The sequence below is a fragment of the Leopardus geoffroyi genome, chromosome A3 (genome assembly GCF_018350155.1).
Source record: "Leopardus geoffroyi isolate Oge1 chromosome A3, O.geoffroyi_Oge1_pat1.0, whole genome shotgun sequence".
In the NCBI taxonomy this organism is placed as follows: Eukaryota; Metazoa; Chordata; class Mammalia; order Carnivora; family Felidae; genus Leopardus; species Leopardus geoffroyi.
This window is the reverse complement of record NC_059336.1, coordinates 128,182,624-128,295,293: the sequence shown is the minus strand read 5'-3', so window position 1 is coordinate 128,295,293 and position 112,670 is coordinate 128,182,624. Positions and strand designations below refer to the sequence as shown.

Genomic DNA, 112,670 nt, shown 5'->3' with positions numbered 1-112,670 from the left:
TGGGGTTCAAACTCTTGAGCAGTGAGATCATGACCTGAGCCATAACCAAGAGTCGGATGCTCATCCGACGGAGCCACCCAGGCGCCCCCTAGCCCAGTTTCTATCAGAAGGTGTGGGAAGGGTGTGTTCTAGACTGAATGGGGGTAGGGAACAGAATCTTGAGGGTGTTGCCAGGAGACTGTGGGATCTCTCTCCCCTTTTTGCTTTTTTTTTTTTTTTTTTAATTTTTTTTTTCAACGTTTATTTATTTTTGGGACAGAGAGAGACAGAGCATGAACGGGGGAGGGGCAGAGAGAGAGGGAGACACAGAATCGGAAACAGGCTCCAGGCTCTGAGCCATCAGCCCAGAGCCCGACGCGGGGCTCGAACTCCCGGACCGCGAGATCGCGACCTGGCTGAAGTCGGACGCTTAACCGACTGCGCCACCCAGGCGCCCCTCCCCTTTTTGCTTTTACCGCTCTTTGTAGATTCTTCTCCTCTGCCCATTTCTAAGACCTGGGGGCTCTGTTGCCTCTCCAGTAACTGCCAACTCCGCCCTCCTCCTCCCTCCCCTCCACCTCCCCCTGCCCTTCTCTTCTCCCATAGACCTCAGGGCAGCAGAGCCCGATGCCAGGGTAGGACAGGGTCTTCGAGCCCTGGTCTGGTCTCCAAATTTCATAAGTGAGAAAACTGAGGCTAAGAGCAGAAAAGAGACTCCTTGCACGTTCCCGGTATATGTTGACAGGTCCAAAATGAATTCATAGAAACTACATTTCTGTGTAGCCAGGAAGAAGTGTTTTCTGAGACGCCGTCTCCTTCTATCCAAGGCAATGTTCGTGGGGTGGTCCTAGCCAACCTACGGGATGCATGACACATATCATAGGGGGTGGGGGCTGGAATGTTGCTTTACCTGTTCCATGGGGACACTCGCGTGTCTGAGTCACAGGATTGTCCCCAGTGATGACAGAGTTCATATATGGAAAAGGGCCGATGTCATGCCAAGTGCATCGTGCACCATAAACATCGTTCACTCACTTCTATGGAGAAGCAGAGGTCGGTAGTTAGAGTATGGGTTCTAGAGCTAGATCACCTGGGTTCTGACCCTAGCTCTGCAGTTTACTGTGTGGCCTGGGGCAAGTTATTTATTTTTTTTTTTTTACCTCTCTGGGCCTCAAATTTCCTGTCTATGGAAGTGAAGATAACAATCATACCATTCTGTAGGGTTGGTGGAGGGTAGAATGAAGATTCAGTGAATTAAGCACCAAGAACAGTACATGGTACATCAGTACTCACTGATAGCTGTATAATGAACGTTTCCGTCAACAAAGCATGACTGTTATAACTGTGATTGTTTCCCCACCTTCCAGAACCTCAGGGCCCTCGGTAATGAAGAAGTCAGAGTACCCACAGAAAGGCAGGATTCACGAATAATTCCCCCAGCTTACAATCACTGGGGATGTCCAGGGGAGATATGGAACCACTACTTCTTTTGGGATGCTGAAAAAGGGTTCCTGCATGGTAGGAGAAACTAGCATTGACATCCCCTTCAAAGACTCCACGCTTCAAGACAGCACTGTGAATTTTGAGGGCACTTAAAGAAATGTGCAGAAAGATACTGCAACTTCTTAAGAAGATGCTGGTCTCTGCCTTTTCCCACTCATTCGTTCAGTGCTTGCAGAATGCCTTCTACGTGGCAGACGTTGCTGGGGACCGACAGTGGATCAGGTATGGTCTCGACCCCCAGGAGAGACAGACACAATAAGCCCGCGTTTTCAGGGCAGCTTGTTGCGTACAATGAGTCGACGTGGGGCGCTATATGACAAAGGGGATGTTGTGGCTACTTTGGGAGAGTTCCACCGAAGAAGTCTTCAGAGAAGGAAAACATTCGCCTTGGGTCTTGCGAGTCAGATGAGTGGGAGTGCCCCCGACAGCTAAGAGGCACAGACATTCTCAGAACAGGGAACGCCATCTTCTCTTTTCCTTCCTGACAGCCTCGTGAAACAGAGAACAGAATGGCGTGTAGCTGTTTTGTAAAATGGGAAAGGTTACTGACAGATCAACTGGTGAGCCTCCGAATTTGCAAGAGTCCTCTGACCGCTGCCCTGGGACTCACCACCATATCTGAGCTATTCTATTAACAATTACCAGCCTTAGGGTTCATGCCTAATACCCATCATCCTTTCCTGGCTGGGGAGTTACCAGTTGAGGTGATCCCTCTATTTTTGAAATGCAGATCAAATGGACAAAGCTTATTTCCATCTCTGCCTCATCTTTTATAAATATCAAGGAATGCCCCAACATTGCCCCCATTGCCCCCACTCCCAACTCCCACCCACTCAAATCAAAAGAGGAGTTCAAAACCTCAGCCTTGAAAAGCTTCTGGAATCCAATAGGCTCTGCCTTGCTTGCCTCATCACATCCATTCCCACAGCACGGGCAAGTCAGGTATGAGTTTCAGTTTACATGGGCCCCAGCATTGAAGGCTGAGAGCCCACCAAGTACCTCCGTAAGGGCGAGGCCCAGGAGTGACGCATGGCGACAGCCACCCACCACGTCCAGCTTGTGTGGTTATGGGAGAAAGGAGGACTTCAGGTGGCAGAATCATAGGAGTGGGGAGAAGGCAGAGCCTCAGGCATCGGATGTCCCGCGGGCTCTGTAGAAGTTTGACTGGTCCACTCGCCCTGATCCCGTGGCTCTAGAGCTGTGCCCACATAGCTCAGCACACACCGAGGTCTTCAGCCTGGTGCAGCAAAAAGAGCAGGGGGTTGGGAGTCACTGAGGCCTGGGCTAGAAGCATGGTTGGTGGTGGCTCCACTTAGCTGTGTGGCTCTACATACAATGGGGCTAATCAAACTTACCTCAGAAGGTGGCGTGGATTAAACAGTAGGATGAGAGTAAGAACCCAGGCCTGGTGTTAGCTACAAACACATACAGGGTGATCAGCAGATGTTAATATGTCAGACAACAGGCATGTATTGAGCACCTGCTAAGACTTCCATCTTGAACTGATGGTCTTTAACCATCATCGTTCGACCTGACATTATTCGTTCACTCGACAAACATTTATGTGAGATGAACTCTATGTCAAGCCCTGAGATTTGCGCTGGGGATGCTGACAAGGGTAAGATGGATAAGTGTCCCTGTGGAATGCCTACACCATATACTGTCTGCAGCTTTGTCTGTAAGGTTGAAATATCGGAAACAACCCAAGGCCCAACAATAAAGGAATGGTTAAGTAGATGGTTGATTCACACAAAGAAGCCTTGTTATAGGATCGTGTTGCCAAGTATTTTTGTTATAATAGTAACTGAAGCGAGCAGGAAAGGAGAAGTTTTTAAAAGTTTTTTTATTTATTTTGAGAGAGAGAGAGAGCAAGCATGGAGGTGGGGCAGAGAGAGAGGGAGAGAGGGAATCCCAAGCAAGCTCTGTGCTATCAGCGAGGAGCCCAATGTGGGGCTCGAACTCATGAGCCGTGAGATCATGACCTGAGCTGAAACCAAGAGTCGGATGCTTAACCCACTGAGCCAACCCAGGTGCCCCAGGAAGTGAAATTTTAAGTACGATTCGTCCTCAATATTCATGGCAGTGTTCTACAAAGTCACTTCAAACACTGACTCAGTGAACAGGACCATTGTTCTTAGGAGAAATACATGGTTAGGTTCCTGTGAGCTTCTGGTTATAGCATTTTTGTCGACTGACCAATTCCTATTCTTATTTTATGTGTGTTTCTGTTTAAAGACACTTTATTTGATATCTATTGTTGATTCATCAACATAGAACTCATGGCCAACGGCGCTATGGCCCCTGCCCTAACGAAGCTTTTCTAACACATGTACTTTTTCTTAGAAGACGCATCACAGCTTCCTGGCTCTTGAGAACACTTGCAACATTATGGTGGGGGGCTATTTTAAACAGTGAAATCACCAACAGAAAGCACACGAATACAAAAAACATTGTGCTAAATAGATTGGCAAGAGGCCATTTGTTTACAGTATGGAGCTGAAACACAAGGCAGAGACTCTCCGTGTTTTGCCTTGGCTGGGAACCCGGATGTGGGGTCACTCAAACTTGTCACTTTGTGCATGTCCGTGAATGACCATGAAAGTTCTTTGAGCATCGGTTTTGAGGTCACAGATACATTTTAGTGAGTAGGGAAATTTGCAAATAAGGAATCCATAGAAGGTGTGCGTGTGAATAAAGGCTGGAGATAATGCAGGACATCGCATTAGTATCGATGCTTTTCTGTTTCGTTTTGTTTTGTTTTGTTTTTTAAGTTTATTTGTTTTGAGAAGAGAGAGGGAGAGAGAGAGGATCCCAGACGGGCTGCGTGCTAGTGGCACAGAGCCTGTCACGGGGCTCAACCCCACAAACCGTGACATCATGACCAGAGCCGAAACCAAGATTTGGATGCTTAGCTGACTGAGCCACCCAGGTGTCCTGATGCTTCTCTGTTTTAAAATTTTTGTTAATGTGATCCAGTTGGGTTTTGTCCCTTACATTTAAACATAAATACGCCTCAGAGACAATGAACGTGCAGCCTGCGTGTCGCCTCCTAAACCCTCCCTCTCCACCTTCTTTGTCTCCTCAGCTTGGTCAGCGGGCTCGGAGATGGTGGGAATGAGGCGTCAAGGTTAGTAGCTCCCAGCCTGGGCAATTCCACAGCGACTGAAGTTTCTGGAGTGGCAGTAAGGCCAGCCACAAATGTTGTCACTGCTGTCCTGTGTAGCTGCCGTCCCGCCCTGACGCAGGACCCCTCACTAGAGAACAGCGCTGGGCCGTTTCTCTAAGGTTGTGATCCTGTCCTCTCTGCATGGCTCCCAGGAACTCAGCCCCGTCAGAAACTCCCATTTTCCTGTGTTTTGACGCTAATTAAAGGTCTTCCTAAAACTTGGACTCTTTGGAAGAAGGATTGAATATTCCTTTGATTCAGTACGTCTGTGATGGAAACATTTAGAATTATTGCCCTTAATTATGTAAAAGGCACCCTTTTCTATTCCTTTTTAAAGTTATTTGTCAAGAAGCCAGCTTACCTGCTGACGGGACCTCGTATGCTCCATTGGATTATTCTAGGGGTCCATTTGAAGGGAAAGATCCAGAAACATCTTCATCAACACTTGCAGAGGCTAGGAGTAGTATCGTCCTAAGTCCTGACTAGGGGGGCAGGAAATTCCAGGCCACAAAGGTGGCTAACATTTTTACCTGATTTGCCTCCGGATTTAAAGGTACGTGAATGGCTTGTTTGTCTAACTCAGCTCTGCTCAAATCAATCTTTCATGGATCCCCCCCAGTAGAGATCACCTTGGGTCAAAGGCCACAGGTCATCATGGTTCTCAAATACCTACCCATTTTGTAAGAGTTCCAAAGTGGACAATTACTCGGAAATTAGCACAGAAGAAAAGCCAAGTATTTCCAAAAACTAATTGGGAAAAAAAGTGAGTACAGCATGTGCGGTGATGTTTCTGATGTTGTCTTTATGGCTCTTCCAATTAATTTCCAGTTTTTCTCCAACTTGACTTGCAATAACATAGAAGATGATAGAAGGCAACTGCCGTTGATGTAGAGCTCCCTTGTGCTAGGTCTGCTGCATGATTCTTGAGCTACGATCTTCACCCTTCCTGTGCCTGTGTGTGCTCGTACACACAAAGCATTCTTAAACACGTGTGAGCCCAGGCAGCCTTCAGTGTTCTAACAGAGATTCCCACAGTCATTAATTCAGGGCTACCATTGAGAAAAAAAAAAAAAACCCAATCAAATCCAGCCAAACCAAACCTTAGAAGGACTTTCCAAAAATAACGCACTTTTGTAGCTCATTCTTAGGGTGCAAAGCTATTAATTTTGACTTAATAAAAAAGTCAAAGTGTTCCTAGAAACAAGCAAGAAATAAATAGGGGCATTAAGATTATATGGAGGGGAAGAAACTGAGAAGCGAGCGAGGGGTTGTGTGAATGGAGTGTACTAAGGCAGCGTGTGCTGTGTGAATAGCCCAGGTTGGTTAAATGACGCATTTTATTTTATTTTATTTTTAAAATTTTAGATTATTGATTTTTGATAGAGAGACAGAGTGAGAGCGAGGAAGGGGCAGAGAGGGAGGGAGACACAGAATCCGAAGCAGGCTCCACGCTGTCAGCACAGAGCCTGAGGCGGGGCTCGAACTCATGAACTGTGAGATCATGCCCTGAGCTGAAGTCGGACGCTTAACTGACTGAGCCACCCAGGTGCCCGAATACATGCATTTTAAAAGGTAGGTGCTCATGCCCACAGCTCGTGGCCTTTGGAGAATCAAGGAGTTGGGTTTGGATGAAAGGAAGTAATTTTTTTTCCATGGGGAATGAGAAGGATTTTAAACTATTGCTTCTTTGAAGGGAGCCCTCCAAATCTTAGCATTGAGATGCCTCATATTTGCCTACATGGTATGCTTTAAAATTAATTAATTAAAAGAAATTTTAACATTTCTATTATAAATTTTTAGGGCAAGAATGAAAAAGAAATCCATCTGTCGATATTTCTTGTCTTTTGTTAACCAAAGATTTTTTGGAATGTTCCAGCGTAAAGTTACGACTTTTGTCCATCTTGGATAGGGACAGCTTCTGCAACTTGGGTCGTCCTGCTAGGGGAAAGGACACTTTAGAAGGGGCAGAACTTGGTGACCTACCTTGCCCAGTGACCCTGTCTCTTCTTCATTCAGCAGAGGGAGTTTCCAGAAAGTGTGGGCATGGCTCCAAGGTGCCAAATGGATTCACTCAAATGGTTGTTTATTCCCTTGGCATCGAAGGTGCGAGAAGTACGTTTCGAAGCACCCACTGTGTGCCGAACCCCGATCTGGATGCCTTGTCGATCTCGTGTAATCTTTGTTTTTTTCAATATATATATATTTTTTTAATTTTTTTTTCCACGTTTTTATTTATTTTTGGGACAGAGAGAGACAGAGCATGAACGGGGGAGGGGCAGAGAGAGAGGGAGACACAGAATCGGAAACAGGCTCCAGGCTCTGAGCCATCAGCCCAGAACCCGACGCGGGGCTCGAACTCACGGACCGCGAGATCGTGACCTGGCTGAAGTCAGACGCTTAACCGACTGCGCCCCCCAGGCGCCCCTTCAATATTTTTTTTTAAAGTTTATTTATTTATTTTGAGAGACAGAGAGAGAGAGAGAGAGAGGGAGAGAGAGAGAGAATCCCAAAGAGGCCCCACACCCAGCACAGAGCCCGACACAGGGCTTGAGCTCATGAATGTGAAATCACGACCTGAGCTGAAACCAAGAGTCAGACACTTAACCGACTGAGCCACCTGGGTGCCCCTCTCCTATAATCTTTAAGTGATGTTGCAAAGTGGACATGAAGAATTTCCCTGTTTATGGGGCACTTGGGTGGCTTCGTCGGTTAAGCATCTGACTGCAGCTCAGGTCAAGAGCTCACGGTTCGTGGGTTCGGGCCCCGAGTCGGGCTCTGTGCTGACAGCTCGAGCCTGGAGCCTGCTTCTGTCTCTCCCTCTCCCTCTGGCCCTCCCCTGCTTGTGCTCTCTCTCTTTCTCTCTCAAAAATAAATACAGTTTTGGGGCGCCTGGGTGGCGCAGTCGGTTGGGCGTCCGACTTCAGCCAGGTCACGATCTCGCGGTCCGTGAGTTCGAGCCCCGCGTCGGGCTCTGGGCTGATGGCTCGGAGCCTGGAGCCTGTTTCCGATTCTGTGTCTCCCTCTCTCGCTGCCCCTCCCCCGTTCATGCTCTGTCTCTCTCTGTCTCAAAAATAAAAATAAACGTTGAAAAAAAAATTAAAAAAATAAATACAGTTTTAAAGAATAATAAACAAACAAACAAATAAATGCAAGAAGCTCCCTGTTCCAATGAGACGGCACGAGAGAAGTTGTAACTTACCAGCTACACGGCTGAGCTGGTATTAAACCGGGTGTGTGTCAGTCTTTGTGGCTTTCCGTTGGGTCACACTTCTCAGAAGCTCTGGAATCACCATGCAGGGGAGATGGTGCCCCTGAAAGCCCACCAAGGAGGGAGGGGGATTAAGGCTGGTCCGGTCAAGCTAGGGCAGAGGTGGCGGTGCCCCAGCGGTCTCGGGTCAAATGAAGCCTGATGCTTTCGTAGCTCGATTTGGCCTCGGACTGGGAAACAGATGGGTCTGGGCTGCCTGAGGGTCTGGGGGAGGCTGAGCAGACAAATGGGTCCTGGCCGCAGTTGCTCCTGCCCTGAGGGCCCGGGGCTGGGGGCTGCTTTGGGAAGGGGACTCCAGTGCCTATGTACCTTTTGACTTGTAAAACCTTGGATAGGAATTCATCTGTTCGGCTGCAAGGCTAGAGAGCTCACCCTTTCTGAGGGCAGCCGACTGGGAGACCTGGGGCAAGTTCAGGGAGGTAAGCAGATGTCAACAGGTGTGTTAAAAACAAGGTGGCTGGTTGCCCAAAAAGAAGACCCCAAGGGCCACGGAAAGATGCCTAATGGACTTCATGCTCTTTCAACCGCAAAGACTCATCCTTTTGCAATGCCGGTTAGTGGGGGTTGTTTCGAAGAGACGTGGGGTTGCCTAGCCGTGGGAATGCCCTGAAATTGGAGAAGCGGGGACCCAGCTCACAAGCGTGGAATGAATGAATCGATGAATGGAAACTTGGACACTGATTCACTTACTACTCACTTATCAATAGGAAGGCCAACCATCTGGTTTGCTTAGGACCCAGTTGTTTCCTGGGACGTGGGACTTTCCGTCCTAAAATGAGGAACGTCCTGGGCACACCAGAACTAGATGGTCCCCCAGGTACTGAGAACTGATGATGGGCCAGACCCTGGGCCCTGACGGGGCACATGGGGCTAAATCGGACGCAGTCCCTGCTCTCAAGGAGTCCACGTGTAGTCAGGAGAGAGAAATATGACGCGATAGGGTCACGTTCAAGAGCAAGGCTGTGGAGTCAGAAGCACCATGATGGCTTTTAAGAGGAAGAGCAGATGCCAGAGGCGAGTCTTGCTGGGGGAGGAACCCAACAGATCTCTGGAGAAGCTTGGGAAGGGCTTTGGGACTCAGGGACAGCTGGGACAAAGGCCTAGGGTCTACAACAATGTGTTGCCGCAAGAAGCAGGGGGCACCATGTGTATGCGTTTGTGTGTGTGTCGGGGACAAATGGGGGAACACAGGGGTGACGGTGAGGTTGGAGAGGTCTCGGAGGGGCCAGGGGACAAGTTGTAGACCGTGTGAAGAAAAATGAAATTTATACTGTAGGCAATAGGGAGCCACTGAAGGCGCTTTAAGCCGGAGAGATAGAATCCAATATTACAAAACGTTTCATCCATTCAACAAATGTTTGCTAAGTGCCTACTGGGTGTTAGGCATTGTGCTAGGGGAGCGAATGCATGCTTGCAGGCATGGCTGTCTGCCAAAAAGTTTCTTTTTAATTTTCCAGTTGCCGAGAGGGTCCTTGAAATCCAGGGCCTGGCTGATAGGACGTTCGGGCCTGTTGGCCTCTGTCAGAAAAATTGTTCCGCAGTGAGCAAATCTAAGGAGGAGACCGCCGGCACCAGCTCCAACCTCCGCCCCCTTATCTGTTTTTCTTTTTCCAAAAGACCTTGAGGACTGCAGCGGATTCCACTACAAAACGGTTACACAATTTCCCCCCAGAGAAAGCGAGCTTCCACCTTAGGGGATGAATAAGCCCTTTCTTTTCTGGAGAGCCGGCCAACGGAGGCCCCGGGCTGGGTATTGCAGGAGGCACGGTGCGGGGGGACAGCAGGCCTCGCTCTACTTTGGGGGTGCCGGTGTTGTCATCAAACAGAGTCTGCACGGCAGAGGCGGGGGCTGCCGGCGCCCCGGGGAGGCCGACACGGCAGGGAACGGGGGTCAGCCTGCAGCGAGCGGGCGGCCCCCCAATTCCGCGCGGCCCAAGCATCCATTTTTCCGGGGCTGCGGGTCCTATAAATGGTGCCTTTGAGGAGAGCTGCCCTGGTGACAGCAGGTCCCTCCCTGCAGCACCCACTCGGCCACGGGATTCTGAAAGCTGATTGTCCCTCCTCAAGCCCTGCCCTCCTGCGACATTGCTCACGCTGACCATTGTCCGCAGAAAGAGGCCATTGTCTGGGGCTTACATACCTGCTGACGGAGGCACATGAAACCAGCAGAGCTTTGGGGAGACAGAAATCCACCCAAAACAACAAAAAAACCTGAGCCTAGCCGGAGGGCAGAGTTTAGACGGGGCTTGTTGAATTTCCTGATCTGCTGGTGTTCTTTCCAAGAGGAAATGCCCCCCATTATGGGAGGATCAGAGTTTTATCTCTGGGCTGGAATGACACCATTTGTGCCTTTGTGTCAACAGCACAGAGGGGCATTGTTTAGGGTTATGTGGCCGGCGCTGGGAAGGGCTTGTTTGAAGAGAAAAAAAGAGAAAACCCAGAACAATGTTTACCCAGCAGGCAGCTCCTGCCAAAGCAGCCGCCACCCCGCCACCCCGTGCACCGGGATGTCAGCTGGCCGGCCCGGGCCCCCTCGGCTGTGCCTCGGCCTCGAGTGCAGCCGCGCGGGCAGCTGGCGGGGACAGGTACGCCGTGCCAGCGCCTAAAGCACCAATACCCGGCACCGCCCCCGATCCAGAGCCGAAGGTCAGTGCCGGGAGAGCAGAACCGCCGCTCCGGGGTGCAGGCAGGACCCTGAGGTCTGTCGAATCGCTTTGGGGATTCAGCCTCAAGAGAGTGGCTACTCCAAGTGTGGTCCCCGCGCCAGCGGTCTCTGTCTTACCAGGAGCTTGTTGCAAACGTAGGCTCTCGGGGCGCCTGGGTGGCTCAGCCTGTTAAGCGTCTGACTCTTGGCTTTAGCTCAGGTGGAGATCTCACGGTGTGGCCAGTTCGAGCCCCGCGTGGAGCTCTCTGCGCTGACCGTGTGCAGCCTGCTTGGGGTTCTCTGTCTCCCTCTCTCTGCCCCTCCCCCGCTCACGTTCTCTCTGTCTCTCTCAAAATAAAATAGCGTAGGCTCTCGGGCCCCACCTCGGATCTGTCCCAGCTGAAGCTGCATTTTATTTATTTTTGAAAAAAAAAATGTTCATGTTTATTTAGACACGTTTATTTTTAATGTCTATTTAGACAGAGACAGAGCACAAGTGGAGGAGGGGCAGAGAGAGAGGGAGACACAGAATCCGAAGCGGGCTCCGGGCTCTGAGCGGTCAGCACAGAGCCCGACGCGGGGACTGAACTCACTAATGGTAAGATCACGACCTGAGCCGAAGCCAACCGTTGGACATTTAACGGACTGAGCCACCCAGGTGTCCCTTGAAACTACATTTTAACAAGATCCCCCGGATGAATTTACACCTTAAGCTTGAGAAGCATTGGTCTAAAGCAGGGGTTCTCAAACATGACTGCACGTTGACATCACGCGGAGAGCTTTTGCAAGTTCCAATGACCCGCAGCATCTCAGGCCATTAATGTCAGGATCTCTAAGGGAGGAACGACCATCAGTATTTTCTAAGACCCCCCAAGGGATTCCAAAGTATCTCCAAGTTTGAGGCACAGGAGTGAGGACAGTGCCCTCTTTCTCTGTCCCAGCACGGAGTCTGCACTGGTTACGATGTGGCAGTTCCTGAGCATTTTCTTTTCATTTTTTTTTTTTTTTTAATGTTTATTTATTTATTTATTTTGAGAGAGAGCACTTGTGTGGGAGAGCAGGGGAAGGGCAGGGAGAGAGAGAGAGAGAGAGAGAGAGAGAGAGAGAGAGAGACGAGAGAGAGAGAGAGAGAGAATCCCAAGCAGGCTCCACACTCAACTCAGAGCCCACAGGTCTTGAACTCACGAACCGTGAAATCATGACCTAAGTCAAAATCAAGAGTCAGATGCTTTCCCGACCCAGCCACCCAGAAGCCCCTCCTGAGCATTTTCTGTGTCAGAAACGCTGAGGCTTCATCGATGAAGATGGTGTGTGTTCATGACTACAGTGCCTTTCTGGCCAAAAGAACTCCTATTCATCCTTCAAAACCCAGTTAAAAAGCCTCCTCCTCCGTGATGCATTCCTAGATCTCCTGAGGCAGGGAAAAATGCTTCTTCCTCTGAACTCCCATGGCCCTCTGCATCTCTGTATTGTTGCACTTGTCACATTAAGGTTTAGTGATCTATTTACTTGTCACTAGACTGGGAGCCCTGGCTTCAGGGACTGCATCGTATTTATCTTTGTATCCCTGGGCCTGGGGCGGGGCCTGGGCATGCAGTTGGCGCTCAATAAATGCTGTTGACTGACAACATGAATATGAAGACAAATACCTGAATGAACGCAAGCCTGAGTGAAGACACCTGCCCTGCCTTTAAAAAAACAAAATTCTAGGGGCTCCTCGGTGGCTCAGTGGGTTAAGCGTCCGACTCTCGGTTTCGGCTCGGGTCATGATCTCATGGTTTTGTGAGTTTGAGCCCCACATCGGGCTCTGTGCTGACAGCTCAGAGCCTGCTTGGGACTCTCTCTCCCCCTCTCTCTCTGCCCCTCCCCTGCTCACGCTGTCTCTCTGTCTCTCAAAAATAAATAAACTTAAAAAAGAAAGAAAGAAAGAAAGAAAAACCTAAAATTCTAGGAGAATAGATCACCTTGCACAGTTAATGAGACGTTGACTTCTGATGGGTGTTGTGACTGAGGTCTGACCAGGGTCCTGTGGGCGTGCAGAGCAGGGGAGAGGGGCTTTCTTAACCACCCCGCTCCAGGCTTGCCGGGAAGACGGTGGCCCACAGTCTGCTCAGTGCTGCATCTCTAGTCCAGACCCCAGAGATCGCACCCGAGGGGTCCCCTTGGGCCCCTTCCCTTATCGTATTTGGGAACAGGAAGATCCTCCAACGGATGGAAGCTAAAGATTCTGTTTTTGTTTCTGGACGATGCTGGTGTCGCTACCTTGTGCCCCCAGGCCCCAAAACACGAGCCCGGAGAGCGTCCAGGGGAGTCTAATGGGTCTGGGTGACTGCTAAGTGGATGGTGTGGCCGCCTGGGCTGCTGTGTGTCTGTGGCAGCTTGGCTTGCAGGCCAGCGGATGACTGCAAAGGTCAGGGTTCAACCGGCTGCCGCCTTCCGCGGTCGGAAGCAGAACAGACTGCCCAGGCTGCCCGTGCTCCAGGCTGGAGCCCGCTCCCTCACTGCTGAGGACTCACCAAGCCAGGAGTCCTCGGGGACGGGCAGACGTCGGCCGATCGGATAAATGGGTACAAAAGAAGCCGAGGCAGGTGGTGGGAGTTGGCAGGCAGAGGCCAGGGGTCAGAGGCCCCAAGGTTTGAGACAAGAGACGGGAGGCCGAGACAGGCAAAGTGGAGCGGTCTGGCTCCAGAGCCAGGAGAGGGGTCCGACTTGCCGCTGAGTTTTAGACCCCCCCCTCCCCCCGGGGGCCTGATGGTGAAGAGTAGTGGGCCCGTGTGGTTCATTTGCTGGGCGGACGGGAGGGGAAGCCGGTGGGCTGCCGCCAGCCGTTATGTGTCATTAGGTGCCACATCAGGTTCCCGAGGGTGTCCTCCGAAGGAAGGTCTCTCCCGGAGCTCAGCGGGGACACCATTCTAGAGCCACGTCGCGGCTCTGCGGGGACGTTTGAGAGGGAGATTTCCCTCTGTCTTTTCTCATTTCCCTGCCCAGGCCGGGGCTCCTTCTCTGTGTCAAGGAAATCAGTTCTACTCTTCACCAGAGTGAATCTCCCTATTCCCTGCACGCCTCACGCCGGCACCTCATGTGTCAGGGGGTCAAGCCAGGGCGCCTGGTATGAAGTCTCCTTCAATGGGCAGAGGAAGCCCAGGGCGTCCTTTTATTGGCTACTGGGTAAGAAACGTGGGAACGTGGGACTCAGTTCAGGAACTCGACAGCCGCGTTCTCCTCCAGGAAGACTCCCTGATAACCGTCGAAGGAAATGACCACACCTAGGGGTTTACCCTGCACCTTGACTTTCCCCGTGGTTCCGGATATGTGTCTCCAGGCCCCACCATCCACAGGCCCAGGGCCTTCTCCGGGGCTGGTCCAGCCTTGCCCTCTCTCTGGTCTCCTGGGTGCCCAGCTTGGGACCTGGCCTGGCCTAGTACCGGGCGAGCATTTCCTATGTGGAATGACTTGCCTTTTGCAAGGGTGCACTGTCTTGGGGTTTGGTAGCAGGGGCACAGAAGAGTCTAGAATGCTGCTCAGAGCACCTGGCTTCTTAGATTTCTCGCCTGCTAGGTGGCCTAAGAGTCCCTTCCCCCCACCCCCACACACAGGGTGCTCCAAGGAGCACATAAGAACCTGAATGTCACACGTGAGAAGGCCACCCGCGATCTTACGTGACAGGTGGCATCGAGTGATGGTCCGGGCCTAAACTCTGTCACCAGGCTCCCAGGGAGTAAATCTGGCTCTGCTGCTGGAGAGATGTGTGACTCGGGGCTGGAGGCTGGCTAGCCTTCCCTGTGCCGTGGATTCCTCATCTGTAACATCGCTGGTCATGAGGATTCCATGGGTGAGTTTATGCAAAGCCCCCGGAACAGTGCCTGGAGGCTGGAGATGGACGGAGGCGGGGGTGATCTGTGTTGCAAATTTGGCACCCCTTTCCTGATTTCAGCTTTCCTACATTACCAGCCTTTAAGACATAGAGCATTCTGTGCTCTATGAGCAGTCTTGGTCTCACAGAGGAACAAAGATGGGAATAGGGCAGCACAGCCTCCAGGGGGGAGTTGGGTTGACCTAGATCTGGCTCCTTGTAGCCCCAGGTCAATAATTCTTCGAGCAGACTGTTTTCTTTGTATTGGGAAGTCAGGCCTAAGCACGCGTCCTTTGGGTGAAAGCATCCACTTCTCTTTGGCATCGCAGGCCTTTTGTCATTTTTCCTCAAGTCTTTTCTGCTCGGATTCCTCGCCCTTCCCCTACACATTCTATAGTTGCTTGGAGTCCAGAATGGAGCAGGACATGGTCCGTACCCATGTGAAAAAAAGGAAGGTGGACATTGAACACATAATTACCAGGGTGCCATGTACTATCTGAACGTGCAGAATGTAAGGACAGCACACAGCAGGGCTTCACGACCTGAGGACGGGGGCCAGAGAGGCCTCCCGAGTTAGCCAGGAAAAGCAGGGGTGGAGAGTGTTCCACATAGAAGCGCAGCATGTGCAAAGGCCCGGTGCGCACCAAGAACTGAATGACCCTCCTCACGGCCTGAGTTCTGTAGTCTGGTCTTGGGATGCTCGTGTGCTTGTCTGGTGTTTGCTCACCGTATCCATCTCACCATTTGCGGGGTCCTCCTTTCTCTCTATTTGTGGCCCCTGCCATGAGCTTTTAGTCTGAAACAGGGTTGATAAAGTCTTTCTAGAAAGGACCACTTGGTAAATACCTTAAGCCTTACGGGCTACACAGTCTCCATTGCAACTCCGGAAGCCGCCATTGTAGTGTGTGTGGAAGCCGCCATTATACTGTGGAAGCCACTATCGTAGTGTGGAAGCCGCCACGGACGCTCTCCCAGGGAATGAGTGCGGCTGTACGTCAATAAGACTTTATTTACAAAAACAGATGGTGAGTTGGATTTGGCTCATGGGCCACATTTTGCCAACGTCTTGTCTGGAAGGGAAGACAGGCATGGACCAAATCATTGTAACCAGGTGGTATTGCATGGTCATTTTTCTCCCGCGGTGGTCAATGTGGAGATTCTATAGAACTCAGTGCAGAGGCTTGAGTCGTGCACAGTCCTCAGTTCATGAGACATCTCTCACCGGTCCCTGCCAGGCTCCTCTTCCCACTGATGTGCTCATCCCTCCTCGTTCCCATCCCCCTCTCTGCACAGACGACTGTCTCAGTGCATCTGCTTTGCACCCCTGAAATCATAGGCACATCTCTGAAGCATGTTGCCCCGTGTAATGTATGTCTAAGTTATATAAATGACACTCCGCTACCCGTTCTTTGGCTTCTTACTTCTTCCGCCCGTTTGGCACTGCATCTATTTTATTTTTATTTTATTTTTTTAAGTCGCTTCACGCCCCACGCAGAGCCCAGTGTGGGGCTTGAACTCGCAACCCTGACGTCAAGACCTGAGCTGAGGTCAAGAGTCAGACGCTTAATCGACGAGCCACCCAGGCGCGCCTCAGCACTGCATTTTTAAAATCTAATGCCGTGCCTACACCTAGTTCTTTGCTTCCAAATGCTGCAAAAATTTTCACATTGTACATCACCGAATTCTCCTTATTCATCTCCCGGGTGATGGTCACTGTGTTTGGTGTTAGTTCTTCATCCCCACAAACAAGGTCACATCTTCCCCGAGTGGCGGTGCTCAGACCTGCTTTTCCCGTGCTGTCCTAGCTCTTGTCCTTTGGATATCTGCCTCCACCCTGGACTGTGAGTTCTTGAGGTCTGTTGTCAGACTCATATCTTCACCCCAGAGTGCAGTCGAGATGCCTGGTACTTTGGAGAGCCAAAAGTGTTGGGTGAACGAATCCGTCTTTGAGGAGAAACTGTCAGGCAACTTTGGGACTTCCCTACAGTCTAGTAGAGCGCCTGGTATCTCCTGGCTCTTCTCCAGCAGCAGGCTGGTCATAGTTCTCATCCCAGTGGCACCTTTGGTCGTGGGACCCTACCCATACGCCCACAGAGCACCTTCCCATGACTGTTTCCTGTTTGGTTACATGTTGACCGTCTGAGGGGCTGATTTCATTTCGTGGTGTAAACTCAGGGAGTATGATGATTACTTTCTGTGTCACCTTGGCTAGGCTATGGTACCCAGTTGTTTGGTCAGATACCAGTCTCGATGGCATTGGGAAGATATATCTTAGAGGTGATTAGTGTTGAATCCAAGACATTGGATAAAACAGATTAGCCTCTGTAGTGTGGGTGGCCCTCATCCACTCAGTTGAAGGCATTGACAAAAAGAATGAGGTCCCCCAAAGAAGAAGGAAGTCTATGTTAAGATGCCCTTTGGACTCGAGATGGCAGCATCTAGTCTTTCCTGCACCTTCAGCCTTCTGACTTGCCCTGCGGATTTCGGACTTGTCGGCACCCGTGATCACGGGGTGATCCACTTTTCAATGAGCCGATTCCTTATCCTCTCTCTTTTTCTCCCCTCCATACGTCTGTTCCTCCGGAGAACGCTACTAATACAGGGAGGGTCAGGGTAAATCTATTCTGGAGGAAGATCTTTTTCATGACTTTTGAAGCCTCAGGAGGATTTCAGGAGACTCTATCTGTGACCGTATCTAGGAGTCCTCGCGGCAGACTGACACCACACACAAGCTCAGATACCAGATGATGATCCTGACGTTTGGGTTGAATCAGTAACATTCAACAAAGACCCACCTCAATTCCTTGCTATGTCTGGCTGTAGACGGTGCGAAACATCTAGTTGATCTGGGGACTGATTCTCATCTCAGCCTTGAGCATTATTAACCGCCCATCAAACCAAACTTAGCCATGATACAAGAACCACAACGGGCAGCCTCAGAAGGCTTTAGTGCACACCCCTGAGAGCAGAGAGCACCAGAAGATGGTGAGAAGGGAAGATCTACCAGCTGGTCCCTAGTATTTTCTAAGTTTATGGCCCATCAGTTACTGTGGTGCCGACACTTGGTTATTTTCACGACGCTGCAAGGGGGGCCTGATCAGCCCCATCTTACAGACGAAGAATGGAGCCCGGGAGTGCTGAGTCTCTGTTGGGAGTGGTAAGGTAGTCAGCAGTGGATCTGGATTCAAGCTCGAGCTTGTATTGTGAGACCAAAGCCTGTGCTCGTCCCATTGTGTCCTGAGTTTCACTCATTCACTCATCAATTCATTCAAGCACCCGAGATGGGGCTTGAACTCGCAACCCCAAGATCCTGAGTTGCATACGCCAGGCACCCTGAGTGTCTGGTGGTTTAAATGGGAGAGAGTGTGGCAGGGGTCCTAGCTCCTAGCGCACGAGGGAGGTTGTGGCGGCGCTGGAGGAGGAGAAGCTGGCCAGGAGGAGTGAGGATCCCAGAGGAAACAAGGATGTTGCAGGAGAGCATGTCCAAGGGCCAGGCCGAGACCCGGTCATCAGGGAGGGGTGCAGTAGGGAGGGGTGCAGACGCTGTGCGTATGGCTGAGGCCATCGGCAGTGTGAAGAGTCGAGGGGCTTGATGCCAGAGATGCGGGCAAGACCTTGGAAGGTGGTGCTGAGCTGTTGGACTTGGGGTCACCTGGGGCTTTTGTTCAGACCCAAGACTAGGGCGAGGAGAGTGAGGAACTCATCCAGGTGCAAAATCTAAGGAGGGCCAAGCAGCCCAGACACCGAGATAGAGAACGTCAGAAATTAGCGTAAGCATATCCATGATGGACAACGGAGCAAACCTATAAATAAAGAATCGGACCCTGCACTTGTGTGACCCACCTCTCACCCTACCCCAATCCTGGCTCAGTTTCTGTTAAAAATCCAGGTTCCTGGTTCCCCCTTGGACCTACCGTCTCAGACTCTGCAGGAGGAGCCTTATTATTTCCCAGTGTCCGGGCGGGGCGGGGGGGGGGGCTTTTATGGTGTGTTTCTTCTTTTTAAACTTGTCCATGGCCGATCACCACCTGTGGGCACTTGGTAAAAATACAGCTTCGCACCTCACTCCCGGACCTTCTACATCCAAACAGGCAGCACAGGGGCCTTGTAGCAAAGGGCCCCTAGGAGCTCCACACCACCCAGGCAAAAAGGCAAATAGCGGTGATGGCAAGGAGGGTTTCATGCCAACGGGTCCCAGCTTTGGGGAGGGCGTGTCTGGCAAGCCCAGGCGCTAAGGCGCTGTTTTGGATGAGGTTTTCCATTTTCCAGTTTCCAGATGGGGAAATACCCTGACTGTTCAACGCTGCACATATATTACCTCCCTGCAGCAGCTACTCCGGGAGGCTCTGGAAGAAAGCCCTAAGTCCTGGCCAGAGAGCCAAGGCTCTCCACACCTGGTCCCTCCCTCCGCCTCCAAGCTCCTATCTCTGGCATGTTCCTCCTGAAGCAGGGAGATGCTGCAGAGAGTTCATGGGCTTCAGAGTCTGCAGCCTTGGCTCCAGAGCTCAGCTCCACCTTGTCTGGGCACGGGTCACCTTGGAGAAGTCTGCTACCCTTTGGGTTCTTGGGACATAATACGGTTCTTTCGGTGGGGGGTGGGGTGGGGTGGGGGTGGGGGTGAGGGCCAGAGGAGACCATGTAAAATGCAAGGTGGGAAAAGCATTGTTATTATTCATAAACCACACAGGGAGGGCTTCTCCTCTGGCTGCCTGTGAACCAGTCCCCAGTGAGCCATAAGCCACAGACAGACTGAGTGCAGACCAGCCTCCCAGCCATCACCTCCTGCTTCTTGAGCAGCTGGCCACGGACGTGATGCTAGCTGTCCACTCCTCCCACGAGGGGGGCAAACCTAGGGTGGCGGTGCTCTGAAGAAGGTTATTTATCCCTTCCTTTATTCTAAAATAAGAAATTTTACAAGGATTGAAGGTGAGGTAGGGAAAGGTTTTTTTTTTTTTTTTAATTGTTTTCAATGTGCATTTATTTTTGAGAGAGAGAAACAGAGTGTGAGCAGGGGAGGGGCAGCGAGAGAGGGAGACCCAGAATCCGGAGCGGGCTCCAGGGTCCGAGCTGTCAGTGCAGAGCCCGACGCGGGGCTCGAACCCACGAACTGCGAGATCGTGACCTGAGCCGAAGTCGGACGCTCAACGGACTGGGCCCCCCACGTGCCCTGGAGAAAGTTTCTTAAATTTTTAGCCTTCAAGGAGAGTCTGGGAAATGTGCTTTTACAGAAGGCGCTGGGGGTGGGGGTGCTTTCTCAATCGCCGTGCAATCTTTCAAGGGGACGAGGGCCTCTCTCTCGGAGCACTCTTTTAGGAGGAGCAAATGCTGTCCGAGTGACAGCCTGCAGCAGGGATGTGGGTGGCGTCAGGGGGCCCAGGCTGGAATGGGGGAGCCGTCTCCCAGATACCCCGGCTCTCCGGAGTGTTCCGGTGCCGGATGTTGGTGTGAGCTGAACAGATTTGGCTGGAGGTTTCATCTGGGCAAAGACAGAGTCAGGAGGGGCTTGTTTCTTTGTGTTTCGACCCTGCTGATGAGCATGGCTGGAAAACTCAATTATCAGTGAGGTTAGGGGCAGGGCGGGAGGTCAGGGCCTAACGGCCGGCTCTTCCTCTGGGCGCTGAGAGATTTGATCTCCTCTCTGCTGCCCCAGGAGGAGGATGCATTGATCAGAGTCAAAGGTCATGTGTCATCAAAGGCGGTCCAGGAATAAAAGGAGCCCTTCCCAAGGATTCTAGAAGGGCCCCCCAAACCCAAAGCGATTCACTCCTTTCGTAAGCTCAGATGTGCCTTGTAGTCAAAAAGTCTAGAATTCTCGTTGCAAAATTTGCAAGAAAACATTGCTTGATCCGAGGGTAGCTTTCAAAGATTTAGGATTTGAAGGGGGAGGGGTTGGAAGCATCCTCTTTCTATCCTCCTCAGCCAAGAATTCAGAACCCTCTGGGGGAGAGACTGCACATGTCTTCCTTTTTTTTTTTTTTTTTTTTTTCAGGAAAAACAATTCATTAAAAAGTTCTTTGTATGAGTCTGGACACCTCAAAGATAGGACCCTAGCCACCCTCGTTTCATACTTATCTTTTCCCATGGGAATATTTCCTTTCTAGACAGGGAAAACCACACACACGCACACACACAGAGTAATTTGAAAGTTGAAAGTTAAATTTAAACCATCACATGGCCAGTGGATTGTGCAGAAAAACCATAAAGACAGAAAAAAAAAAAGTCTACCAAAAGACAGACAAATGGAAAGAAATGCAGAGGGACAAGGAGAAAGAAAGTTCATGCCTGAAACCGGAAGGTCAAAGAGTACCGTAGGGGCAGACGTGGCCCTCAGTTATCATCGGGTGACTTAAAATACGACAAAATATCCCCAAACGCAAGATTCTGAACTATAGGGGAGGAAAGAGTTTCCCAGCAGATGTACCTATATATTTTCCTTAATAATTTCAGCGAAGTGTGGATAATGAACAAAAGGCCCGATGGCTCATCTAACTTTCCAGTTGTCAAAGCCAATTGGATGCAGAGAGGACGGAGTTGATGACACACGAGAACAGGTTTGCATTTCAAGCGCAGGTCTGAGTCCTAGCTGAGATTCGGGGCTGACTGAGTTAGAGGCATCACCAAAACCAGCCATTGGGACCCACCTGCATAAATACTATTGTATATTGTATTACACGTAGATGTACACGTCGATGCTTGCCTCTGTCCAAGCATATCTCTACAGATGGGCTCTGTCTGGGGCTATAGGTCTGGCCAGTTCTTGATAAACTCTTGCTCAAGTCTCATCTGCCCATCGAGCTGGGAAGGGATCACCGTGTTGACGTGCGGCCGTGCTGGGCCATGTTAGGTCCCCTGTGAAGCCCCGTGGGCTAATAAGAATAGTGGCCCCACCTGGATAGCAATAATTCTGAATCAAACCCACTTCCTAGGTCCCTGTTCATCTCATAAGTAGGCTAAGAATGTCGTTGGAATCATGTTGTTTAGTCATGGAAGGGCTAACGCAGCACCACCGCTCATTCAGCATATTGTCTAGTCCAGCTGTTTTGTTTTGTTTTGCTTTTTTCACAGCAAGACTTTCTCAGTGAAGGGGGCAGGGCATCGGTTTACATTCTAGCACAAGCTCTTTATTTTGTGCTCGTCTGGTGGCTTTACTCCAAGGTGCCCTGACCAAGGGCACTGTCTTCATTTTACAGACGTGGACTTAGAGGTCGAGGGAGAGGGAGTGACGTGTCCACGGTTTCACAGCAAGAGATAGAGCTGGCAGCCGGGCCTGGGCCTGCGGACACCAAGGTCTATGACAATAACGAAACAATAGTGCGGTAATGCCTGTAATTCTCGCACAAGATCACACAGCGTCTGTGGCGTGATGCTGAGAATGGGACGTGGCGGGATTCAGTCTCCGCACGTGAGGAAACGGAAGCACGGGGACGACAGAGACGAGGCCTGAGGCAGAGAGGAGGATGCTGGCAAAAGACAGGATGCTAGTCTGTTCCCGCCTCCAGCCCAGCCCTCGTCCCGACACGTCCAGCTTCAGATGAGCGAACGTGGCCCTTCGTCCCCCAGAAATGGCCAAGAAGCGTGGGGACAGGCCGAACTTCCAGGCCTCGTTAAGATAACCGCAGGAAAGGGGCGCCTGGGTGGCGCAGTCGGTTGAGCGTCCGACTTCAGCCAGGTCACGATCTCGCGGTCCGTGAGTTCGAGCCCCGCGTCGGGCTCTGGGCTGATGGCTCAGAGCCTGGAGCCTGTTTCCGATTCTGTGTCTCCCTCTCTCTCTGCCCCTCCCCCGTTCATGCTCTGTCTCTCTCTGTCCCAAAAATAAATAAACGTTGAAAAAAAAAAAAAAAAAAAAGATAACCGCAGGATGACGGGCTACGTTCCGGAAAAGTCTCAGCCACGGAAAGGCTCCAAGTGCTTGGCGGCCCCGTCTGTGATAGAGCTTAACCTCAGTGAGGCCTTACACCTGTGTCTTGTACGAGCAAGCCTGCTGGTTGTCTCGAAGCATCTCGGGAACAGAGTATGGTGAAGATACACATGTCCATCATAATTTCATCTCCACGCGTGCTGGTAGCAAAGCAGAGTCTCTGACACGAAGCGCTTTGTAAACTGTGGCCTTGAAGCTAACGGTGGGTATTATTCTTATTGCCGAGCCTAAAACAACCAGCTGTTTGACATTTTCCAATTAAAAGTATGGGCCTGGGATACTTGCCCGTTAAAAATGTAACACCACCCATAAAATCTCAGCTTTTTTTCATTTTCGTTTTTTAAGAACACAAATTAGGCCAATTAAATAGTTTAAATGACTTTCTTTTTTCTTCTTTTAAGCAGAGGAAGCCATACACAGGAACCAATAGGTCCCTCACAAAGATTTGCTGTGTCCCCTGGAGCAGACACCCACAGAAGGGACAGCCACAAATAAATCGCTTTGCAGTTTTTACAACCGAGGGTCGGTCAAACTTTCACAGGCCTCACATAAACCTCTCCTTGCACGTGGTGATCCTGGGAACGCTTTATTTCTACTCCAACTTCCCGTCTGGATGCTAGTGCCCAGTGGGCCAGGGATGGGGTCTGCGGCCTCGGGGTCCCCTTGGTGCCCACGGCTGCCTAATGAGGCCTTGTCTGTTGTACTGAAGTGAGCTGACCTGGCCGATAGGCCGATAGTTCCTTTCCTCTTCTCCCAGGAGAACTGGGGACTTCTGCGGAATGAAGTCTGGGCTTCGCAGAAGGACACTAACCTGCGCGTAGAGAAGAATGGGGAAGAATCTCTCTCTCTCTAGATGTTTTCTGATTTTTTCTGACTTACGCGCCCAACAAATAGAACTGCTCTAAGAGTATGCCTTTGATGTGTGGTCGGAGCTGCTGCGGAAAGCGGAGAATTCCGTGGTGGAAAATCCCTATTCTGATTTGAACACTGCTTTGCAAAGTCAACTCCGAAGTTTTCAGAAAGATTTCATGGTCCACTGCCTCTGGGATAAAGTTGAAACTCCTGGGCCAGCCCTGGGTGGAGCCGGAGGAGGGTCAGGGCCTCGAGAGTTGCTGGAACTTGGTCCAAACTTGACTAGTTACTTCCCGGTTGAGCCTCACGTGCTCTTTTCTGAGACGGGGTTAACGATAACATCTAAACCCTTCAGGTTTTTGTGAAGATTGAAGGAGGTCATGAAAGTAGAGGGTCTGACCTCCCCAAACTCGGAAGTCCTCACTCTCTCTCCCCGCTTCTTACCGCCTTTCCTCTGGACTTGTTAGGTCATACTCAGAGGCAGGCCCCGGCGTAATCATGGAGTCGTGAATTCCACGAGGTTCCAGGCTTCAAGGAGCACATCATACCTGCTAGGTATGCACAGCCAAGGAGATTGGTAATGATGTGGCACCGGCTGTGCTGATGGAGTCAGAGAGGGAAGGTCTAATCTGGACAGTTTCCACTGTCCCTCTGGGTCTGAGCAGCACCTTCCCCAGCTTTTCTGAATACAGCTGTTTTCATAGCCATTGCGCCTCTGCCCAGGAGCGTCCTTCGGCGTGTGGGGGAGGGGGTGTGCACAACAGAAGACAGAGAGAGAGCCCACCAGGGGCTCGTGGCCTCCACGGAGAATCCAAGGGGATTCAGGCAGCCACTGGTCTGCTCCTGGGCCACCATCCATGAGGGAAGCGCTAAAGGGGGAGAAGATGGCTACCGTCCAGAGATGGGGACAAGGGGCCTTATGGGTGACCATCTCCAGCTCCGGCTCAGGGAAGACAGGCCTGCGGGAGAGTGTTTCTCGTATGTGGGTCACTTCACAGTCAAGTTGTCAGAAGGGATGATAAACCGAGTTTGTCTGGAGGCAGAATATTTGAATAGGGTGGGGTCTGTTGAAGGCTCCACCTCTCCTTTGGGCCCTCGAAAGGCCCTGGGGGTGGCTATTTGGGTGTTGGGCAGGCAGGGTTCCTCGGTGGTGGGGGCAGTGGCCTAGAATCAAAGGGCCTCCGTCCACCCAACTCATGGAGCCTTGGAGGGCACGAGTGCGAGCCCAGCAGGCCCTGTCCAGTGGATGCAGCCTGTCAAGTGCCCCCCGGCCCCCGTCTCTCTCCTGAGCACAAAAGCCTGTTGTCTGGGGAGCTCAGAGAGTGGGCACAGACCATCCTCTTTTCTCTGTGTCATTAATGTAATCTATTTGATCTTGAGGGTGGTTTTGTTCCAGTCTCTCAAGGGAGTGGGGGGAGGGAAGGAGGCACGTCTTCTGACTTTAGAGACTAGAAACACTTAAACGTGACGATTCAGGCCAAGAGGAAACACGTCTTGGATCCTCTTTTCCTGGTCAGGAAAGAGCTAATACTCAACGTCTCTTGGACAGTCCCCTCTTCTTTGGAATGCAACTGTGTTTCTTATCATTATTGCTAACAATACTACAGTTGTTTACATTTATTTATGCAACCCTAGCCTCTCTTTTGAGAGGGTTTTGACATACTATTAAATTGGTTAACAATGAACACATGAAGGAATCATGGCTAAGAGAAAAGAAAAATAGAAGAGACAAGACAGTAACAGAGAAAAGGTAAGAAGACAAAATTGTCCCTCTAGAGGTCTGGGCAGTAGCTGGATGTGGGCCAGGACTCAATTCTGAGCTTCCTGGTAACCACGGTAATGAGGGAAACACTCATATACATGGCGTGCGTCATCAACAAGAAACGCGGCTGCCTCAAAAGCAGGCTCTCTATGATATATTACGAAACAATATCAATAAAATCCTCTAAAAGACCCAGATATTGGGAGATAGGCTCCTTCGGGAACTCTGAAGTTCATAAATATCTTTAGGGCAGCATTTTCTGAATTGTGTTCCGTGAAACACTGATTCTGGGGTGCCTCAAGAGGTGCTCCCCCAAATCAGACACTGTGGCCAGATGAACGTAATTAATATTCACGCTTAATTTCCCTCTTGGAGATTTGCGATGCCTCCATTCTCCTGAGGACTTGAAAGAGTCTGAGGAAAAGAAATGGGGTGAATTTGTTCCAACAATTATTTCCCAGGGTTTCTTGGTGACAGTACCAGAATTTGGAGGAAGCTCTGGTTTTCCTGGGGCCCTTTTGTGGGAACTGGGGTACTTTCTCTGCAGAAGCATTTTTTCCACAAAAAAAAGCCAGGCTCTGTGTCTTGAGGAGAGTTAGTGTGCGCATAAGATTCCTTCCTGGGCTTCCTCCACCTTCTGCCCTGCCCTGGGTGGAGGGGGGCGACTGGGCTCCCTCAGCAAGAGCATCACAGGGACCATCAGGGTCTGATCCCAGCTCCCGCCGGCACCTGGGGGCCCTTGCAAGGCCTTCGGAGTTAAATGTCTACATGACGAACGAAACCCCCCTTGCCGATGTCGACCCGTCCTGTTTCATGAGACTTCTGCTGACAAGCTTCAGTCTCCATTTCACCTAAGACTCTCCAGGCGCCCCCAGGGCGTGGTGGGGAAAAGCAGGGCAGAAGGTGGGAGAACGCCGTCTTGCCACATCGAGGCAGCAAGATTAATAAATGATACTTATCTGTGGGATCTCAACAGGGGCAGGAGGCTGGCAGTTCCGGGTCGGCTTCTTGGAGGAAGTGACACTTTAACAAAGATTTAAAAGATTGGCAGGAGTCATACAAAGGAGAAGGTATGGGGTCCCATTTGGGGCCTGGCTGGAACAAATGGTCAGAATTGGCTCTGGGGGGAGCAAATGGCAGGGACCAGGCTGCTGGAGAGGAGCAGGAGACGGAGGGCCTGGCTGACAAGCTTGGGCTTCCTGGTCTAGGGACCAAGGGGAGGCACTGAAGGACCCCCAGGGGGGGTGGCAGGGCTTTTCTGTTAGAAAGAGCCTCTTAGTGATGTCGGACGGTGACACAGAAGGACACATACGGACTGAGTGGCTGAGGCCAGGGTCCCCAGCCACCCGCCCAGGGCGACGGCTGCAGGATGAGGGGTGGGGCTCCAGCCTTCACCCTCGGTTCTAGTGGATGATGGGAGGACATGAGCTCTCCGTGCTCCCTGGAAGACTGGCTCTCTCTCTGGCTGGACGTCAGAACAAATTAAGGGCACTTGTCTCACAAGCCCCACCTGGCCGGCAGCATGGTCGGGCCAGGCTGGCAGGGGAGATGTGTCCCCAGCAGCATCTCGGACCTTGGCCACCGGCCTCGGAGCGAGAAAGGCTGTTCCTGCCCTGCCTGTTTAGTGAACGGTAGATAAAAGTACGAGAGACTACGGCAGCCAAAGACCTGTGTCAGTGTCACGGTCCGAGGTTTTCTGTGCTCACCAACGCGGCAAACAGAAGCCTCACGCCCTATCAGAGTCCCGGCTGGAGTACAGAAGCAGCCAGAGGCTGGGTGGGCAGGGGCTGGCCACCACATCCCGTATTTCCATCTTGCAAAGTGCGCTCACAAGAATGGTCTCATTTGATTTCTGTCTTAGTCGGTTCTGGCCGCTACAATAAAACTACCATAGACTTGGTGGGGGTTGGGAGGGCGCTTAAGCCACAGACATTTATCCTTCACGGCTCTAGAGGCTGGGACCCCCAAGATCGAGGCACTGGCAGATTCGGTGTCTGGTGAGAGCCAGCTTTCTGGTCCACAGACGGCCTGTCTTCTTCATGTGTCCTCACAGGGCAGAAAAGAAGAGAAGGGACCTCTCTGAGGCTCCACCCTGGTGACCTACTTACCTCCCAAAGCCCGCATCTCCAAGTCCCGTCACACTGGGGGTTAGGGTTTCAACCTAAGGCTTCAGGGAGGAATAAACGTGTGTGTTACAGCACACTGCATTCTGCCCTCTGACGCTGATACTCCTGAAATCCCCATCACTACATCCCGTTATCCGGGCGGCCCTCCTGCATCTCCCCCTCTGGGCCAGTGCACCTGCTCTGTCCACTTACCGCCTCAGGTGACCCCTCTCGTGGCGTTTATGCCACATTCAGATCACGGCTTCCTTTGTATTTTTCACTGCCTGTAGGCAGAGCCCTCCATCCGCTCTCAGAGGTATCCCTAGCACCTTGCCCCATGCCGGGCACACACAGGGCTTCACCAATACTCGATGAATGAATGAATGAATGAATGAATGAATGAAAAGCTTTACTTTCTCTTGGTTAAAAAAACCTTGATGCAAACAAAAACAAAAACAAAAACAAAAAAAAACAAAAAACCTTGATGCTCGGGCCTCGGGAAAGCTTGCTCCACCCTTGGGGCAGCTGGGCTGGTAGGTCTAACTACGGGCGAATCCGAGCATTGGATTCACTCGTGTTGCCCAGCCGAGGACCTCGGTGGTTTCTGGAGTCTGTCCACCGGTATAAGCTTGTCAGGATTTGGGGGCGAGCAGTTATTTTGGTGAATTATGGAGACTCAGATATCAGCCAATGCCTGCTGATGCTTTGAGAGGGTGGGGATATGAGGGGAATTTTGAAAAATGACTTATTTTGAGGAAAGTGGGATGCTTGCTACGGAAATTTTATAAATGCAGATAAGCAAAATGAATTAAAAAAAAATAAATGAATAAAACGATGATCCTATCATTTAGGGCTATTGAGCACCTGGCCGGGCCACTCAGGTTTGAGTAGAGGGAGGCTGGACACCGCCTCTCAGTGGAGGAATGTGACCATCCCACGGCAGGGAGAGCACCCGGGAAGGAGACGCGCTGATGTGGCCCTCGTTGGGGAATAGAACTTCTCACCATTAAATCTCAGTACGAACTGTGAAGATGGTCAATGAAGCTACAATTATTTCAGCTGGGAGTCCTTTATTGTGGCACTAAAGTAAAAAAAAAAAAAAAAAAAAAATCTTGGCTACGTGGCGCACAACCATCTGACCCTGTATACCGCTTCTCGGGTTTCAAAAGCCACTTTGTTCGCCGCTCACAATTTCCCGGTGGGGATCATCACCCCCGTTTTACAGCCATGGAAACTGAAGTCTAGAAGGGAATAAAGAATTTCTGCAGTGTCAGCACTTCGTGGACTGGGGAACAGATCTAAATATTCTGCTTCAATCCCAGAGGGCTGTCTTCTCCTCCACGTCGCCACTTACTGTGATTACAACCCCCCAGGGGTCACATTCCACACCCAGAAAATTGTAACACTGACCCAAAAGGTAAGACTTCCTTTTTAATGTTTTAACTTTAGCGTGGCCTTCAGCCTTTGACTCTAGAATGGTGTGTACTGAGTAAACATTCCCTCAGAGCTGGATGACCGGGGTTTGATTAGCGGAAGGAATGCTCGGCAGAAGGAACTGGGAAAAAGGGTGGCCCGGCATTTGAAAATGGCACCCAGTTCTTGAGTGAGCAAATACCTGAAAGTCTTTACCACTGTCTGGGCAGTCTAGGTGGGTGCCTACCTCTTGGTGAAAGTAATAGGACTGAGCAGACGATGATCTGGACCCTTGAAAGTCCTCCGGAGACTCTGGTTCTCTCTCACTCTCGGAGACCCCGCCCCACATCCTGTCATATGTGACGCGACTCCTTCGTTCCATATTATGTATTATGGGGTTTTTGTTATTTTGCTATAAAAAAGTTCAAAAGGACTCTGCAGTTTTGCTTTTAAAATTATTTAGCTATGGGTAACTTGATTAATTTACCATGAGGTCTTTTTCTTTTCTTTTCTTTTCTTTTTCCTTCTCAATCTATTTGGAAATTCATGCCACGTGCAAATATATAACCTCCACACTGTTTTCTAATGCAATGAAATGCTCACAAGTGATAAATTTAACAATTACAAAGTGGCATGGGACATAGTGTTAGCTTTTTAAGACAATTAATTAAACATTTACCTACTTTGATTTTGCTGTTTTTGTTTTGTGTTTCAGAACCAGTTTTTTTTTGTTTTTTTGTTTTTTTTTTTTTTGCCAGCTCTCAAATTTTTTTTGTGGGGCCCTTTTAAAAGCTCACAAGCTGGATCCTGGAGCTATGGAGCCTGGCCGATAAGATGATTCTGATTGCACAGAGCCTAGTGCTTTCTCAATGAAAAGGGTCCCCCAAGTCCCTATGGTTGTGTCGTCAGAGCTGAAGCCATGAAGGGAAGCCATTCCTCATTACGAAGTGTTTTTTTGGGCCAAGGGTACACACTTGTCCTGCTCTAAATGCTGTTGCTGGCAGGGACCTTTGCCACTCAGTCAACAGACTGAGTCCAGGAGGATGACCAAATAATCCGGGAGGCTCTGAATTCTCCATCGTTAATTCAGATGGTCCAATTCTGGTCATCAGTTCTGGTCGATCTGAAATACCAGTGGGCCAGAGAGTGTGATGAGGGAAAAACTCTTACGGAGAAGAAAATGGGCCAGGGAAATGGACTTGCTTAAGCCCAGTCGTGGAAGGAATTTGGGGTAGAGAAGGCCACTCACGTCATTAAAAAGCCCATGGTGTGGCAGAGGCTCTGATGAATTTCATCTGGCCAGTCCAACATCTTTTCAAGGGGAGCTTGAGCTCCATTTCATAGATTGGACCCCTTGGGCTGAAATAGACCAATATTTGCCCAAAGTGACCTGGTGACAGGAACCCAGTGCTGCCTAATTCCAAGGCTCTGCTATGTCTTCCTGCCGTTGCGATGGAGAGACATGCTTACGATTTTTTGGAGGAAATTAGCAGCATGTTTTGAGGTTTGTGCTTGGAATACCAGCAGGCTTAAGGAGATTGCAGGAGCAATGTCTTTTAGGATTTTCCATTTGCAGAAGCCACAATCCTATAACAAACAGTCAGTATGAAAGAACTGGAGAGAAGTAAATTAAGGGCTTACAAGAAGCAATCAAGCCTTTGTCTAGAGTAGTGGAGCCAAGAACCCAGTTGGCTAACAAATCCTCGTGGAGCACCTACCTACTCCGTGCAGGGGTCCCTGAGGGATGATAACCTCTCAGGTTTGGGTCCTCTGGTGCAGACAGGCACGGAAGTGGATAGAAGGAGCTCTGGCCTACGAGTCAGACGATCAGAATTTGCAAACTTCTCTTCCACTCCCTGGCTGTGTGGCCTCGGACAAATGAATGCACCTCTCTGAGCCTCGGTTACCATTTTGTAAGATGGAGATGCTAATTCTTGCTCAAGCCACCTTCGGGCTCGACATTCCTGTGGATCCCCGCGGAACTACGGCGTGTGGTAAACTACTATCCTCTTTATGACTGTCCCTTTGGCAGACCCGGTCCGCGGGGGAAGAGGTATGTCGTTTCTTTGTCCTCGGCACAGGGTCTGGCACATGGTGGCCAGGTACTGGGTGGGCCCGGGAGGAATAAAGCTGTAAATCTCTTACATCTTAGCTAAAATAACCTCTCCTAATGCGCATGAACCTTAACTGGAATCTTTCTGCTTGATACTTTAAATAATGAAGACCATTTCTTGTCAAGGATCCAAACTCTTCTTGCGCTGACCAGGAGTCTATCAATCCACAAGATGCTTCATTGAAATCAACCTGTTTTGCAAAACAGCTTTATGGTCTTTTTCTGATGAAGCCAGATGAATCCTGCAGCCATCAACCCGGGGAGGGCGTTTCTCCTTTCCTGCAGCTCAATGTTCACAAATAATCTTCTCTTTTGATCCATACCACCGATTAGGCAAGGGTCCTTTGTAACTCCCGGAATCACAGCATCCGGGACTGCCAGCTCCAAAAGGGCCCTCGAGAGTTACATATTCCTACTGCCCTATTGTAGGGGAGAAGGTCTGCTGCAGAGTGTGAAGGAACTTGTTCAAGGTCATAGAGCAGAGCCAGTCTTGCAAGGAGTTGTGTCTCTTTTCCTTAACTCAATGGAAATGGCTACTGTCCAGGACGTCTCTGGATAAAGCCAGCGGTCCTCTCTGGATACGCCGTGTCACCGAGTTGAGCCACGAAGCAGTTTCATCATCTGATGGGTTCCCAGCTCTGTCAAGACTTTTGCCAAGTGCTCTCCAATGCGGCACTCCACGCAGACCCTGCAGAGAGGGACACACGCTGTGGACGTTCTCATGGCCCAGCTCACGGTTGGAACATCCGAGGGCTGGAGTGGCCCTGGGATGCTCTGCAGCGTGGGTGGAGGGGACTCTCGTTCTCCCCGGCCATAAACTCACAGGGCCGTGGGAGAGGTGGGAGAGGACTGGTGTCCTGGAAGGCGGGCCTGAGAACAGTGGTGGGTTCGTGGCCACAAGAGCCATCCCGAATGGCCTGTGCAGTACCTTGATCTGGAACATGCCAGGGGGTTGTTGGCTGCAGTCACAGATTAGTCAGATTCCCAGCTGGCGTCTCCGAGCAGGGAGCTGCGGTGAAAAGGCCTGAGTGACTTCCTTCCTCCTTCACTAAAGCAGGCCTGGAGAGTGAGGCCCTCGCACTGTAATTACATGTAGGCAGGAAACAAATAGCTAAGACCTGTCTCCAAGTGAGGAAGGAAGGAAGACATCCAGGGCTCTGGGGATTCTTTATCTTCTGTTCTTGAGGCGCTCGGAAAATAAGAACTGCTATCTGCTTTTAAATCTTTGCCAACGCTGGCGAAGTGGGTATTATTAGCCTTAGTCCACAGAGAAAGGATAGAGTGAGTTCCCCACGGCTGCGGTGCCAGTGGGTCGTGTCACGGAGCTGGGGCTGAATGACACTTCTGCCTGACTGCAGCCCCCGCCGGTCTCTCTGCCTCGGCTGTATGTGGCCTGGACACTTTCTCTTAGAGCTCAGGGTGGCATCCTCGCGTCGCACAGGACGCCTGACCAAGGAGGCCGAAGTCCAGTACATGCTTTTGTCCATACCTCGTGCACCCCGGGCTCTCTTCTGCTTCTGCCCAGAGGGAAGGGGACCTCCTCTGCACAGACTATCTGCTCAGGAGCCTGCTCCCACGGGGCCACAGCCGCCCCCCAGGGGCACCGTTTTGGTACCGCGCAAAGGTACTGTGATGGCCTTATGTTAGCTGGGGTCATTGTAACTTCCCCGGGCCTCAGCCTTTTCTCTTGAAAAGTGGCGATCTTACTCCGACCATCTGCCGCGAGCCCCGGGCCAGGCACAGAAGGGTTAGGGCTGCACGACGCACTCACTGTTCGTATATGTGTAACCTGCCGGGTGGAGAGGCCACGCGACGCATCCCTTAAATTCTTAACGCGCGTGGTGTTTCCTACTGGCCGGTCCGGTTCCCGGGGTGGGTTTCGGTAAATGCAGGCTTCCCTGCTGGACCGTGTGGGTACAAAGTAGATGACCCTGGCCTTCCCCGAGGGGTTGCCTGTGACCACCAGATGGGAGAAAGCTGTGTGTGGGGGGGGGGGGGGTGTCTCTGGTTTAGATACAGGCCAGGGGGAGATGCGACAGCCAGCACCTCTTTCCCCTCTGTCAGGAGAGTGACAGAGCCCCGCCCCACCCCAAATCACCTGCACTGGTGCCCCCTGAATGCACAAGCCCTTTTAAAGCAAATGTATTCACTTCCCTCTGCTTTCCGGGCGGGTTTCTATTCTTTGTCAGGATGCACCCTCTCGCCTCTGGCAACATCCCTGGGCCGCAGCCTTGGGGCTGCTTCGCCCTCCCCCCCCAACCCCAGAGCGTGAACCACAGTGCCGTGGGCACAGTAGGTGCTCTGGTTACCTTGCTTGAAGAAGTGCCTAAGTGAACGCCCTGGGCGGTTCTGACCTTGCTCTGGCATCCCAGGGCTTTGTGACCTTGACTTGCTCCCCCTTCCCCACGGGGCGTCGGCTCGCAGGGCCTGGGCCTGACCGGCTCCCTTTCTCCGCAGGCTCAGGCCCATTAAGCCGCCATCTTCTCTCACCTCATTATCGCCTTGGCCTGGGGAAGCCTCCGGGGAGGCAGGGAGCCCCTGAGAGCGCCGAGGTTTCCCCTCGGCCCTCCCCCTAGAAGACAGAAAGCCAGCCCCGGAGGGAGTGTCTTCTCTGCGGTTTGAGAGAGGCCTTCTTTCCTCGAGCTCATTAAACACACCCCAGAGCGGTGGGAGCCGGGGCCAGTGGCCCGGGCGCCTTCGCCTTTGGCTTCCCAGAGCCCGGCCTTTATCTCCGGGGCAGATAAGAGCCCAGGCTGGGCTCTGTGCTGCGGGAAGGGGAGCGGGGGAGGGGAGCGGGAGCCATAAAGCAGGGCGGGGCCGACGGTTTAGGACGGGGTCCTGGGGAGCCAGAGCTTTGAACTCTGCCCTCTGAGGAGAGGAGGTCTTTATGGCAGGAATGAGGCCCCCAGCCGGGCCCTGGGCACCCTGACTGCCGGGCGAGACAACAGAGCCCCCGAGGTGGGACCGGCTGCCGGAAACGGGGCTCCGGGGCTTTATTGACTTGTAAACGACACCGTTAAGAGGAAACCCTCACCTTGGCTGGAAACAGCTGTGTGAGTGGCTGTAAATCTGGCCGGGAGAGGGGTGGGGGGAGGGGGAGACAGGGGTGCGGTGGGACGGGCCCGTTGTGACCGTGCACAGGAAGGGGGCTGATGAGCGGGGCTGAAGACAGATTCCCCCCCAAAAGGGGAGAAAAGCATTCCCAGAAATATACGAGTCATCGTCGGCAATGTCAACCCAGAGAAAGGGACATCGCGAAGCCCGGGACGACAGAAAACCGTGTGCGCGCGGAGAGGGGAGGGACTGTGGGTCGAGCCCATCTTGGCTTCCGCAGACAAGTCCATGAGCAGCCCAGGCCTCCCATAAAAACGAAACATAATAATACCCTTCAAAGGGTATAATAATTCAGAGAGATGATAGGAGAGCACCTTGCCCATTGAGAGGCTGGAGAAATGAATCTTCTTTCTTCTCCCGTTGATAACAAAACAATATGGAGATTTGGGATCTTGGCTAGCTTTTTTATTGGGGGGGGGGATCTTTGTCATTTCGTGAAATTAGATAACTTTGCAAAACAAAAGACAAGACTGCTAGCTGCTTAAGGGCCGTGAAGGTCCTGCCTTATTCAGTTTTGTTTGCTTAGTTGCAAATAAGAAACTTGGTATGGAATACTGAGAATGTGTTTGATAAATGTTTGATTTAAATAAGAGAGGGAAGGAAGGGAGGGGGCAGGAGGGAAGGCAGGGAAGGAGAGGGGAGAGAAGGAAGGAAAGGGGGAAGGAAGGAAGGAAGGGAGGGAGGAAGACAGGAAGTAGAAAGGAAGGGAGCAAGGAAGAAGGAAGGGTGGGAGGAAGAAGGGAAGAGAGGGAGGGGGGAAACAAGGTCATTTTCTTCTGGATCCAATCTAGTAGTTGGAACCCAGAGGAGCGAAGGAAGGAAGATTTGCTGATGTCAACGGCCAGCCAATGCATCATAAAACTCCGTTCTCACAGCCACCAGGAAGACCCGGAGAATAATTGCCCAAGTTGTGCCATTTACTTATTAACCAAGAAGTAAATTTGCGTTATGGGCACGTTATTTACTCTGTTGGAAAATACCTTCTCGGCGCCCCTGTTTTCTCCTTTCTGATGGTAAGATTTAAATGAGGTAATATGCGTGAAGCTGTTAACACAGCAATTGGAAAACAGTAAATGCTCAACACGTGCTGGATGTTATTACCCTTCAGGATGGAGAAGCTGGCCCAGAGCAGTTAAGTAACTTGGCTAACCCACGAGGCTGAACGATGTCATAGCCCGGATTCCCACCTGGCTCCTAATGCTCACACTCCGGATTCTGCGCTAGGTTCTGGTGCTGCGGAAACCCCGTGAGCCGTCGTGGTGCGAGGGATCCCCGCAGCCGGATGGTCTCGACATGAACCGTCAGCTGTAACTTCTTTGGAGATACAGCTTATCCGCTCAGCTCGTGAAAAGTTCACGGGCCCTTGGGATCCTTATCTCTGCCTGAGGAATACCTTCGTTCATTAATGAGCAAACTACCGAGTAAATAAATAAACACAAGCAAAGGGGAGGCCGAGATGTTAGGCAAACATTTGCAGAGCACGGTGCCAAGCCTTTCCGGGGCTGGGAGCTGCCGAGATCTACCCCCGCTCAGATGCCCAGGGCTTGCCTGGAAGACAGAAAGTCTCCTTCAGAAAACCCCCGGGGGCTACCTAGACTCTGTACCCCAGAGACGCCTTCTATCTCTGGGCATCAGCTTCTCATCTGTATGACAAGGACGCAGGGTGACATGTGGCATTTCACAGCATTTTGATTCCTTAATGATTCACAGTGAAAGAGATCTGAACCCAGGAATCGCCGGGGTGCCTCCGTGTCTGAGAGTCCAGTCTGATTTTTGCAGTGGCTTGAGTGTTTTCAATGATTTGGGGGGATTATCAAATGCAGACATAGCTCTTACTGCGTGCAAGGCACTGTTCGAAGTGCTTACAAATACTGATTTATTCGCTCCTCACCTCAGTGCCATGAGGAAGTCACCTTTATTCTCATCCCCTTCTTACAGATGAGGAAGCAAGGCCCGAAGACTTTGGAGAATCCGAAGCTGAGCAGCCTGGGTCCTCCAGGCTGAGCAGTCTCCTCTCAAAACTGATGAAAGCAGAATGGGTTTCAATTTGCCACATGCTTTTCAATCTTCCAAGGAAGGATGGAATAAAGGAGGTAAAGGTGGGGGCAGAGAAGAAAGATGGCTGATGTGTAGAAAACGGAGATGCGTTCGAGAGAAAGTGGGTGGGAGGGTCTGGGGATCTGGGCTCTCTTTTTTGGGGGGGCAGAAAGGAGGATGTCTGGGGGCACCTGGGTGGCTCAGTGTCGTGATCTCACGGGTCGTGGGTTCGAGCCCCACGTTGGGCTCTGTGCTGACAGCTCAGGGCCTGGAGCCTGCTTTGGATTCTGTGCCTCTCTCTCTCTCTCTCTCTCTGCCTCTCCCCTGCTTGTGCTCTCTCTCTCTGTCAGAAATAAATAAACATTAAAAAAAAATTAAAAAATAAAAGGAAAGAAAGACGTCTGGGCACCTGTGCTGGAATCGGTCCTCCAGAACTCACCCTCACCCAATGACTTCCTGACCATCCATCTAACAATTCCGTGCACCCCTCCTTGATTCTTGGGACGTAGCTGGCAGAGACCAACGCCCCGGGACCGCGAGTCCTGTTCCGGGTCCCAGACTGGCAGAGAAAACTTGGAGGAGAGGCAGGGCTTCTGATGTCCTCGCCTGAGCCCTGGCGGCCATACCTGCCACATTCCATTCTTCAGACTTTAAAAGCCTCCTATTCTTTTACAAATCACTGGTTCAGGCCTAAATTATCCAGATAATTGAGCCGCCTGGCCCGTCACTTTGTTGGCATAGACACCATTTATGTGTAATCTGAGAATATTCTATCTGCTGCGGAGTTTCTTCCAAAGGCATTATTTCTAACCTTCTTTAAGAACAAATTTCCTGTTGCCATGGAGATCACTTTTCGGCTAATTTTATCGGGTGCAGGAGCCTGGGCTGGGAGCCCCTTTTGCACATTTCCCAAGTTGTCTGCTCTGGAGAGTCCTGGCTTGTCTTTGTCAAAGAGGCTCTGGACCTCTCAGCATCCTTTGAACCAGACCAGTCAGGTGATGGCCAACACTTTGGTTTTGAATTCTCAAAGCCTTGACATCATTTGTATAGGCACTTCCAATTTGTTTTAATGAGAAAACCCTTAGAGATTGGGGGGCTCAGTTTTATAAATACATGCTTTCGGCGACCTGCTTGTGAGCAAACTGCTAAAACGAGACATTCCTGAGCTAGAAAAGACTAGAAAGTTCCAAAAGCCTAAAAGGCATTTCTTGAGCACCGAACCTGCCGTCGCTGAGGTGCACGAGGGGAAGCAGAGGAATAGGTCCTGAAATCTGTCCCCAGAAAGTTTGCCATCTGGTGAGAATTAAATCGCTTGAGAGCTGGGAGGGCCCCCAAGGATCATGCCTTAATATTCTCATTTTGCTAGTTGGGAAGTTAATCCACACTCTCGGAGCTGGTACTCGGGAGAGTTGAAAACCAAGGTGTCTTGGCTCCCGGTCACTTGGGACAGAGTTGGTATAAGCTGGACCACACCTCTCTTCCAGGCTCCGCCCCCTCTTCCCACCCGACCTGCTGTGCTCCCTACTGTCCTCACCTCCATGCCTTGTACATTCAGGTACTGCTCTCTGGAACCCACTGTCGCCCTTTTGGACACTTTGGTATCCTTCAAGGCTCGTCTCAAATGTCACCTTCTCTGAAATTCCCTAGCCTGGCTTTCATGTGGAGCCCGTACTCTGCTAGAATTGTTTGTGTGTGTGCGCACCATCTTGTCCAGTGAACATGGAACCACTTGAGCATGGTGTTCTATTAATCCCTGCGTTACGGTGTCTAGGACAGGACCTGGCATGGAGGGTGCCCTCGATGAGTGCCCGAAGAAATCAATGGTCCTAAAAGCCAACATAGAAGAACTTACTATGCACCGGACCCCGTATTAATGCATTAACTCTGTTTTGGTCTGTTTGGGCTGCTGTAACACAATGCCACGGACTAGGTGGCTTATAAACAGCAGAAATAACTTGCTTAAAGTTCTGGAAGTCTGAGGTCACGCTGCCGGCAGGGTCAGGGGAGGGCACTCTTCTGGGTTGCAGACTGCTGATCCCTGGCCATGTCCTCCCACGGTGGAAAGTCCCAGGGGGCTCTCTGGAGTCTCTTTTATAAGGGTGCTGGTCTCACTCAAGAGGACTCCACCCTCATGATTTGAGCACCTCCCAAAGGCTCCACCTCCTAATACGGAAACCTTTGGAGTTAGGATTTCAACACATGAATTCTTGGCGGACCCAGGCATTCAGATCATGGCAGCCTCACTTAATACTCTCACGGATCCTAGGCGGTCGGTACGATTCTTATCCTGTTGGGCTGTGGAGGCCCTGGGGCACCGCAGGATCACCTGCCTAAGCCGCTCAGCTGGAGTGTCCTGGAGTGGGGGTCCAGTCCCAGGCGATCTTGCCTCCAGTGGCAGCTGTAGCAGCTACTCTGGATGCTTTTTCAGTCAAGTTCAGTCCCGTGCCGCAGGTGTAAACCTCCTTGTGTAGCTGAGGAAATGGACAATAAAACAATAGTGAACAATAAAAGGACTCTTCCAAGGTCACACACACACACACACGCATCCAGCCACGGAGCTGGGATTTTGAAGCTGGGAAGTCTGGCTTTGAAGCTGCTGCTTTTCATCGCGTCAGCAGACCGAGCCTAAGGTTGGGCGTAAAACAACATGGCGCTGACCATAAATAATTTAGAGGCAGTTTCTCTCATGAGACTTTCCAATTTTCTCTTATAATCCCTACTTTAAATACGTCAATTGAGAGCTAGTTCCTACTCTGTAGCGCAGAAAACCCCAAGGCTTTTCTATTCTTTGTGTGTCTGAGCCACATAATAAGCGTGGGTACAGGGTGTGTGTGTGTGGGGGGGGGGGGGAATCAGCTCTCTCCATCAGAGGAAAACGTCCCTGGTACTGAGACTGCGAACGCATGGCTCTTGATTCTGTTGCTGCTATTTAAATAATATCTTCAGGGGCGCCTGGGTGGCGCAGTCGGTTAAGCGTCCGACTTCAGCCAGGTCACGATCTCGCGGTCCGTGGGTTCGAGCCCCGCGTCGGGCTCTGGGCGGATGGCTCAGAGCCTGGAGCCTGTTTCCGATTCTGTGTCTCCCTCTCTCTCTGCCCCTCCCCCGTTCATGCTCTGTCTCTCTCTGTCCCAAAAATAAATAAAAACGTCGAAAAAAGAAAAAAAAAATTTAAATAATATCTTTAACTTGAGATCCTTGAACGTGAACTTTTCAGTCAAAGGAATACATGGAAAGGAACCAAATTATCTCCCCTGGAGAAATGAAGACGCTGACCCCCTGTCTGTGTCGGGGACCCTCAGGAAGGCCAGCTACTTGCAGTGTTCCCCGGGTGACATGTGACGCTCGTTTACATTGCCCTTTTCCCCCACTAGTGGATCGGGAACGTCCTCTAGCTTAGATGTGGAAGGCTGACGGCAGGAACCGTGAGTCCTGGTCTTGTGGCTGGTGCCACCTTCTCCTGGGGACTCGGCTCGTCCAGGCCAGGCTGGTCACCACATGGGGCAGTAGTGGTTTCAGAAGGGAACTGGCTGTCGGGCTCTTCCTGTGCTGTTACCCTCACTGTGTATATGAATGGCTGAAAAACTAAGGGAATCAACACGCTGATGGCCTTGGCCGCAAGAGCTTAGAGCTCGCCTGCCAGGGAGTCTTCCTGGTAAGCCCTTGCTTTGTCCTGATGGTCACATGCCTGCCCTTTTGCCCCAGCCTTTAGCTCTTACTGGGCTCCTGGAAGCACATTAATGTATTACTTCGAATCATCATGTTCACCGCCAGACCCGCCTGCAGGGGTTGTAGTAGGACTCTAGTGAGAGCCCACAAGTCCTTCTAGAGCAAACGTCCCTGATCCACGCTCTTGCATCGTATGGACGGGTTTGCAGGAGCTGGTCTAGGCCCCGCCGAGTCAGGAGACAGCTAGTGGTCAGGATGATAGGTTATCGGGGCGTTCCTGCAGACCACACAGACAGCTGCCCAGAATTTCCCTGCCGTCTGCTTTCTCTCCAGTCAGTCACCATGACCTCCTCCCAGCTGTTCTGACATTCCATTCTCAAGGCCTAAGGCGTACTCGGTGGCCAAGCTAGCTGTCCCATCACTCCCTGGATTCTTAGTGCAGGAAATGAAACAGCCCACCATGGCGGAGTCTCCATTTCAGGGATCCGGAGGACATAGTCATGTTTGAGGCAGGACTGGCATTGGCGAAGGAGGCAGGGCACGCTCAGCGTGGGAGCAGGGAGGACGCTGTGGAGGGTAGAGGAGGCAAATGTTTAGAGGCAGCTCCTTGTAATAGTCAGGAACTCTGTAATAGTCATTTCCCTGACTCTTTCAGGAACCCGATTCGGTAGACGTTCTCATTCCCAGCTAACAGGTAGATAAAGTGAGGCCCAGGCCGACTGCCACCTGGCTACAAGAGACAGAACTGGCTGAGTCTGGTTCCAAAGCCCGGCTTCTATCTGCGCTCACAGCCCCATCAGAATCAGCCCTGAAACAAGGTTCACATTCCGAGTCGTTCATTATACAGGGAAAGAGCTTCTGAGGCCTGTTGAGGTTGATTTGCATAATTCATTTTTAGAACATTAATTAGCCGGGATGTGTAATAGTTCTTGTGCCAATTTGTGTTTCAATTTCAAATGCAAATACAAATTAGCAAATGTTATTCCTGTGGCACCTTAAGGATGAAACATTTGCTGCTTGTAGTGAGTATTAATCTTTACATTTCTGAAACTATGACTGATAGAAGCGATAATATCCTCTAATTTGAAGGATCGAGAAAAAAAATCCAGTCTGGTGGGGGAGGGCGAGTAAGAGGTAATTTTTTTCAGCAAAAGGAAACAGCATGTTAGGCATCCATCCATCCATCCATCCATCCATCCATCCTTCCTTCCACCCATCCCCGCGTTCATCCATCCATCCGTTAAATAGCATTGAGTGTGAAGTAAGTGTCAGACTGTGTGGTAGGAGACAGAGATGGTTCCAGAGAGCTCGCACGCATAGCGGGAGAGAGTTCTGTCACTAAACAAGTACACTGTATGGGGATAGGCTTCAGAACAGAGCTCAGCTTTCAAGTGGCGGAACAGAAAGACCGGAAGTACCCAGGAACAGTGCCCAGGCAATGGGACACCGAGCGAGCCAAATCTTGAAGTGGCAGTTAGAGCAAGCCACGTAAAAGCAGATTTTGGGGGCAGGGCGGTGGTGGCAGTGAGATCCCCGTGGGAGAACACCTTCCGTGTGAGATCTGCCGTGCCCGAGGAGCTCCAAGCCATTCTGCCCAGTTGAAACGTAGGCTCATTTGCAGGTGGGAAAGCAGCGGGGAAGGTGGCGGGAAGGCTTGTCTGCAGGCTGCGTTGTTGGGAATTCACTCTGCTGACCTTTGAGAGCCACTGGTTGAAGGAGCAGGTCAAACCGACATTTCAGCTCTCTCAGGAGCCCTTGTGGAGAATGCCTGTGGGAAGGAGACGGTAGACAGGGCGTTAAGAGAGTATTGGGACAACCTTCAGAAGAGAAGTGATGAGCTGGGCAGTGGCAGAGGAAGTAGACAGGAGGGGACATCATAAAGAGATATTCCAGGAATGTCCTTACTGGGGAAGCTCTCTGGGGCCGGGCTTAAGAGCATAGGCTGGGAATCCTATACACCTGCTCTCTTTCCATCCTGGCTCTGACCTTGGGCAGGTCCCATAGTGCTCTCTGCTTCCCATCTCATATTGCCATGGAAAATACACCAAGTCTGAGCAAATCTGAAAGGAAGGACAGCTTCAGCATCATGTTGGGGACCGCGTCCGGGGGAGCTGGCTGAGACACTGTGTGCTTTTATCTAGATAACAGCCACTCAGTCATTGAAACATCATCATGGGCAAGGCCAACTTTCCCTATGGACGCTAAAGTTGAGTGATGGTGGGGAGGCACCTGGGTGGCTCAGGTGGTGAAGCGTCCAACTCGTGATTTCGGCTCAGGTCATGATCTCATTGTTTCGTGAGTTCAAGCCCTGCATCGGGCTCTGCGGAGCCTGCTTGGGATTTTCTCTCTCCTCTCTCTCTGCCCCTCCACTGCTTGTGTTCTCTCTGTCTCTCTCGAAATAAGTAAGCTTAAACGATTATTTTAAAAAATGATAAAGTTGAGTGATGGAACCCTCCACAGATGGTGATAGCCTACCTTCTAAGGGCATATACCAGAATGTATAACCTTTAACTAAGTCTGTAGAAAGCCGGACTGGAATATACATTAATCAAATGTAGCAGTTAGTAGTGACATTTGATAAGCTGATGTCACATTCCTGTGGGACTTTCGGTAGGGATGACACTCAAGAAATGAACAAACAGGGGACCTTCCTTGAGTGGACCCGATAAGGGTGACTTCACCTTGAGCCTGCAAATGTTCAGCTCCCGTTTCGTTTTCATGAAGTGATGGGAAGCGATGAAGGTTCTGATCAGAGCTTCTCTGGGATGCAGCTTACCCAAGTGACTAAGAAGTTTAGGTGGGATGACTTTTTAAAGGTCCAGTCCTGCTCTTTCTGTAGTTTCTTTAAGAGTCATTTCCTGTGAATATTCCGAATCTATCAACCCATAATTATTTATGTATTATGACATGGTGGTCATTTTGTATTGCAGGGTTTCCTCATGGAGAGAAGGACAGGGTGCTTCTGTAGAGAAAAATTCCCAGGGTATTAGATAAATCTAGATTTTGACGTTTATCGAAAGTCATCTAAACTGGCTTATTCTAGCTTTTGGAATGCCACTCTTTCCCTGTCAGTGTCACATGCTCAATATGGAAAGGCTGTAAATTCAATTTATGTTGCAATTCTGCAACTCGTGGAAATAAATTTTGGGTCTGACTTCAACCGGTGTCCGTCCTGAGAATACGAGGAATCGGAGATTCTTTTAGGGCGGGCACGGAAGTTTCCTGGTTTTCAGATTGTACTTTAAGCTAAGTATTTAAATGAATTTTTTTTTACAGTTTATTTATTTATTTTGACGGGGTGGGGGGCAGAGAGAGAGGGGGAGAAAGGTTCCCAAGTAGGCTCTGCGCTGTCAGCAGAGAGACTGACGTGGGACTCGAATTCACTCGAACTCACTCGAACTCACGAACCGCGAGATCTTGACCTGAGCCAAAGTCTGATGCTTAAACGACTGAGCCACCCAGGCAAGTTGCTGAAGTAACTTGTCCTCGCAGTGCCACTAGTTGTCATCTACCAGTACTAGAAAGTAGTCTATTCCCCTGCCACTTTGACCAAATACCCAGATAACTAATTTCAGGCAGCCAATTTGGAGAGCTAGTTGCCCAGGGTCTAGGACTATCTGTGTCACCGACCTGCCGGTGTGGCTGCGGCTACCGTGGGAGCCTGCTGTCATTAACACCGTGGGATCTCGACAGGCCACCGCAGTGCCTGCTGCCGTAATGTTCCTCTAGAGTCAGAATCCTCGGATGCCATGCCACCAGGATGGCCGACGTGCTGCTGCCACTCCCGGTGCCACAGCCCGCGGGCGCTGTCCTGCTGGCCCGTCCCTTACCACACTCATCCCCAACGGAGCTGTGTTACCTGAGCAGACACCCCGGAGCCCACGTCTGGCTGCCGCGTGTCTTGCTGTTGCTAGAAGCAAAAGTAGGAAGAACAAAGTGGCTTCTCTCTTCCTCCTGCCTTTCACGCTCCTGGCAGAGCCTCTCACTGGCAGAACCAAATCCGAAGCCATCTGGCAAGGGAATCTGGGCTTGCATATAGTTTCCAGGCTTCCAGCCTCCTGCAATTCGGAGCAGGGAGGGGGAGGGGGAGGGGGAGGGGGAGGGAAGCTGTTAGCACTCAGGAAAATGGTTGGTGCATATGTTATCACCAGACAAGTGAGTAGGCACAATTTCGAGTTGAAACAAATCAACCCCCCAATGGCAACAATGGCCCCACCTATTTCCTTCCTGTGTCCACGCGATGTACCTTTTCAGCGTCTTTCAGGAAGAAGTGGGGTCAGGGCACCTGGGTGGCTCAGTCGGTTGAGCATCCGATTCTTGATTTCCGCTCAGGTGGTGATCTTGGGTGAGTTCGAGCCCCACAGCAGGCTCCTCGCCGACAGTGTGGGGCCTGCCGGGGATTCTCTCTCTCTCTGCCTCTCTCATTCTGTCTCAAAATAAATAAATAGGCTAAAAAAAAAAAAAAAGAAGTGGGGTCTAGTTCCCTACCTCCTGAATCTAGGCTTGCTTTGTGATTTGCTTTGACCAATAAAATATAGTAAAAGTCGAATATGCAGGTTCTGAGCCTAGGCCTCAAAGGGCCCATGGGCTTCCACTGACTGTCTTTGGAATCCTGTCTCCACCGAGAGAAAAAGCCCAGGTCAGCCTGTCGGAGGTTAAGAGACTGCGTGGAACAGAGATAAGTTGTGTCACTTGAGGCCTCTCTAAACCAGTTAAGCCCTCGTCACCCCGGCAGATAACCAGAGACACATGAGTGACGTGGCTAAAAACAACCAGTCGCCGCCCCTGAGACAACTCGTCGACTTGTGATTTTAAGTCACTAAGTTTTGGAGTTGTTTGTTATGCAGTAAGAGTTAACCGATACATGGGCTCCCAAGACTGCGAAATCTAGCAAAGCGAAGATATACGTGCTGGGAATGGAAGCATATGGTGGAGCATCAGTGAATCGTGCAGGAAGCCACATCTGAAAGATTTTTAAGGGGGAGGCACACCCTGTGGACTGATTTTCCATGGAATCTTCCAATGAGAGAGGAAACTTGAACTGGGCATTGAAACCCAAGCAATGTTTCAGACAGATTCTGTGTCTCCCTCTCTCTCTGACCCTCCGCCGTTCATGCTCTGTCTCTCCCTGTCTCAAAAATAAATAAACGTTAAAAAATTTTTTTTTTAAATCACACTTTTTGTAGCAAACATTAAAAATAAATAAATAAAATAAAAATAAAATCACACTTTGAAGACAGTGTAATAAATGAGAAAGTATTTGTCTTAGAAGAGAAAGTGATAGGGCGCCTGGGTGGCGCAGTCGGTTAAGCGTCCGACTTCAGCCAGGTCACGATCTCGCGGTCCGTGAGTTCGAGCCCCGCGTCGGGCTCTGGGCTGATGGCTCAGAGCCTGGAGCCTGTTTCCGATTCTGTGTCTCCCTCTCTCTCTGCCCCTCCCCCGTGCATGCTCTGTCTCTCTCTGTCCCAAAAATAAATAAACGTGGAAAAAAAAAAAAAAAAAAGAAGAGAAAGTGATAAAGGCCACACGAAACTATACCTGGAATTGTCACCAGGGTGGCCAAATATTTAGAGAAATGGTTATGTAACTTAACACAATTGAATACAAAGAGGTCCGGCACAATGGGTGACAATTTTGAAGTCACCACTACCTTCTGTTTCAGTCCGTAAGTATTTTTTGGTTTGGCCTGTAACGGAGTCCTGTCCGTCTAATCAGACATAGTAACATCATATGCATTTATTTTATTTTATTTTATTTTATTTTTTATTTATATAGTTTTAAAATTTTTATTTATTTTTGAGAGAGAGAGACAGAGAGAGAGAGCACACAAACGGGGTCGGGCCAGAGAGAGAGGGAGACAGAGGATCTGAAGCAGACTGATAACAGAGATCCCGATGTGGGGTTCCAACTCAAGAGCCATGAGAGGGGCGCCTGGGTGGCGCAGTCGGTTAAGCGTCCGACTTCAGCCAGGTCACGATCTCGCGGTCCGTGAGTTCGAGCCCCGCGTCGGGCTCTGGGCTGATGGCTCAGAGCCTGGAGCCTGTTTCCGATTCTGTGTCTCCCTCTCTCTCTGCCCCTCCCCCGTTCATGCTCTGTCTCTCTGTGTCCCAAAAATAAATAAACGTTGAAAAAAAAAAAAAAAAAAAAAAAAGAGCCATGAGACTATGCATGACCTGAACCGAAGCCGGATGCTAATCCACGGAGCCACTCAGGCGCCCCCACGCAAGTGTGTATTTTAAAACAAGGTGAATTGCCGCGAATATTTTTCTAACGAGAACATCAATGTAGAGTTATTGAAGAAACTTTGGGATTTATAGAGAAGAAAAATTTCTCACCTAAGCTGTAATCCCATCAGCAGAGGTACAGTCACTGTTCTTGCTTTGGTGTATTTCTTTCCAGCCTTTTAAAATACATGTTTGCACAGCTGATATCAAGTGGTAGGTATAGTTTCGTGTGGATTTTTTCACTTTCTCTTTTAAAACAAATATTTTCTCATTTATTACACTGTCTTCAAAGTGTGATTTTATTTTTATTTTATTTATTTATTTTTAATGTTAGCTATGAAGTGTGATTAAAAAAATTTCTTTTAAAATATTTATTTATTTTTGAGACAGGGAGAGACAGAGCATGAACGGGGGAGGGTCAGAGAGAGAGGGAGACCCAGAACCCGAAACAGGCTCCAGGCTCTGAGCTGTCAGCACAGAGCCCGACGCGGGGCTCGAACTCACGGACCGCGAGATCATGACCTGAGCCGAAGTCGGCTGCTTAACCCACTGAGCCACCCAGGTGCCCCATAAAGTCTGATTTTAAATGGCTTCTTAGATTTCACCTTCTGAAAGAACCATTATTTCTTTAATTTCCCCCACTTTGCTGGGCATTTATATTATTTACCATTTTGCTGTATTGTAAGTAGCTCCATGAGCTACTATACATATAAAACATTGTATATAAAATTGTATATAAAACATTTTGATTATTTCCTTAAGAGTCCTTGCTAGAAGTGGGCCAAAGTGTACCCATTCCTAAAGGGGACTTGGTTTGTATTGCCAAATGTCTTCTTTTCCCAGAAAGGGGGTTCTGATTTTTTCTCCTTCACAAACGAAGGATGCTGCTCGTTCCATGGTCTCTTTCCTGCATCGAGCATCATCCCACATATACCATTTTGCTAGTTTAATAAACGCCAATCGGTAACCCATTGCGGCTCTAATTAACATTTCCTGAAGTTTGAGATAGATTGGACATTTCTCATGCAGTTATTGGCTCTTTGTTTCCCTTTTCCCGCGAACTGACTGCTCATGGTCTGGAGAATTGATATTGACATCAAAGTCCTTTTGTGGTTGTCCAGCTGCTCCTTGCCTCCCACGAGATACGGGCTGTGCAGTAGGAAAGCTGTCATCTCCTATAAAAATGTCTATAGGATGGGCTGCCACACACGGCCACTGCTGCAGCTGTCACCTGGGTGGCATTGCCAGGGAGCTGAGACACAGCCCTTTCTACAGGATGACTTGGAATCGCAAACCTGAGGCTCCGTTGTGTGTGTTTGCCTGCGGGGTCCTGCACTCGATAGCACTTCCGCCCTGGGGGTTGTGCGCTCCAAATCGTAGCAGCACGTCGAGAGCTTTCAATGTCCCAGTGATCCAAGGACCTGCTGTGGCCAGGAGGGAAGTGGACGCCATAAGGCTGTGCTGCTTGGGTGGTTTCAAGGCGACCGTAGGCTGCTTGGCCTGAACCGTCCCCTTTCATCTCTGGCTCCATGGTGTCAGATGCTGAAGGCTCTGGGAGAGAGCTTTCGAGCCTCATTACCCACCCGGAGTACCATGCAATTCCTCAGTAAGCCACCTGTTCTTGTCAAAAGAAGACCCAGCCTTGCGTGTACTGACTGGAGGCGATACATCTCTTGCGGGTCGGACAGACAGAGAGCTTGGTAACGTGAGTGAAGACCGCACAGACATTTGCTTTTCGCTGTTCTGTACCCCACGGCATTTGGGACGCCCTTTTATTACAGCATTTATCACTCTGTGGTGTCATTACCCGTTTACTCAAATGCTTCTGCCTCTAGAGTTTGAGCTCTGCGTGGGGATGGACAGCATGTCACGAATCCCTGTATCTCCAATGCCCCTCCGCACAGGGTGCTGGCACACAGTACCTGCTCAGCGGACATTTGCTGAATCAAAGGAATGCTGTCATCTGGACCGTGAGGAAAAGGAACCCTTAGACGGCTTTGTACGAGGATGTTATTTGTTCACGAAGTTCTCAAAAGCAGGTAGTGATGGAACAGCTTTCGTGCCATGATCGCTGCCGACTCTGCCCAGAGCTCTGTCTTGGGCGCGGCCTGCACTCCTCGGCCAAAAGGCTGCTGCTACCAAGGGGCCGTGATAGTGTCTAGCGGTGGGAAAAGGAGACTGGCGTTAACTGATACTTGCCCAGCCCTTAAAACCACCGATTTTTTTTTTTTTTTTTTTTTTAAATCTGGTGTGGTGTCACGGATTCAATTATGCTGCTTAGAAAGATATATAGGGGCACCTGGGTGGCTCCGTCGGTTAAGCGCCCGACTTCGGCTCAGGTCATGATCTCGCGGTTCACGGGTTCGAGCCCCGCGTTGGGCTCTGTGTTGACCGCTCGGGCCCCGGAGCCTGTTTCAGATTCTGTGTCTCCCTCTCTCTCTCTGTGCCTCCCCCGCTCGTGCTCTGCCTTCGTCTCAAAAATAAAGAAACATTAAAAAATTTTTTAAAAAAAAGAAAGAAAGATATATGGAAGCCTTTAGCCCCAGTATGCTAGAATGTGGCCTTATTTGGAAACAGAGTCACTACAGATGTCATTAAGTAAGTAGGGTAGGTCCCTATTCCATATATGACTGGTATCTTTAACATTTTTTTCTTTTATTTGAGACAGACAGAGAGAGAGAGAGAGAGAGAATCTTAAGCAGGTTCCATGCTCAGGGTGGAGCCCCATGCAGGACTTGATCCCACAACCCTGGGATCGTGACCTGAGCTGAAATCAAGAGTCCGACGCTTAACCGACTGAGGAGCCACCCAGGAGCCCCTCTGACCGATTCTTTATGAGAAGAGGGAAGTGTGGACATAGAAACACACAGGGCAGGCGGCCACGGAAGACGGAGGTAGAGACTGGAGTTTCACTGCCAAAACCAGTTTCACCAGTTTCACTGCTAGTTCACTGGGATTAGCAGAAGCTGAAAAAATCAAGGAAGGGTCCTCCTCTGCTAGAGGCTTCAGAGGGAGCATGGCCAGCTGGCACCTTGATTTCGGACTTGTGGCCTCCAGAACCGAGATGGTAATTTCTGCCGTTCTAAGGCAACGAGTACCGAGTCTGTGGCACTGGGTTCAGCAGCCCTCGGAGGCTGTCACACACGGTGTGGCCCAGCCCACCCTCGGGAGGCAGAGAGGTTCCCTGTGAACACCTGCACACATACACACACGCTCCGACTCTCTTCTCCAGTGCTGACCTAGTTTCTGAGAAATGATCAATAAACCCCGGGCGTGTCTGCAGCCTGCGACTCGTCTGTATCTACCCCGGAGTTGCGTTTTATTTCCCTTCTGTGGGTCAGACTGAGAGCTGGTTTTGAAGCCAGAGCTTTATTTTTATCATCCAACTCAGTGTGTGGGAGTCTGGGATTGTCCCCGCCGCGCTGGTTTTGCGTAGGCCACTGGGGGGATTTCTTGGGCTTCTCGAAGGCAGAGGTCCCAGCCGGCCTTTGCCTCTTGGGCTTCTCGAAGGCAGAGGTCCCAGCCGGCCTTTGCCTCTTAGGCAGCACCCTGACAAGAAGGGAACTGGAACCTGAAGTCCTGGATATTGGGTCCCATTCTGTTCCATACGGGGCTTTGGACAAGTAACTCCTCTCTGGACCTCAGGCTCTCTCTCCATGGACACAGCTGGTGACAATCTGTGCCCGCTAAATATTCTAGCGGCTATGTCCCAATGGGGGACAGTCCCTCCAGTGTGTCCAGGGAGGACAGGAATACCTGGACCCAGGTACAGAGCCCTGAGACAGGGGTGAGCAAAGCATCTGGTCTCACACAGAAATCGTGATAAGAAACCAGGCACTTCATTTCTTGGTGATATTTCTTCTGCTTAAGGGACATGCTTAGGATCACAGGACCTGGCTTGAGTTCCAGTTTGAACACCATCAGGCAGTGCAGCCTGGCGGTGACGCCCTCGACCTCTCTGAGCCCTGTTTTGCTCACCTGGGAAATATAGGTAGCAGTGAACACCCAGCGGGGCTGTGGTGAATTCAGACGAGACAAGGGCACGAGCGTGCCTGGCAACCCTGAAGCCTTTAGAGGCCAGAGAAGGTGGTTCTTCTGTGTTTTCTTCTCTTCTGTGTCCCCTTCCCCCATCGGCAGAGCCTCTAATGGCTTTGGCATCTCTGCGGTTCATTTCCTGGAGGGTGTCAATTATTTAGTGGATGAATACATCTGCCAGCAGGCCCAGGGAGCCACCTACAAGTGTGCCCCGGGCCCGCTCCCTGCTCTCCGGAGGCCGCCTCTCGCCCGTGGCGACCTCCGTGATGGGGACTTCACGCTGCCTGCTGGGGCTGTCCCCAGGCTTGCTTTCCTGGCCTGGCCGGTTGCCCTCTGAGCCACGGGTCCCTCCCTTAGAAGGAAGTTTGGCCTCTTAATGGCCATGAATAATCGATGAGCTCTTAGAGAAGGGTTCTGATGAGAAACACTCCTTCCCATTAGTGACCCTGGCATAACCCCTCAGATGCCCCCTCTGCACACCACCCCTGCCCCTGCGCACAGCTGCTGGGAGCAGGGTTTGTTTTGCGTATGGATGGGTGGGCGAAAGGAAGCTCTGAGAGCAGTCAGGAGGCTCCCCCCATGAGGGAGAGGTCACAGCGGCCTGTCCACCCACCCAAGGACAGTGCAGGGCAGTTTTCCAGCAGGGAAATGTGTGCAAATATCGGACTGCAGTTGTCCTTGACCTTGGGGGGAGGGAAAGACAGTACATGGCGCGGGTTCTTTGGGGTGATTCAGGAAGCTGTTGAGGCTCGTCCCAGAGAACTGCACACACGAGGAACACCTGGCAAGCCGTCTTGGTTGGTCCCCAGGGGACCCCTGGCCTCCCTGCCGGTGGCCTCTCCAACTGGGTGAGCCCAGGTTCTGAATTCAGCTGGCTATCTCCCCTTCTCCACCTTCACCCTTCACGTGCCTTCGGCCCCCCAAGGTGAGATTAGGCCCCGTCCATCTGGCCTTCTCTTCTCTGGGACCTGTCATGCTCTGTCTTACAGAGTGACCGCTGGTCTTCTCCCCACCGCATCCCAGGTGCTCAGCACGATGATTGGTACATAGTCGATCCTCAGCAAATGTTGCGTCGGGGAAGTCGCATAACCTTTCAGGCTGCTGTTACTCATGAGAGGGCTGATGGGAATCCACTTTCTAAGCTGTAAGTAGGTGATAAACTGGATTTCCATGTATCCTGTCATTATTTAGGTGTGCAGGAATGTGGTTATATTTTTTTTCTGGCCTCCTAAGCTCGGGGGCGTATGGGTCAGAGCTGACTTGTTGGATCCTATCCCCAAGATGGAGACACTAAAAAGGTCCCGTCAAGGCACTTACCAGTTGGGTGATTCTGGCTTCTTTCCAGGAGCAGGAGAGCAGAGGTACTATAGTGATATAGCGTCTCACCAATCAGGGCAGGATTAAACAATGGATAAAGGAGATTGAAGAAGTTTGTCAGGTGGATTTATAATTTACCAAAGATTTGGGGCAGCAATTTAAGGATTTAAGCTGCCCTGGGGGCAGAGTAGGGGACAGAAATGAGAAAGGGGGGGGGCCACTCCTTGTTAACCATCTACCAGGAGCCAAAACGGCGGTGGGCACTTTATTTTAATCAAGTTATTCCTTTTTCATACGACCCCCAGCATGAAGTACTTTCAATATTTGTTTATGGAAGATGAAACTGAGGCTCACAGCGGTCACACAGCCTGCCTGAGTTCACACAGGGTACGGGGGAAGCTGGGGCAGGGGTTCCATTTTAGCAGGTGAGATGGGCTGAGCATGTGTGCGTCATTTGAAAGGCCTTAGCCACAGGCTCCCAGCGCGGTCCCCTTTGGATAGGCGAGGAAGGCGATGCTCAGAGAGGTGAAGTGACTTACTCAAGATCACATGTGCAGAGAATGCCTGGATGGCTGAGAGGCAATGTGGTGGCAGGGCTGAATGTTAAATGGAATCTCAACCCAGCTCTCCCTTGACCTGTGAGGGCTTGAGGGCAGCTTAGTGGGGGTGGGGGGGGGCGGGTAGGGGCTGGAGCTGGGGGTGGGGGGGGCGGGTAGGGGCTGCAGCTGGGGGTGGGTGGTGTGGGGCTGTTCCTTGCCATAAGGCTAATGTCCTAGGGAGCAAATTGGCATCAAAGTAATGTCTCCTGTAGGAACAACATTTTTGAATCTCAAAGCACTCTTGTATCCATGATCTCCTTTAAGCCTCCAAACAGCCCTGCAGCAGCATAGGCCCTTTTAGGCCCATTTTGCAGATGAGGAAACTGAGGGTCCACAGTTTTGTGTGACCTGCCTGGGATCACGCTGCGAGTGGGTCGCGGACCTGGGGTCCCCACCTACCCAGCTTCTGGTTGTTTACCCTCAAGGTCATCCCTTGTCCATCCACGTCAGCAACCGTGGTTGTCCTTTGACTTCTAGCGGGCGCCGCGCACGTTTTTCCCAGGTGGAGGGGCTACCCCTTCTCTTTGTAAACTCGGCTGACAAGGGAGAAATCTTCCCTGGCAAACTCGGAGACTTGCTCAGAGTTCCGCAACGGGAACGCCGATTCGCTCGGTGCTCACGAGGAGCCCGCGGGACCTCGGCTGGCTGCTCTGTGTCTGGATAACGGTATCTGGAGAAGTCTGGTTAGCTCCCTGCATCGCGCCAGGACGTGGCGTCAGCCAGTCACGGAGAGAAAAACACTTGTCCCTCACGCAGTCTGTAAGCTGTCTTGAAACCCAATCTCACAACTGCACAGCCCGTTTCTGTTTCTGTCGTATCTCTTCTCACTTTCTTTTCCCTGCTCGATCCAACGCAGTAAGTGCTGACTATAAGTGACTAATAGATTCTCCTGCCTTTTCATTCAATCTTGTCATGATTTGCCAGTGAGACTCTGCTTTTGGTATTGATATGAGGCATGTCACAGAGGCTTGGGAGCCTTCAGAGGCGGGAGGCTGACTGACAGGACCACAGAACGCACAGAGCTGTGCACCTGCCGAGGGGCTGAGGCTCCGAGCCTCTGCCCACGGTCCCGTGAGTAGCACTGCAGGGACGTGGCAAGGAAGCATCTGGGCGTCTCCATATTCTCACGGTGGGCACGACACCATCTCTGCTCGATGCTGTGTTTCGCCATGGCCCGCATCTCCTTGCTTGCCCCTCCGAGTCCTCTTTCCTGCCTCGGGTCAGGACTTCGTCAGCTCTCGCTGTCGGCACGTGCATATCGGTCTTTTCTCCCCCTCGCCTACCCCACCACCTGGCTTCCGGAAAGCCCCTCCGGAGCCACTGAGCCACCGAGTGACCCTCCCAGCCTCCTGCCTCTGGGCAGGGCATTCGAAGCTTCTCACTAGGCCCCTGCTGGCCTTCCCAGCCTTAAAATAGCACCTAACATTTGCAAGATTAATGCGCTTTATGAAAGAAGACTTCACATATGTTAACCCCAGCAGCTTATCACACTTCTTGTTCTCCAGCCAATCGGTCTACGCACGGCTCTCTGAAAAATCTTTCATGTGTTCCAGACTCGTGGCATTTCTTCCTGAGCTTTCTTCTGCCTGGAATGTATTTTTCCTCTGTTCATATTTTCTTCTTCCTCCCATGCCCTTCCTGAAAACCATCTCCCGCAGGAAGCGCTCCGTGATCTCTCCAAGCTTTCAGGGGTGAGGATCTGTGTCCAAGGCTTTACTGTCCCTCCCAAGATTCAGAAAGGTTTATTTAAAAAAACACACCCACTAAATGACACTGAATTAATTAAATTACGATCAAGCAATAGACACCATTGCCTTCTGAATGAATGCCGGTGGATTGAATTATTATTATTAGCCCAAGACTATAACATACGATGGAAAGAAAGGGATTGCTTTCTGGAAAAAAAGAGGACAGTAGAGATGTGCCCACTTGGGTGGACGCCTCGTGAAGTCGGGGGGCGGGGGTGTGCAGTTTCTATTTGGACCAAGGGTTTCCAGAGGCGAAGGCTCCGCACTCTATGGGACCAGCCCTACCTCTCCCCAAAAACCTTCCAGAATACCCATTAGCCCACATCTCTCCCCCATTTAAAACACATAGCAGTACTCATTGTACCTAGCGGCAGCAGAGGGGGCCCTGGAATAATAATGGGGAGAGTTGAAATAATGGCCACCAAAGGGTAGCCATATGTTACACTCGCTATGTGTTTTGCTCCTCTGTGATCTGTTTTCTTTTCCACTTTCTTGTTAATCACAGGGACTGACCTATCTTTGCATCATACGTACCAGCGATGACGATATTCAAAAGATACAGAAAGCAGTGGGAGAAGAGGAAAGATGAGGAGTGGGGAGTGTGGGGAGTGTTGGCACACATGCACCAGCATATGCATGCACGCCCATGTCTGCACACGTGCGTGCACACACACACGCACACACGCTCCCGACCATTACCCTGCCGTCACCTCAGGAGACCACGCTGCCAGGCGGGGGAAAACAGGGAAAATGAAACCCTGCAATGAAGCAGAAAGGCCAGGCTGGGCCCCTGGGCTTTGTGCACAGTGTGCTGCTCGGGGCGAAGACTTTAAGGGTGAGATCGAGGCGAACCACTCACCGGACGCAGACCCCTTTCAGGAGCGGGGCTCTCTTCCCAGCCGGTGTCCATGCCTCGGACCTCCAAGCTCAGCGCGCCTCTGTCGGTTAACCGGCTTCCACCCGCTCGGAGCGGGCAGCAACGTCTCGCTGGTCTCCAGAACCCTGCGCTGGGCAGACCGTGTGCTGGCTCCCGAGGTCCCGGGGACGCCTGAGAGGAGTCTCCGGGCACCTGCAGGCAGGAACACGAAAGGCGAACCCTCCAGAAAGGCATTCTGTCCTGGTCGTGCCCACAGGTCTTGTCTGAGCCTCTGCTCAGAACGGAGCGCAGGCAGGGTTGGTGGGTCCCGGGCCACTGGCCTCAGCGCGCTTGTGTCGGGGGGACCCTTCTCTCTCTGTCTTCACAGACCTACTTCGTTCAGGTCTCTGCCGAGCGTCGCCTCCTCAGGAGCCCTTCCTGACCCTCCGTCTCCAGGACCTCCCCTCCCCTTACCTTATGTAAAAATGTTGAAAAACTATCTCCATAATTGACAACGTCCTCAGCATCAGAACAAAAGCGTCGCGATGTCGCGGCTTCTGCTTGTTTTGCTCCTGGATGGGTCCCCAGAACTCGCGGCGGCAATGACATTTGGTGCATCCGGGATGGCAGATAATTATTCCGTGTTGTAACTTACACTTTCTGCATCTAATTCTCAAGACAAAGTAGGGTATGGGGGGCACTAACGCCTTGTTATAGAGGAGAGGAATTGGAGGCTCAGTGCTGTTAAGTCACCTGCTCAAGTCAGCTGCTTAAGTCATCATCAGTCACACAGCTGATACTCAGGTGAGCGGATAAAAGTGGTCGGATTAAATGCCCAAATTCCCTAGAGAAGAAGGCCTTCTCCTGAAGGCGATCTGGTTTCTGGAGTGGGGGTAGATAGAGTGATGGGGAAGAAATTCTCAGTGGGAGGGGCCTGGGAGAGAGGGAAGGGAGACAGTGTCCCTCACTCGGAGGGTGACGAGCTGGGGCCTGGAGACACCGGAACCAGCTAGACTGATCCTTCCCCCAACTCCCTGTGACGCCTCGGTCTGTCCTTTTCCTCGCAGGGCCTCCGGTTCCTTATCAATACAAGGAGAAGACGGGATTAGATTCGTTGTTCTCAGAGAGTGTTTTTGAGGCCGCAGGAGGAAGTGGGGGTTCTCGGCACCCCTGCATGTGAGGACCACTGCCTGAGCTGAAAAGGGATGTTCGCACAAGAGGAATGGCCTCAGGGATGGGGGGCGGGGGTGCTGGGCCGTGGGGCCAGGGGATCCGAGCACCAGTCCAGTGAGGCCTGTCACTGACGGTGAGGCTGGGAGTCCTTACTTGGCTTGTCCTCAGTTTTCTCCTCTGCGACATAGAGCTGACCATCCCCGGCCCCAGGGTGAATGTGCTGGGGAACGGGGAGGGCTGGGCGCTCAGAGGCAGACGTAGTGCAGGGCCGCTGCGAGGGGGTGGCTGGACAGACACGGCCTGGCCGAGAGGGCTCAGAAGACCAAGGGCCCGCAGTGTGTCTGTGGAGGGATCCTGTGGATCAGTCCTCCCGCCTGTAAAATGGGCCACATCAGGCAGACCTCAATCTAACCCTGGCTCCACCACTCGCCAGTGGGGTGACACAGAGCCCCCGCGGCCCCAGATGTAAAAGGGCGATGATAAAGATCATAGCCACCACTCATAAGGTTGTGGCCCACACCTATTTAACCATGCTCTGTATGGTTAGGAACTGTCTGTCTGTCTGTATATGCTTTCTGCTTACCCTCCTACCACCCTAATGAATTCGGAGCTAGTACGTTTCCATTTTACAAATGGGGAAACTGAGTCACAGAGCGGTTAAGTGACTTGACACACCCCTAGGGAGGGGTGGGCTGGGATTCAGAGTAGCCTGGTGCTGTCACACCCGGGTCTGCGGGAGGTGAAAGGAGATAAGCCCCCGAGCACTGTTGGGGCTCCTACATCCGGCCGCCCTTCTGCTGCTGCTGCCGTTCCTGCTGATTTTGCTGGGGCGACAAGGCTCATGCGAGACAAGTGTGCATCCCTAAAGGCATAGATGGTGACCTGACTTCCCAAATTATGTTCTGTCTTCTCTCAGACCATTTTTCACGCTGATATCTTTCTTTACTGCTTTGGGAAAATCGGAACTCTTTTGAAACAGAATGGGTCAGAAAACGGAGTGTCGACTTCGACGTGGCCTTTCCTAGATGGCATCTGGAGACCCAGCGAAAGGGAGAAAACGTGAGCAGGCATGGCAGCGGCCACGTTGCCTGGCCTGCTGTGTGCACGTGGCCGGCCACTATTAAGTCCGCGTGTCTGCACACAGGACCTTCTGAGTACAAGTACAGGAGGGTGGATGTTCCATTTCTCCTTCGTTGCTTCCCTGGCTCACCCTTCACGGGGAAGGGTCTTTAGCATGGTAGCTCACCAGTACGATTCGGTGAAAAGGTTTCAAAATTATGGAAAAAAAATTCTAGGTGCTTCTCTCTGAACGATCTGGAATTTTGGAGCCCACTCTCGGGACTGGGACCAAACAAGTGAGGCAGCTGGGGCACACTTAGTTACTAGCTCTCCCGAGAGTGACGTCTCCTTGAATTTGTGCCCTACGTGCCTCTCTGGCCTCTCCCCAGTTCCCGGCCGGGGGTTCCAGTGCCTGCTGGCTATGGGGAGCTGGGGTCACCTCTCAGGATGGAGTCAACACTGATCTTTGTGGCTTGACTGAAGAGAGATCCAGGAGGTGGTCCTTGGCCAGGGATGACAGAAGGGCCAAGTCACAAGAGGCTGTCTCTGTGTGGACCATTGGGTGACTCAGCGGGCAGGGCACTGTTTATGAGACTCTGGGCTCTTTGGCTTCGGATCAGCCAATAAATCTTCCTGGCAATGTTATGTCTGCATCAGCTTTCAGACTCTGCGGGACATCCTGGAAAGGTCATCCCCAAATATGAAAAGAAACAAAATGAAATGTAAAAAATGAAATTAAAAAAAAAAAAAACCCGAGCCACGTTTGCCCCAGCAGACCCTCCGCCGTGGTAGCTTTGGCTCTGTATAGGCCGGGTGCTTCTGCACGACGGGGGTCTTCAAACTCTGCATCATTTATTGACTTCATGAGAGCCCCCCAGGGGGGAGGGGATGAGAGAGAGGAAAAGAAGGTAAAAGTTTGGGCTCCAACTCCTGAGCAAACCTGAGTTTAGTTTTAATAAGTTGCATCGGTTAAAATCAGAATATTGGATTGAATTTTTCATACGCCAAGAAAACAGGTTGAAAGTCACTGTCTTAAGAGATATCTTATTGGGGCGCCTGGGTGGCTCAGTCGGTTAAGCGGCCGACTTCAGCTCAGGTCACGATCTCGCAGTTCGCGAGTTTGAGCCCCACGTCAGGCTCTGTGCTGATAGCTTGGAGCCTGGAGCCTGTTTCGGATTCTCTGTCTCCCTCTCTCTCTGTTCCTCCCCTGCTCGCACTCTGTCTCTCTCTCAAAAATAAACAAAGATTAAAAAAAAAAAATGAAGAGATATCTTATTAATTCCTTTTGAGGACACTTCTTGGCTTAAAAATCACCTATTTCCCCTTGATTCCTCCCCCCCCCCCCCCACCATTGAGGACAAAGACATGAGATAGTTGAGGCCAGGCTGTCACGGGAAGATACTTGACTAAATGTTCGTGAGACAACAGGAGGGAAATAAACCCAGAAAAGCTTGTATTGAGGTAGCCTGGCAGCTAAGAGCCGACTCATTTCCTAGTACAAATTCAAGGAGACACCCCTGAGCTCCCTACCTCCTGGCCACTGTCTCAGTGCCTTCCTAGGAGCTCTTCCGGACTCAAAATAAGGCGAAGCCTGGAGAACTTTGAACTCAATGGAAAACAGTCCCCTCTGCTTTGCATGCAAGACTCAGATTCTGTGTCAGTGTCCCGTGTGAGGCCCACCTCTGCTTACGGTCGATAACATGGGGATGTCCACTCTTTTCAGGACAGACCCTTCCTATCCTCAGGGGAATGGCCTTCGAGACCTCTACAGGGTGCTTCTCAGAATACAACCCGGCCACGTCCACTTGCAAGTAGGGTGTCTCTTTTACTAGTTAATCATCACCAGGGTGACCGTAAATTCTGGTTTTCCTGGGACGGTCTTATTTTACGCCTGTTGCCCTGGTGTAATTATTAATAGCGCTCTTTTCACTCCCAAAGTGTCTTATTTTGGGCGATAAATTATATGGTCACCCTAATGATCATGTTTACGATCAGAGTGCTTCCTGACCCTCAATGCCCGCCTGACACTTACCCTTCCCCCGCCCCCCCCCCTCCAGGAAGCCCTCCTCCTGCCACGCTAATTCCAGCTGATCTTCCCTTCCAGGAGAACTGCTTTGCTGCTTCTCGAGCCCACCCTGCCATGCCTTTCCCTCCTCCACTCATCCAACCAGGGCCGTGTGCCCACCTACCACCACCCGGAGTATTCCAGGCCCTGGCAAAACAGGAGGGGCCAAATGCAGAGACAATAAGTGTGTAGATATATATTATGTTCCCTGAGGACTACGACTATGAAAAGAAGTAGAGCTGGGGTGGGGTGGGGGCGGAAAGTGATGGGAATGTGTGTGTCCTAGTTTTTTTACGAGATGGGCAAAGCATCGTATAAGAAGATAGCATTTAAAAACACTTCTTGGGGCGCCTGGGTGGCGCAGTCGGCTGAGCGTCCGACTTCAGCCAGGTCACGATCTCGCGGTCCGGGAGTTCGAGCCCCACGTCGGGCTCTGGGCTGATGGCTCAGAGCCTGGAGCCTGTTTCTGATTCTGTGTCTCCCTCTCTCTCTGCCCCTCCCCCGTTCATGCTCTGTCTCTCTCTGTCCCAAAAAAAGTAAATAAACGTTGAAAAAAAGAAAATTTAAAAACACTTCTTAATGTTTATTTTTGTTTTAATTTTTTAATGTTTATTTATTTTTGAGAGAGAGAGAGAGAATGAGAGAGACAGAGCGTGAGTGGGAGAGGGGCAGAGAGAGAGGGAGACGCAGAATCCGAAGCAGGCTCCAGGCTCTGAGCTGTCAGCCCAGAACCCGGCTCGAACTCATGAACCGCGAGATCGTGACCTGAGTCAAAGTCAGAGGCTCAACTGACTGAGCCACTCAGGTGCCCCTAACAAGGTGATATTTGAACAGAGGCCTGAAGGGAGTGAGGGAGTGAGGGAGCCCGGTGGGGAGAAAGCACTCGAGGCTAAAGGAGTCGCGTATGTTAAAAATCCTACAAAGGGAGGACTAGCAAGGATGGCTGTGTGTGGATGTCAATGCCAGGAGGGAAGAGTGCGTGTGGATTCGGAGTATCCGAGGGCCACTTTCTCTGTTCTCCCCATAGCCTGGCTTGACACGGAAGCTCACATCTTGGTAACCTGGCTGGATGTGCGGCGGTTGGATCACACGTCAGCGGTGGCTCTGGGTCAGAGTTTCAGGGGACAGCCTTGCCAGTGTGGTCAGACTGCTGACATTTTGTTATGGGTTTACTGAGGTTCCCAAACCGTCTAAACCCCAAGCCATCCCGTCCCCCCCGCCCCCGACAGTCACCGATTGCAGCAGACTCCGGAAAGAGTGCGTGGTACCTCTCTATAGTTCAGTCTGCTCCACAGAACTTGACCGGGGCACATCTCCGGGGAATAGCCTCTTCACCTGACACCATTCTGCAGCGTTTCATGAGGCATCTACCAGACTGTGTGTCCAGAAGGTGAGGAGTGTGGCCGGCTTCTTCGGAGAGGACTCATATTACATGCTTGCTCCAGGCTATTGAATTTGGTCATATTGCATTCTTATTTTTAAGTGTATTTAAGTGGATCTTCTCTGGACAGTGCAGATTTTGCAGCCAGACAGGGCTCATCAGCCCCCGGGGACCCTCAGTAGCAACCGGGCGGGACTGACCGGTGTGAACTTCTGGGAAGGAACCAACCCCGGGCTTTGATTTGCCGTACCTCCTTTTGCTTTTCTCCTAGATTAATTTTCCATCTTAGTAAACCAATTTGAATCTTTTTTGAAGTGTCCCGGGTCTCAAAGGAATCCTTAACTAATAACTTTTTCAGACATCTTCATGTATAGGGTCACTTCACACACCCACTGCGTGAGAAAAGGCGTGTTAGGATCGCAGGAGATGGGGAAATGACCAACAAGGGTTGAGGGGTCCCTGCCCTCCAGCCTCAGCCGCCATCCGTTTCTCATGGGTCAAATCGCAGCGAACGCCGGCATTCTATAGAAGGAAGAAACTGACCCCGAAATTCCATCCTTCTAAAGGATTAATTACTTGCATAATTTACTTTGTTAATAATGGTGCTGGGCCTAGTACCTACGGAGAGGAAATCGGTTTTTAAAAAAGAAGATGGTTGGGTCATCGTTACTTCACTATGTCTGCGTTGGTGTCTTTGTGTTGAATGTAATTAAGAGCCTTAGTGTGAGTTTTTAAACGTCTGATCAACCATCCCCCACACTTTCACCCAACATGGCCACAAAGGGAGGTTGAGACTCATTCAAACCAGAACTTAGCAGCCTCATACAGTCCTATGCATGAGGGGGGAGGGAAGGGGCTTGGGGAGAGAATATATTGAGATCTGCCCTTTGATCGTGTTCAATGCGACTTTGCATTTACCTGAGGGATTAAAAGTTCTCATTGACCAAGGCTCCCGGCTTCCTACTCAGCCTTTGACGGGACAAGTGTTAATTGGACAATATAATGGGGACAATGTTAATTCCCCTCTTAGAGTTCCTTTTCTTGTTCAGTCAAATAGAAAGGCCCTTTTAAATGGCAGAGAGAGGAAGAAAGGAGCTGGTTTATAAGGGTAATAGACTGCACATCTTCCCCCTTGTCTCAGAACAAGTGGAATGGAGTCAGCATAAAGCAGGCCCTAAACAGCGAGAGAAAGGGAGCGATGTGGTGGTTTGCCTGGAATGTCACCCTGGATTAGGGATCGGGGAAATATGGCCAGTAGGCTCCGTCTGTTTTCGTAACAGTGAGGGGTGGCGGTTTGCGGAGGGGGCGACAGACACCTAGGATACTCAGGGTAAGGAAAGGACAGTTTGGTGAGGGTAGGAAACGGGGGTGACAGGGGGTGACAAGGACAATAGGACATAGACGATCAGAAACGTGGCGGGATCCCCTGAGCAGCTGGGCTGAGTCGGACACCCCGCAAACCTGAAGAAGTCACGACTGCACGGGGGAGATGGGCAAGGGGCAGGGATTCTAGGAACGATAGCCCGCGTTCGTGGGTTCCTGTTATTGAAATTTTCCTCCCGCCCAATCGTAAAATAGGCTGCAGTGCAGTTGTCTGTAGATTCTGGGAGCCACGCGGAGAAACTAACGTTTTCCCCGCAGTTTCCATCTCTCTTCAACAACCCTGTCTGTTTCTCCGCTAACGAAGTCTTTCTGCTGTTGAACCTCGACTAATACTTCTTCCATCCCTGGTTTTTATGAATGATGACAAAGGCCCATTCAGTTTTTCAGTGGTTAATTTATTCAACAGGCATTTTCAGGCATCTACCATACGGCAGGTACTCTGCTGTGTACCCTTGAGCAAGTCACTTAAACTTCCTGTGCCTCGAACCTTCAGTCATGGGAATAATTACCCCAGCTTTCAGTCTACAAGGTTCTTTTGGGGATCAATGGAGATAATGGATATAAAAATACCTTATAAACTGTGAAATATGTGAAATGAATAATTCTCTTTATAACTTTTATTCGCTGGGGAGATAAAAGGAATGCGTAAGAAACGATGAGGAACAAAGACAAGCAAATCTCTATTGAAAGACAAGCCTGCCAGGCACAGACAGAGCACAATGCAGGAAACTAAGGCCTGAGTGACTCAAGGGAACCGCAGTTGTCCAAGGCGGGTTGCTTGAGGGAGGTCCCAGCCCTCGCTGGCAAGAGTCAGCATCCTTCTCCGCAGCTGCAGCTCTAGTTGAGAAGGCACCTTTCTGGTGCATCTGGAACCAACCAACCACCGTGTCTAGTAACTCAGCATCAGGAAGGGGCTTTGGCCCAGTAAGGTGCTAGTAGCATCTGATCTCCCTGCGTTACCCTCTGATTCCCTTAATTCTAACAATGGCACCTCTTTCTTATTTCGTCTTCCAGTCCTTCTACCTTCTTTGTGAGCGATTTCCTGTACTAACTTCCCACCATTTGAAACACGAGAGCAAAAGATTTCTTGTCGATACAAAGACAGTACAAACACTCTTTGTCCTTTCCTTCTGGGGCAGAAATGGAAACAATTCTTGCCCAGAAGCGACCAAGTTAGTTAACGTCGCTCCTTGCTGACCCCGAGATCCAGGGTGATTCCTTCCACCTCTCTGGGCCTCAGTGTTGCCACCTCTGAAAATGAACACAGTAAGTCTGTGTTGGTGAATTATCGCTCACAAACAGAGCGGCCCCACGTGGCTGCGCCAAATCTCTGCTCTGTGTAGCCGGGCGTCCGGGTGCACTTGGGGCCAGCACACTTTCTCATCAGCTCGTCTTCATGCACCTGCTTCATCATCCAGCATCCGGCCTTTGACGGGGCCCTTCTTGCTCTGAGCTTAAAGCTGCACACTTCAGACTCACCAGCCCTTAAATATTTTATAGCAGACTGGCTGGAAATTAATATTTAATCACAGACTCCTTGGCACGTAAATATTTAATCATTGATATGGCTGATGAGTAATGAATCAGCACCCAGGAAAACTTTTGGTCTCTGGTGCCGGTTTTGAAGGATCTCTGGTTCTGGTCTCAGAGGACCGAGGTATCAGTGGTGCTTTTATTGCTACACCGAGCTTAATAGTTTTAAGGGCTCTGAAAAAAAAAAATGGGCTTAATACCAATCTGAGGTTCTGGGTCAGAAAATCGCATCTTCAAAGACCATAAGCAAATTGCGAATAGCCGTAGTTTGGAAAGAATTGGCTGGATGGCTACAGTAATCAACATTTCTGTCAATTTATATCCTAAGAAAAGACGGGGGCTGGGATGAGGAAGGGATATCCTTAAAGGCATAAGATGGGGGCTTGGGATGGGAAACTGGAACCCCTTATGTTTCCAGGGGTGATTTGGAATATGAAGTGAAGAGAAAAAAATCAGGAAAAAGTTAGGAAATTCTTTTAAAAATATTTTAATGTTTATTTTTGAGAGAGAGAGGGAGAGCGTGCGCGCGCCTGAGCATGCGCGCAAGCGGGGGAGGGGCAGAGAGAGAGAGAGGGAGACACAGAATCCAAAGCAAGCTCCAGGCTCTGAGCTGTCAGCACAGCGCCCGACGCAGGGCTCGAACTCAGGAAGTGAGTGATCACGACCTGAGCCAAAGTCGGTCACTCAACTGACTGAGCCACCCAGGCGCCCCTAGAAATTCCTTAAATGTAACAGTAGGTACAGACAGGAGGGGGAAAATTGAGGTCGGAAGGACTCATGGAGCTTTGAAAAGTAAGAGCAGTACAAATTCATGAGTTACACAGCAAAGAAACTGCCGGGGTGCATGTGCCCTGATAAGAGCAGCTTCCTCACCAGAGAGATTTCTATTATTTTGTAAACCTTACACTTTGATGACTCCAGGATAACTTGCACCCTACCCTGCTTAGCTTTGCGGGGCCATCCACCACAAGCATGTGCCACAAGCCCTGGGCTGCTTCCAAAGACACCCATTCTGCGAGACCTGACTTACTTCTAAAAAATTGAGTCCTGTTTTATTTTCCCTGAAAATGTTTCTGCCCCCTCTCGGCCTTGCTCTCAGCTTCCCGCCTCGTGGGGGCGTCTCGCTGTCTGGGTCACATGGGCTTGGTGCCTGTTCTATTGCACCTGGGGTGGCCTGGCTGGCAGGCAGTCATGTTAGCCCAGCTGGCGGGTCCCCAGGGGCACCTGCGGACACTGGCCCGATGAGGGGGTGCTGCTGAAGTCCAGGGTAACTCACAACCGTCACTTCCATCTGGGAGACTAGACCATAGGACCACCACACTTCACCTTCCCAAGTTACGAGAGGGCTCCGGGCCTCATCACTCTGTTTACAGAGGATCCACTGTCCCCAAGGGCTTCAGGAGAGAGGACAAGGCTAAGGGCTGCCGCTATAAGCCAGGGCTCTAGGGGGGCGGCTTCCCTGCTCTGTCCACTCACCTCAGAGGCCCCACTTACCTCTCCTCCCTGACCTGTGCACCCAGCAGCCTCAGACACGCTCTCCTCCTCCCCCCCCCATCGCCCTCCCCCCTCCCCTCGACCCCTCAAATGACATCGACTTTCCTTTCCTCCTGAATGCTGGATTGGAGGCAGACTTTTTTTATTTTTTTTAAAGTCAATTTTCCATTTCTGCATTTTTAATTTATGGGGAGTCTCAAGAAATAGGAACAAGGGAAGGAATGAGGGGCCAAGGGAAACTGTCACGATTCCTAGTACAGAGTCATGATTCTCCTGCCTCAGTTTCCCCTCCGTCAGTGCATGTGAAAGTGTCTGTGTGGGTGTGAGGGGTTCCTCACCTCAGTATGGGAGTCCTAGCCAGCCCTGGTGCGCAGAAACCCCCTGTGGCTGATTTGGAGGGCCGGGATGACCGTAGAATTCAGTTTCTAGAATTCAGCCTTAAAGGACTTCATTTCTCCATTGTGATGGGCACCTACCTTGCCACTGGACAACCATTATCCCCATTCTTCTTTATTGTTAGAAGAGTTCCAATTTTGGTGGTGGTGGGGGAAGGAGTTTATTGTCCCATGTGCTTAGGGGCAGGGGAATCTTTCTGTCCCCATGGGTGAACGTTGATTAGTCTAAACTGACCGTGGAAATTCTATTCCCTTCTTGTTATCGCTTTAGTCATGGGTACGTACAGCAATCCTAACCAATATGGTATGAAGGAAAATCAGGGACATCTGTTCAGGAGGCTTCTGGAAAGGGTATTCCTCACTGACAAAAAGAGACGGAGGAAGAGGAATTGCCCACCTGCCTTCGGATGCAGTGGTATGAACTCAGTGGGGCAGCGACCTTGTCGCCACGAGACAGACAAGGACCAAAGCTGAAGATGGGAGAGAAAAGTGAAGCATATGATCCTAGTGCCACTACACTGACTGAGTCTGGAAGCACTTTATCTCCAGGCTTCTTAGAACGTTTAAGCTGCTTCTAGTAGACTCTTTCGTTATTTGGGTTCGAAGCATTCCAATTAATGTACCTCATGAATAGGGGAGGTGGGACTGACAGCTAACAAGCTAAAGACTCAAGACAAATGACAGGGAAATGAGAAGTCAAACAATAATGAGGAACTTTTTCATGCCCATTAGGTTGGCTGATAATCGAGCCTGGTGCCTGCTGACCTTGGGTGAGACTGTGGAGCCATGGCACCTCCCCCACACTGCCATCACTTCGGGAAACCAGCTGGAGCGCCTATATATCAGAAGATACTCACAGTTAGTGGGCCAGCCACTCTCCTCTTTGGCAAATAAGTGGAGATACCCTTGTACACATGCAGAGGGGAACGTGCATACTAATGCTCTTGACAGCATTTTCATAATGGAGGAATTTGGAAACAAGCCTTGATGGTCATCAACTTGAAACCAGACTGCTTCTCCAGACTTTGGCCCCATGAATAAAGCGCAGCTACAGGTATCAACATGATTAAATATCAAAAATACAATTCCGAGTGAAGAAAAATACGTCTCAGAGATACAGGTAGGATCTGAAGTTTCAAAACACACAAACGACCTGATAAATACGTAAAGAAATGCATTGGGAGGATAAGCACCTTGTTCAAAATGGTAGCTTGTTTGAGGAAAGAGAGAGGGGAACGGTGCATGGGGAGCTCCATTAGACCTCAATGCTTTTCTTCCTTAAGCAGGATTGGGAGTAGATGGTGGATATTAGATTCTCTATACTTTTTTTCATGTGTCTGAAATATTTCATGAAAAAAAAATTCTTGAACCTGGTGTTATGGGCTCGAATCAATGAAGTGAACCTTGACATCGACAAGCATATGGTCCTTAGCCAGGTGCATACGTGGAGTTTTTTAAGGTTGGGGGGGGGATGGGTGGCAGTGGTGCCTGGATTAACAAGAGTTTATGAGAAAAGGAGCCAGAGAGGTTTGTTTTATTTGTACCACGAGATTCTTGTGAACCAACAGGATGATGTAGTTTCTAAATAAGTTGGTGTCCACTTGGGTTAGAAGCATAAAATTACAGTGATAACTTAAGAGGAAGTGAGTCCAGCCTTATTTCCCACTGAGCAGATGTTGCCCGGAGGATGATGTGCAGGTCCAGATTTGTCACGTTACAAGGACTATTTTCAGGGTAGAATAGGTTAAAAATGAATAACGTGGTGAAAACCCTCGAGACGATGTCATACAGGACGGGTTGGGGAACAGAGGACGTAGTCGCAACACAATGACTCTCGTCACATCTTTGATGAAATGTCATGGAGCAGAGGGAGAAGATATGTCACGTGGGACCAGAGACTCACCCAATATTGAAAGACATCAGGTGCATGCGTTAGGTGGGGTGCTACTTTTAGCTCAGTATGAGCTGGAGCTGATTAATGTTAGAGGTATCCTACGATGGGCACAGTGGCCCTGGGAAACAGTTGGCATCTTGTCACTGGGAAAGTCCAAGAAGCCTTTGTGGAGGGGTCGGGTTCCAGCACTGAGTGGGTGGCTAGACTAGACAGCCTCTGAGGTCCCGGTCCTATGGCTGCACAGTCATGGGACAGAGCATACAATACAGATATTATTGGGAGATGCCAGCAGCTATGTGGCGAGCAATGAGACATCCTGGAAGTAATTCCATCACTGTTTTGGCCATCGGCTTTGTGATCAGGAGCATCAATCATTCTTTGGCCTTTCTATTTGCTGAAAGGTGGAAGAGAAGCCTAGGACATAGGTGAGGGCTTGTGTCTACAGAAGGGAGATGGCTGAAGTAGGGGCTGTGGGCGGATACGGCCCACCCTCTGTTACCATAAGGAGGCAGCCCTCAAGAGCATGATAAGAAGATACGGTTTCCAAGGACGGCTGATATCTATCCGTAAGCTACAGCCTGTGGATGCAAGTCCTGCCTTATGGATTAGCTGTTCCCAGTGTTGAAGAATGGGAGAAGTAGTGGGCACGTACAAATAGATGTGTAAGTAGGCTGGAGATAGGACTTGGAGAGTCTCTGCTCAATGATAATTTTGAGGAATTGAGATTTCCACCAGGGGCTCTAAAGTCCTGGGTTCTGGTGGGTACAAAGAGGTAGATGGGAAGGTAAGAAGGAAGCACTTCTCACAGTGTGAGGATAAATATGCCTTTCTTTATCCACCAAATTTTCTCAATGGGTGGTGGTGTGTATTTTGTGTGTGTGTGTGTTTGTGTGTGTGTGTGTGTTTGTGTGTGTGTGTGTGTGTGTGTGTTTTCCCCAAAGGCTTTGGGAAAGTTTTGTTTCACTGTTGTAATAAGGTCTCAGCTGTGTTTGGTAGAGTGTTAAAAGCAGAATGCCAGATGACAAAAAGTATTAAGGATCAGTGAGAGATGACCCCTTTCTAACATCCACTGGGCCTGTGCGATCTCTGCCCAGAGGGAACCCCTATGGCCCAGTATGACCTTCCATGTCAAATGTGGAGTCTGCAGATGCTGTTTTCTTTCCTCTTTCTCCTCCTTTCTTTCTTCATCCGTCCCTCCGTCCCTCCCTCCCTTCCTCCCTCTCTTCCTTCCTCTGTCTCTTCCTTCCTCTCTTCCCTCCTTCCCTCCCTCCTTCCTTCCTTCCTTCCTTCCTTCCTTCCTTCCTTCCCTCTCACCTTTCTTCTTTCTTTCTTTCTTTCTGTCTTTCTTTCTTTCCTTCTCTTTCATTGGGTTTGATGTACTTTATTGATGGAACATCCCAGGGCATCTGGGATGGAAACTGTCAACACGGGGAGATTCTCAGAGTGCTGGAGGAGGCATGGAGGCAAGGACTCCCCAGCAGCTGAGGACCTCTCTGTTGCTCTCATGCTCTCATGGAGGCTGGTAGTCCAGGGAGCTTTTACTCCTTGGATACCATGTGGACAATATGGCCTACTACCTGGTTGCTGTAGCCAAATTCACTTTTGTAAAACTTAGTAGTTTAGAACAACAACCATTTATCATCTCTTACAGTTTCCGAGTGCCAGGGGCTGGCTGTAGCTGCGCTGGGTTCCTGCTCAGGGTCTCACATGATGTTGCGGTCAAGCTGGGGCTGCAGTGTCTGAAGGCTGGGATGGGCCCACGAACCCACTCCAAACTCACTTACGTGGGTGTTGGCAGGAGACTCCAGTCCTCACCACGAGAGTGTCTCACGTCTCCTGTTCCTGACATGACTTCCCCCCATAGCAAGTGATCCAGAAGTAAGAGAGTGACAGAGAAAAAGTGGAACCTGCAGTCTATTGTAACCTAATCTTGGAAGTGATGTATCATCCCTTCTGCAATATGCTACTAGTCACAAGACCAACCCTGGTTCGGAGTGTAAGGCGTGACTACTAGGACACAGCACTGGGACTTGTAACTCTAATTGCAGACATGAACATCTAAATTAGCTCCAGAAAGATCTATATCTGGGCAGAAGGAGTGTTAATATTTGTTCATTCAACGGGCTCTTATTAAACACTTCCTTTGTGCGAGTCACTGTTCTAGGTGCTGAAAATACCACGGTGAACAAGACATTCAGTTTCCGCTTTCAGGGATTTGAAATTTTAGTGAGAGAGGCAGAGAATGCACAAATAAAACGAGTGGTTCTAAGTCCTACGGAGAAAATAAAATGAGGGCTGTGACAGTGAAGGGAAGGATACATCCGTTTGACATGTTTACTTCCGGCCTGATCTTTCTTCACAACAGCCCTCGGGGCAGTGTTACCAGCGTCTCCATTTGCCGCGTGAGGACGCCAAGTCTCACGGGAGGTGATGTGATTTTCCCGGGATCCCAGTTACCGAGAGACAGGGCTGGGGTTTAAACCGCAGTTCTCTGTCTCTTTCCCAAGCCTGCGTACGTCACCTCTGTGTGCTTCTGTCTACCCCAAGAAGAGACCCTGCAAGCTGGGTTTGTACATCAGAACATCCTTTGAAGGTCTCCTATGGAAAGGTTCAAATCCCTGCAAGTCTGTAGGCAGCTTGAGGGCAGGCCTGGCGCTTTCTTAGACTCTGCATCCCCCCTAGACACCTGGGTATTCTCAGATGGACTGGTTCTCAGGCTCCTGTGTAGTTTTTTCTGGGCTCTGTTGTGTCTGTGCCCACCCTGCCGGCAGTTTGTTTCTGGGAGGGAAGCATCCCCCCGAAGCTTTGCTGGCTGTCTCCACTGGCCGTCGCCCCGCCAGAGCCAATGTTGGGGGGCTCTGGTCACCTCTCGCGGTCTCATTTTCAACAAGAGCACTTTGAAAGAGAAAAGCATCAGCTGGTTGTCAGCAAAAAAGGGTAGTCCACTTTCACATTCGTGATCTTGCCGCCCCTCGAAGCGGACATGTGAAGTAGGCAAAATGGGGCTTATGGTTCAATTTCACGGATGCAGACACCAAGACTCAGAAGGAGAAAACCACTTTTCCTGAGGTCTCACAGCGATGACTGGAAGGGTGAAGGCTTTCTGATCCTACCACAGAGAGGTCTCTTCCCCACTCTGTAACTGTCGAGAGATTATGTTCTGCGAAATAAAGGTCCATGTGGTCCAGCTAGAGTAGTGCTTCTCAAACTTCGATGTATAAATTAATTACCTGGGGATCTCACTAAATTGCAAATTCTGACTACCTGGGTCTGAGATGGTGCCTGAGATTCTGCATTTATTTACTTATTTATTTATTTATTTTAGAGAGAAAGAGAGAGAGAGTGCCAGAGGGGGAGAGGGGGCGAGAAAGAGAGAGAGAGAGAGGAGACAGAGAATCCTAAGCAGCCTCCACGCTCAGCACGGAGCCCGACTTGAGCCAAAATCAAGAGTCAGATGGTCAACTGACTGAGCCACCCAGGTGCCCCAGAGATTCTGCATTTCTTTAATATTTTTTTAATGTTTATTTATTTTTGAGAGAGAGAGAGAGAGAGAGAGAGAGAGAGAGAGAGAGAGAGAGAGACGGAGCATGAGCGGGGAGGGGAAGAGAGAGAGGGAGACACAATGTGAAGCAGGATCCAGGCTCTGTCAGCACAGAGCTGGACGTGAGGCTCGAACTCACGATGTGTGAGATCATGACCTGAGCCGAAGTCGGATGCTTAACTGACTGAGTCGGCCAGGCACCCTGAGATTCTGCATTTCTTAGCCCACGTGCAGGGGGTGCCCGTGCTGCTGCTCCATGGTCTACGCGTTGAGTAATAAAGGTCACCCTCTGGCCCGTTTTCAGATGTCAGAATTCTAGCCATCCTTTGAAATGCAGGCTGATGACCCCTGCACCTAGGAAACGTCCCTAATGTCTTCTTCGGTTGGGAGTGCAGCCTCCTCTCTCAGTGCCACCCTGTGGGCTTGTTGCTCCCCTAGGAGGGCCCAGGTCCCCTGCTAGTTACACTAACCTGACCCGTGATCTCAGACGCTCCTCGCCGGGCATGGCTCACACTGGGTCGCGTTCACAGTGGCTCTGGATTTCTTTACTGTAGGCGGCATCGGTGGTGAGAAAATGAACACTGAGTTGGGCAGCTGAGCTGATGTCTTAATTCGCCATTTCTTTTCTGCTGGGACGTTTCACTAAGCGATAAAATCTTACGGTAATATTGACAAGGCCACGCTTTCGGGCTGTGGGGCTGCTCTAAGTTTAAACTGATAAGACAGCTGATAAACAGACGCTGGGCTGTAAGTCTGCCTCTAATCTTCAACACTGGCAAATTTTGAGTCCATTGCCACTGGCCTGTACTTAGGGAAAAATCTCTTCTCAGAAAGTGGAAGGCCTAAACATACGTAGAGCTTCTTTGCACTACCAGGCTCTGGTCTACAGCAGATACAAGCTTCTCCAGGCAGGGACCCGCTGATATTCATGTCTAAATCCCAGTATCTAGAACGTGGAGACGTACTCAGTAAGTTCTCAAGTACTGACCGCGCAGGGCCACGGACGTAAGTTACGACTAAAAAAACAAAACAAAACAAAACAAAACAAAACAGGGAAGAATCATAACACATCCTCAGAGAATCTCAGTTTTTGCATTTCTCTCTTCATAGTTTAGGATTAGGCAATCTTCTAGATGAGGAAGTTGGTTATTCCTTTTTGCTGGACAGATGGGCACACAGATGCTCTGGGAAGTTCATTAACCCCACCCTGACATTTTTGCGGTCCTGGCTTTGTCTTACAGTGGATCTTGGAACATATCCAAAATATACTTAGACATACTTCTCTGGGAGAAAAGCTTTTACACTTCAGAAACACACACACACACACACACACACACACACACACTCTTAATTTGAGGTTGAATTTTTCTGCCCTAATTAGCTGTGTCTTTGAGCTTCAAGAGCTAGTTTTACTGTGGTTATTAACGAGGCCAATCTCTGATCGCTGGTCTTTTTCAAAAGCATTCCAGCCTGCTAAACAGTGGCCTTTCATGATTTACAAGTTTGGAATCTTTGAGAGTTTTCAACAATTAAGGTGCTAACTTTTCGCACTCGTCCGGTCTCCAAACTTCTCAATCACAAAACCTTGAAAATGGTCTGTGGTGAGGGGAGCTCGGTGCTCCCGTAGGTCCCTTTCTAGACGTGGGAGGGTCTGGTGAGCTCATCTAGTCCGGCAGACATCGCTTCTAGAGAGGATGTTGGCAAGAAGTCACTGGCACTGCTCGTGAGCACGAAGCCTGTGCTAACTTAGCATGAAGCAACGGCCAAGGGCAAGTGCTGTCGGGGAGTGACTCCAAAGGCGCGAGAGCACACAGCCCTCCCTTTAACTCAGCGTGTTTTCAAAGTGCTTGGCGACTTGAAAGCTTACATCATCCTCACAACAAGGATGTGTGGTGCACCCACAAATGCTATTATTACTGAATGGGCAAAACGAGGACCCGAGAGGGAGAGTGACTTCTTTAAGGACACACAGTCAATGGCAGAACCAGATCCAAGGGCTGTCTGGTTCCCAGTCCAAAGCTCATCCCAAAAGGCGTGTCAACTCCTTCTGTCTAGAAAAGCACCCCTTCCTTGTGAAATAATTTCAAGTGCCGGCTTAAAACGTCTCGGCCCTGATCAACAAATCACACTCTATGTTCAGAAGACATCCGGAGACCCTGGGCATCCTGAGGTCCCATTTGATCTGATGAATCCTAATGAACAACACCAGTAACAAGTTAAGAGATCAATCACTCAATATTTACAGGCATGTTTCCCTTCACAGAAGGAACTTACTGCTAGTTTTGAAAAAGAAGCACACAGATGACGTGTTATGGAAATGTGGAAAATACAAATGGGTGACTGTGTATCAACAGCAGGACCCACAGGCTCTTTTATGAATGTGTGATGGGATAGATTTTTATCAAGACGGAAACATACCTAGAATTCCGTTGCCGTGTAGGTTTCTATTTATCTGAAACAAAGCAAGGGAAGATGGCTGTAAACGCACGGGTAAAGGGTTGTTACATTTCAGCCGTTTTCTTACTCTGATCATAGTTCCTGATACCTATCCAGCTCTCGATATACCTCGGATTCGATTGGCTAACAGACTAAAGAGAATTAATTGTTCCTGTGACAGGTGAGGTCTCGATATTTAACTGGAATCTTTCACTTCTCGTCAAATTACCTCCCAAATATCTTCATAGCTACCTGCTTCTCCCCACACCCAGCTGGTCTAAGTCTCCACCGTTTCTCGCTCAGGCATCTGAGCGAGACTCCCCAGGGGTCCACCTGCTCCCCACTTTGCTCAGTCCATCCGTTCTCCACACAGCAGCTGGAGTGGTCTTTCAAGCCACACCCTCGCTTAGAACCTGAGAGTGGCTTCTCACCACATTCAGAAGAAACTCCAACCCCTGCCAGCGTCGACGCCGTCCCGCAGGATCTAACCTTTGCCCATTTGCCGTCCTCACCTCCTACCTCTTGGGCCCTGGTGAACTGAGGCTCAGCAGTGCTCCTGGAGCATGCCCTCTGCCTCCCACCGGGCCTGCATGGACCTTCGGGGGTCTGTCCCTAGATCGCCACAGGTCTGGAGCCTCCTAATCCTCAGAGCGGCTTCCCTGAGCCCGCCCTCCGAAGTAGCTCTTCGTCTCCTCTCTTATCAGTGTCCTATCTTTTTTTTCTGCACACTTAACCTTCACTTGAAAAGTACCTTCTTCGTGTCTGTTCCCTCCCACTAGATGTAGGGCCAGAGAAAGTAAGAAAATGGTTTGTTTTATTCACTTCGGTATCACCCGTGCCTAAAACAGAGGCTAATATATAGCAGATGCTCCGTAAATACCGTGATGCACTGGGCCACGTGCAAATGTAGGAGAAAACACGGGGCACATTTGTTGAGCATCTACTACGAGTGACATCTCCTTCACCTTCCTTATCTTTTACGCCCCAGCAATGCGAGGTGCCTGTTGGCTCGCCGGGCCCAGAGGAGCGAGGTGGGTCTCAGGGAAGCTGACTGACACTTGTAAGGCTTTGGAATTATTCCCAGACACGTAGGGTGGGACATAGAGGCCAGTGACACTCCACAGCATGTGGCTCTTCCACCACAGTGTATGGATCGTTTACAATGTGGAAGGTAGCCAGGCATCCGGTGCTGCTGCCCCTGTGAACATCAGCTAGCAGTCAGCAATAGAATATGTGCCGAGGGGGAAATGTTACCATATGATGCGCAGGAGCAGACCAAGGACTCGTAATTCGAACAAATCGTAAGAATAAAAATGTTAAAAATGACAGGCAGCAGCTCCCCTGGCTGGCTCAGTAGGGTTACGCCATCCCCCCTCGGTGATCTGCGGGGATTTGGATAATAATCACAATTATGGATTGGGAGGAAGGAACGCACACCCCCCTTCCTCTATCACAGCTTTTCTAGCACTATCTGCTCAGCAGACGTCCAGGCCTTGCTGTAGCCACCCTGGTTCTCTCGCTAGACAAAGATCCCGAAGGGGACGAGGGGTCATGCCACACCGTTCAGCCCGTTCCCAGGGCCCGATGGAGGGGAAGCCCGCGGTACATGTTTGTGGAGTGGCTACGACACCTCATCTCCAGCACCTCAGGAAATCAAGAAGGAGCTCGTAGTTCTTGTCGTCCGAATGGGCTGCAATTGGGGTGCCCGGGGGGCTCAGTCGGTGAAGCGTCTGACTCTTGATTTTGGCTCTAGTCATGATCGCAGGGTCATGGGATCGAGCCCCGTGTCGGGCTCTGTGCTGAGCGTGGAGTCTGCTTGGGATTCTCTCTCTCTGTCTCAAATAAATAAATACATAATTAAAAAAAAAAAAAAAAGAATAGGCTGGAATTGAATTTGGGAGGGAGACCCGGTGTGGGTGACATGACCCCGTGAGGATAAGCCTTGAATAAACCCCTTCAGTGAGCACTGTCTTCTCTGTCCAGCCTGAGCCAAAATCAGCTTTCCTGCTGCCAAATGGTGAGTGATATGCCAAGGATGGCTTCAGCTAAAGCCGCAGATGGTTACGTGTCTTTCCCAGCTCATGCTTATGCCATCGGCTTGCAGATGCTACGGTGCAGATTCAGACCTGGTGTCACTGGTTGAATTGTGTCCCCTTCAAAGGAGAGCTTACAGCCTTAGTCCTCGGGCCGTCAGCTACCGCCTTGCTTGTAAATAAGGTCATGGCAGGTATCATTAGTTACGTGAGTTACATGGACTATGCCGTGTCTGAAATCTAATAGGACTGGCATCCTGGCAAGAAGAGGGGGATTTGGACACAGGGACGCACAGGGAAGGTGGCCATGGGAAGACGGAGGTAGGGATTGGCGTAGACGCAGTCACAAGCCAAGGGCCACCTGGGTTTACCCAAAGCTGAAAGAAGCAAGGAAGGGGACACCCTTGGAGGTTTTGGAGGGAGCACGTCCACCAGCATATGGATTTTGGACTTCTGGCATTTAGCACTAGGAGACAACATGCTTCTGTGGTTTTAAACCGCCTGGTTTGTGATACTTTGTCAAGGCAGCCCTGGGAAGCTAGTAAAAATCTAGGAATAAATATCACCATTGGCTGGTGTGACTCTTCTAAGGCAACCCAGACAATCCATACCGAATAAATGAACAAGTCAGAGAAAAGGGGACAAAGAAGGAAAGGGCATTTATCTGTGGATCTCTCCACCCGGGGTGCTCCGAGAAGAGCCCTTTCTGTGCAACATCCCCAGATCTGGAGAATCGTGAAGCACGTGACACAGCTTTCCACGGCTGCTGACCTCACTGTGCCAGCTCACGGAGTCTGTGCCCAGAAGAGCTGAACCGTCTTCCGGGAGCACGGCCATACTGCAGACCTCTGTGCGCATTTGTTCATGTGTAACGTCAGTCTCTTCCCACTCGCTTGTCTAGTGGCTCGAGTCCGGTTCCCAACTCCATTGTGCCTCCAAGTCATCCAAGTCGTTAATCCAAAGCACGCTTTCCATCATCTTCTTATGTGACACTTAGCAGCTTTCAACACTGTTGGCCATATGCTCTCCTGGGGCCCTCTCTTCTCCTGTCTCTCTGAGCTCTCCTTTTCAGCAGTCTCCTCCAACCCTACCCTTAAATGTTGAGTTCCTGGAGATTCTTCTTCCTACTAGGTCAGCTCGTCCATACCCATCTACCCTGTAGACTCCAGCTACCACCCAGGCACTGACGACTTCCCAAATTTCAAGACCCACCTGTCCAGTCACTCATGTAACATCTCTACTGGGGTAACACAAAAGCTCCTCCAATTCAGTATATCCAACAAACAACTCAGAGTGTTTTCCTTAGCCTCATCTTCCTTGGGGATTCCTAGCTCAGCGAATGTCCCTATCATCCTATTCTGAAATCCTGAAATATCAGGCTCATCATGGATCCCATCCTTTCCTTCCTTCTTTCTACCTTTCCCATCCAATCAGTCACCAAGTCCTGGTATTTTGACCTTTTCTTTATCTTTGAAATCTTTGACTTCCCTGCCATCACTTTTACGCAAGTTACTTTCCATTTTGTACATTATCTGCGAAAGCAGTGTTTTAAGAGCACAGATCTCTTTAAGGTGCTTCTCTGTCTAAGATCCTTCAATGATGAGCTATTGTGCTTAGATTCCTTACATGTCCTAGGAGGCCTCGAATAACCTGGCCCTTGAAACTCATCCAGGTTCTTTCCATGTCTCTGCTCTTCATTCCAATGTTGGCTTCCCTCCTGATGCCAAAATGACTGCAGAAGTCTTTTAGGCTTTATATCCACTGACGCCTCTGTCCAGAAGGAGAGTAACAGCTGGTTATAGCTCCCTTAAAAGAGTGCTTATTCTTGCCCCCTCTTTTCCCTGCTCAAGAGACCATGGCAAATCTCCTTTTAGGTCTTTTTGGAATATACTGCTGATTCCTGAACGAATTCCTTGGTTGAAGGAGTGCCACGTATGGATGAGATTGGGCCTAATTTACCAAAATGGATGCCTGGTGAAAGGAGAATGAGGTTAACCTGATTGGGTTGAAATAATGAGGATCTACTCCTAGACCCGGGAGTAAAGGAAATCCCTTTCCTCCCACCCTACCAGCACACACAAAACCAACCACCTGCATTCTCCAGTCTTGGAGTGGGTGGCGGGGAGGGGGAGTACATGGGGTACCAAGGAAGCTCCAGAATGAAATACCACCATATTGACCTCTTTCTCTTTCTTATCTAGGTGAGTCCTACTCACTGTTCAAAGCTGAGCATGAACATCACTTACAGAAACCCTCTCCAGACCCTTCTCAACGCCCGCTACAAACACACTGGACCTCTCTATTCCACACTGACACAGGTCATTGCTCCCCCTTCACATTGCCTGTGGCCACGGCTGTAATTGGTTGTACAGTTACTCTGATGCCTGCGTCCTTCCCTCCCACCTTCGAAGAATGTCGGCTCCAGAGGGCAGGTCCATCGTCTGCTTTGGTCTCAGTGGTATCTCTACCTACTAACACATGTATTACACATCATAGATGTTCATTAAAAATGTGTTGAGGGGCGCCGGGTGGCTCAGTCAGTTGAGTGTCCGACTTCAGCTCAGGTCTTGATCTCACAGTTCGTGAGTTCAGGCTCCGCACCGGGCTCGCTGCTGACAGCGTGGAGCTGGCTTCGCATCCTCTGCAACTCTCCACTATCTGTCCCTCCCCTGCTCACGCTGTCGCTCTCAAAAATAAAACTAAAATAAAATGTGTTGAAGACAAATAAAAAGTAAATAAAAATGTGTTGAAGAAAGCAATCAAAATAACAAATAAATAAAATCTGTACCTTATAGAAAAAGACGAAGAAACAGCAAATCCTTCAACCGTCATATCCTTGTCTGAAGATTATCAATGCCAACAATTTTCTTTTCAAAATTTCTCCTGGTTCTTTTTTCTATGCATATATATATTTGCATGATTGGGTTTGTACAGCGTACATAATTTTGTATTTTGGGTGTTTAAATTGACATCGTAACACTGACATCGTTTTAGAACCGTTTCCCTATTAATGGGCCTATCCAGTTTCTACCATCAAATTTTTACTTATAAGCAGCATTGTGATGAACATCCTTTTGCAAACAACCGTTGTCCTTCATCTCCGATCGGACACATTTCTGGGAGTGGGCTACCGGAAAAAAGGACACGACTACTTTCAAACTTTTTCCTCAAATGCTAACCGTGCTACTGGGGCAAGAACCATACACCAAAACTATATTTTAGGTCAAGACAGGGAACCAACATCTATCTGCTAAGCGAAGTGAAAATCTGTCCTTCAGGAAAACATACATATTTTAGCCTCTGTTTGGCAGTAATAGTGATATTCTAAAACATCCCTTGTATTTGGGAAGGATCAAATTCCTTATCAGATTATGCAAATCTGGCATTATTTATTTTGGGATGCACTGGCAATCTTGGAAGATGTAGCCATTCTTTATAACAGTGCTAAAAATACAGTGTCTGTCTCTTTTTTTTTAAAAAAAGTATTCCTTATCATCCTTGTCACTTCCAAATCCCTGTATTCCTTCACCTAGCTTTTTAAATTTGCCCTTCCTTCTCTCTCTTGTCTTCCAACTGCTGTGATAAAGCACAATCCTGGGGGCACAGGCATTTGGCTACATTCTGACCCACACAAAGTCTGGGCTAATTTCTAAAAAAAAAAAGGATAAATGCTGATCTTTCCTATAAAACAGGCTGGAACTTGGTGGGATTCTGAATAAGAATCTGGGACTGGATGAGAGCTCTTCTTTATAAAATAGAGGGTGAGCAGGGGAGGGGCAGAGGGAGAAGGAGACACAGAGTCCCAAGCAGGCTCCAAGCTGTCGGCACAGAGCCCGACGCGGGGCTCAAACTTGCGGACCGTGAGATCATGACCTGAGCCGAAGTCGGACGCTTAACCGACTGAGCCACCCCGGTGCCCCAAGATCTCTGCTTTTCCTTTGTGTTTCCTTTCCATCCCCAGCAAGTGAGCCCACAGTCCTGTCATCTTTCTTCTCTGGCTCTGATCTCTTCCGAGCGGAGCTGCGTGACTGCGCAGGTGCGTGCAGAATCATTCTCTTTCCCAGAAACACCCCCGTGTTGCACAAGAGTCACTCCCCCTTTCACTCTTGCAAGAATGTTTAGTGTGCATGCGATTTCCCAGGGCCCCCGCTGGGCACTGAGACACAAATATGACAGATAAGTGCTGTCCTCAGGGAGCCTGCAATCCAGCGGGAGCAGGTAAGCGCATAACTGAGAGTCCTCACAAATGGGACAGGAAGCTGGCATAGGGCTGCCCACGGCAGAGGAAATCAGGGTGAGAGCCCCGAGGGGGCGGCATCTGAGGGAGGTCTCAGAGGCTGTGGGATTCCTAGACACAGCAGAGCGTTTATGTTCCCTGACACGCCATCACAGGGTGGCTCTGGGCCCCATTGTTTCAGATGCAGATTCTTCACCCCTCCTTCGGAAGCCCGGGCCCGGGGGGCCTACTGTGGGCAGTTGCAGAGTAGGCCTGAAGGAGCACAGGAGTCTGAGAGCCCTGGGTTCCAAGTTTAGTACTGCCCTCTCCTTGTGGGGTGGCTTGCAACAATTCCCCCGAACTCACAGAGCCTCAGTCTCCTGCCCCGTGAAATGGGCCTCCTAAGCGCCACTGGAGAGCGGGAGGCGCGAATAGGAGCACAGAGCGCTGTGCCTGGCACTTGGAGAGGGAGGCGGGGAAGCGTGCAACTTCCCGGGCTGCTTCTCCGCGAGCTGCGAGTCTGCGAACGCCGCCCAAGGGGTGGGTGGCAGCACGTAATCCCGCCCTCTGTGAACCGGTGACCTCCCTGGCCACGGAAGCAGACAGGTCATTTAAAAAATGTAATTTTCGCATTGACATTCTTCGTGCTGAGCCCGGGGGCAGGCATGTCCATTCTGCACGGGGAGAGCTCCGGGGCAGTAACCCAGAAAGAAGAGGCAGCCCTCACTTTGCCATTCTGCGCCCGGGCCTCTGACAAAAGAATTGTGCAAATGAACCTTTAAATCCGTAAATAGTGCCCCCACGATGCCGGGAAGAATGCAGCCGCGACAAAGGGCAATATTCACAGTTTATCTCAGGGTGATGGATCTGAATGGACGCATGAACACGGGTTTGTTAGAGAAAGAGCAGGCCACAGCCCCCCGCCGGGAGCCCAGTGGCCGCAGTCTGCAGTGCAAACAGTCAGTCCAAATCCCGAACAATTAGGGGAAACCAAGCTGCCATTATCTGAACTTCAACTTGTTCTCATGATTGATATGGGAAATGAAAAGTTGTACGCGGCTCGGGGAAGGCTGTGTTCGCCCTCACGGCGCGCGGGGCTCCGAGAAGGTGCACGATGTGTGTCCCGTACCCACGGCGCCAGCGGCCGACGCGCCCCCCGGGTCGGCCCCGCCCGGCAGAGCACCCGCGCGTCGTTCCCGTCTCTGGCCCGTCACATACCCTTCTTCGGTCTCGGTCCTCTGGAACGTCCCCCCACCCCCATAACCTCAGCACATGACCGAATTCTTAAAAAAATCGTTTTTGGGGCCCGGCGGGACATTTCTCTGGAGACGGAGGATGCGTTAGACGTCAGCGGCACGACCGCGGTCCGGTCGGCAAGTCTGTCTGCGCCTCAGTGTTGTGAGCTGTAGAATGGGGATCAGACCCACCTCACAGAAAAGTATGTGACTTGACCAGTTTGGCCGCTGGCACCGGGAAGTTCTCCATAAATGTGACGGGTCCGTATTCATTCCTTCAACAGCCTGAGCGTTTGCTGAGGACCAGTCACTCTGCTTGGCGGGGAGGGCGGCCCGAGAATGACTGAGACAACTCTGGCCTTTGCGGGGGATGCTCTGGGGCTTACAAGCAAGCTCTGTACCCAACAGATGGTTCAAGCGTTTCAAGGCCGGGGGGCTGTGCCTCTTTTCCTCTGAGTCTCCGGTTTCGGGGGGCTCCACGGGGTTTGCGGAGCCGAGGTGAGCCCAGTGTTGCCGGGGAGGGGCACGGCACAGGGAGGATGAAGCATTTGCCCTGGGCCTCGGAGGGTGGAGGGATTTGAGAAGCTCGTGTGCAGAGGACATCATCCCGAGCCGCAGTAAAGCCGCAGCAGAGGCTGGGAATTAGGGCTGCACAGGGCCTGGCGGCTGGAGGGTGGGGTTCCCGGGAGGTGAAGGTAGGAGAGGAGGTTGAAGACAGAGGCAGATCATCCAGGGTCCGAACGCGAAGAGGAGGTTTGCCTTTTAACCTGTAGGCAATAGGGAGGGATAAAATGTTCTGGAGCAAGGGAGTGCCGCCTGACTCAAGCTCTGGGGAAATGTGTTCTGAGGCTAGGCCCGCGATGGGGCAGGATGGCCCGCAGAACGCAGGGTCAACAGGGCTCGGTAGTGCAGTGGATGCAGGGAGAGGGGGGTCAAAGGTGACAAAGGTTGTGAGCTTTTGGCTCCTTCTCTTCCAATCCTTCAATTAATGAAACTCTTCTGATTCCCTTCCATCAGAGAGGAAGGGCAGGATTCCACACCAGTTGCCAGGAACTTATATAATCAATCAATCAATTAATTGCACCCACACACACTTTCCGGGTGGGCAGCAGAAACGTACTGTCTTTAATCCGTTTTTGAAATATGCCCGGGTGAGGGTACTCTTTGCACCTCGGTTTCACGGATCGGGAGACTGAGGCCCAGAGGATTCAGTGAATGCTTTGCTCAAGTCTGGGCTGGGATTTGAACCAGGGTCTTTCTGCTGAGAAAGCCATCCACTTCCCTTTGTGCTAAGCCGCCTCTGGTGAGGCTGGCCCCTGAGGCATGCATGCAATTGCACACACACACACACACACACACACACACACAAACCCTGCGCTCGGGCCACCAGGACAGCGGCTGAAACAGAGACTTCCAAGAACCCTCTTCAAAGCGGCCAGAGGCATTCAGCAAGGCCTGGCATTCAGGCTGGAAGGATTTCTCCATTGTCTCCACCATCAGAGGTAAGTGACATCTTGAACGCCTCAAGAAGATTAAATAGCCCGGCTCCGTCGGAAAGCTTACAAAAAAAAGGGTGAGAGAGAGAGAAGAAAGGACGCAAGTTGGCTATTATAGAGCTGGTCCTTTTTTGTCGCAGAAAGAGCTTTCAAGGAGCACTATTGGAAGAAGCGGGCCCAGAGAAGAAGACAATGCCAGAGAGCCAGAGAGAACTCCTACAGGAACCCGGGGCTGGGCGCCGTGAATGCGGATTACTGCGGCTCCGAGCCGCCAAAGAAAAGGGGAACCCTGGTCAGGATGAAAATGAGGAATTACTTTTTTTCCCTTCCCCTCTGAGCCTCCAGTTCACTGCGCAGCGACAATGCGTGATGGGGGGCACTTGACATGCCCCTCTTCCAGGCCATGTTGGCGCCCCATGTGGGGCCCCCGGGGAACAAGGGCGGCGCAAACCCAAACAAAGCCGATTTTAACCCGATAAACTCACCCCACATTCTCCAATAGAAACGACGGGCGTTTGGGCTGCTGAATGTCTGCGCGCGGTCCAAACACATGGGACAAATAAGGAGCTTGGATTTGCGGATGTTTGAACATATGTAAACTGCTTCATCTTTTTAAGAGAACTGTTTCCTTTTTTTTTCTTTTCCTTTTTCTCTTTTTCTTTCTTTCCTTCTTTCTTTCTTTTTTTTAGTTTTCAATGGAAGAAAACTGGGGATGCCGATGGCCCTTTTTGCAAAGCCTCAAAAGAGCCTGTTTCTAGTAGGTGATGAAGCTATAGACTGTGAGGGAGAAAGGGATCTAATTTGCTCAGATCCTGGGAACATGATTTGCTTTTGAAACACACTCTATCCTCACCCACCTCTAAATGGCCACCCTGTACATTCAAAATGTGCTCTGAAAGATGCGGTGCAGAAAAGCTGTAGAAAACGGCCCGAGCAGGAGATCCGACTTCGGGTTTGTTGTTGTCTTAACTGATGTTTTGTTAAGAATCACTTAGCTTCTTGGAGCTTCGGCTCCTGCCCATATTGCTCTGAGCACTGGGCTGCTTGGATGAGGCAGCCTGGAGCCCACACGGTACAACCCCCTGCATCCCCCAGGGCACGGGACACACGGGGGGGGGGCTGCTGTGGCCGAGACCTGTGGGTGATCAGTGCTCCCTCCTGCCTCCTTCTCCAGGGAAAACCAAGCGAGGGGACCGTTGCAAAATTGCTTCCGAAACTCTTAGTGTGTTTTACAAATCTGAGCTCTTCTCTTTACCATTTGTCTTCTCTTTGGCAGAAATCAGTTGTCCAGACCTATCTGTTAGGTCACGATCAGTTACTGAGCCCAAGTCCTCGCATGAAACTCAGCCCAGCAAGAATTCAAAATCATTTTCATTCACACAAAGTCACTAACGGTGTTAAAACTCTCATACTACCTTCAAAAGAAACACGTGGCCGGTGTTGAGAGCGCAAATGTAACAGAAAGCTGAATTATGAGTTTGGTAAGTCTTCCTCCCTCCTGCCGTTCTAGACCCGTATCAGGTGGTTCTAGTCTGGCATCCGTCATGAGGTGCCCTGTGCGTCCTGGAATGACATTTGCCTTTTACATGTCATCCTGACTTGTGTTTTCAAATTCAGGTTTTGCCTTCTGTGTGTGTGTGTGTGTGTGTGTGCGTGTGTGTGTGTGTGTGTGTGTGTGTTAATGATTAGACCTGGCATGTCTATCAGAATTGAAGGTCACAGTGGAAATGGGATTTGGCGTCTGAGATGGAGAAAAATGCTGTTATGACTTAAGAATTCCTCCTTTCTGGAATGTGAATGCACATGCATGAAACGTAGCGCCTCCCTCTGAGAGTCTCCTCGCTGAGACGGTCTGACCTTCACAAATGGAAGAAAGGCCCCTTTTCTCGAAGCTGCTGCTTTATTTGGCCCCAGATGTGCCCTCACATGAACCCAAAATATCTACCGTAAACAGGAAGCTGTGCGACTCGGGGGGAGGGCGGTGAGTTTGGGCACGAGGCAGACCTGGGGCTGACCCCTCCCCCCACCACACGCCTCTCTGGCCACGGACCATCTTTGAGCTGTGGTGAGGACAGAACGGCCTGGTGTCCCTGACAGCTCTGTGAGGAATTTGCGGAGCAGGAAGGGCTGCGAGCAGTGGTCAAGCGTGTGGTGGGCGGTCGGGTGGTCTGGCAACGCCACTTACTACGTACAGAGGGTCCTGTGCCTCTGCCGATTCATCTGGAAAATGGGGCTACTGTTGGAAGCTTCTTCGCGGACTGTTTCCCACACCATGCCCGCCATGTGGTGAGGCCTCAAATGAATGTTAGCTACTTTTAAAGCTTCTTGGCCAAGGAGCCTGGAAGGAAGAGGGAGAAAGGGTGATATCCAGGAGGCAGATCGGCTGGAAAAGTCTGACCACACTGGTTCCAACCACATCTCTTACTCTGGGAAACCAGAGGCTGTCGATGAGGAGGGCGAGGGGCCGCGGAGTCTCTGACCCTCTTCCTCTGCTCATCTCCCCCTGCCCCACGTCCATCCTCTGGGCTTACAGGTAGAAGCTCTCAGGGCACGAAGATTTTGTGCCCGTTCCTGACAGAGATACAGTGGGACTGAGCTGTTGGAGGGTGGGGAGGGGACAAGATCATGACCGTTAAAATTTGAACACGTTGTTCCAGCATGTTAGTCGTGGAAATGTCTATTAGTTTTATTATTTAGCATGCCGTAGAACAATTGTTAGCTTTCCCTCCGTGTGGGACTACACGCTGCCTCTCCCCAAATCCCCGCGGCCCGGGCCAGCCAGGGCTCCCCGCTCTCCCTCAGGCTGCCCCTTTGGCGGCCGTTTGCCAGGGCTCCGCTTTGCTTCATGTGTCTTTTTTCCAAAAGCTGTTTCGATTAACCCACATTTACAATAGGAAATAATATTAGTCTCATAACCAGAGGGTATGGAGCCCTCGTTATGTAGAAACAAACCTTGAGCTTCAAATATTTCTGCTGGTGAAACGTCTCACGTAAAACTTTTATTACAGTGGATGTTATGGGGGAGACATTTTAAATAGTAAAAACCAATATGCTGTGTTCCTGGATTATTTTAGTTAACAACTACGAAACTAGTCTAAATGCACTACCTACAAATTGAATAAAACAGAAGCAGTTGACTTATAAGACTCATATTATATAGCCTACAATTGCAACACATTAAACTAACAACTGTCGCCTACCGTGTTTCTACAGAGCTGTGTCACGTATGATCCCTGGATAAAATAATACTAAAAGACAAAATAAAAATTTTTTTGGCGAGAGAGAGAGGGGGAAAAAAACATCTTGCTGTTATTCTGGGATCTGCCAGTAAGCTCAGCGGGAGGCAGACCAACGAGGAAAGTGACCCACTTCTGTTTCCAGGTTATGCGACCCAAGAGCTCGTCCAGTGGTGGTCTTGGGGAGTTTCTTATGGCCAGGGAGGCTAGCGTTGGGCAAAGCAAAGACCCTTAGTGGAGAGGACTCTTGGGGAACGTTGTCTGGGCTTTCAAGTTTTTTATTTATTTGAGATATTTATTTATTTTTGAGAGAGAGAGAGAGAGAGAAAACGCAAGTGGGGGAGGGTCAGAGTGGGGGAGGGGGACAGAGAATCCCAAGTGGGCTCTTCTTGGACCCTAGGAAGCCTGATGCGGGGCTCAAACTGCAAGATGATGACCTGAGCCAAAGTCAGACACTTAACCCACTGAGCCACCCACTCGCGCCTGTCTGGGCTTTCAAAATAGAGAGGGAAGTGCAGGAAAATCTCATCTCAGGAACTTCCTGTGGGGACACCTTTCCACCGTCTGACCTCTGGCAGCAGGAAAACGGAAGGACCAGGGCCTAAGCCAGCTGCTCCCCTGGCATTTGGGGGGGGGGGGATTGAGTCAAAGGAAGAGACTCAGCTTCCGACTGCAGAGAAGAACTGAGACTGTCTTCTGCTTGTGGAGAGCCTGCTGACCCAGGGCGGCGTTGGCCAGACTGGAGGGCCACGAAAAGTGCCCCACCGTCACCCCCTGATGCTTTGCCTTCGTCGGGGATCCGGTTGTTCAGAGGGTCTCTGGTCGACCTCTCAAGCCTCTGTCAGATTCCCCATTTGGAACAGCAAGGACAGAAAGATACTTTTTCAGAACCTTTACATTTAGCCCAATCAATTTTTGTGTGGTGTGTCCATTTCTTTATGTTGTTGAGGGGTTTTTTTCGTTTTGCTTTGTTTTGTTTCTGAGCTGGCAGAGTTCTCAGCTTAATATTGTGAGCTTTTTTTTTTTTTTTTTTTTAAGTTTACTTATTTATTCTGAGAGAGAGAACCAGTAAGGGAGAAGCAGAGAGAGAGGGCACAGAGGATCCAAAGCGGGCTCCTTGCAGACAGCAGAGGGCCCGATGCAGGGCTCCAACTTACGAACCGTGAGATCATTACCTGGACCAAAGTCAGATGCTTAACCGGCTGAGTCACCCAGCCGCGCCCCCCCCCCCCGCCCCCCCATAAACTATTTTTTTGTTGTTGGGAAATAAGGCGGCTTTGATACCATGCAGTGATCCTTCTGAATTTTTCCGAGATAATTTTGGCCTGAATATTACAGGTGAGAACCCCTGCATGTGCATTGCTGATGTTTTCATCTGCACTGGAGAGTCTTCTGTCTATTTTGGGGGTAAATTCTCTGTCAATTGGATATGGGCTAAACATTTCTTTTTGCTTATGTAGTCCAGGAGGGAGTCGATATTTCTGCTGGAGTCTGGCACGCCCCCTTTCCAAAGGGTTTGTTTTCTGGCCGTCGTGAGGCTTTTGGTCTGGAGGGTTTCCGCGTGACCTCTCAGTGCATCGATTACTTTAGCTTCTTCAGTCAACGACACGTTCGTTCCATTTCTTTTCTGTTAGAGAGTTTGTCCATGAATATTTAACCCCTGCCACATAAATCGGTTTCTTCACAACTCCCCTGATTCATTTAGTAAGGGCTCCCCCTCTACGAGGCGTCTTCGATATGCCTAATTCCAAGTTCTCATGCTGTCTGTTGATTCATCACGGCCAGTAGCCCAGTGGCTCCTCTTTAGCAAGTGTCCACGTAGAGGCTGGACCCTGATTCAAGAGAATTCCGGAGAGTGGAGTCTTTCTCCAAACGCCGTGTGAGTGTTGCCTACACTACTCTGCACACCGCTGATGGGGTTTTGAAAGACGTTTTGGGTGCTATACTTGCTATTGGATTTGCTTAGTCGAGTCTTCCAAGGACTGAGACTTACTTGTAATGTCAGACAGCAGCCCAACTTGCGGTAAGCATTTAGATTTCTCTTCTTTTCATGCTATTCTATAAGGGTCTCTTTTAAGACCGAGTGGAGAATGGTCACATTCCAGCTCATTGCTCGTGGTTTTCACATCTGCCATTTCTGATAGTTTGTTCTTGAGTCTGACTTCTAGAATGGTTGATTTAAGAGCCCCAAGTTTCCATTCAATGTGACTAAAGCTCTCAGCACATTGATGTCCTTCCTCCAGAAAGACAGAAACTCCAATGGCCGGTTCTCCGTCTCCCCTTGCATTGTGGTACAAAGTTTTAAGCATGCAAAGCTTCCACTGTGACGGGGAAAGCTGTCCTCTCCCCCACAGTCCTCGGAGGTCTGGCCCTGGGCTAAGCTCTCCTGGCAGGACGGCCATTGCCTGGCACAGGGTCTCCAGAATCAGCATCACGCAAAGTTCAAGGCCATCAGAGGACCCTTTGTGGCTCCTAAGGCCACTGCTGTATTTGCACAGCCTAGGTTGCCAGGACAGGACCCTGCTGCCCACATCAGGTGTCAAAGTCCAGCGGTGAGCATTCTTCCCAGGACCCTCTCTGTGCCTGGCAACCAGGGCTGACCCCAGTGGAAGGGGAGTGGGGACATGAAAAACAATGTCTCCCAACTCTCCCACCTCTTGACCGATAAGGAAAATGATCAGATCCTTTGGACTATAGGCTAGGCTCTGTAGGCGAGAGGGAATGGCCAGAGGCTCTGGCCACCTCAGGTTTTTCCTGGCTGCCCCCCAAACTAAGGACATCAATATGTTTCCAAATCTATAACCATTTGGGGTCACTAGTTGGGAAGTTCCAAGCTGGAAGATTTGTAGACCCCCGGTAGTGACCACTGCTCCTTTTTCTCTCTCTTCTGAAAAATTAAGATGACATTCATATGATGTAATGTTTTCATTATTTTAAAGCTTTTTAACTATTTTAAATATCCTAACTAATTTAGTGGAATTTAGCACACTCACAATGGTGTGCAACCACCACCTCTGTCTAGTTCCAAAATATTTTCATGACTCAAAAAGGAAACCCCATAACCATGAATCTCCTAATGCCCCTCTCCCCGCTAATCCCCGGCAACCAGTGATTTGTGACCTTTCTCTCTGCATCCATTTTCTGCATATTTCATATAAATGAAATCATACAATATGTGACTTTTTGCGTTGGCTTCTTTCACTTAACATAATGTTTTTGAGATTCGTTCATGTTGTAACCCCTACTAACACTTCATTCATTTTTATGGCTGAGTGTTAGCCCCTTGCATGGATAGATCACAATTTATTCATCTATTCATTCATTGAGAGAACATTTGCACTGTTTCTACCTTTTGGCTGTTGTGACTAATACTGCTATGAACACGCATTTTTATGCATTTGTTTGAGTACCAGTTTTCAATGTTTAGGTCTATATTTTGGGATTATACTGGGTGAAGTTTCTGGGTCATATGGTAATTCTATGATGAACTTTTTTTGAGGAATAACCAAACTACTTTCCACAATGGCTGCTCTCATTACAATCCCAACAGTCAGATAAAGTGTTCTAATTTCTTCACGTCTTCACTAGCACTTGGGATTTTCCATTTTTAAAATGATAGCCATCCTAGGAATGGGAAACAGTACCTCAATGTCCGCTCGAGTCCTTTGCCCATTTTTTAAGCTGGGCTGTTTGTTTTTTTGTTGCTTAGTTGTAAGAACTCTTTACGTATTCTGGATATTAGATCCTTGGCAGATATATACATTGATTTGCAAGAATTTTCTCCCATTTTGTAGGTTATCTTTTCACTTTCTTGGCAATGGCCTTTGATGCACAAAAGTTTTTAAGATTGATAAAGTCTAATTCATCTTGTTGCCCATGTTTTGGGTGTCAAAACTGGGAAATCATCATCAGATCCAAGGTCACGAAGAATTACCCCCTCTGTTTTCTTCAAAGTGTTCTGTGGTTTCAGTTCTTGGGTCTGGGTCTTTGACCCGCTTTGCATTAATTTTTACATACGGTGCGAAGCCAAATCTTCTTCACTCTAGGATCCAGGCTAAAAGCACGTCCCCTGTCTGGGACACGACATCCTCATAACAGAGGGAAGAGAACAAAAACCACACCATCCAACGGCCTTGAAAAACTCAGCCCCAACATGGTGTGTGGCGTGTCTGCTCTCGTTGTCTCACCGTTCCTGGTGTCGATGGTGAGTTAGTATTCTCCCGGAGGAACCACGGAAGACGCCCGTGGCAACAGCAAACGTGTATAATCTTCCATTCTTACGTGATCTCTTACATTACAGAGGAGAAAGAAGCTGGTCATGGGAAATGATGATACAATCTACCGTATGTGCCCTAGAAATCATAGCACATGAATCGACAAAATAGAATTCGGAGTACAAATATTTTACAGGAAACTTTTTTAATTAATTTTTTTTTTTTAATTTTTGAGAGAGAGGGGGGGAGTACGAGTGGGGGAGAGGGGCAGAGGGAGAGAGAAAGAGAAAGAGAATCTTAAGCAGGCTCCACGTTCAGTGTGGAGCTCGATGTGGGGCTCCATCCCATGACCCTGGGATCACGACCTGAGCCGAAATCAAGGGTTGAACACTCGACCGACTGAGCCACCCCGGAGCCCTTTCCAGGAAACATTGGAGGTACCAGCTCCACCATCCCTTACCTGAAACCACTGGGGCCCAGTGACTTCCGAATTCAGAACGTATTGGATTTACGTATAATATATAATGCTCCCAGCAGGATCCAGGGCTGTCCTTGTAACTAGCAGATGAGTGTTTTTGCAAAAAAGATGATTATCCGCAAAGTAGGAGGCCCAATTTAGTTTTAGGTCAATTTTTACTGGCAAACAAGCTTAGGTCAATTTAGGTCTTGCTGCCAAATGAGCTTAAAAACCAACAAAACCACTTTTCAAAAGAGCTTTACATTTTTTTTATTATTTAAAAAAATTTCAAGGTTTATTTATTTTGAGAGAGTGAGAGAGAGAAAGAGCGAGCAGGGGAGGAGCAGAGAGGGACAGAGAGAATGCCAAGCAGGCTCTACACCATCAGCACAAAGCCCAACATGGGCCTTGAACTCAGGAACCGTGAGATGATGACTTGAGCCGAAATCGAGAGTTGGATGCTTAACCGATTGAGCCACCCAGGCGCCCCAAGAGCTTTTTTTTTTAAAGGTTGCGATTGCAGATAAGGGGTTGTTGACTTGTATTTTGGAGAGTCAGACACGTTTCTTAAACTAATTTAGGAGGAAGCAATCCACAGTCACATACCTCCTTTCCAGAATTTTCTAGACAGTAATCAAATAAGAGTTTTCCTAGACTACTGGATGACTTAAAAACACACTTTTTGCCGGGTATTATTTATCAGCGGTTGGAGATTCTTTGGTGGCCCTACCTTGACAATCTATTGATACGTCTACTCTGCACAAAGGTCTCTGTGAGGGTCCCTGTCCGCATGACACTTGAAATCTGGGTGGGGAGAAGAGACAGTAAGTTTTACGGTATGTGGCTCTGCAGTCAGACCTATGGGAAGAGCTTGCTTGGGGAGAGGTCTGTGAGGGCAAATCAGGATGGGGTCCGGCAGAGTTTGGTCCCGTGAAAGGAAGGTCTGTGAGCATTCCAGGTAGGGAGAACCCCCGGAACAGGAGAGCCGAGACAGGGCCTTGCAGAAGAGGCTGAGGGTTCGGGGTGGAAAACGCCAATGCCACAAGACCAGTTCAGAAGTCCATCTACTTACTTTCAGTGTTTGTGGACAGAATGACCTCTTTGTAGCTGTTCCTTTTCAGGGCAGTTATTACAGAGCAAAAGACGTGTTTGCCGGAAAGTTTAATTAAAATGTACTTCCTCGGAATTATGTTCAGGGAGCAAATGAGTTTAAGCAGGTTACTTGGCACATACCAGTTGGGAGGTGACGATCTCTTCATTCCTGACTCGAGAGAGAGGGGAGGGGGACAGGAGAGGAAGTGAGGTGGGGGCTTGGGAGGCAGTGAAGGGAGAGGTTCCTGTAGGTACTTGTCTGGGGAAGGCTTTGCAGGCTGTGGGTAAGCAATTATTCCTACAGTCTGGGAGCCAGCCTTCTGTCGGGGCTTAAAATGCATCAGACACCTGTTTCCGAGATTTCCAAGGGAATTTTCCAGACAAATGCTCCCTGTCTGCTTGGTTAGGAGTCGGGTTCTCCTCCCTGGTTATCTATGACACCTTCCTCGGAACCGCGGGAGACTTAGCCGTGTGAAAATTGCCTGATGGAGCTCAAACTGAAAAAGGGTAAACTCTGGTGGGAGAGGAGAGAGGAGATAAGGACGACAAATGAAAACCTCAGCTGGGCATCACTGAGCACCCGTGACCTACTTGGTGCTAGAGAATATATGACAAGGTATGAGGGACACTTGATGCCTTTGTTCTGCTCTCTTGTTGGGGAAGGAAGGTGTTGTAAGAACATCTATTGAGTTCTTTCCATGGTCGGAGCCCTCTCCAACGTGACTGGGGTTCGAGACCAAAAATAATTGCTACATGACTGGTTTGGCATCTATGGTACATTTTTGGGGAATTCTGAAAAGGCTGCTCTGATCCTCCAACTAGGATTTCCAAGGAAGAGAAACCGAGGCAAGGAAAATCATGTCCTTACTTGGGTCTTTCATCTTTACAAACTCTATTTCTTCTGCTGGAGTTTCCTGCAAAGACGTCCAGGTATCGTTGGAGACTTGCCCGGGGTCCACAGAGCCGGCCGCACGCTAGCCTGTCAACATCCCCCCTTGCATTGTCACTGGCCCTAGACCTTGAGCTTCCTTTACAGCCTCTTCATAAAGGACAGAACGTGCTGCTGTCTAGCTCCAAGTCCGTCAATGGCTATCCGTTGTCTGCTTAGTATCGTGGGATCTCAAAGTGGGATGCCAAATCCAGCTGTGGGAGGTTTTCCAGAGGATGGGGCATGTAAGCTTGAGTCTCAAGTAGATATTTGTAAGGTAGTCAGCGGGGACAGTGGGAGTGGGGGTGAAGCATTTCCAGAAAGCATCCTCTGCAAACCATCACGTGCAAAAGCACGGAGATATCACGCAGCAAAGCATGATAAAGCGCTGCCAAGAATTGTGGGGTGGCTGAAATCCAAGGGTCTGGAGGTGACGGGGGGCTGGATTCCCAAAGGGTCTTGTATAATAACCTAAGCTCAGATTTCAATGCGATGCCCGAAGGTCGTTTCTTTCCTTTTATGATATCACATGTCAAATACAAGTTTAAAAAACAAAACCAAAATTAAGGTTTTGCTGTGCTTGGTTTTCTAGCCCTCTTTTCCACTCAACATCACATCATGAGTATCTTCACGCATCCTCAACAAATCCTTCACGAATATTTTTGTGCCTGTGTGATGGTCAAACAGATACATCTAAGCATGTTTCCCATTTTCGATTTTTGGATAGTTCAGCTGTTCTCATTTTTTAATACTAAAAATAAAGTGGTAATAAACACCATAAGGATGTATCTTTGATTTGCATCTCTAATTATTTCCCTAGAATTGATACTTAGAACAAAACAATAATGTTACACACATTTTATGTTCTCTATCTTTAGGACACCAGAGTGTCTGTCTCATTTTACCCTCTTGGACAACGAGAGTGATCACTTGGAAAAGAAACTGATATTTTGGGCGTGCATGGGTGGCTCAGCCAGTTAAGGACTTGACTTTTGATTTCAGTCCAGGTCTTGGTCTCATGGTTCATGAGATCGAGTCCCGTGTGGGCTCTGCACTGACAGTGTGTAGCCAGCTTGGGATTCTCTCTCTCTCTCTCTCTCTCTCTCTCTCTCTTTCTGCCCCTCCCCTGCTCTAGCATGCGCTCTCTCTTTCTGTCTTTCAAAATAAGTAAATAAACTTTAAAAAAATAAATAAAATTAAAAAAAAGAAATTGACATTTTTGGAAAAAAATAGTTGTATTAATTAGATTTTCCCCAATATTCGAGGTAAAAAATTTCTTCAGATGTTCACTTAACTTACGTATCTCTTCCAAAAATTGTTCCTTTACTTTGTCCAATTTCTATAGGATTATTTTTCTTACTTATTTGGAGAAGGACTTCATACACCAGGCCAAGTCTTTGCAGTTTGTTTTAGTTTCTTCCCAGTTATATATATATATATATATATATATATATATATATATATATATATTTTTTTTTTTTTTTTTTTTTTTTAATTTCATGCGCTTTGTAATTTAAATAGCTAGACGATAACCTTTCTAGAAGGTAAAGACTGCAGGCTGGTGGGATAACAGGCAGGGAGGGGAGGGAGCCCTAGATGGCTTGGTGGTTTCCAGCGTGGAAGCTCTGGGGAGGGGGGTGGGGCGGTGACTCAGGCTGCTCAGGGGTGGCACCGATGTGCAGGTGAGATGCCCAGAAGAGCTAGAAACAACATCTGAACCTCATTCATACTATGTGGCCGAGGGCCTTTTGTAGAAGGAATGAGCGCCCATCTGGATCTAGAGCTTGTAGAGAATTCTAGGAGGAGGCACGACGCGATCAGAATGAGAGCCCTGGTCTCGTGACTCCGAGTCCCGAATCCACTCCTGACGATGAGTGGACAGCTGGGTTGTGAGATGGCAAGGCAGGGGGACTGACACGGCCCAACCTAGGCAGCATCTGATTCTTCAGTTTCACTTTTTTTTTCTTTTAATGAAAATCTCATCTTCACACTCCTTTCCAGCCTGCAACTGGCTTCTCCTCTCCCATGGGGCGGTGGGCTATGTTTTGGATGCCTCAAGCCCACTTCACCTTGGAGACTGACAGGAACTTACCAGGTGTTTATTATGACGAAACTGCTCTCCATCCGCGTTCATTACTTTAGTTTCTTCTACAAGGGTCATGAATGTGGCACCATTGACTTTTCCTTCACCCTGGATTAATTAATAGAAATCAACATGGCGAGAACAAGGAACAGAGCAGTTAAACGTCTCACGATTAGCGCCCATCCTCTTGAACTTCTGTCACGGAGGGAGAAAGATGAGCACCCCCACTATGAACATGTCCAAAACTTCCTGTGTGAACAGACATTTTTCTCCTTCTTCTCCTCCTTCTCCTTCTCTTCGTCTTCCTTCTCCTCCTCCTCCTCGCTCTCCTTTCTCAGAATTTGGCAGAATTGGATAAAACCACGTGTTTTATTTTACAGCATGCCTATAGCTTGGCATCGTTGGCATAAAAATGTTCCCCTAGCAGACAAATCCCGTGATAATGGCTTTTCCTTTGGGCTGGATCATTTTTAAAGATATTATAATGGGGGATTCACAGTAATGTGTGCTGCAGCCTGGAATGTGTCTGTGCAGGTGGCCAAGTGAATGTCGATCTCTCTGTCATTCTGCTGTCCAGCCACCTCCCCCTTGGCGGGTGTTGCAGAAAGGAAGGAGGAACTGCACGTGACGTTGGCCTCACCTCTGCGCTGGTCTAGCCGGTGGTGCTGCCCTGTGTGCTCTGCTATGCGACAGGAGCCTGCCCAGGCGCAGGCCTTGCTGCAGAGGGGACCAGAATCTGCGCTTAGATGTCTGCCTGTGGTCTCCTCTGAAAAAATCCCACAGCTGATTCTCCTCTGGGCTTCCTCCCCGTGGGTGGTGAGCCTCATAGCAGTGATGGGGCCCGGGGAGTGTCTCTCAGCAATTAGGGACAGATCCTTGGGGGGAACCCTGGCCTCCACCAGCTCAAATAGGATAGGAGTTTGGAAATAAATGCCCGGAGGGTCCATTCATAGCAATATCTACACCATTCTAATTTTTGGTTGAAAGATCATTTCCAGAAAGCGAGGCTGGACCTGGGCTCACAAATAACATAAATAATGACGATGATTATTATTAGGCAACGGGTGTTGAATTTTTGATGTGTTTATTTCCCGTTTGGTGTTTCTCATCTATTTCCAAAGTGCGGAATGCCATTTCGAGTCTCAAAGGCACCCAGAAGTGAAGAGGGGGGCCTGAAGTTATGCCTCATTCGCCGCTGGGCCCACGGATCAGGGCCGGGGAGGCCTCGGGGGGGAGGGTGGGTGGGGGGCGGAGGCGGGTGGCAGTGCGGGCCCGCTGGCTGCTTCGGGGCCGCCAGCCCCGCCGGGGCCTCCGGGGCGTTGCCTGGAAACCGCGCAACAATGCCTCCCGAGCAGCCCCGCGATGATCTTTTCTGAAGTGGCAGCCCCTTCAATTATTTTATTTCCATTATATTATGTTAATTAAATCAGCAAAAAGAACAGAGCACATGCATGTCCCAAGTGTAGTGGCTGTGAAGGGTTAATCGGAATGGCCCTGGCGGCCGCTGGGTGTGCAGAAGCAGCAGGCAAGGTGCGTTAAGATGGACCGGTCCCCAACTGGTCCGTCCCCGGGTGACCCCGCGGGAGCCAGAGTGTCCTCGCAGCTGCCTGCGTTTTGCCGGCTGTTTCCACAGCTCTCCCGAGCCACCGGCTGCACCCGGCCGGCCCTACAGAAGGGATCCTATGACCCTTTGAAGAACAACTTAGTACCGCAGCCAGACTCTGCAGAAGCCACTGCGCCTCAGTTCATTGGTGGTGACAAAAGACATTGGAGGTGCATCATGTGAACACCTCAGGCAGAGGCTTTGAAAACATTAAGTGCTTTGCTGCAATAAAATCTTGTATCGAATCCCCCAGATACAACCCAAGTAACAGTGAGGCTGCTTTGATTGGCGTCAGAACTGGGGACCTCATTCCCCTTGCCCCATCCAAGATGCAAAGCACAGTTTGAAAACCCGCGCCTTGGAGCGTCCCAAGCGGGTACGAGAACCATGGGTTTTGTAGGGGCGGTCTGCTGTCGGGGGTCTGATGGCCACAGGGGTCTCCCGACCTGATGGTCCCATGCCCTGAGAAGTGGGTCCTAGAGTCCCCAGGGATTTCTGAGGTTGAAAACAGAAGGTACTCCCCTGCCTCAATTTACTTGTCTATAAAATGGACATAAAAATTCTGTGTGGCCTCCCGGGCTCCTAAACTTGAAGAACCGACACATAATGGCCACTTCCAGGCCTGTGGTAAGCACTCCTGGGGAGGTGACCCCCCTCGCCCTCAGAATGTCTCTTGAGGGGGGTCTCTGTGTTTTAGGAAATGCTCAGAGCATCAACCCCCCGCGTCTTCTTCTTTTGCGGTGGGGGACGTGGGGCTGCTGTTTCGGGCTGTGATTTTACTCTTCTTTTTGAGTTCTGCAGACACCTGTCCCGTGAGCCTGGAGACCCTCAACCTGATTCTGGTCTCGCCTCTGACTCCGGGAAGCAGGCGACAGACCCTCCCCTCTCTGGCCTGTGGTTTTCTCCTCAGTCAAGTGAAGGCCCTACTATCAGGGATCCGTTAGCTCCCTGCAGCTGCGGCATCCTCTCATTTGAATGCCATCAACAAAAATAGCAGTGCAACGCCTTCTGTCAAAGACGACAGAGCAATTACTCTAAAGTTTATTTCCTCTCCCCTGCGTCTCCAATATTGCAAATCTCCTCCGTTTTAAAATTAAGTTGTAAATGAGATGTGAGGCCCACATCACTTACTTTGTTCTCTCTCCAACAGAAAGGGTTGAATAACCAGTTCAAAGAAAACGTACACATAACTGAAATTCAAAGGGGGTTGGAGGGATTTTCTTTCTCCTAATCTTGGTTACTGGGCTCGCCATCTGATTAACCTTCCCCCGGGCACCACTGTGAGGGTGGGATTCCCTGACCCAGCGCTCTTAGTAACGCCCCTCTGTGTACAGGAGGACGCCCCAGACCCGCATCACCGCTGGCATCACAGAAGTCACAGAAAAAATAGTTAGAAAGTGCTTACCGTGGGCCAGGCATTTCACATGTACTCACTTCTAAAACATTCACATTTTGAAGTATCTGAGCTTCTACCTACTTTACTGATCAGGAAACCGAGGCACAGATAGGTTAAGTGACTTGCTCCCGGTTTTACAGCTGGTAAGTGACGAGCCAGGGTTCCAACCCGTCCTGTCTGCCTACCAAGGTCTTTGCTCTTAATGCCCGAACTTGACTCACATATAAGCTCTGTGCAGGAAAGGAGGGGCTACAAGACCTTCTGGTCACATCGGTGTGTGGCCTTCAAACCTTCTGCAAGGCTGCCTGACAGGCACTTGTCCAGCCTGTACTGAAATACTCCTGCTGATGGGGAACTCTTTCCCTCTGAGGGCAATCGTTCATCCATCCCCCGGACAGGCACAGGCCCCACCTACGGGCTCAGTGCCGGGCCATCAAGAGGAACACATCGTAGCTCCTTCTGCTGAGGGACTCGTAATCCACAGCCAACCTGTTAGGTCCTTGAACAGCTCCGACTGCCAGAACACTCTGCGTTTGCCAAGCTCGGAAACACCTCCCTCTCACTAAAGGGGTTGTATAATTACTGTCCGAACCAGGACCCGGTGGAGAGTGAACAGGGACTCCTACGATAATTTTGTCACGGTGACAGGCGTAAACAGAGTCTGTCGCTGGCAAACAGGGGTACGCATTCCCAGCCCACGATCCACAGCCTGGCGCTTGTCTGGTCTTTGAGTCCCCTCCAAGGGTGCTCCTGTTCTCCTCCACGCATCGGCCCTTTGAGGACTCGACATTTGAGGACCGGTGTCTGGCCAGCTCTGAGCCTCCTCAGAGGACTCCACGGGAGTCCTCATGTCCTTAGTTTGGAGCCCGGCCACAAAGCCCTTGCTCTCCCCTGAACATGTCTGAGAGTCTCAGGTTGGCTTTCTGGTCCTGCCCCGCCCTGCCCTACCCTGGCCCTCATTCAGTTGGGAGAGGAGCGAGCCTAGGTCTGCAGCAGAGGGGGGGTTGAAGAAGGCTGGCTGCTTACCAGACACATTTGCAAAGCCTGGGACTCAGGGAAGATAAAGACAACGGAGGCAAGAACATTGCCATCGCGGCTCTGTGGCTGACGGGGGCGCGGGACTTAGAAATTTAAGACAGAAAAGTTTGGGGAGAGACGATAGAAAAATACGTTTCCCTGATATTTCTTAGAAAACTTCGGACAAGCATATTTGTTTTCAGGTGAGCGATTATTTTAACCCATCAGCCTGGAGAGCGAACGTCTCTGCACGTCACTCAGTCAGTCAACAAACATGCACTGACTCGCAGTTGTTTGCAGGACATACAGATGACACCACGCTTGCTCTCAAGTTGCTCAGCGCTTAGACGGGGGCAGAATATGAGGTGTTCAGGTAATACGTGCCACAAGGGGGGCGCCGAGGGAGCATCGAACTCACCCCCTCGGGGCTGTCGGACAGCTTACAGGGTAGCTAATCACTGAGCTGGTTCGCAGAGGATGCGCAGCAGCGTTCCCGGCAGAGAAGGGAAGTGAGCGACATTCCAGGCAGAGGGAACAGCATGTCCAAGAGACGAGAGGCAGCGGGCACGTGACAGCGTTGTGTGTTCAGGTGGCTGCTGGGGGTGGGGGTGGGGGTGGGGGTGACGGAAGCCGGGAAGGACCCCGAGGTGGACCCTGGGGCTGTTGGAAGCGTCCGGGCCCGGGCTGGGGAGACCCAGACGTTCGGGGGCCGCTTTGCACGGCTGAACGCCGGCGCGTGGATTTAGATGTCCCCGTAATTAGTTAAAACGAGTGCCAGCGTGAAGCCCCAATGAGAAAACGCCGTGTTTGCTGAGCGTTTGCCGAGTTGCCGGCGGACTGCGTGCTCGGGCGGGAGCAGCAAGCGAAACTCTGCTTCCTTCAAGCTCCATTAATCTGCCCATTTCTTTCTGCCCCAAATTCCTCTTCAAATATGCAGCGGTTCCTCAAATTCGTAAAGGAGGCAGTGATTTATGACCCCGTGGGGGGGCCGGCAAGCCTCCAGGCAGGTGGTTAGCGGAGGCTGGGTTGGTCCGGTTGACCGTCCGCGGCTGCCCGAGAAGGACAGTGGCTCTCCTCTCCTCCCCACGTGTGCACGCGTGCACACACACACAGGCGCGCACAACCGCTCATCCCGGCCCGTGTCTTCAGGCCCTCCTACTTGTGGCCCTGTGAGGGCTGCTGGGAGAGCCCAGCGACCCCGTGCAAGGGACGGCACCCCCAGTATCTCCTGTGGGTGAGCGTCTCCCCTAAACAGCCCTTCTGAGTCTGAAACACCAGCAGCCATCGCTTCCTGTGCATTTGCTGTGTGCCTGGTTCCAGCTCCAGTCCTTTATTCGCCTCCTAGCTAAGTTCATAATATCACGCAAGGCAAGGATGTGCTAGCTCCCGTTTTGGTGAAGAGAAACTGAGGCACGGAGACGCCAAGGGACAGGTGCCAGTTTTCACCGAGCCAGCAGGAGGTGGAACAAGGATTCGAACCCCGGGCGATGAGGCCTTTCCCTTTACCCTGGGACCTATCGGGAGGGGCCGCAAGGTCCCCTCCCCTTGTCCGGACTTGGGGCTGGGATCAGGAAGTGAGTCACTGCCATTGCTTGTGGCAAGGGCTTTTGGAATCAGGATCAGTAGAATTCATTAACTCACTTGTCAAGCAGCTTTTTCTGAGGGCCTGCTGGGCTGTTGTGTTCACCGGTGGGGGTGCAGAAGGGACAGATGAGCCACGGCCCTCAGAATGTTAGTCCACGGGGAGGGAATTATAGACACCACCCCTGTGATCCTGTGAGCTGGGTGCTGGGCTCCAACAAGCGAGTCAGGGCAGAGGGGCCGGGGATCAGGCCTTGCTCGTGCCAGAGGGGCTCCCCAGAATGGGGGGACCTGGTGGGGAAGCAATGGCTGTGCAGAGAGGCACAGAGCTCATACGGGGCAGAAATGCTGGGGTGGGGGGCCCTGTAGTTTATTGTTTAATTTAGGACTTTTCTTCCAAATGTTTATTTTGAAAATTTTCGGGGCGCCTCAGTTGGTGAAGCTTCCGACTTCAGCTCAGGTCATGATCCCACGTTTCATGGGTTTGAGCCCCGCGTCGGGCTCTGTGCTGACAGCTCAGAGCCTGGAGCCTGCTTTGGATTCTGTGTCTCCCTCTCTCTCTGCCCCTCCCCCACTCATGCTCTGTCTGTATCTCTCTCTCTCTCTCTCTCTCTCAGAATAAATAAACATGAAAAAATTTTATTTTGAAAGGTTTCATACGACGTAAAAGTTGAAAGAAGAGAACAAGGAACACGTTGTATATCCTCTACCTCCGCAATTGCCTACTCGGCAATTACCTACTCAGCGATTGCAAACGTCTTGTATGTGTCTCTCTCTCAATCTATGTACGTAGATGATGCATATATGATGTGCATATGTGTATATGATGCGTGTGCATGCTTTTTGTATGTATGCCTTGTTTCTTGCTGAACTCTTTGAAGATAAGTTACAAACACACCAGTTTGCTCCTAAGGCTTCTCCTCTATGTATACGATGCCCGCAGCTCTGTCTCCGTGCTGTGGAAATGACTAATGGAAGATACTGTGTGCAAGAATCCGGGCACGATGCCTTGAATCCAGCAGATACTCAGGAAAAGTGAGGTCCTTCGCTCTTTCCTTGAGGATAGCAGGTCTCCTTGAGATGGGGACGGGAGATGCACCGGTGGGTGCTGACAGGTGGGGTATCAGGTCCCCACAGAAAGTGAGAGATGGAAGGAAGAGCGTCGGGGTCACCTGGCTTGGGATCCCAGGTGTCTGGGACGTATTCTCCTTAGCTCTGTATCCGATGGACCTCCACGTCCTGGCGAGTCCACCTTGAACGGCCTTCTGAACCCATGTTCTCCTAGCTCTGGCTTCCTCTGGTCTTGCCTGCCATTTGTCATAGCTGCATCACTGTCTGGTTCATCTCTGTGCCCTCCACTAGCTTCTCTGCTGACCGGTGGGCACCAAAACTGTTCACCGGTGACGAGCACCCAGGATGAATGAACCAATGGGTGGCCTCCTCCCTGATGTCATGGCAGACAGGCTCAGCCATCCCAGGGCAAGGAGGTTGCAGCCAAAGTGAGCAATTCGGAGGGCGGCAGAAAGGGCAGAAGAGTCACAGGGAAGCCCTATTCCCTCTCAGCAAGGTCTCCTGTTACAGCTCCCAGCACTGACCGCTGGGCCAGACCCCGGTGGCCCTGGGAGCCTGAGATCTGCCTTTGCGTCCCATCAAACAGGATCAAGACAGGAGCCATTGTAAAGAACCCAGCGCAGGGAGATGCCCACAAACAGAGTCGATCGTGTTCGGTCTGTTCCTTCTGGGCTGGTGCATCCCCATCTGAGTATTTCCACAGTCGCTCTAGAAGGGTGTACATAGCTTGAAAGAGACTCTGTCCCTCATCAGCCATGGGACTTTGGGCGAGAAGCTTCACTTTTCTGAACCTGAGTTTCCTCTCCGGTGAAATGGCATTTCCTTCCCCATCTCATAGGGTTGTGAGGTTCCCACGAGCTTGGCAACGTGAAGTTCTTTGTGTGGAGCTCAACTCGTTAGACCTACTGATCATTGGTAGCTAACGATCGACTCTATTTGTTCTGATTTTGAGATGTTGTTTTTTTCTGAAATACCGACGATAGCTCGGAGTGTAGGTAATCCAGCCATTTGCTTCCTGAATCCATGAAGACATTGGCCCTGGGACCAGAAAGACACCGTGAAGCATTAGCATCTTTATTTTTTATTTTAAAATTTTTTCTTTAACATTTATTTATTTTTGAGACACACAGAGACAGAGTGCAAGCTGGGAAGGGGCAGAGACGGGGAGACACAGAATCCCAAGCAGGCTCCAGGCTCCCAGCTGTCAGCACAGAGCCCGACGTGGGACTTGAACTCATGAACCGTGAGATCGTGACCTGAGCCAAAGTCAGCCGCTTAACTGACTGAGCCACCCAGGTGCCCCAGCATTAGCTTCTTTAAAGGGTAAGGAACATTCCACCCTGGTGTGAGAAGGCGCGCAGTTAATCTTTCAGTTTCCGCAGGAGGTTGCCCGGGAGAACAGAGGACAGAGGATCCAGGTGGATGAATTCTGTGCCAAACCCTTGGAGTTCTGGGCAGCCCTTGATCTCCGGGTCTGTGGGCTGTGGGCATCCCTGTGACGGCAGGGATGGATGAGAGTGTGTGTGTGTGAGCGTGTGTGTGAGTGCGTGTGTGCATGTATGTGTGTGCACGTGTGTGTGAGCACGTGTGTGTGCTGTACAGAGCCCTCCCCTCGCGTCTCCGCCCAGCCCGGTGCAGCAGGCCTTTCCGTCTTCCGATCTGCGAAGCTGAATCAAAAAGCACAGGTTTTTCTCACGCTTCCTGCGGCAAAGAGTGTCTCTTTAAACCGTCCTGGGGGCTTGTTGTTCTGGAGAAAGGAAGGATTGCTTGTGATCTCTCTCTGACACACACAGGACCCGAACGTCCAATGAATACGCAGAGGGGTCTTTGGAAATGCGTGCTCTGGGGACGTGGGGCTGAAGACCTGGGAAATGCTGGGCGATGCCCCCCAAACACCAACCGATGGCATTCGAGAGGTTTCCTCCATGCTTGAGCCTTGGAGAACAGGCTCCTGTCAGGACTGCTGAACTTTCCACGGAGCCTCTAGGTCAGGCTTTCTGTGGATCTGCAACTTCCCTGCAAAATCCGGCTTAGCTAGCGTCCTGTTTGTAGACGGGCACACTCCCATAGCACGGGGCAAGGAACTGCGGCTCAAAGAGGAAGTGTCTCGCCCCCAGTCTTACAGCTGTGGAGTACCGAAGCTGTGTTTCAGCCCAAGTCTGCCCAACCCGACGCCTCTGGGTAGACGTGAATTCTTACTCTGTGCTTGGGATACACTTTCCACGCAGGGGAACCAGGCTTAGGCTGACTTTGGCTTGATTCGAGGTTTACATTTCATTCTCCATTTATACTTCATTCATTTGATCTTTAGATGGTAAGCCCCGGAGAGGCTTGTAAATGGCACAGGGGAAAGAAACACGCTTTTGTTCCAGGAGCTTCTCTGGAATCCTTCGAGGGCTGTGTGTGCAACTCTCTTAGCAGGGTTGTGGCCGCGGTCTGATCTGGAATAAGGTCACCGCCTTTGCGATGCTCCCACTTTTTTTCCTTTAGGGAGGTAGGGGGGGCATGATTTTGGGCGGGGACCTCACCCAGCACTTGTCCCCAAAGGGCCTCTCAGAACATAAGCGTCTGTGAAATGTAAGCTTCAGGAGGGTAGACACTGTGCCTTGTTCACTGCGGTAGCCGCAGCACCTAAGACAATGTCAAGCACATACTAGACACTCGAAGGATATGTTCTCAAAGAACTTAGCAAATTTTTGACCATGACTCTTAGACAACAGGGAGGCACGGGGGAAGAGAGGGAGACTTTGTCATGCCTGTGGCCGCAGCACGGAGCCTGCCGACCGATTGGAAGGCTAGATGGGTCACTATTATACCCCAACCTTGACATTCATCTTAAACTTCACAGTATGATCATAATTCGTTTTCACTCAAACCAAATTTCCTCTGAGTGACGTGACTCAAACCTGTATCAGTCAGCTTTGGCCAGATTATGCTGCGGAAACAAACACGACCCAAATTTCAGTGGATGATAACACATGTTATTATTAGTAGTATTATTATTTATTAATTTTGCAGGTTCTCCTAGTCCTGAGGCTCTGATCCCAGCACTTCCTCATTCTGAGACAAAGAGCAGCCTCTTATCTTGACCTCGTGGCAAAGGGGGACAAAAGGCAATGCACCCAGGCAATGCATCTGGCAGCCTCTGCGGGAGGCAGGAAAATCACTTTTGTTCTTGGTGCACCGGCAGAGGCGGGTCACATGACCAAGCCCTCTGGCGGTGGGGGTGGGGTGCACATTACTGGTGCAGGGGCTCCTGCAGTGTCCTGGCAGTAGGTGGGGGTCCGTTCTCATACAGGCCGGAAGGCTATAGTCCACTCCACTGGCCATAAAAATTCTTTGTCCCATTTGGAGGGCCTTTTCTCTTTCAACCCCAGGATCCCAGAATGTCTGGCTGGAAAAAACTTTAGGATGAAGTCTCCATTATTATAAATCGGGAGCCTGAAATTCAGAAAATAGAGTGGACCATCATGGCTTCCTCGCACGGCATCTCCTCCTGACTTCGTCATGTTTAAACCAGAACCGCGAGGGGCGCCTGGGTGGCACAGTCGGTTAAGCGTCCGACTTCAGCCAGGTCACGATCTCGCGGTCCGTGAGTTCGAGCCCCGCGTCAGGCTCTGGGCTGATGGCTCCGAGCCTGGAGCCTGTTTCCGATTCTGTGTCTCCCTCTCTCTCTGCACCTCCCCCCGTTCATGCTCTGTCTCTCTCTGTCCCAAAAATAAATAAACGTTGGAAAAAAAAAAAATTAAAAAAAAAACCCAGAACCGCGAAAGTGCATCGTGCCTTTCGAACCACAAGGAACACAGAGGCAAAGCCCCCTCCTCACCACGGCTGCCTGCACCCCTCCCTTCTCGAACGACCTTCTCTGCGTTGCCCCCAGGGGACAAATGGCCTGAGGCACACAAGGAGCAGGCACTCAGGGACCAGGAGACGCATGAGGACACCTTCGATGACAGCACAACGTGACGCAGTCACCAAGCCTGGAAGCTCGGAAGGGGCTGTCCTGACCTAGACGTGAGGGTGGGGGGAGGCTTGCTGAAGAAGAGGGTCTTCATGGAGCAGCTGAGGTTTACGTGTGCAATGAAGTGCGGAACTTCTGAGGCCGGGGCGGGGGGGGGGGTGCAGTCCAAGGTGGGCTCCAGATACAGTGACAGGCGTCAGGGGCCACTGACGGGGCTGCGGGGGTGGGCGGGGATGTCGAGGGACCTGAAGCTCCATGCGGTTTGGACTGGGTGACAGGGCGCCATTGAGGGGTGAGATTCTTCCTACAGAATCATCCTTCCGGCACCCTCTCTGGAGAGGATGTGGCGAGGGGTGGGCTGGGGGCTGTGGCCTGCTCCGGGCCGTGGTTATGGCTCTCCCCTGGGATCACCACACCCTTCCACTTCCTGCACTCGGGCTCTGATGGGATCGTCACCATCCCCTCCGTGTAGGGGCTCCTCCTGCCTTGCCCGTGAGGAAACTGAGACTCAAAGACACACGGTGACGTGCCCAAGGGCACACGTAGTAGGTGGGTGTCCGTGCTGGAGGGTTCTTCCAGGCCTGCTGGACCCCATATCCTTTCTTTCCAGGCCATTCGCCACCTCCTTGGCCGTAACGAAATACCACAGACTGGTTGGCTAGAACAACAGGAATTCATTTCTCACAGTTCTTGGGGCTGGATCTGGTCAAGAGCAAGGCATTGGCGGATTTGTTTTCTTCTCGAGCTTCCGTCCACGGCACGTAGATGGCCACGTTCTCACTGGGTCCTCACATGGCCTTTTCTCTGTGCCCACACTCCTAAGGGTCTCTTCCTCTTATGAGGACATCAGTCCCATTGGATCAAGGCCCCACCTAACCCGATGTAGCCTCAATTACAGGTACTGTCCTTAAAGGACTTAAAGGTACTCCTTAAAGGTACTGTCGCCAAATACAGTCACATTGGGGGTTGGAGCTTTGGCACGGGAATTTTAGCAGGACGCAATTCACTGCATACCGGGCAGGTAGGCGATGGAGACCACTTGCCTTTCCAGTTGTTTGTCTTCAATTAATACACTATCCTCGCATCCGTTGTTGTTGTTTTTTTTTTTTTTTAATTTTAATGTTTATTTTTGAGAGAGGGAGAGCACGAGTGGGAGAGGGTCAGAGAGGCAGACACAGAATCGGAAGCAGGATCCGGGCTTTGAGCTGTCGGCACAGAGCCTGATGTGGGGCTCGAACTCATAAACTGCGAGATCATAACCTGAAAGAAAGTGGGATGCTTAGCTGACTGAGCCACCTCGGTGGCTCTGAGGCGCCCCCTCACCTCTGGTTTTTGATCAGACATTAGTAAGTTGTTGTTTCGCCCCTCAAGGGCCCTGGCACGCAGTAAATGCTCAGAAAATACTTGTTGAGTGAAGGAATGAGTGGTTCTAGGCTGCACGAAGCCACGTGCCAGAGGCCCCTTCTGTGATCCCAGTGTATTTAGCAAGGTGGCTGGTCTGGGTGAGGCTTTGGTTTGAAGGTGTGCGGTTGTTATTTGCTTATTTTTAAATTAAGCTTTCAAATTTTGAGATAATTGTTGGTTCACGTCATTTCGTCTTAGCTTCAGATCCCCACTGTATTGCCTACAGGCTGGGAGGTCTTGGGGGAGCTGCTTGACCTGATGTGGTTCTGTTTCATCACCCGGCAAATGGGGCTGTGAATGATGGGCATGCCATCCGGTGTCCCTTGCAGAGTTCCCACTGTGTCAGTGGCGTTATCACTCTCTAGGAGTGCTCGAAACGTCGTATTGGCCTTGTCCCTTTGAACCTACCTCCTGATGATGCAAAGCCTCCATAGGAGACAGCAGAACAGGGAGAAGGGCATGCGGGGCTGGAAACTGAGCAAATCTCACTGTGGACACAGATCCCGCCCTTTATCACCGGTGTGACCTTGGCCCATCTGAACTTCCAGCAAAGCAAGCTTCACAGCGCCCTCCTTAAAGGGTTGCTGTGAGAGAGAAGAGTTAATGTGTGTTTTGCACCTCAAAGTCCTAGGAGGTGTCCAAGTGAGGGAAGACCATTCACTTCTGTCTCCTCTTTGGAGCTAACTTGCCCGCCACCCCTTGTCCCCTTCAGCCCTGCCCCTTGCTGGTTAATTCCGTAATTAGTTGAGCTAAAGTGTGAAAGATTGGCCATGGATTTCACACTTTAATAAGGGGCATCCCGGGGGCACCTGGGTGGCTCAGTCGGTTGGGCGGCCGACTTCGGCTCAGGTCATGATCTCGGGGTCTGCGAGTTCGAGCCCCGCGTCGGGCTCTGTGCTGATAGCTCGGAGCCTGAAGCCTGTTTCAGATTCTGTGTCTCCCTCTCTCTGACCCTCCCCCATTCATGCTCTGTCTCTCTCTGTCTCAAAAAAAAAAAATAAATAAACGTTAAAAAAAAAATTTAAAAAAAAAAAAAATAAAAAAAAATAAGGGGCATCCTATCTGACTCCCAAAGGAAAGCTAAGCTGCCATGTTTTGCACTAGTAGCAACGAAGGGAGAGGTATGTTCAGGCATGGGTAAAGGCAGGAACCCTGGAAACCTTCCTGTGTGGGTGGGCTACCTACTTCACCCAAACCAGGGCCTTTGTTAGTCCCTATCACAAATTTATGCAAATTAGATGCCAAAGAAAGGCTGACCACCTACACACTCTACCAGGGTTCTTGTTCAGTGCACAACCTGTTCAACTGTCCAAGGGTGACCTGCAGCCTGTTCAAGCTGCATCTGGCTCTAAGGTGTCCCTTGTCAACTTGCCCACCATTGCACCTCCCCCTTCTGACAGAGGACTCCTGAAGTCACTGGAGACTGGCCGTGGCTGCTGCCTTAAAGGCTGCTTCTTTCTGGACTCAGCCAGTCACTCGCTGGAGACCAGCAGACTCAGAGCCCCACTGACCCTTCCTCCCAAATTCGCAGTTCAAGGGACTTTTTATTTTTTTTCCTGCAGCTTCAGGAGTGTCTGGATTCTAGTTGTCTGAAGAAAGAGGGACAGGCTTTGTCCCTTCCCAGGCTTATTTCCCACAGAGCACTGAGCCCACCTTCCCTGCATCTGCCCCTGTGGTCGTGGTGTGAATGGCATCCTCGTTCCCGTTCATCATGAGGACGGGGGGCTGGGAGCACAGGGGTGGCGGTCACATCCACTGGATCCTGTAGGTGACTCCTGTGCCTTTCTTCGAGTCCCTGATAGAATGAGTTGCCCTGTTCTGCCCGCCTCTCTCACAGGGCTGTAAGGCAGAGTCAGAGAAGTTACTAGGTGTGTGAGGGCTTATAATTTTTAAAGCCCAGTGCAGAAATTAATGCCATTTTTTTGCTGTACCATCCAGTCACTTAGACGTGTCTCCTTTAATTTTTTTTAACGTATATTTATTTTTGAGAGAGAGAGAGAGAGAGACAGACAGAGAACAAGCAGGGGAGGGGCAGAGAGAGAGAGAGAGAGAGAAAGGGAGACACAGAATCCGAAGCAGGCTCCAGGCTCTGAGCTGTCAGCACAGAGCCCGACGTGGGGCTCAAACCCATGGAACGGCGAGATCATGACCTGAGCTGAAGTCGGACGCTTAATCGACTGAGCCACCCAGACGCCCCTACAGTTGTGCCTTTGAGGAGAACTTTATAACAGCACAAACTATTAAGAGCATTTCTAATTACAAATTCTAAACTGTAGATGCAATTGTCGGCATATGCAGATGACTGGAACAGCTTTGGTGTCAGAGGGGACCACAAGAAAATCTCTTTCCTTTAAGTTCCTTAAGAACCAAATATTGGCATCCTTCTGGACATTTCTGGTCCTGTATGATGGGGGGGCTGGTCTAAAGGGCCTTGGAGGGCTCCTTTCGACCTTCTGTCGCCAGGATCGATAACAATTCTGGATGAAAAGAGACCCGATTTTCATCAAGAGTAATTTTGCGGGGCAATTTTCCTTTGCAATAGTTTTTTTTTTTTTTTTTTTTACAGTATTATTAACAATGTTTTCAAATGACGCTGATCTTTTTCTTGGCTGCATTAAGGAAAAAAAGCAGTCACTTACGTCTTCGCCATCTACACTGGCCAGTCCTCTCCCTGAGACTTGAATCAAATTTGAGTGATGTTTGCTGTCTGCCAGGCCTCTGCTAGGCTTGGAGGAAGATATGGAAATAAATAATGACAGCTCCTGCCCGTGGGGAGTTTGCTGTCTAGTAAGGAACACGGGATGTATCCGGAAAAGGCTGTAACAGAATTAAAAAGCACTTTGGGAACAGTGGCAGGGATAATGGGGGCGGTGTAGGTGGTGGGTTATTTTTAATTGGGAGGTTTGGAAATGACTTCTGAGGGGAAGAGGCATGCAAGATGGGCCTTGGAAGATGCTAGGATTTTGGTAGACGGATGTGGAAGGGGAGCGTGGAGGACATTTGCAGAGGAGGGGGACGTTTGCAAGACATGGGCGGAGGCATGTTTGGTGAGTGGCGGGCCTTCAGGTGGGCTGGAGGGTAGGGCCACCGGGGGGCTAGAGGGGCTATGAAAGCGGAAACAGACACTGGGCCCAGGCTATGGAAGGTCTCAGAGGTGTGCAATTCACCCACTCACTCGCACCTCTCTCGCGAGCCAGGTTCTGTCCGGGTGTTAGGGAGCCTGGGTGGCTCGGTAGGTGAAGCATCCAACTCTTGATTTCGGCTCAGGTCATGATGTCACAGTTCATGGGACTCATGGGACGGAGCCCTGTGTCCTGCTCTGTGCTGACAGTGCACAGCCTACTTGGGATTCTCTCTCCTCTCTCTCTGCCCCTCCCTCGGCTCGTGCTCTCTCTCTCTCTCTCTGTCTGTCTCCCCTACCAAAATAAATAAATAAAACATTTAAAAAAATAAAGAGAGTGGGGCGCCTGGGTGGCGCAATCGGTTAAGCGTCCGACTTCAGCCAGGTCACAATCTCGCGGTCCGTGAGTTCGAGCCCCGCATCGGGCTCTGGGCTGATGGCTCAGAGCCTGGAGCCTGTTTCCGATTCTGTGCCTCCCTCTCTCTCTGCCCCTCCCCCGTTCATGCTCTGTCTCTCTCTGTCCCAAAAATAAATAAACGTTGAAAAAAAAAATTTTTTTTTTTAAATTAAAAAAAAAAAAAAAAAAGAGAAATAATCCACAGTCCAGTCCTTGAAGAGCTTACGGTTGAGTTTTGGGAGATGAAACACTAAAGAACCATAAGAATATAATGCATGCATTCTATGATAGAGATGATGTCAGAGGGGGAAGTCACTTTTCTGATCTGGGACAGGAAGAGCTTTATAGAAAAAAGGCCACCTTGGCACTGAGTCTTGAAGAAGGATAGGAAGTCATCTGAATTTTTAAAAAAAATTTAAGTTTATTTATTTATTTTGCGAGAGAGACAGAGAGAGCAAGTGGGGGAAGAGCAGAGAAGGGGGGGGGAGAGAGAGAGAGAGAGAGAGAGAATCCCAAGCAGGCTTCACACTGTCAGCACAGAGCCCCGTGCAGGGCTCGAACAAACCGTGAGATCATGACCTGAGCCAAAACCAAGAGTCAGACCCTTAGCCGCCTGAGCCACCCAGGTGCCCGGAGAAGTCATCTTAATTTTGCTTGAATTGCAGCTAACCCAGTGATTTCCAACCAAGGGCGATTTTGCCTCCCAGGGGGACATTTGACAATGTCAGGAGACTTATCCGTCATGCCTGGGAGGTCGGGGTGGAGACCAGGGATACTGCTAAACGTTCCATAGGGCATGGGACAGCCCCACAATGACTTCTGCTCCAATGTCAATAGTACTGAGTGAGATGAGATACAGCATCGTGGGGCCCAAGAGACTCGAGAGTAGCTAACAATTTCCTGTGACTTTGGGCGGGTCCCGGGTGCATCTGGCTTGACCCAGTGCTATGAACTGCATGTCTGTGCTCTCCCAAATCTGTATGTTGAAGCCTGAACCCCTGTGATGGTATCTGGGGGTGGCACCTTTGGGCATTAATTAGGGTTAGACGAGGATGGAGGGCAGAGCCCTCATGGGGGGGGGGGGTAGATGCCCTTCTATAAAGGGAAGAGCATGAAATCTCTCTGTTTCTCTCTCAGCCACGTAGGGATTCAGCAAGAAGGCCTCCCACTGCAAAATAAGAAGGGGTCTCCCCAGGACCTAGATCTGTCGGCCTCTTGGTTTTGGACTTCCTAGCCTGCAGGGGTATACGTAATAAATTTCTCCGCACTGTCAGCGCAGAGCCCAACGGAGGGCTCGAAGTCACGAACCGTGAGATCGTGACCTGAGCCGAAGTCAGACACTTAACCCGCTGAGCCACCTAGACGCCCCATAAATTTCTGTTGTTGAAGCCACCAGGTTTATGGCACTCTGCTCTAGCCCCAGTTGACTGCACACCTCGGTTTCCCCTGTCGTTTCCTCTCGGAAGGAAGGAGTCTGAGTCTGAGGCTGGACACTTCCACGAAACCTCTATCACGTCTCTTGTATCGTGAGAGTCTGTCTGACACGTTTAGCTCGCCCATCTTCCAGGAAGGCATGATATTCCTCGGCCGAGTTTTGGCTCATACGTTTATAGAGTTCCTGGTGACAGTCTTATAAACCATCCTGGTGAAGTTGCTTTGTTTGTTGCTTGTTAAATACAGTGGATTGCTTATACAGTTGGATTCCCACAAGATCCCGGCAAAAAAAAAAAAAAAAAATGCAATATGATGCAGTATGAGGATCCTCCCTCTGACCCCACCTGAGCCAATTTTCTTCACACTGTTCTCCACGGAAGCCACCCTCCCGGTTGGAGGGAGCTTCCTTCTGACCCAGCTTCCGAGAGCCCCCCTCTGCCCCGTTGCTAAAGCTGCATGCCCTGGTTTCACCTTCCCAGCCCTCTACCATCCAACATGCGATCAGTGTGCTTCGTCTATGCCTCCTTCCCCCCGACTGCTCCATGTCCTTGCTGTACCCACTGCAAACCCATCACCGATCTTTACATCACAGTGGCCGGAATGGAGTCTCTCGCCCAGCCCCAAACAATCGCGGGCAAAGAGAAATGGAGTCGCTGTGACTGAATTAGACCAATCGTGATTCAGGCCTTGAATCAGGGCCTTCATCCCCTGAGCCCCAAGTGGAGCAGGCTCCCGGGAGGACCGTATGCGGGTGGTGGGTGTTGAATGGACACCCGGCCGTGTCTGCCCGAGCCCTGACTCTGGTCACAGGGGACAGTCACCTTCTCTCTCTCTGAACCTAGACTTGGACTAGCAGATTTCCGTGGGTCTTGGTCTGGCAGTCTGCTGGGACTTGCCAGCCCTAGTCTTTGTAGCTATGACTTCTGGCCGGAATACTGTCCTTGCTCATCCCTGCCATGCCAGCCAGCCAGCCAAGAGCACTCTCGCTCCAGGCACTGGCCGCGTAAGCAAACTCACGTCCTCTTTCCCTGAGAGCGTCCCCTACGAGGAGCTGCGCCCACGGACAGCTCCAGACCCGGAGAGCAAGGTGGGCTCTTGGCAGGACACCACTGCACGGGGCCCACAGACCAGGCTCCGCTCAGACTGGCTGTGTTGCCCTCTCCTCGCCCAGAGACTTCCATTCGGACAAGGAGATCTGACAGGTTCCCTGAGCCGGCAGGCAACTAGAGGACCAGAGAGGTTTGGATTATTTTACCCCACACCCACCTCTTTGGGCTTCAGATCCTCCACTCAGACATATTCTGGATGGTCGGGATGCTGGCACATTTTCTTTTGCAGGAAAGTAAATGGGAAGCAGTGTGCATCTGGTAAATCTTGTCTGTATTCAGTCTCTTTGAGGAGCCAAGTCTTTCTCTCTCTCTCTCTCTTTTTAAATTAAAATTAATTAATTAATTAATTTATCGAGAGAGTGAGAGAGAGAGTCCCAAGCAGACCCTGAGCAATCAGCCCGGAGCCCGACTCTGGGCTCAAACTGGCAAACCGTGAGATCGTGATCTGAGCCCAGACCAAGAGTCTGGTGCTTAACCAACTGAGCCACCCAGCCTCCCCTCTTTGGGCATCTTTTTATCTTTTCCCTTGGCATCCTCCTGTGAATGCCAGAGCAGAGCTCCTGAGGTGAGGCGGGAACCCTAGGTTCTAATCCTGGCAAGACCTCTGCATTGTTGTGTGACTGGAACTTTTGTAACTGGGGGAGACTTCTTCTTAAAAAAAAAGGCTATGAACTATAAATTACTAATAAAGTAACAAGGCTGTGATGATTAATTTTATGTGTCAACTTGCCTGGGCCATAGTTCCCAGATATTTGGTCGAACGGTATTCTGGATGTTTCTGTGAAGGTGTTTTTTTGTTGTCGTTGTCGTTTGTTTTCTGTTTTTTTTTTTTTTTTTTTTTTTTTTTTTTTTTTATGAGATTGACATTTAAATTGGTGGACTTTGAATAAAGCGGGTTGTCCTCTATAATGTGAGTGGACCGCATTCAATCAGCTGAAGGCCTGATTAGAAAAAAAGACTGACCTCCCCGAAGGAAGGAAGAATTTGGCCAGCAGACAGCCTTTAGACTGGAACCACAACTCTTCTTTGGTTCTCTAGCCTGCTGGTCTACCCTGGAGAT

The 112,670-nt window shown here is 50.4% G+C and overlaps 1 protein-coding gene and 1 long non-coding RNA gene across 7 annotated transcripts; one reads left to right on the top strand and one right to left on the bottom strand.

Annotated features, from left to right (window-relative positions):
• Positions 1–29,076: 29,076 nt before the first annotated feature.
• Positions 29,077–83,061, top strand: LOC123581539. 6 transcript variants are annotated; one of them, XR_006703801.1, is made up of 5 exons: positions 34,467–34,703; positions 34,799–35,335; positions 35,629–35,783; positions 65,388–65,775; positions 82,783–83,061. XR_006703801.1 is itself a non-coding variant. In XM_045447674.1 (3 exons), the coding sequence occupies exons 1-3, from the start codon at positions 31,912–31,914 to the stop codon at positions 76,917–76,919; spliced, it is 603 nt and encodes a 200-aa protein (XP_045303630.1). In that variant the 5' UTR covers positions 31,223–31,911; the 3' UTR covers positions 76,920–77,233. The 6 variants fall into 6 exon arrangements, 1 of the variants encoding a protein (XP_045303630.1); XR_006703800.1 differs by lacking the exons at positions 34,467–34,703; positions 34,799–35,335 and adding an exon at positions 29,077–30,516; XR_006703799.1 differs by lacking the exons at positions 34,467–34,703; positions 34,799–35,335 and adding an exon at positions 31,223–32,200.
• LOC123581540 lies at positions 31,151–33,343 on the bottom strand. Its single transcript, XR_006703803.1, has 3 exons — positions 33,067–33,343; positions 31,505–31,585; positions 31,151–31,264 (listed from the first exon to the last, which is right to left on the bottom strand). It is a non-coding gene; the product is annotated as an uncharacterized LOC123581540 (long non-coding RNA).
• Positions 83,062–112,670: the final 29,609 nt, after the last annotated feature.

Coding starts and splice junctions, on each gene's coding strand:
- LOC123581539 (XM_045447674.1), top strand. CDS start 31,912: ATGACACTTCTGCCTGACTGCAGCCCCCGCCGGTCTCTCTGCCTCGGC. Junction 32,201..35,628: donor CGTTTTGGTACCGCGCAAAG/GTACTGTGATGG, acceptor CCCTTCTTACAG/ATGAGGAAGCAAGGCCCGAA. Junction 35,784..76,760: donor GGAAGGATGGAATAAAGGAG/GTAAAGGTGGGG, acceptor TTTCTTATCTAG/GTGAGTCCTACTCACTGTTC.